At 46.3% G+C, this 143,544-nt stretch overlaps 2 protein-coding genes, 1 long non-coding RNA gene and 1 other non-coding gene across 17 annotated transcripts; 2 read left to right on the top strand and 2 right to left on the bottom strand.

Moving 5' to 3' along the window:
• Positions 1 to 38,344: 38,344 nt before the first annotated feature.
• LOC118663731 (BLCAP apoptosis inducing factor) lies at positions 38,345 to 69,026 on the bottom strand. 10 transcript variants are annotated; one of them, XR_004970127.1, is made up of 5 exons: positions 68,388 to 69,026; positions 59,836 to 59,953; positions 45,326 to 45,490; positions 43,992 to 44,274; positions 38,345 to 38,500 (listed from the first exon to the last, which is right to left on the bottom strand). XR_004970127.1 is itself a non-coding variant. In XM_036323645.1 (3 exons), exon 3 carries the CDS (start codon positions 59,776 to 59,778, stop codon positions 59,515 to 59,517), a length of 264 nt encoding a protein of 87 aa, XP_036179538.1. In that variant the 5' UTR covers positions 59,779 to 59,953; positions 60,131 to 60,410; positions 68,388 to 69,010; the 3' UTR covers positions 58,032 to 59,514. The 10 variants fall into 10 exon arrangements, 2 of the variants coding, with proteins under 2 accessions (XP_036179538.1, XP_036179537.1); XR_004970128.1 differs by lacking the exon at positions 43,992 to 44,274; XR_004970126.1 differs by lacking the exons at positions 38,345 to 38,500; positions 43,992 to 44,274 and adding an exon at positions 52,808 to 52,994 and having other exon boundaries at positions 45,224 to 45,490.
• NNAT (neuronatin) lies at positions 61,641 to 64,135 on the top strand. 4 transcript variants are annotated; one of them, XM_036323642.1, is made up of 3 exons: positions 61,641 to 61,865; positions 62,816 to 62,896; positions 63,119 to 63,345. In XM_036323642.1, the coding sequence occupies exons 1-3, from the start codon at positions 61,794 to 61,796 to the stop codon at positions 63,206 to 63,208; spliced, it is 243 nt and encodes an 80-aa protein (XP_036179535.1). In that variant the 5' UTR covers positions 61,641 to 61,793; the 3' UTR covers positions 63,209 to 63,345. The 4 variants fall into 4 exon arrangements, with proteins under 4 accessions (XP_036179535.1, XP_036179532.1, XP_036179534.1 ...); XM_036323639.1 differs by lacking the exon at positions 62,816 to 62,896 and adding an exon at positions 62,065 to 62,167 and having other exon boundaries at positions 61,643 to 61,865; positions 63,119 to 64,135; XM_036323641.1 differs by having other exon boundaries at positions 61,644 to 61,865; positions 62,816 to 62,891; positions 63,119 to 64,135.
• Positions 68,763 to 139,795, top strand: LOC118663732. 2 transcript variants are annotated; one of them, XR_004970131.1, is made up of 5 exons: positions 68,763 to 68,802; positions 70,108 to 70,198; positions 119,779 to 119,900; positions 133,952 to 134,034; positions 139,149 to 139,795. It is a non-coding gene; the product is annotated as an uncharacterized LOC118663732 (long non-coding RNA). The 2 variants fall into 2 exon arrangements; XR_004970132.1 differs by lacking the exon at positions 119,779 to 119,900 and having other exon boundaries at positions 68,777 to 68,802.
• LOC118663870 lies at positions 108,061 to 108,192 on the bottom strand. Its single transcript, XR_004970174.1, has one exon. It is a non-coding gene; the product is annotated as a small nucleolar RNA SNORA72 (small nucleolar RNA).
• Positions 139,796 to 143,544: the final 3,749 nt, after the last annotated feature.

The following is a 143,544-nucleotide window of genomic DNA, read 5'->3' as shown; positions in this document are numbered from 1 at the left end:
TGCCCCCATCTGTCTGCCAGCGAGTCCTGCCACCCCCGCTTCTTTTCGACTTTCTTATTGACATATAATCCCTCTTCGCTTCCTGTATCTGACTGTGTCTTGCTCATCTCTGCTCTTTCCCTCTTTCCGGAGGAGAATTATTGAATTTTGCTCAGAGGCTGTGCGTCATTCATGCTGTGTGTGCGTGTGTGCGTGTGTGAGTGTGTGTGTGTGCTGGGTTGGCTGCCTTTCTCCCGCCACTCCCTCTCTTCTGGGAGCTGTGGAGTTTTGCTCTAAAGCCCTGAAATTCTCTTTGATCCCCCTGATCCTGGTTCCCACCCCCGCTTCCCATAGGAAGTCTCAGTTATTGGAAGGTGACTGGCAAAGGGGTTTCACGCATGAGTTTTTCTCTTTCTAGTTCTGTTATCCGATTTTATTCTTACTCCATAAGTTACTCCATTCATCCATCCATTCAACAACCCACCATCCACAGACACACGCCAGCTCTTGGGTGTCAGGACGCACGTCCTTCCTTTGCTCCATCTCACCATGTGTGAACATGTGTGGGCCACATCTTTTCGTCTGAATGGAGTCTCTCCTACCCTCTCTGTTACTCTCCTTGCCTGTTTATCTGTCTGCCCTTCTATCTGCCCATAAACTGCTTAATTAATTCAGTGTCTGTCTGTCCTGTCTCCCCTCCTCTCCTCCAATCCTCTCCTTTGTTCTCATACCTCGTCCCCTACCAAAGCCTTGTCCCAGGTTCTCTACTCACTCCACACACATTCCTTGGATGCGCTCGGTCACTGTGCTCTGTTCTAATTAGCCCCACCCATGCCTGCTGCAGTCCACCTTTCTTTTCCCCTCCAGTCATAGCCTTGAGCTTGAGGAAGCCCTTACCCAGCTCCTCAATCCCATTGCACTGTTTCTGTGCCCACTAGTTGTGTTCCTGTCTCCATTCTCATCTTTGATGGTCATCACTGCCACCCAGGGCCAAGAGCCCCAAGTCATCTTTGACTGTTCCTAGTCCTGCCTTTCCATGGCCCACCTGCCCCACCCCCACCTCTTCCTGCCAAGTTTTCCTCCAAGGTGTGAGTAAAGACCCCCTCTCAATCCCCTCAGCTCAGATAGACAAATCATATGCCTGGATCATAGTCATACATCTGCCATTCCATCCTTCTAACCTAACTGAGCACCCACTGGGCTCTTTGCTGAGGACCCAGGAGGGAGACAGGTAAGTTAGCACATCATGAGAAGATAGCGATACAATGAGAGAGGAGTGCCACATCTTCTTATCACTTTGCGCATTAGCTCTGAGTATGTGTGTGCACCCGAGGGAAGAGGGACAAGAAAAAGAGAGAGAGAACAATTGAAGGTAGGAATATACCTATTTCTTATCTTGGTCCCTTTTTCTCTGGACCTCTTTTCATCCTTCTGTTACACTGGCATCAGTGGGCCCAGAGCTGTGTTCTTCTCCTTCCTCTCTTTCTGGGGCCATGTCACCATCAGAGATCCCCCTCTCCCCCTACCACAACCACCATGTCAATGGTGGCTTTATTTCACTCAGACCTCACCGAAGCAGCACTAGACTCACATGTCCTCAGTGCCTTCCTCAGCCCCAGCAGCACAAGCAAGACAGGATCAACATCTTCATCTTCTCATCCCGCACTCATGCTCCCAGTGCCCTATCTCTGGGGGTAAGGAATCTAGAGACTGCCTCCTTATACCTTGACCTCCCACCTTCCTACCAATTCTGCTGATTCCTCCCCCAACGACCTTCCTCAGAGTCCTTTTTCTCTTCTTCTTCCCCATGGCAACCTCTGGCATCCAGGTAAACACTCACCTCTCTTCCAGAAACAAAATTTTCTTCCTGGACCCTTTGTTCCCACCTAGCTCCTGCCATTCTCCTCCCCTGTCCCAGGGGAGTTGGGAGGGAAAGGCAGCTCTCATAGCCTTTCCGCTGCAGCCCACCCTGCTTGGTCCTGAGCCCACTGTGGTTTTGGAGACCTCCCAGTGACCTACTATTTTCCAGATCCCATGCCTTATGAGTATCCCCAGTGACACTGTGTCCCTGCCACCCATCCCCTTGGTCCTCTCTTCCTGGTTCTATGGCATTTTCTCTAACTTTATGTCAGTTTCACTGTGTCTACTGGTGAGTGTATGTGTCAGTGTACATGTGTGTAAATACATGTCTGAAACATGTTTCTCTCTCCAGGGCATGGTCAAGATCACTCTCATACACTCCTCATCTGTTTATCCATCTTCCCATCTGCACACAGTGCTCACTGAGAGAGATCCAGGCATGGTCTGTCTGAGTCCCTTCATCTCTGTCTCTACAACCTCCTCCCCTGCCCTCAGATCAGGCCCCTGTTACCTGGCCCTGCTCCTCTGGCTGAAACCCCTGACCACAGCCTCAGATTTGAAACAAATATAGACCTAGAGTGTCTCAGGGCATTTTCTCACCCCCAAGTGATCCACCTCCCAGGGTCAACCAAATATATCCTGGACTCACTAGCATGGGATCACCACCTGGCTCAGCAATCAGGAGTCATCTCTGACTCTCCCTCTCCTGCCACCGTGCCTATCTGTCTCCCCTTCCTACTGAATCTCCCTCCAAGTGGTTATCCAAGACCCCAGCCCAACTCCTCAGCTTTTTCATGGCTCAGGCCTCGTCATTTCATCCCTGAATACAGGCCTGTACCAACCATCCTATTCATTCTTCCGTCCACCTATCCATCTGATATCCTTCCATTTTTCCCTTCTTTCACCCACTCATCCATCCATTCATCCATCATCCATCCATCCATCCATCCATCCATCCTCTAACAAACATGCACTGGACACCTACTGGGTGCTCTACTGAGGACACAGATCCCAAATCCATACTACTTTCTGGTGGAGCTGGGCCCATGGGAAGCAGCCATCTGTAATGAGGATATGAGGGTAAGTGAATCCAGTGTTGTATTACCCTGAGCATCACAGTGTGTGTGGTTGTGTATGTGAAAGAAAAAGAGTCCCCCACATCTCTGGGTCCCTCTGGGCCCCTCTGCTGAAGCACCATGGATCTAACCACAAGCCCCACTGAATACCCCATCAGCATCACAGACTTACCAGGTCCTCAACCAGCTCTGTGTTGCTCCTATTTCTCAAATCTAGGGCTGAAAACACAGATTAGCCCATTTTCCTCTACCTGCCTCCCACCTATGACTGATTCTTCCTCTGAAGACCCATCTTCTCCATCCTCTCAGTCAATGTGGTTGCCCTGGCAACAGCTGTTCCCTTCCTTCCTCCCCTGGGCTCTCTCAGCAGGTGGACATGCTCACCTCCCTCCCATCTGAAGAACCCCTTGACCTTTTGTTCCTGTCTGCCTCTTGTCCTCTCTTTCCATCCACTAAACAGCTGAGGAGGGACTCAGCTCTGGCTGTTCACCCACTCCTTCCCCAACCCATCGTCCTCGGCAACTTCCCACAGCAGCTGCTCTGTGTCCGCCAAGGTGGCTAGACAAGGCTTCCAGACACCACGGCCCTTTTTGCCCTCACCTTCCTCACCCCTCTGGGGCCTCTGAATGCTGGGGTCTATCCTGGTGTCTGGACCCCTTTACTTCCTTGACTCCCACTTCTTGGGCTATCCCTCTTCTGTTTCCTTCTTGCGCCACTGTGACCATGCTCACAGGCCTCATCCTCCCGCTTCCCGCTACTCTGTCTGCTACCCAGTGGTCTCCCTCAAGGGCCTGTCCCTCCTAGAGCTCTGCTGAGCAGGGTCATGGACACTCTCCAGGAAGCCCACCGGGAGAGTCTTTGCCAACCTCCCCCAGTGTTAGGACATCTTGCCCAGAATTAGTCTGCAGTATGCGGGTTCTTTTCTATTAGCCTGTCCAAGCATTCACACTGTGTGTCCAGAACTCTGTGAGTTGGCTTCCCTCCTCCCCTCCTTCATTCTGTCTCATCTTCTCCCTCATCTCTCCTCTCCTGATTTGCACCCCCTCCAAGGGTCACAATTGGAGTCTGCTTCTGTGTGGACATATGGGCCACAGTGTGCCCCTCTCCATAGGCTCTTTATCAGGTTTCTTCTTCCCACTCCTCCCTCCCTCGCTCACTCATCTGCCGTGTATGTCTGTGTATGCACACGTGTGCCTGTATCTCTGCATCTGCCTGCCTCCCTGTCTCCCTGAGGGTCTCACCACCCCCTCTCCATTTTATTTTTTAACTTGATTATTGATGTACCCACACCTCCGCCTCTGTCTTCATCTCACTCTGTGCGCTCGCTTCACTCTCCGGAGGGCCTTACTGAATTTTGATTTGAGTGTGTGCGTCATTCTTGTTCTGTGTGTGTGCACCCGCCACTTTCCCTTCCAACTTCCTCTCTCTCTTTCTAGGGCTTGTGGAGTTTTACTTTCTTTGTGTCTCTGGGTATGTGTGCATGTGTATGGGTGTGTGCATGTGTGTGAGTCATGTCTTTCCAGGGCATGGTCAGGGCTGGTTCCCATCCTCCCCATCATTATCTTGGACTCTTCTTCTGTTGGTTCATCCCTTCATCTGTCCACAGGATGCCTGGTGAGCTCTCAACCAGGGTCTGTTTGTCTGTCCTGTCTCTCTCCCTCTCCTTCTTTGATACCTGACCTCTCACTCTGCACCTGCTCTCTGCACACACCTACTGCCCTCTGTAAGGACACCCCAATCTCCTCCTGCACCCTAGAACCACCCCACCCCATTCTCTCTCTGGATCCATAGATCAGAGCCAATCAGTGTTAACTTGACCTCTCCACAGTGCCTCAAACTAATCTTATCTTCTCCATGGCCCCAACCAGCCCCTTTCCTGTTCTCATTAATGCAGAATGTCACTGCTTCTCTGGTGTGGTCCCGAAGCCAGGAGCCCTGAGTTGTCTCTGACTACTCCTGTTTAGCCACATGTGGCCCATCTGTTCCCCCTCTGTGCCAACTCTCCCTCTAAGGGGCTGCTAGCGCCCCCACCCCCAGCCTTGTCAGGGCATCATGTAGATGGATGAGTGGATGACTGCACCGTCCATTTGTCCATCCACCAAACAGACACCCATTGAGCACCTGGGTGCTCTGCTCAAGAGAAGGGATCAAAGCCCCCGGCTAAGTTCTAAGGAGTCCAGGGGGAAAAAAGACCAGTTATCTGTCACCCATGAGAAGACGGTGTGACAGGGACTTCTGAAGTCTCTAAGTCACTCTCAGCATCACTGTTTGTGTGTTATGTGCATTGTCTGCCCTGGCTACCTCTTCAGAACCTCTTCCTTCCTCCCGATCTTCCCTGTCATGCGTCCCAGGGCTGTGTCCTCACTCCTCTCCCTCTATGTTCTCTCCGGGCCCACTCTGTCCACACCAGGGCTTCAGAGACTCCCTCCACACAAACAAACCTTGTTTCTCTGCTGGTCTCTCCATCTCCCAGATCCTTAAGCTCAAGCCCCAGACCTGTGCATTCATTGTACCCTGCTCAGTCATAACATCAGTGGACCACAGAGAATGGAAAAGGATGGCTATTGCCAGGGCAACCATACTGGCCACAGGAACTAAGAGGAGCAAAGGAGATAATGAGAGATGTTGGAGGAAGAAGTTGCACAAACTTGAAGGATTGAGATGGAGAGAGTGATGTGGGGATTCCTATCCCTGGAGATGGAGGATTGGGAGCATGGATGAGGGGCAGAGGGGATAAAGTTTTGTCTAGCTTGATGATTCTGTGTGCTGTGGAGTTTTGCTCACTCTTGGTCTCAAGGTGTGTGTGTGTGTGTGTGTGTGTGTGTGTGTGTACATGTGTAAACATGCAAGAGTGCCACATCTCTCTGAGGTGTGGTTGGGGTTGGCTCTCACCCTCTACATCACTCTAGTGGACTCTTTGTCTATCTGTGCATCCATCCATCTGTCCACAGCATACTTAGCTCTGGGCAGAGTCTGTCCTATCTCTCATTCCTTTTCCTTCTCTCACTCCCACACACTTCCAGCTGAACTCAACCCCCATCCTCTGACATCCCCCAACTGCTCCTGCAGCTGAGACCCCTTCCATCATTTCCTTTCTCTCAGGCAATAGACTTTGAGCCAACGTTGGCCGGATCTTTGCACAGGTGCCTCAAACACACTGAATCATCTTCATAGCCTAAAATGTGTTCCTCTTTCCATTCTCTCTAGCACTGAGCATCACTGCATGCCTGAAGCTGCAGCCAGGAGCCCAAGTCATCTCTGACTCTTCCTGTTCCTGTCATTCACAGCCATCTGCCCCCTTCTGCTGACTCTAGCTCAAGCCCCAGACCTGTGCATCCATGTACCCTGCTCCGAGACCCCTTTAATTCCAACCCCTTCAGCCCTTGTCTCTGCCCTGGCCCCAGCATCTTGTGTCTGGATTACTGAAGACATCTTCTCTGTGGTCCTCCAGCCTCCATTCTCACTCCCTCCTCTTTATCCTCCATTAACATCTGGAGAAATCATGAAACTTCTTTGCTGAAACCCTCCCATGGCTTCCATGCCACTCAGAACAAAAACTAAAATCCTCACAATGGCCCACAGGCCTTACAGAGTTTATCTCCCTGTTAACTCGCTGCCTTCATCTCCTCCTTTTCCCCTTGCTCATGCTGCTCCAGCCACACTGGCCTCCTTGGTGCTCCTTGAAAATATTGACAGCAGGGCTGTCACCATGGTTGTTTAAGATGCACACCCTGCATGAGGACATCTGGCTAAGAGTGTGAGTGAAGGCCAAAAAGACTGTTCTCAAAGCCATGAACCCTAGTTTGGAGTTGCCTCTGCTTAGAAGAAAGATTGCCTTTTTCAAATATGTAGAGAGAAAAGCCCTTTAACATTCTTACCTGTTAGTTCCACAATCTCTGTTATTTTTTAAATTTATTTACTGATTTTTCTCATGTGTTCTTATGGAACACATTTTTCTATTCCTTCTCCTGTCTAGGAATTTTTTATTGGATGCTGGATATTGTGAAGGTTGCACTGTTGCTGGTCTGGATTTTTGTTGTCTTCCTGTAAAAAAAGGTATGCAGTTAAATTAGTTGGTTTGGTTATTTTGAGGTCCATTTTAAAGTTCCTTTAGGGTAGGTTCAGAGTAGCCTTCACTCATGGAATAATTTATCCCTTTTACTAAGTCATGGTTGAATGCCCTATCTGATCACCAAGGATTTGAGCTCTGGCTAGTCACAGCTTGAAGTTTCCCCACCCTGTGTGACCTCTGGGCATTGTTCAGCTTAAAACTTCCCAGTCTTTCTTTGCCTGGCCTCATGGAGTTTCACCCAACACATGCCCAACCTTGCACTTAGTAATGACTCAAAGGGACCTTATATAGATTTCTGGAGTTATTTTTTCTGCATAGCTTCCTCCAGATAGGTACTCTGCCCCCAGTTTTAGGCTATAGTAACAAAGCTGCTATGATTTTTGAGAGCTGGTCTTAGTGTGGGCATAGGTTTTAATTTCTCTTGGGTGAATATATAGGAGTAGAATTTCTGGGTTGAATGGTTAGTGTGTGTTTAACTTTATAAGAAACTGCCAAAATGTTTTTCAAAGTGGTTGTATCATTATATATTCCTACTAGCAATGTATGAGAGTTCCAGTTGTTCCACATTCTTGCTAACATTTGATATTGTCAATCTTTTTCATTTTAGCCATTCATTTTAGCCACATTGTGGTTTTTATTTGCATTTTCTAAAAACTAATGCTGTTGAGCATCTCTTCATGTGCTTATCTGCCATTCATATATCTTCTCTGGTGACGTGCTTGTTCAAATCTATACCAATTTTTAAAAGTAATTTTCAGTATCCTATTATTACTGAGTTGTAAAAGTTCTTTATATATTCTGGATATGGAATTAGGTAAGAGTTGAGGTTCCCCCTTCTTTTTTTAAATTTGGGTTTCCAATCAGTCCAGCACCATTTGAGGAAAATCATCCTTTCCCCATTGCCTCGGCACCCTTGTCAAAAATCGATTGACTATATGTGGGTAGTTCTATTTCTGGACTCTACATTATGTTCCATTTATCTGTAGGCCAATGCCACATTGTCTTGATTACTGTAGGCTATAGTAAGTCTTGAAATTAGGTAATGCATGTTCTCCTACTTTGTTCTTTTTTTCTCAAAATTGTTTAGACTATTCTAGGTTCTTTGCATTTCTATATCCATTTTTGGATCAGTTTGTCAATTTCCACAAAAAAAGCCTTCTAGGATTTTGATTGCAGTTGACACTATACATCAATTTGGGGAGAACTGACACTTTAACAATGCCGATTCACATGCTTTGTGACCCTGGACCAGTATGTGTCATCTCTGAGCCTCTGTTTCCTCTTGTTCCCTCTCAGAGAGGTTTCAGTGAGCAGGTCAAGGCTGAACTAAGAAGTTCTGGGCACACAAGAAAGTTGTCTTGGTGAGGATTTGGGTTTGGAGACAGGGGGCTGACACAATACTCTACAGCGCATGCCAGCAAAAGGTTGCAGGGCCATGGGGCTGCCCCAAGCAGTGGGTCCAGGTTCCTGGGCTTGGACCTACGTCACTTATTGCAACATCTGGGAATGTGGTCTCCTCTTCCTGGGCCTCAGTTTTCTCATCTGTAGATCTCAGTTGGCTAGGGTTGTTGGGCAGATTAAACAAGAAGGCGAATGAGCAGGAGCTAATAAAACCATCTGTTTTCTCCATTCTGTCTCTGGGCTGCCAAGGGCGGCCGGCAAAAATCACATCATCACGCTGGTTGGTGCCAACACAGATTAATTTTCTTTAACTTCAGCTGGGTCTTAAGTACAGCTCAGCAACCCCTCAATTGGTCCCCAAACTCCTTCTCTGTCCTTTCCTGCAGTAGCTTTTCTGCCCAAGCCCCAGCCCCCACCCTCTTTCCCCTGGGCTGATCAGACAACTGGACTCAATGGAGACACAGAGGCCTTTGTGGGGGCACCAGCTCCCACCACACCCCTCCTTCATGACTCTGGAGTGATCTGCCAGCACTCTCCTATGTCTAAGGCCAGCTGTCCCTTACCATCTCCTCCTGGGCCTCACACCCACTTCCTCCCATTTCCCCCTCTCCACAGCTCCTTCCTCTCCACCCATAAGAATTCTCAACTGCTCCCATCCCACAGCCCCTGCCTCCCACAGACCCCTCTCCTCTCCTTCCTGGGGAAGTTCTCCATCCCTGCCCCCTATCCTCACCTGCTACCCCCAAGGTGGTCTTCCAAACGGTTCCCAGGAGCTCTCCTGCCCACTCACCCGCTTGGGGGCTTTTGACATGGGCCATGGTTTAGTGGCACAACAGCTGAGGACCCCAGGCAGGATGTGCCCCCCTTCCTGGACCGTTCGGAAGCCCACAAGGTTCATTTAGGACACGGGGATAAAGTTACCCGCTGAGGACTTAATTAATTCAGCACTTAATTAATGGCAGCTTAGCCCAACACTGACGTATTGTTTAAATCTAATCCTTCCACCTGGCCTGATCCTGTCTACGGGGACCCCCCAACCCCCGCCCCTAGCCTGTTTCTTCCTTCTGAAAACACCCTCCCTTTCTCCTCTATCTCCTGCTGCCCAAGTGCCCCCTCCCCAGGTCTGTTTCTGGCTGCCCTTTCTGGTCTTGCTCCAGGCCCTCTGGACAATGAAAACCTCTCTGGCCAAAGTCATCAGGACGCTGATGGGGTCACAGCCAGTGGCTTTAGCTTGGCAGCATCTGAAATTGCTGACCGCCTTCTTCCTCAAATGTGTGGCCACTGGGTTTCCCCCAGCACCCAAGTCTCTCCTGGTTTCCCTCCCCCGTCTGGCCACTTTCTCCTCACCATTTGTGACCCCCTTTCCTTGTGCTCTAAGCCTCTAGGCTCCCTCCAGCCCACTCCTCTCTCCTCTCTTCACTCACTTCTGGGGCCTTGAGTGCCAGACCCTTAGTTACAACTGCCCATTACCCATTGCCACCTCAGAGTCATCAGGCCCCCAACCAAACTCTATCCTTCCTGAACCAGCTCTTCCTGAGTGTTCCATCTCAGTGGCTTCTGTCACTCATTGAGTCAACTCGGATTTACTGAGTATCTACTAGATGCCAGGCACCGTCCTAATTGCTGCGATGCAACATTTGTGGTAGATATCATGGATGATGCTCTGTTTACATCCACTCCGATCCCTTTTAACCAGTGTTTTGTGCCCCTGAGCCCATGTGGTTGGGGTCCCACAGCTAGCACCAGCACTTGTTTTCTTCAGGACTGTTCTTAGGTTCCAGGAGCTTCTTTCCCCACAGGCCAGAAGTGCGTGGGGATTTATGTCTCCCTCCTGCAACCCCACTGTGTGCCCCAAATCCCTTACTTGATACCTGACTGGTGCGTGAGTGTGCAAGCCCAGATTCCTTGCCTCCAGGAGGGGCAATTTAAACGTGTGCCTGACCCTGCAGAGCTCCCGGTGGGATCAGGTTGAGGCTACCCTCTGTGGGGCCTTGTCTGTGACCTCCCCCTTTCCTGTCCTGCTTCCCCACCCCCTTACCTGTTAGTCTTGGGATCACTTCCTTTATAAACCACATGCACCTAAATTCTTGTCCCCTGGTTTGCTTCTGGGTACCCTCACCTAAATCAGTAGTGAACACAATAGCCAAGGAGCACTATTCAGATTCTCACTCCTTCCAGCCTCAGGGCCACTCCCTGCTGTGTCCTTGTCACCTAGAGGATGCAACAAGCTCTTCCCAGGTCCCAGAGTACAGCTGCATCCACTCTGGTCCCCTCCAGTCAACACTGAAACACACATATGATGCTGCCCTTCCTCCAAAACCCTCCCAGTCACCCTGACAAAAACATGGACAGAAGATTTGAACCACTACTAGAATGGCTAAAATGAAAACAAAACAAAACCCAACAATATGAAGTGCTGCCAGGGATGAGGAGCAACTGGACCTCTCAAATATTGCTGGTGGGAGTGTGAAATGGTACAACCTTTAAAAATGGTTGGTTATAAAGTTAAACATACATTTTACCATATAACACAGCAATTCCCTCTTGGGCGTTTACCCTAGAGAAATGAAACTTGTCCATATAAACACCTCTACATAGATGCTTATAGCAATTTTATCCACAGTTTCCCCACACTGGAAATGATCCAAATATCCTTCAACTGATAAAGAGATAAAACAACAACAAAAACTGTGGCACATCCATACAATGGAACAGTGCTCAGCAAGAAAAAGGAACAAATACTGAAACACACAACGTGGATGGATCTCAAATGTGTTATGAAAAGTGAAAGAAGCCAGACCCTAAGGCTGCCTACACTGTAATTCCATTTCTGTGACATCCTGGAAAGGTGAAAGTATAGGGACAGAGAACAGACCAGTGGTGACTAGTGGTTAGTGGCACATAAGGGAATTTTTTTTTTTGGGGGGGGGGGTGATAGAAATGTTTTATATATAAATTATGTTGGGGGGTTACGCAATTATATGCATTTGTCAAAACTGTACACAAGGAGAGTGAATATCCCTGTATGTAAATCATATCTCAATAAACAGGACTTAAAACCTTACTTTGTTGAGTGTACATTGGTACAATTACTTTGGAAAACTGTTTGGCAATAGCTACAAACGCGAAACACATGCCTTCCCTCTGACCCAGCAATTTCACTCCTTGAACTACACCCAGTGGAAATGGGCGCACAGATTCACCTGCTATAGAGGTATAGGAAATGTTCACAGCAGCTTTCTCTGTCATCATGGAAAACTGAAAACAACTCAAATGCCCATCAACAGGAGAATGGATAAAGAGATCCCCTTGTGGTATATCCATAGGAAGGAACACTCCACAGCAGTGGGAAAGGACAGAGCACATCTGCACACAGCAACAGGAGTGACCCCCACCGACATACGCTTTGTGAAAGAAGCCGGACACAGAGAACACTCGAATTCCATTCATGTGAAGTTCAAGAGCAAGCAACTTCTCTCCCCTTTGGTTATAGAAGTCAGGATAGTAACTCCTGCTGGACGGTGGGTACTAACTGGGAAGGGGTGCAAGGGAGCCTTCTGGGGGGGGGGTGAAATTGTTTTGTATCTTGATCTGGGTGGTGGTTACATGGGTGTACGCACAATAAAAAATCATTGAGCTGTACACTTCAGCTCTGTATGCTGTATTGCTTGTATTCTAGGCTTTTATACAAAACGCAATATATTCAGCACTCATTGGTTTTACTGACCAATGGTCAGAATTTGCAAGTGATCATTTGGGAGAGAAGATGAGGAATAAGTCATCCCAGCCGCGATGCAAGATGGAACAAACTGGTGCTCACGTGGGGCCCTGCTGCCCATGCAATGGGACATAGATGCAATCAGGTTACCCAGGAAAGGTAGTTTAATTAGGTCCTGTTTAATGTAATTCATATCTGATGGTAATCCCTCTGTTTACAGCCTTGGCACCATCTGCCCACTAGTTGTTGCATCCTTGCTTGCTTACTGTCCTTGTTGTGTCCTCTCAGAAAACTGACAAACTCAAAACCTCACCCTGGGGAACAAGTCTCACTGGCTCCTGCCTCTCCTCTTCTCTTCACTTCCCTTCCCTCTCCGGTGGTTTCCCACCCAGTTGTGCACCATCCCCCCTCCTGACCAACTCCTCTCTCAGAGCCCCCCAAAACTTCATAGTAGCCAAGCCCAGGGGACATCATTCTTTCCTCCCCGCCCTCATTCCAACATTTCTGCTCACAGCCCAAGGGTGAATACTCCCACCTTCTGGGAAACACCCGCCTCCCTTGCTTAGCAGACCATCCTGCTGTCCACCTGACCTCCCTCTGGCCCTTCCCCAGTCTGCTTGCAGGGCTTTCTCCCTGATTCCAGGAAGGGTGAGGCCCCCTGAGTCTTCCCCTTATTGTGACCTCAGCTTCATGGACGGTCTCCTCCCTCTTGGCCACCCATTCTGGGTTATATTTGAGCTTAGACTAGTCCACCAAAGTGCCCTGGCTACCAACCATGGCGGACACTGCTCATCCCTCTCCACTTGGGTGTACACTGATGGCTCAGCCCTTCCCGTCCATCTCCTCCTTGGTCCCCAGAGCCACTGGCTCCAGAAATCCTGCTGGCCTGCTGGCCCACCCAGCTCACGTTTGGCAATGAGGTTGGAAAGGGCGCAGGGATCAGCATGATGCAGTATTCCAAGGGCAGTGCGGAGCCACTGGTTGTTCTAAGCAGTGAGGCTTGTTTTAAGCAAGAGTGGGCCTGGGCAGAAGAGGTCAGAGGTTATCACAGGCAGCGTGAGACTATCCCCTGGACCAGGGAGGCAGTGGGGATGGAGATGAGGGCGCGGGTCTGAGAAATATCAGCGAGACTGAACAGATTGGACTTGGCTCTGATTGTTGGGAGAGACGTGAGAGGAGTGGGATCAAGGATGACCTTCACATTTTAGCAAGACAGATGAGATGTCAGGAGTCACAGAATGAGGCAGGGGAAAGGCACTGGGGAACACAGTGATTCCCAGTCCCCTAGCCCTTGGCTTCCCTCAATCCATAGAGGCGGGGATTACTGGGGGCACATTCCCTGACAAGTGGCCTTGGAAAGCTGAGTGCAGCCTCTTCTCCATCCTGTCCCCTTCCCCTCCCTGCCTGCCCCCAGCCTCTGCCACCCTTCCCTCCACCCCAGGGGTTCCATTCATGTCCCTTTGACACTCCAATTGGTTTCAATAATTAAAAAAAAAGATTGAGCTGCATTTCAGACATTTCATTTCAAGTCTGAAAACGTCCTTCAGCCGGCCCCTGGGATTAAGGCGGTTGGTCGCCAGGTGCGGAGGGTGATTCAAAGGCCAGGCCCGGCTTCCAGCTGCGGGGCAGGACCAAATCCCCGAATTCGAGCTGCTGCCAGGCCCGAGCTGCGAGAGGTTTGGCAGCAGGAGGACAATTTAATTTTGTTGCACTCAATGAAACATGTGTTCTTGTCCAAAACTAAATTTCCATGGCCACTCGGGACCCCCGTGCCCCCAGCGCGTGTCCCTCTGCTCCGTCGCTCACTCTGCAGGGCGTCCTTCCCTAGAGCTTCAAAATTCTGACATTTATTTTCTCCGTTTTTACAGAATCCCACATTGTGCACCTGTATTTGCTGTCTCTGGAGGGATTTGCTGATGGTCTTTAAGAAGGGGACCTAGTGGGGAGGGCAGGCAAGGTGGGGAGGCGGACTTCTCACCGAGCATTCTTTGTAGGGTTTGAATTTTGAACTGTGGGAATGTGTTTTCTAATTAAAAATTTTTAGATTAACAAACAACTTCCATTAAAAAATAATGGCTTTCTGGACTCTGCCTCCTTCCTAGCACACCTTGCCCCGTCTTCTTTCATAGCCGAACTCTTATTGCCTCCCTTCTCGGGGTTCCTATACCTTCCCCTCGGAAAGATCCCCCGAAGCCTCTCCAAGGCCAGGTCACTTCCCCTGAACTCTTTGGACACTGCCCACTGTTGTCTACTCTGCCTTCTGGAGTGACCCTCCTTTCCGCATCTGCCCTTTGGCCCTGCCTTTTCCATCTTCCTGGTGGGCTCCTTTAAGTGCCAGTGTGACCCCGGCCTCTGGCTGGACCCTCTCCCAGTGTCACCATCCCTAAAGCTACACCCCCTCCTGGCTCCAGTGACCCTAGTGTACACCCCCACCAGCATGGGCTTGAGGCAAGTCAGGGTCCTGCCCTGTGTGGGGACTGCTCTTACACCCCTAGCCAGGAACCTCGATCCACCTGCCTCCTTGACACCCCCAGTTGTTTCCCTTGGGACCCCCACACCTTACACAGCCAGTTTGCCTGGCTTCAAATCTGTATTCTACTCCTTCCTTGCTGTGGGCAAGTTTCTCAACCTCTCTGTGTCTGCTTCTTCCTGTGTAAATGGCCATAAAGCAGGTAGTAGCTATGTTATAGGACAGTTGTTAAGGAGACGTGAATTAGTATAAATAAAGCTCTTAGAACAGAGTCGGGCACGTTGACAAGGCCAAAATGTATTTGTTAGATTAAAATGTCCCAAATGAACTCCTGATCTTCCCCTTGGAAACCCAATTCCCCAGCGGCATTTCCGCTGCCATCCGGTCCCTTCGGAACCCCGGAAACCTGGGGGTCTTGCTTGCAGTGTCTCCCTCCTCCTGCTCTTCTTCCTCCCCCATCACCAACTCTGGTTCATTTCACCTCCTAAATTTCTCTCTGTCTCCACCCCCCCTCCCCCCCGCCACTGGCCTACGACCTCCTGAAATTGTTCTTGTTAAGCTCATCAATGTCCTACTAATTGCCAAATTAAAAGAAAAATTTTAGCCTTCATGAGTTTGGAATTTCCTGCTACATTTGGTCCTGCTGATCCCTCTCTCCTAGAAACACTTCACTAGCTTAGTTTCCATGACAACCTGCTCTCAGCTCTGCTCACATGGCCACAGACATTTCCTTCTCTCTGCTGCTTTGGTGGGTGCCCCAGCTCTGCCAGCACCTGAAATGGCGGTGGAGGTCCTTAGATGCTGGCAGGAGTCTCTATCTCTCAGTCTTCCTAAACCTTGGCCATTGACACGGTGATCACTCTGACTCCATGTCTCCAGGTCTTCCTGGGGATCAGGCACCTAGCCCTGACTCCCTGCTGGTCATCTCCCCAAGGTGTTTTCAGGCCCCTCAAAATCAACCCTGGACTGTGGCCAGGACCCCTGTATGGTCCACTTGCTTCTCCAAGTCCCCGTGAGATCCCCACAAAAGGAAAATCTGTCCATGGCACATGCCTGCTCCTAACTCTTCCATGGCTCCCCATTGTCCACAGGGTTAAGCTCGAGCTTCTTAACAGGGCATGCACTGCTCAGCTGACTTTCCCAGTCTTGTTTTCCGCATGTTCCTATCTCATCCTAAACTCCAGGAGCACCCAGCTGCCTCCAATCACACATGGTTCCTGTCTACCACGGCTTTGTTCACAACATGCTCCCCTTGCCCGGGAACCTTGGCAATCTCTTATACCCTGGTCCTTACTTCTAGAGCAGTGGTTCTCAACCTTCTGGCCCTTTAAATACAGTTCCTCTTGTTGTGACCCAACCATAAAATTATTTTCGTGCTACTTCATAATTGTAATGTTGTTACTGTTATGAATTGTAATGTAAATATCTGATATGACCCCTGTGAAGGGGTCGTTCGACTGCCAAAGGGGTCACGACCCACAGGTTGAGAACCGCTGTTCTAGAGCAGTCAATTGAGGTATCACCTTCTCTAGGCATCTTTTTCCTACCTCTCCTCCCCCTCCATTCTGGGTCTCCAAGATGAGGTTACAGTCCTCTTGTTGCATTCTCACAACACTCTAGGCCAGGGGTGGGCAAACTTTTTGACTCGAGGGCCACAATGGGTTCTTAAACTGGACCGGAGGGCTGGAACAAAAGCATGGATGGAGTGTTTGTGTGAACTAATATAAATGTAAAGTAAACATCATTACATAAAAGGGTACGGTCTTTTTTTTCAATAGTTTTATTCATTTCAATTTTTTTCAATAGTTTTATTCATTTCAAACGGCCGGATCTGGCCCGCGGGCCGTAGTTTGCCCACGGCTGCTCTAGGCATTAACTCCATGACAGCCAGGACACTTTTGGTTGCAAGCAACAGAAATCAAGTTAGAAACATCTTAGGCAAATGGGGAATGTATTGGCCCAGGAAGGGTAAAGGTTCACCTGGATTCCTGGGAAACTGAATGTAAAGATGAGAGATAGGGAAAAGTCCAGGATACCCAGTTGCACCAATATGATGTATGTGTTATTGTTATTCATTTATTTTGTATTTATTTAACAGCTTTATTGATATACATATGACATACTGCTCATATTTAAAGTGTACAGTTTGGTATGTTTGGACATATATATCCACCTGTGAAACCATCACCTGTCAAACTAATATACATACCCAAGACCCAAATGATTTCTGTGTTCTTTTGTGATCTCTCCTTTTCTTCCCATCTCACCTCTCCCTCTCCCTCCATCCCCCAAGCCCCACCGATTTGCTTTCTGCCACTATACATTAATTTGCAATTCCTAGAATTTTATACAGTGGAGTCATGCAGCATATACCCATATTTTGTCTGGCTTCTTTTCACTCTGCATAATTATTTTAAGATATCCATTCACCCGTTGATGGATATTTTGTTTTCTTTTTCCTCTCAGTTTTTGGCTATTATGAATAAAACTTCTATGAGCATTCCCATACCAGTCTTTGGGAGGACACATGCTTTCATTTCTCTTGGGTAAATAGGAGAAAAATGGCTGGAACGTGTGGTAAGTGTATGTTTAACTTTTTAAGAAACTGCCAAATTCTTTTCCAAAGTGTTTGTATCACTGTACATGCTCACCCATAATGTATGAGAGTTCCAGTTGATATATGTCCTCGCCAACACTTGGTCTGAGCAGTCTTTAATTTTAGACATCCTAACAGGTGGTGTGCAATTATGATTTTGTGCATTTCCCTGGTGACTAGTGATGTTAAGCATCTTTTCATGGGTTTATTTCTTCTGTGTATCTTCTTTGGTGAAGTGTCTGTTCAAATCTTTTGCTCATTTTTTCTGGTTTGTTGTCTTATTCTTGACTTTTGAGACTTCTTTATATATTCTAGATACAAGTCCTTCGTCAGATTTTGTCTTGCAAATATTTCTCTCCCATTCTGAGGTTTTTCTTTTCAGTGTCTTTCAAAGAATATGTTTTCACTTTCAATGAAGTCTAATTTGTCAATTTATTCTTTTATGGATTATGCTTTTGGTGTCACATCTTAAGAAATCTTTGCCTACCCCAAGGTCACAAAGGTTTACCCTTAGGTTTCATTCTAGAAGTTTTATAGTGTTAGGTTTTTTACCCTTTTTATTTTTTTACTTTTATCTTAATGTCTGAGTTAGTTTAAGTTTGGTTTTGGTCTTGCAAAGGAGTCACTGTGAATATTGTAATCTATGTAGGAGGAAAAGCTTAAAACCTACCATGAGCCTCATCCCCCTTGGGATAAATCCTCAGCTCCCTAGCATGTCTCAAAGGGCCTGCTTTCCCACCACCCTTAGCTCTGGATGGACTTGAATGAATGCCATTCCTTGAGCTCAATGCCTTTGAATTTTAGGGCCGGTTGAACCAGCTTACCGACTGACCAACTCCACTCCCCCTGTCTTCCAGATACAAAGGTGTTTGAATTTGACACAACCACCCTCACGTGCATCTTCCAGGGCTTGACCATTTACTTCCCTGGCCTCCATCAAAGTTTACTTATCCTGAGTCCCATGCCCTTAGGTTCAGGGTCCTAGCACATTTTATTCCAGTCTTTTTATTAAATGTATTTTTTTTCTTTGTTTCCAGAGCTGAGATAATAGCTAGCATACAATCTGTGGCCTGATTTCTCACTTGCTGTTCCACTTCTATATCATAAGAATTTTCTGGAGCTTTTTGCAAAAAAACAAAACAACCCTCCCCCCAAAGCACCCCCCAAATGACCCAATTAGTTAATGAATAATAGTCCATTTAAATGGATATAAAATAATTTGCTTAACATTTTCCCAATCGTTGGTTATTTCTACCATTGTTGTTAAAAACAAGGCCATACCACATCTCTTTGTACATAAATCTTTGTCAATTTGGGATTGTTTTCTTCTGATGGAGTGTCGTAAGTGTAATTACCGGGTCAAAGGCTGGTGTGATTTACATTCCCATCAGCAGTATTGCCTGTTTCATCACACCCTAGCCAGCATGGGGTGTTCTCATTAAAAATTTTTCCTGCACTCTATGATGGGCAAAAAGTGTTATCTCACTGTTGTTTTAATTTACTTTTTAAAAAATAATTAGATATTGGAAAACAGGTTCAACCTATAAGCCATAAAAAATTAATCTTCTGTTAATTGAGTGTTCCTATCCCTCTGCATTTACCCAGCAGTGATTTGAATTTTTAAAACTCAATTTGTATGGATCCTTAAATGCCAAGGATATTAACCCTCTGCATGACATCCTCCAAGTTGATTTCAATTTTCATATAGTTAAGTTTAAAATTTAAAACCTATTTCCTTTTTCTTTTCTTTGTGAATGCTTCCTTTGCTTTTCGGCTTAGACGGCAACACTCATCCGGAGTTTTGAATGAATATTTGCTTCTACTTTATCGGAGTATGATTTTTAATATAAGTCTTTAATCCATCTGAACTTAGTGTTGCTGTATGACATGAAATGAAAAATGAAGTGGATTTGCTTTCCAAACAGCTTAGCGATCATTCGAGCACCTTTAATTGACTAATCCCTTCTTTTCTCACTACTTCAGTAACCGTGTGGGGTACGGTGATACTTTTCTCATATACTGAGTGTGGCTGTAATGCACTCTCCACCCACTCACTGCCTGAGCTTCCCGGGGGCTGCTCTCGGGTGCTGGCATTAGGAAGAGTCCCTGGCTTGGCTTTCAGCTTCTGTGTGGGCTTTGGTAAGTTCACAGCACAGACAATAGTTACGACACTTTCGTCTACAGGGGAGACTAGAGAATGAGAGTTATAGCTGGCTTGAGAAAGAAGAGTCTGGATTCCACAGGGCTGGGAGGATTTGACATCCAAGCTAAGGGAAGGACAGAGAGTTTATGCATAGACAATAGACTAACACAGCAATTCACAATGACGTCAGAGCCTGGGCCCCATGAAGGGACAATGAGCTCAACCTGTGGGCAGAAGTGGAGAAATCCAAGGGGATTGACCAGAGCTTTGGCATTGCTTGGGTCCCCAGGAGAGGCTCAGGTCCCAGCCCCTAAGCTGAATCCCAAGGAAGAATATGATGGGGATCTAGACAAGTTGGGGGATCCAGAGCTTTAAGTCTTTAATCCATCTGAACTTATTATTGCAGTATGACATGAAATGAAAAGTGTCTTAAGTCCAACTAGGTACATCAAAGTCAGCACAGGCTGAGTGTCTCTAGCAACCTGTGGGGGGCTAGGGAGCATCGGAGAGTGTCAGAGCACCCATAGGGGACTGGTGGGCTGAGGCCCAGGGAAGCCAGGGAAACCTAAGAGGATGCACGACTCATGGAGACAATGTCTGTGGCTGCCAGCACATGAGGATGGGCCCCGGAGAGGAGAGATCCTGCCGGGTGTGGCTGAGCAGCCTAGTGATCCTGCCTGTGACCATGTGGCAGTCCCCAAGTCCTGGAGCCTGAACTTGCAGCCAGCCACTGTGGCCTCATTGATGTGGTTTTGAGTTATAGTTGATGTTCAGGATGACTGGTCAAACCCTGAATTCCAGGAAGCCCTCTGGTGAATGTCTTCTCTTGAAGACCCACAAACTCTACTTTCATCTCTCATAACTTTTACTTCTAATTCTGGACTTGATTTCTCCCACAATCAACTTTGGACCAGGAGGCTCCTGTCAGAGCTCATCCTGGGAGGTAGAGGTGCTGGGATTCTGGAGTCAGAGGCAAGGAGAACAGCCATGAACACACTCTGAGGTCTCCAGAGCCCCTATGCCCCACGCTGGTCTCAGCTTCCTTCTCTGCTTGCCTGTAAAATGGGCTACCAATCTCTACCTGCCTCAAGGGTTTTGTAATGATCACAGGAGACAATGGCTATGACCCACTATTTAAAGACCTGTGCCCACACTATGGTAGGTTGTTCTGGTTCTATCTCCTTCCCTCATGTCCACATAAGTCTTGCATGGCAAAAGTGCCAACCACCTAATCCATCCCCCCAAATGCTCCTAATTCCTCCTTCACTCTCCCATGCAGAAATTGGCAGCTCCCCGCCCCAAAAGTGTTTTTTGTCTGATTGTTCTATTGATCATCAACTCTTTTTGATTAAAAAAAATTTGACCTTCCATTTCAGACATTAAGTACAACTTGGAACAAGTCAGAAAATGTTTTATTCAGCAATCTCTGGTTGGCTGCCCCAGGCTGGGGATGATTCCAAATGAATGAGAGAGAGTTCCAGCCATGGGCAGGGTGAAAAATCCTGCTACAGTGAGATGTGGTGAAGTCACAAAGGTCACATACAAATTCCCGCAAGAAAGTGGGATGCAAGTTACTCAGTTAAAGGCCAAGTATTGAATTCTCTCCCGGGAGCTGGATGCACACTATTGCCCAGGATGGATGCCTCTTGCCACTGGCCTCATTTCCTTGGAGGCCTCATTTAGCTAATTGCCTCTGTTCTGCAATGGCTTATATCCCACAGGTGCCTTCCGCTAGGGAAAATTAATATGCTAATATTGCCCTTTCATTAAAACCAAACCAAATGAAAAATTCTGCACCCTTTATCTACCTTCTTCCTTTTACCCTCACTCCTGATACCCTCCTGCAAAAAACTGGCAAAGGTTCCCAAAGGCCAGCTTCACAGTACCCACCCCCGATACCCCTGCCCATGGCCCACCACTGGCCACTCTGACTTTTGGAAGCTCTCCTCCCTGGGCTCCTGGGGCTAGCCTTTCTTTCTTTTCCCCTCTGGTTCCTCCTTCTCAGCCCATTTCCCATATCCAGCTCACTAAGCGCTGGTGCTCTGCCGGGCATGACCTTTTCTGCTCATGCCTTCCATGCTCTATCCCTTAATATCAGCATCTCCTGAGCTGCTTCCACACCCCCTGCACCCCTACTTGCTCCTGAAGCCTTCCCAATCCCCATCTCTAGCCTGAGCTTTCCTCTGGGCTCCAGAACCCAGAAGTTCAGATGACTCCATCCTCAGCACACTCAACAGACTGCCCTTCTTGTTCAAAGTCTGAAGCTTCTCCAGAGTCCTGTGTCTCATGGAAAGACACCACCAGCCACACAGATGCCTGGGGTCTTCCTCCTCAGCTCACTAGCACTCACTCACCCCCTCCATAGTCCAGGCCCAGGTCTTGGAGACCTAACCTCTCAATGGCTCCTGGATCCTCTCAGTTCTCTTCAACTCCGCCCCCAACGTGCTAGTCCAAGCCACTCCCAGCCCTGGTCTGGATGGCAGATGGGAAGTTGCCCTCTCCAGGGTGTCCCTGCAGCCCCCCTCCCCCTACAATCCTTTCCTCTCCAGAGGCCGGAGTGATACTTTCAACAGGCAAACAGGAATTTGCCATCGGCATTTTTTAACTTTCCAAAGACACCCCACCCTGTTCATTCTTGGGAGAAAGCCCCAAACCTCCCCAGCCTGTGGACTGGCCTCCTTCCCTTCCCAGATCACACTCTGCGGGGCCTTTGTCTGTGCTTTCCCTCTGTTTGGACTGCTCTTCCTGATTCTTCTCGGCCTGGTTGATACCCACTCTTTCTTTAAGATCCCGCCTGGGACACGTGAGCAGATCTCCCCTCCCTGACTCTGGGTCCCCTTGCTGATCTCAGCACCATGCACCTCTTCTTCATGATTATCCATTTATTCATGGGATGGCTTGCTTCGTGTCTGTTTCCCCCTTTAGACTATTAGCTCCCTGTGGCCAGGGATGTATCTGTCTTGCTCACACGGTCTCCTCAATGGCCAGACCATAGAAGGTGTCAAAAAAAAACGTTCCTTGAATTGAGTTGAAAATTTTCTCTTGACTTCACACTCCACTCTAGCTCCAAGACAATCCTTCTTGAAACTTTTCTAATTATCTAAATTTAATTATTTAAACTTCAGTGAAACTGGGCGTCTTTGCTGACTATCTATCATCCCCAGGCACTGCGGTCGGGGTTCTGCTCCATCTCACCCCTGAAACTGCTCTTGCTGAGGGCTCCGATAACCTCCTAATTACCAACTTCAGTGGGTGTTTTTCCATCCCTGTCTTATTGGAATTCTCTGCAGGGTCTGATATTGTTGATCACTCTCGCCTTCTTGAAACGCTCGGCTCTCTTGGTTTCCATGACAACACCCTCTCCTTGTTTTTAACCCATCTCTATGACGACTTTTCCTTCCCAGTCTCATTAATCAGAGCCGGTGAATCAACCACCCTTGAAATGTTAGGGTCCTGAAGACTCGATATTGTGGAGATGTCAGTTCTCTCCAAATTAATGTACAAATTCAATGCCTTCGTAATCAAAATCCCACCAGGATTTTGTAATGGAACTTAATAAGCTGATTCTAAAGGTCATATAGAAGAGGAGATGGGAACACAGTAGGAGGGAAAGGACTGATTGGCCCTAGCAGGTAGCATTTGAGAAAGCAACAGTGATTAAGCAGCATGGTCCGAAATAGGCACACTACCCACAGAACTGAAGAGTTCAGGATCAGATCCATGTCCGAAGGAAACTTGCCATATTCTAGGCATGGCGTTTCAAATGATGGGCATTAGTTCCCAGGAGCACAAAGCTCCCCATTCCTCAGTCATTTGAAAGGGGCCCACCCAGGCAGCCTGCCTCTCGCTGGACTGTTTTCTTTCTTGCCCATCCCTCCTCCTCCCTTCAAAACTTGCCCGATGCAGGTATCATTCTTCTAAGTAAGATCTGCCTCTTTTTTTCTTCTTTTTCTCTTGGTTTTCCTGTTAAAAAAGTAACACATGATCTTGGATGGTCAGTGTACTGCATATTTTGTTCTCGTTCCCTTCTGAATTTTTGAAATAAATTACCGTAAAAACAGTGATACCTGAACACTGTAGAAAATACGGAGAGGAACAGCACGGAGAACAGAAAAATCCTGACAAGAACCCCAACACCCACGGTTGTGTTACGTGAAGATGCATCTGAAAAGCACATCTCTTCTCAGTCCTTTTTATGCATTTGTTTACAATAAAAGCTTTTATTATATGTATAATTTTGCACCATCCTTTTACACTGATTATATGCTAGACATTTCCCCGTGTTAGTCAACATTCTTTGTAATTATAATGTTCAATGGCTGCCTAATAATCCACTTAATGAAGGAAACATAATTTGGTTAGCCATTCTTCTGTAGCTGGAGATTTTTTTTATAGCTTCCTGTGTTTTTCCTCCCTTTATTTTTAGCTATTAGAAATAAAGCCACAGTGCAGACCTTTCTGTACCTATCTTTGGGCAGGTTTTAGATGATTTTCTTGGGATGCGCTTCCTGTGAATGGAATTTCTGAGTCAAACAGTATGAACCTTTTTGGGACTCTTCACCGTCTTACCCAAATTGCCTTCTGGAAAGGCTTTGCCACTTGACAGTTGTGCCAGCTGGGCAGGAGAGGTCCCATGCCCCCAGGGCTGCCAGCCTCTCCGTTTGTAGCACTCTTTCGAGGGCCCAAAGTGGCATCTCTCCATTCCAATTTGCATCTAGTTTATTATGACAAGTTCAACATTTGCAACTGAATTTGCATTTTGAACCTCATCTTTCATAGATGGACTCTTACCTCCTTTTATTGCCCCAACATTTCATTATGAAAATTCTTACTGCCTCTGTGAATGTTTAATTTATGAGAACTTTCCACACAGAGAAGCTTTACATTTCCCATAGTCAATTATATTTGTATTCACCATTATAATTCTCTCTATTGCTGTGAAAGCTACTATGGCCACTCTCAATCACAGTCTGGATGATAAATCATCCCCATCTTTTTTTCTAGTTAGTAGTCTGCTGCTTTTTTGTTTGTTTGTTTTACATTGAACTCTTTAAATGACCTAGCATTGATTTCGGTGGTTAGCATAAAAGGAGGTAAAAATTGCTTTTTGTTTCCCAAATCCTTCCATTGCTCATTCATTTGTGATGGCTCCACTCTCAGAGGCCACAAGGGCTGATATTCTGGGGATCTGCATCAGAGCTTCATATTCTACTGCATTGAGATGTCTTTCTTTTTTCAAAAGTATGTTATTTTGTTTTATATTGAAATGCAATATCTTAATTAGGATTAGAGCCCTTGAGATCTCTATTTCATGCCAGACTGGTTGCCAAGCATCTGTCTTCCACATCCAACTTCCTTCTGGTCTCTCACCTGGGGTGTCCTACAGCTCCCACATGTACACACTTTTCTAGCTATTCTCCCAGGAAATCCAATCATATCAATGAGCTCCATAGGGGCAGGCGAGGGGTGGGTACAGCCTTGAAATCTGGAGATAGGGTCAGGAGATCTGAGCTTGACCACTGCCCCCACCAGCCGTACACTATATCTCTGGACACCTCAGTTTCCCCTCCTGTAAAATGGGGTTTCAATGACCAAATGAGGTAGAGAACATCAGCTAATGTGTGTGAAGTGCAGGAATACCAGAGTGGTCAGGGAAGAAGTGGTCTCTGAAGAAATGGCCTTCAGGGAGCTTCCAGAAGAGTAAGGGTGGGGGTTCTTCTAGGGGGAAACCCTTCAAACCAGAGAAAAGTGGCAACTCCAAAAAAATTATTACAAAGCCTGTGAGGGAAATGAACAGAATGTTGAGGAAGGAATGAGGAGGGACCCTGCTCTGGACAGGTATCTGGGGAGACCCTCTCTGAGGGATGTTTAAGGCTAAAAGGTTGAGGAAGGTTGGGTGGTAGGGAGAGCTTTCCTGGGATGAGGAGCAACATGAGCAAAGGCTGTAAGAGAGGAATGAGCTTGTGGAACTGAAAGCATTAGTTTGTGGCCAGGGGACAGGAGTTGGAGCATCCAAGGGGAATTAAAAGGCAGACAGACAGATCAGGGGAGCCTTGAGAAAGACACTGGATATTGTTCTCAGAGCAATCGGAAGTCCTGAAGGCTGGTGATATGGATGAAAATGACATATCCTATTTATGTTTTAAGAATTCTCCACTGCTGTGTGAAAGCTGTGAGGCTATTGTGGTAAGGAGATGGGAGATGGGAAGTGGCTGGAACCAGGCGGTGGCAGTAGGGTAAGGGAAGGGCCAGATTCTGGAGACAGAAGTGCCAGGATTCCCTGGATTTGGGTGGGAGGGGTGAGGGCAGGAAAGACTCAAAGATGACTCTCAAGGGCCAGGTTTGGGAAATTGAGTTGAAGGTTGGTTCTTTTGCAGAAAAGGAAAGACAAGAGGGCAGTAAAAGTTTTAAGAAGTTAGCATTCTGATTGGCTCTGGGAAGTTCGGGATGTCCATGAAAGACATTCAAGTAGAGCTGTTAGCTGGAAAATTGGGCATGCCAACCTAGAGAGGGCAGGGGCAGGGGGACATAACTAGTCATTAGTGACCACCCAGGGTGAAAATACAGAGGAAGATGGAAAGGGCTCAGACAGGAATCTTGTCTTGAGGGAACCCAACACCTACATGGTGGGTGGAGGAGTGGCCAGTGAGGGTGGAGGTTAACTGGGAAATCTTGGTGTCATGGAGGCCAAGGAGAGATGCTTTCAGGAGGGAGTGGTCAGCTGTGTTAAATGCTGCCATGGGGCCCAATGAGTGTAAGGAGAGAAAAGCATCCTTTGGATTGGGCAATAGGGGGTTGTTGAAAAGAATGGCAGCGGTGAACAAGGGGTGGGGGAATGATGCCAGGCCCAGTGGGCAGCACTGTCACCTATGAAGAGTTAGGCCGGCATTGGTAGGAGAAGTCCCACGCTACTCCTGTGCACATTCTTTGAGCACATCTCCTGATGCCCAGCCATGAAACTATCTGGTAACATTTCCAAACCCACAACCCTTCCATCCTCACCTATCCTAACAGCTTCTTTTGCCTGTAATTTCACTCCCTCAGAGTTCCCACATTGTGCTTTTGATTAAAAGAACATTTTCTGAACCTCCATTTCAAACATTTGATTTCAAGTAGAAAGTAATTATCCTGCCTCTACCTAGCTCGCTGCCTGTTGCTAGGTGCCGAAAGGTACAAAGAATGAATAAGACATGGCCCCGGACGCAGGCAGGATAAAACTACTGCTAATTAGAGCTGTAGTTAAGTACCCAGAGGGCAGAGAAAAAGCCTCCAGAAGAACATGGAGATCAGGTGACTTGTAAAATGTACATGAATCAATTTTGTTCCTTTCCACCAACACAGCTAATCCCTTCACCTCTACACTTAATCCCACCACTCGAGGGCTCCTTTCATTACCTGTTCTTGCTCTTCAAACTCTGAAACTCAGGCTTATGTAGCCCTCCTCCATTCAAATGTCGACATGTAAGAAATAGTGTTTTCCCCACTGTCCCCTCCTCCAGGTACCCCTTTCCCTCCTGCTTTCCCAATCAGACCCCTTATTATCCCCACCCAGATCGGCTTCTGCCTCATTCCCTCAAAGTTGCTGCGGCGAAGGTCCCTAAAGACCAGATCCAGGAGATGTCCTCACTTCCCCTGACTCCTGTGCACCAGTGGCCACTCTGATTTCTGGAAATGCTCTTCCATGGACCTCTGAGATCCCCCTTCCCTTGTCTTCTCTTCTTTCTCAGACTCTGCTTCCCATGTTCATTGGTCTCTGGCCTCTTCTTTCACTGTGCACCTTTTCCCTAAAGCTTTGCCTACCTCCTGGGGGCTGATTCCCCAAATAGAGAGTCCCGTCCTAACTGCCTTTGAGCTCTAGACCAACACACTAATCTTTCTCTAATGAACACTCTCCTATTTGCAGTCCAGAGCTCTGCTCCGAGCTCCAGAACCCGATGGTCAACCATCTACCAACATCTCAGACATCTCAACAACATGATCCAAATGAAACTCCTAGTCTGTTTTTCTCTCTTCACTTCACTATCTGTTTTTATTCAAATTCCTAAACTTCCTTTCCCAAATTTGTCCTCATCTGGTATTTCTTATTTAGGGAAATGACAATATGCTATAGTGAGAGACACTTGATAGTCACCCTACAACCTCCTCCTACTTCACCTACCACATCTGTTTTGAAGTTGGTTGATCTACCTTCTAACCGTCATCATCAGTAGTTTAGTCTACATCATCTTATGATTGGTCCACTGCAGTTACCTGATAATTGGTCTCCTTAAATCCATTATTCCCACCAATAATCTAACCCCACAGAGCAGCCAGAGTGTTTTCCCCCCCAGAATATGTATCCTTTTAATGCCCACCTCCTACTTAAACCCATTCAATGGCTCTTAAAGAAAGATCAACTTTGATCAATTCAGCCTCATTATACACCACATTCCTTCCACCAGACATGGTTCCTGCCAAGTCTTTTCTCTTTGGTTCTTGCTAACAGAAGCCACTCTCCAAGTGAACTAGATTGATCTATTGAGTCACAGTGGTCAGGTTCACTTCTCTTGCCAGTGATTGGTTTTATGAGTGAGCATTTAATACAAATCTGACCAATGAGAGGTGGTGGGGTCTTTTGTGGAAGGTTTCTTAGTCCTTAAAAAGAAGTATAAGAAAGAATCACTTCCTTTTATCCATCTCTGGATCCATCATTGTATGATGGATACAATGCCTGGAGTGTCTGCAGCCATCTTGTGATGATGGGGATAGGAGCCCATATGCTAATGTTCGGGAGAACTGAAAGAGGAACAGCCTCTCCTGGGACTTTTCATAATAAATTTCTTACTGTTTAAATGTTTTTCAGCTGAATTCTCTGTCACTTGTGTCAAAATTGTTCTTACCAATAAGTTTTGCAGCCATCATGGCCTTTTGGTTTCTGGAATGCACCACCCTCCCACCACGGAGCTTCACATGAGCTGTTTCCTTATGGGCAATACTCTCCTCATTCCTAGTCAATTTCCACTCCTCTCAAATGTTATTTTTTTTTGGCCTAGGAAGATTTCTCTATGGCACCTATCAGAGTTTAAAATTATGGATTTCTTTATTCTCTTGATAAATATCTGGCTGTTTTGATGGCCTGGCAGCTTATATGGGCAGAGACCAGGTCTGTTTTGGCCCAGCATTGTGTACCTCTTACTTGTTGGTCCCAGTGCTTAGATGAAACAAGTTCACTGATTCAGTCAGGGTCCTGATGAGAAAGAGAGTGGTGTACTCAAAAAAATTAACTGAAACTAATTTAATGAAAGAACTATTCAGGTGAGGGGTCTCCTTAAATCCATTCTTCCCACCAATAATCTAACCCCACAGAGCAGCCAGAGTGGTGAGGGGTTCCAGAAAAGATGAAGGACCCAGGGGTGAGCAACAGTTTAAAGCCATCACCACTTCTAGGACTGAAGAGATGAGAAGAGGGTGTGTGTTTTCAGCTCCTCAGGAGAAAGCTGTGGCTTTAAGAAAGGGACCCCACCTGTGGCCATAGTAAGGAATGCAGTTAGTGCCAATCCACAGCACATAGGAAGACAGCCAGGGGAACCTCACTCTCCTCCCTCCTCTCACTCTCCTGCTGGCTCCTTTACTGGTCAAACTCAACTAAAACCAGAGGGCAAGGAGACTGAGTGATGTAAAGGTCAGCCACCCATAGCACAGAACAGGATGGAGAAAGATAGAGAATGGCTTTGAAGGAGCCAGTGCAGAATATCTGAACAGGCATCAAATGACCTTCTAGCTACTCAATTCAATATACCTTTTCACTTTCTTATCAGTGTCAACCACCCTGCAGAATTTGACAGTGTAGACAACCTTCTCCACAAGGTTTTTCAGGCCTGGAAAGGGCATCACAAGGGAATCTTTTCTGTCTTGCCCGCTTCACTTGAGACGTCTGCAATCATAGCCACGTGTTTCCTTGCAACTGGGCTCAGAGGATGGATCCCAGCTCACACATTGTTCCTTTTTTCATCCTCTCCCTCTCTGCTGGTGCCCTCTTTCAAGATGAGAAAATTCTAGGGTCTCTTGTTTTAAAAAATCCTCCCTTGATCACCCACATTTTTCTCCCTGCCATCCAACTCCTCCCCTAGTCACCCACCTTCTCTAAGGAGGGGTCTGTGTTTCCTACACCCATTCACTCTACTGCCTCCTGCAAACTAGCTTTTACCTCCTCCCCCCTCCCCCCTGCCAAGATTCATAATAGCCTCCTGATTGCTAAATTCAAAGGACTTTGCTTTGTATTTTTCTGAGATTCGGGCCATATAGCAGCGTTGATTACTTTCTCCTTGAAACTCTTCACTACCTTGGTTGCTATGGCAACCCCCTCTCCAAGTTGTTTGTCTCTTGTCTCTGGTCTTTCCCCGCTCCCTCTCCCTCCTTTGTCCCCCGCCCACACCTTAATCAGCCCCTCAAATGTCGCTGTAATTCAAGATTCTGTTCAAGCCCTCTCCCATTCTCTCTATGCATTTTCCTTGGGGTTCCCATTCCTTTCTATCCCTGGATTGGCCCCTCCAGTCACATCTCTTCCTGGGCCTCAGGCTGTGGGACCCAGTTGCCTACTGGGCATTACATGGCTGTGCCCCCAGGCCCCTCAACTCTATCCATCTGAGACTGGGTTCATTGTTACCACCCTCAAACTGGCCCCCAGGCTGTGTTCCTCACCAACCACTGAATTTCCTGCCCCCCCTCCCTCTGACACACACACACACACACACACACACACACACACACACACACACAAACACACACACGACTCACCCTTGGCTCTACCCTCACTCCCACCCCAACAGCCAATAATCATCAAACATTTTTTACTTTATTTTCTAAAGATTTCTGGCCAACCCCCTTTCATTGCTCCAGGTCAGACCTAATCCTATCTTATCTGGACCATAGTATCTTAATTGGTCTCCCTCCCTAGAGACTGTAAACTTCCAAATCTAGCCATCACACTGGCTGCTACAGTGGTTTTCCCAAACCACAAATTGGACATGTCACTGGTGTAAAAACTTTCAATAGTACCCACTGACTGTAGTATGGAGGGCCTGATCTCGGTCCTCTTCTTCAGTGACACTCTTCCCATTCCCTCCTCTCATATTCCAGAAACACCAAATGCCCTCAAGCCTCACTTCCTGGGCTTTGCTCAGAGTGTCCTTCCAGTTCCTCAACCTTGCTCATTCCAAGTCAGACCAGTGCTCTCCTCCTCATTCCAAGTCAGTGCTCTCCTCCTCTGGAAAGCTCTGTGCATCTCTATGTTCCATTATTGCACTTACCAGACTATATTTTAGGGTGTACTAAAATGTCCTGTAGTAGGATAATATTTTATATATTATTCAATGTGCCCTGCCCACTAACTTGCCCATCACTGTTTTGTATAACAAATGACCATAAACTTTAGTGGCTTAAAAACACAATTTATTACTTCTCATGGTTCTGGGGTTTGACAGGGGTCAGCTGGGTGGTTCTTGTTTAAAGTCTCAAACAATTGCAGTCAGATGGCAGCTGGGCTTGACTCATTGAAGGCTTCACTGGGCTTCCTGCTCAAGAAGTTTCATTAACATATCTGGCAGTCAGCTGGGAGCTCAGGGAAGTTGTTCACTAGTGTGCCCACATGTGGATCTACCACATGGATTGGACTTTTCACAGCATGGCAGCTGTGTTGCAAGAGTGAATGCTTTGAGAGGCTTGTGCAGAAGCTACAAAGCTGCTGATGACCGAGTCTCACAAGTCCCAGATGTCCCTTCTGCTACATTCTATTGGCCAAGAAAGTCACTAAGGCCAGCCCAGATTCATGGGGAGGGTAAGTAAACTCCACCTCCTGACGTGAGGAGTAGTATGTGTATACAAAAAGGTGGGGGGGTGGTGGTGATGGTGGTGGAATAGATGGTGACTATCTTTGGAGACTAGCTATCATCATCGTCACTCTCTCCTGATTCAGTCAGAGCTTTGGGAAATGGTTGGTATTGTTGTAGCATGAAAGTAATGAGTAAGACAGCCAATAGTTTCAAAATAGTTTCTTGAATCCTACAGGGAGTTTGGTTGTGGTTGCTGACCTTTTGTAAAGGGAAAAGAACCCAAGGAACTCAGAACTTGAAATTGATGCCATGAGCAGTAAACAGGGAAGAATGCAGACTCTGTCTTGACCAGCTAGTGGGAGAAGGGGAGTCATATGGAGACATAACTAATAGTATATACTAGATCTCTTACGGTGTTCCCCAAGAGACCAAAACCTCCCAGCTTGGCCTGGAGAGGTTGAGAGCCCTGCTGGGAGGAGATGTCTGACAGATGAGCCTGTGGGTGTTCTTCAGGGTCCTGTGTGTACCCATATCAAAGTACTGATGGTGAGGGTATAGGGAAGTGGGTGAGTGTAACTGGTGGAGTTCGAAATGCTTTGAGGTCAGGACAAGGATTCAGCCCCGGGTGTTTTATCTCAGTGGATACTAGTAGATCCTGATGATCAGGGTCAGATCTAAACCCTGGTGCCAGGGCAAAATAGGAGAACCCAGAACAGAGACCACCCTCAGTGAGAAAAGGACCAGCGGGAAATAGAGAAGCTGGAAGTGAACCAAGAATCTACTTAGGACAGTCCTAGCCAGTTTGGCTCAGTGGGTAGAGCGTCAGCTCATGGACGGAAGGGTCCCAGGTTTGATTCCGGTCTAGGGCATGCACCTCAGCTGCAAGGGGTGAGCGCGGAAAGTAACCAGTAGATGCGTGTCTTTCACATTGATTTCTCTCTCTCTCTGACTCTCCCCCTCCCTTCCACTCTCTCTAAAAGTCAATGGAAAAGTATCCTTGGGTGAGGATTAACAACAACAAAAGAATCTACCGTACTTAGGCCAGACAGGAAAAGTCCATATGTGGCTGCATTTACCTTGAACTGACATTAAATTTGTGCGACTGAACAGAAATGAGTGGCAGTGGTGATAAGAGTGAGGGTATGGAGAAACAAGAAGCTATATTTTGTCAAGGCTCTGTTTAGTGTAGCTTCTGGGCCAGCAACCTGGGGCCATCTTCAACCTTTCATTCTCTCATCTCTCATGTCCCATATGTCTACCTCAAGAATTTCTCTTGAATCCATCTCCTCTCTATCCATACTGCTGTTTAGCTCAGCTGTGCATCACTTCTCACCTGGACAACTGTGGTGACCTCTTAGGTATTCCTCCTTCCAGGCTTGTGGGGCCCTTTTCAAACCCTTTTCTACAGGCAGCCAGGGGGATAACATGATACATCCATTATTTTCTTTACCTAGCCCAGTGGTCGGCAAACTGCGGCTCGCAAGCCACATGCGGCTCTTTGGCCCCTTGAGTGTGGCCATGAAGTTTCAATTGCACTGTACGTGCGTGCCCGCAAGTGGTATTTTGTGGAAGAGCCACATTCAAGGGGCCGCAGTTTGCCGACCACTGACCTAGACCAGTGCCAACTCCCCTGGAAAATCATTCTGCACCTCAATCTACCTGTTTTGAATGGAATTCTCCTATTACATAATCCATCTTATTGTCCATCACTGATTGGACTGGGGTAATTAGATCCCTGACTTAGGCTGAGTCCTTCCCCAGATTTTTTGACTTGGAAACAGAGAGAGCTCATAATGAACATCACTGGAGCACTTACTACATGTCAGGCCCTGAGCTGAGCATTTTACAGGCATTATCTCCTTTAACTGTGACAACACTCTAAGGCTGGAGCTGCTACTCTCCTTGTTTCACAGATGAGGACACTGAGGGCAGAGAAATCAGCCAAAATAGTGAGTAGCAAGAAGCACTGACTTTAGTGAAACAGCTTAACCCAACTCTGGTACTCACACCTTGGTCTCTGTTTGGCCACAAACCTGAGAGTGAGGCTGGTATGCAGCAGGGTGTGGAGGCATAGAAATGAGGGAGAGTGGGTCTGCTAGTCAAGCCCCTGGCCCCAGGGGACCTGGAGGCCCACCTAGCCTGGCCTGTGGTTTGGTTATGGAAGCCAAACAAGCTCTCTTTCTGACTGAGCTGATTTGAGTTGAGCTTCTTTTATTGGCAAAGAAAAGTGACTAAGTGAGAATGTGATCACACCTGTCTCCCTGCTTAAGCACTGGTTCCTCATTACCCTTAGGAAACTCCTTGGCATGACACACAGGCCCTGCATGTACTGGCCAGCCTGACTTGTCACTGCTCCATCTCCTGCTGCATCCATGCCCTCAGCCCTGTGTGCCCCATACACGCTGGACTCACCGTTGTCCCTAACACCCTGTGGATGTTGCTGGCCTCAGGATCAGGTAAGAGATGAGATACAGGCCAGCTCTCCCTGCTCCCTTTCCCCTCCCGACTCTCAAGTTCTTTGAATCCAAGCCTATTTAGGATTTCACCTGGCAGTCTCTTCTAAACTCTTGGCTCAAAACTTACCTCTGTCATAGGCCATCTCCTAAGAACCTGGGTGTTTGGCTTTTCTTTTTTTTTTAAATTATAAAGACAATTTGTGACCATCGTAGGTAATTGTGAAGTACCTAAAGTACCCAGAGGCAATCACTGTTCACATCTTGATATACTTATCAGAATTGCTTTTTAAAAGACCAATTTTCCATTTTTTCCCATGTAATATATAGTATTTATTTATTTGTTTATCTATTTATTTAGTTTTTTCAACAATTTATTGTATTGGTCTATTCATTTCTTAACACACTTATTTTTAACCAAACTTCCCTTCAATGTGTATCCAGACATAGAGACTATTTTTTGTCATAATCATCACTAGATGGGATCAAGAAGAAATCCTTCCAGAACTATGAGTTTGTAACTAAAAGATAAAGGCACTCCTTGAAAACAGAGAGAGGGGTATTCTCCTTTAAAATGATCTTTGGCTCTCTGAGGAAATATTTTTGTCCCAACAACTTAGATACCTTGTTATTGCACTAGAGTTATTTAAAAATGTGATCTCTGGTCTCCTAACTACAACTCAAGTTTGCAACCCTCCAAAAGATTGTCAAACACAAAGCCTGTGCATCAGATGACTATGATCATGATAATTCTGCATAACAAACAATGACACATCTTGCAGCATATACAGAAAGCATCTATTCAGCTCATGAGTTTTGAGGTTGGCTGGGGCTTGGCTGATCTAGCTGGATTTTTCTGGGCCAGCCTTCTGGCCCTGGGTCCAATTTGGGTTGGCTTAAAAAAATTATTTACAGTTGACATACCGTATTATATTAGTTTCAGGTGTACACCCCAGTGATTAGACATTATACAGCTCACTAAGTGATCATCCCAATAAGTCTCATACCCATCTGACACCACACATAATTATTAGAATACTAGAGGCCCAATGCACAAAATTCATACATGGGGGTGGGGGGTTCCCTCAGCCTGGCCTGCACCCTCTCCAATCCATGACCTGTCAGATATCCTTCTCGAAATTCGGGACTGCTGGCTCCTAACCACCTCTGCCTTCTGGCCTAATCACCCTAACTGCTCTCCCCTGCTGGCCTGATCGCCCTAACTGCTCTCCTGCTGACCTGATCCCCCTAACGCAGTGGTTCTCAATCTTGGCTGCACATTAGAATCACCTAAGAATCTTTGTAAAATCCTGATTTCTGGGCCTCATCCTCCAGAAATTCTGTTTCTTTGTTATGGGGTGGGGCCACAACATTAGTAACAAAGAAACAGAATTTCCGGAGGATGAGGCCCAGAAATCAGGATTTTAAAAAGACTCCCAGGTGATTCTAATGTGCAGCCAAGGTTGAGAACCACTGCCCTAACGGCTCTCTCCTGCAGGCCTGATAGCCCCTAACCGCCTCTGCCTCAGTCCCACCACCATGGCTTTATCCAGAAGGATGTCTGGAAGGTCACCTGGAAGATATCCAGTCTAATTAGCATATTACCCTTAATTAGTTTAGATTATTGACTACATTCCCATGCTGTACTTTATGCCTCATTACTATTTTGTAACTACCAATTTGTACTTCTAAATCTCTTCACCTTTTCCCATCTCCCAACCCTGATCATTCCATCTGGCAACTACAAAATGTTCTCTGCATCTTATATGTATAAGTTTGTTTCTGTTCTGCTTGTTTATTTTGTTTTTTAGATTCAATTGTTGATAGATATGTATTTATTGCCATTTTATTGTTCATATTTTAATCCATTTTTCCCCCTTCTTCTTAAAGAAAACCCTTTAACATTTCATGTAATACTGGTTTGGTGATGATGAACTACTTTAGCTTTTTCTTGTCTAGGAAGCTCTTAGATGTCCTTGAATTCTAAATGATAGCTTTGCTGGGTAGAGTAATCTTGGTTGTAGGTCCTTGCTTTTCATCACTTTGAATATTTCATGCCAATCCTTTCTGACCCACAAAATTTCTGTTGAGAAATTAGCTGAATGTCTTATGGAAGCTCCCTGTAGATAACTGCTTTTCTTTTACAGTTTTTAAGATTATCTCTTTGTCTTTAACCTTTGACATTTTAATTATTGAATGTCTTGGTGTGGGCCTCTTCTGGGTTCCTCTTGTTTGGGATTCTCTGCACTTCCTGGACTCATATGTCTATTTCCTTTACCAGGTTAGGGAACTTTACTGTCATTATTTTTTCAAATAGGTTTTCGATTTCTTGCCTTCTCTCTTTTCCTTCTGACAACCCCATGATGGAAATGTTGGTATGCTTAATGTTATCCCAGAGGTTCCTTGCACTACCCTCATTTTTTTTTTTTTTCTTTTTGCTACTCTGATTGGGTGTTTTTTGCTTCCTTATATTCCAAATCACTAATTTGATTCTTGGCCTCATCTACTCTATTGTTGATTCCCTGAAAATTATTATTCATTTCAGTTAGTATATCCTTCATTTCTGACTGGTTCTTTTTTTATGGTTTCCATGTCCTTTTTTTATGCAGTTGAAGTTCTCATTAAGTTCATTACGCATTGGTATAACTAGTGTTTTGAACTCTGCATCTATAGATTGCTTGTCTCCATTTTGCTTAGTCTTTTTCTGGAATTTAGTTCTGTTCTTTTATTTGGGACATCTTTCTTTGTCTCCTCATTTTGGCAATCTCCCTGTATTTGTTTCTATGTATTAGGTAGAGCTGCTACCTCTCCTGGGCTTGGTACAGTGGCCTTATGTAGTAGGTATTCTGTAGAGTACAGTGGCACAGCCTCCCTGATCACCCAAGCAGGGCACTTGAAGTGAACCCCCCAGGTGGGCTGTGTATACTTTCCCCTTTTTTAAAAAAAATATTTTTATTGATTTCAGAGAGGAAGGGAGAGGGAGAGATAGAAACATCAATGAGAGGGAATCATTGATCGGCTGCCTCCTGCCCGCCCCCTACTGGGGATCGAGCCTCCAACCCGAGCATGTGCCCTTGATCAGAATCGAATCTGGGACCCTTCAGTCCATAGGCCAATGCTCTATCCACTGAGCCAAACCGGGTAGGACTATACACCCTCATCTTGTAGTTGAGCCTTGATTGCTGTTGGCAAGTCCATGGGAGGGATTTACCCCCACGCCAATCAGATGCAAGGACTGGCTGTGATCGTTGACCATGGAGGATCAGCTGTGCAGGGGTCCACCTCACAGAGGACTTACTTCAGCAGGGCTCTGGTGCCTGCTGAGTCAGTCAAACAGAGTCTTTGCATCAGATGACTACAGTCATGATAATGCTATATAACAAACCACCACACATCTTGAGTGTGTCTCTTGTGGAGATGGTTGTGTGGTACTTCAATGTGTCTGAAGCTGTCTACTGGGTGTGCTGGCTCTGGGGCCTCCCAGAAGGTGCAGGCTAAAGTCAACCACTATCGTGTTCTGCTCTGGGGCATCTTGAATGAGCTCCAGGGTGATCTGCAGATGGCTGCCACTTGTGTTGGGCTTGAAGGTGCCCAGGTAAGGCCACACTGTGAACCAAGGCCGGCTGCTGCTAGTGCCAGGCCTGGGGCCACTTAACAAGAGGTATGGGGCAATCTGAGGCCAGCTGTTGCTTAAAAGATTTTAGGAGAGTCTGAAATATGAGCCAAAATAGGCCATTCATATGGAAAAGCCACTGAAAACAGTTTGGGTGGATCTCCAAGTAGGTTGGGGCAAGGAATCACCAGGGTGGGGCAAACAGTGTGAGCCAGGTTGATGGAGTCTCAGATATAGTGCCCACCTTCCAGCTGTGTGTGTGTGTGGCAGGGGGTGTCTCAGAAAAAGGAACAATGGCTTCTACCAGTCTGGCATAAAGTTGCCCCTCCAGCTGTTGCCCTGATGCCAGACAATTCAGTTCCTCCCTATATATCCTTGGGGCTTTTTGAGCTGCTGCCCCATCACTGGAGATCAGAGGAAGTGAGTCTGAGTAAGTCCATGCATGGACCCTTAAGAGGAACTGCCTGGGACTCCAGCAGCCTTCACAATCCCCCTGGTTTTTATAACCAAGTTATGGGGACTTCTCTTCCTGGCACTGGAACCCTGGGCTGGGGGCCTAGTGTGGGACTAGGACCCATCACTTCTCAGTGGAGACCTCTCCAGCCTAGATAATTCTACCAATTTTTATCTGCCCATTCCATGTCTCTGCCTCTCCTACCAGTCTTGATATGGTTTCTTTTTGTTTGTTAATCGTCACCTGAGAATATTTTTTCATTGATTTTTAGAGTGCATGGAAGAGAGACAGAGAAACATCTTTGTGACAGAGACACATTGATTGGTTGCCTATGCTCCAACACTGGCCAGGGTTATGGTTTCTTCTTTAAATCCCTAAATTGTAGAACTTCCATTCAGCTAGATTATAGGAAGTTCTGAATGAAGAAGCTTAGTTATAATTTTGATATGGTTGTGGGAAGATACGGGTATGGCATTTACCTATGCCACCATCTTGACAGGAAGCCTCATACATATAGTTTTTAAAAATCCAAGAGGATAGAAGAAGTTTGATGAGGACTAGCCATCTATGCCTTCTCCCCACCCCGAAACTGTCACCCCAGAGTTCCTGAGGTCACCTCCCCAGCTCTAAAAAGATCTTAGATTCCTTGTATTAGATGGAATGCTTTTACTAGCATTTAACAGAACACTTCAGAGTGGCTTAAGCAGTAAGAATGTTTATTTATTTCAAAGAATGATAAGTCCAGAAGTCAGTGGTTTCAGGTGCCTAGGCTCTGGGTCAGCAGAGAGCTGCATCTCCGGGCCTTCCCCTCCTGGTCACAATGTGGCTGTCAAAGCTCCAAGCGTCACGTTTCACCTAAGCAGAAAGGAAGAGGCAGGGCCAAGAAAGCTCCCAGGTTATTTCTTTAATCAGGAGGAAAGTGCTGCCTGAAGATGTCCCTTTATGAGATCCTAGTCAAAATTGGGTCACAAGAGTTCTCTGAACAGCATCTGCTATACCCTCTATCTAGTTCCTAAGATCCACTGATGTCCCTCCCACATGGCAGATAGGCTTTAGGTCACTTGGAAACTACGTCCCTCCATTCCTGCTTCTCCCAACACAGTTTTAAAGTACCTCAACTATTTATCTGTTTAATTTTAAGACATCTTGTCTCTTCACTCCTGTTCCACTGGTGTTCACAGAGGCTCTTGCCTCCCCACTACCATTCTCATCAGCCCTCCTACCCACTCCCTACATTGGTATCTCCCAACTTCTGTATCTTTACTTTCATGTTGTAATGGGTGATAATACTGACATTCTATGCTGAAACCATAATCAAATCCAGGCAAATACAAAAATTGAATATAAATGAAAACTGGAAAGGAAAAGACAAAATTATCATTATTTGAGACAACTATTCCATCTATTTCCTGTGGGTACCTATCCATATATTTACAAGTTTTTAGAAAGTTTAGAAAAGTGCACACTGAGCCCATTACAGTGGCTACCTCTCGGGAGAAAGAAGGAAATGGGGCGGCAGTGGGTGGCCAAAAGGGACTTGAGCTTCATCTGCAATGTTCTAGTTTTTAAAAAGGAGAATATATTCATGTTTCACTGGTATCATTAAACTTTAATTTGAAAAAATTCCCATTCATTTTCAGCCAATTATGCCAGCTCTGTGTGTCTGGCAGTGCTGGCATGTTTGTGCCCAGGGAGAAAGAACATTTACTTTGTGTGTGTATATGAATGAAATACAGTAATTAGTAAGTAGATTTAGAAAAATGTAACAAGCAAAAGCAAAACAAGAAAGGGGGTGAGAAGAGAACTCCTTCACAATCACAATACAAACTAGAGGAACAAACCCATTAGGAAACTGATAGCTTCTTTATGGAGAAAACTGTAATATGTGGCTGAAAGACACACTAGATGATCAGAATAAATGTAGGGCTCCACGGTATTCATAAGTTGAAAGGCTCAGTATTGTATTGATTCAATTTTCCCCAAATTGATCTTTAAATTCACAGAACTTGACAGGCAAGTTTTAAAATTCATGTGGAGGACTTAATGTGCAGTAATAGTTAGATTAGATCATTGGAAAGGAAGCACAATGAAATGGAGCATTTTATTTAATGATACCAAAATGGTATAAAGTTATAGCAAATAAAATATTCTGGTACAGACAGGAATATATAAACCGATGAAACAGAACAGGGGCCTCAGACCTCCCTAGCACTTCAGCTCAATGGAGAAAGAACGTACTAGTCAATCTACTGTGCTGCAATTATCAGCTCTATGTTTGGAGAAAGGTTAGATCATATCTTATTTCAATCATAAAATATATTGCAGATGCATTAAAGACCTAAATAAAAACAAAATTATCAGAAAAGAATACAGAATATATTTAAGCCTTAGGAGTAAAAAAGACCTACAATAGGATATATAAATAAAGGGAATGGAGGAAAAGATTGCTACATTTGATTATGTCAAAATTGATAACTTGTCTAACAAAAGATCCTACAGAGTTAAATAAAAAAAAACAACAACAGATAATTAAGAAAGAGAAAATACAAAAGTCATACACATATTAAAATCTCACTAGCAAACAGGTATTATACATTTTTTAAATGATTCAATTTTTCATCTATCAGATTGGCAAATATTTAAAACAACTGCTTATGGTATGGAGATTAGAGCCTTCTCATACCCTCTGGCTGGAAATTTAAATGGTACATAAATTAAGGAGGATACTTTAGTAATATTTGTTAAAACTAAAAATGTGGAAAGCATGAGACCCCAAATTCCATTTCTGAATCACTAGCCTAGAAAAACAGTGGAGGCATGTGCAGGCGGTTTTCCTACAGTGCTGCTTATAGAAAAGGAAGCAACTTAATGTCTGTAGATCTTGGGGAAGAGGAAATGAGGTACATTCATGGGAATAAATACAATGCAGCTAATAAAGGATTGGGCAAGAGCCATTTGTATCAATATGAGTATATCTTAAAATAAAAAAATAAGTGAAAAATGCAGCTCACTCTAAAGTCCCAATAAAGTGGGATGATTCATTCAAAATACCTACATTAATACTATGGAAGGAGACAAAACTGTGGACAGGGTGGGAAACTCAGACTTCAGGGAATGGCTAAAGGCAACTTTAGCTATATTCACATTGTTCTACTTTTAATAAGGAGAATGCATTCACCCTTTACTTGTTTGATTAAAGTATAATTGGAAAAGATTCTAATTTGTTTTCAGCCAACTCCACCGGCTCTCTGTTTGGCTGTGCCTGAATGTTTGTGCTCAGAGAGAGAACGTTTACTTTGTGTGCATGTCTGCAAATCAGGTACAGGGATTATTAGCAAATGGGTTGCAATGGAATATGAAGGAACAAGGACCAGACAAATAAGGGGAGAGGGAGACCTATTCTCAGTTGACAGCAAAACCTATAATAACCCTAGAAACACATTTATCAGGAAATGCACAAGACTTTGACCACAGAAAATCACAAAACATCCCTGAGAGATAAAAACGCTGACTGGAACTGAGAAATATAGCAATGTGCATTGGTAGGGAGACTCAGTATGACAAAGATGCCAATTTTCTTCAAAGTTATCCATAAACTCAATGTAATCCCAATTAAAACCCTAGCAGAAATTTTTCTCCAACTTGACAGGCTGATTTTAAAATTCATGCAGCGGGACAAACATGCAAGGATGACCAAAGCAATTTAGCAAAAACAACAAAGAGGGTGGGATTTGTCTCGCCTGTTAGCAGAGCATATTATCAAGCTCGGGAGTAGACAAATAGATTAGTGGACCAGAAAGAGCTCTGACATAGACCCGCATTGGCATTTAGTGTCAGGCAAAAGTAGCAATTTGAAATCACAGAAATGATGGATTATACAATAAGTGACATTGAAAAAAATTGGTTATCAATTTTGATATTTATGAAAATTAAACACCAATATCACATTAAAAATAAGCTTCATATACAGTAAAGTCTTAAATGTGAAAACTGTAAAATAATGCCAAATATAAATACAAGAAAGAGAACTATGTAAGCTTTAGAAAAAAATATAGAAAAAATGGTTGTGATCTTAGTTAACAGAAGGCCTTTTTAAGGCAAGACTCTACATTTGACATAAAAATTAAAAGTTCTATTATAAAGGATACCGTTCAGTTAAAAGACAAGGTTCAGAATAGTAGAGAATTATGTTCAATGCATAGAGTGGACAGGGAATGAGTATTAAGGAAATATAAAGAATTCCCATAAATCAATAAAAGAAGATAACTCAGAAAAAATATGGACAAAGGATATGCACAGATGATCCCAACAGGGGGAAATATAAATGGCCAGAAACCTGTGAGGACAACACATAATGACCAGTCACTTAGGAAAATATAAATTAAACCAAGAAGAAAGCATTTTTTTTTTTTTTTTTACCCATTTGAGCTATAAACCTTAAAAGCTGGCCATGATCTGGAAAAAATATGAATTTACAGTTACTTGTGGAAGGAGTTTTAATTGGCACAGCCACTTCAGAAGCCAACCTGGGCCATGTCTAATAAAACTAAAACAGTGGACAACAGAGAGGCCAGATTTCACTCTCAGTACCTATCTCATAGAAACATTTCAAGAGGCTGTTCCCAGCAGCATTCTTCATAATAGGGGGAAAACCCCTCAGGGTCTGTGCATGCTAATAAAGGGAACACAGGGTACAGCCATGTGAAGGGGTACTAACAGTTATTATAAGGCGGGAATAAGAGCTGCTATATCACTAACATTGTAGATCTCAAAAATATAAGACTGAATGAAAAAATGCAGGATATAGTACAATACCTATGATGTGGTATTATTTATTTGAAATGCCTCCATCAGTACTGTGTGGAGGGTGATACATAAAACTGAACCAGCAGCCACCTCTGTGGAAGGGGAAGGAACCAGGATCTCAGGTGGCCAAAAGAAACTTTAGCTATATTCATATTGTTCTACTTTTAATAAGGTGAATGCATTCACCCTTTACTTGTTTGATTAAAGTATAATTGGAAAAGATTCTAATTTGTTTTCAGCCAACTCCACCGGCTCTCTGTTTGGCTGTGCCTGAATGTTTGTGCTCAGAGAGAGAACGTTTACTTTGTGTGCATGTCTGCAAATCAGGTACAGGGATTATTAGCAAATGGGTTGCAATGGAATATGAAGGAACAAGGACCAGACAAATAAGGGGAGAGGGAGACCTATTCTCAGTTGACAGCAAAACCTATAATAATCCTAGAAACACATTTATCAGGAAATGCACAAGACTTTGACCACAGAAAATCACAAAACATCCCTGAGAGATAAAAACGCTGACTGGAACTGAGAAATATAGCAATGTGCATTGGTAGGGAGACTCAGTATGACAAAGATGCCAATTTTCTTCAAAGTTATCCATAAACTCAATGTAATCCCAATTAAAACCCTAGCAGAAATTTTTCTCCAACTTGACAGGCTGATTTTAAAATTCATGCAGCGGGACAAACATGCAAGGATGACCAAAGCAATTTAGCAAAAACAACAAAGAGGGTGGGATTTGTCTCGCCTGTTAGCAGAGCATATTATCAAGCTCGGGAGTAGACAAATAGATTAGTGGACCAGAAAGAGCTCTGACATAGACCCGCATTGGCATTTAGTGTCAGGCAAAGGTAGCAATTTTAAACCAGTGGATAAATAATATATTATTCCATAAGTGGTGTTGGAACAATTATTTATCTTTAGAGAGGTGGGGAGGGATTAAAGTTAGATCCTAAGATTCATGTGTATAGAGTTTATTTTATATATAGAATAAAGGCTTAAATATATACATGTATGCAAACTATAAATTTTAGAGAAGAAAACACAGAAATGTTTTTGAACTTGATATAGGGAAGGCTTTCTTAAATAAGACTGTAAATTTATCAGTTTTTTATCTATTAAAACGTAAAATTTCTCTAAGATAAAAGATACAATTAAATTACAAGAATCAATGTAAGAAAACATTTATAACATACATAACAAGGTATTAGTATTCAAAATGCATAAAGAACTCCTAAAAATCAATAGCACAAAGACCAAAAAATCTTTAAAAAGTAGGTAAAGGGTATGGACAAGCAATCCAGAGGAGGAAATATAAATAGATAGTAAGCACATGAAGATTTCAGCCTTGCAGGTATATTCAGAAAATGCAAACTAAAGCAAGATATTATTTTTCACTCATCAGACTGGTTAAAAATGTAGAATTTGGAGATGGCCTGGGTAAACGGACACTCTCACACATTGCTAGCAGGAAATTCCATTACTATGGCACTTTGAAGAACATTTTAGCAGTCTCTAGTAGAATTTAAGATGTGTATACCTATGACATATCAATTCCTCTTCTAAGTATTTTTCAGAGAAACACTTGAATGTATGCAAACAGGCAATGTCCAAGGAAGCGCTTAATGGCTTCGTCTTAATGTAGTGACACTGGGAACATTTTAAAAGTCAATCCGTAGGAAGCAAGGAAGTCAAACGTGGTGTATCGGTTATGGCCGCCGGTTGCCAGCTGCAAGGAGCACTGTACTGTTTGGCAGGCTATACCAGGGTCCCGTAGGGTGCACTAAGCTGAGAGCAACACCTCCAGCGTGTACACACCATGTCTGTGCAAACAAACACATACACAAAGAGAATAAAAGATGTGTTTCAATGGGCAGAGGAAAACATTTTGGGTAAACAGCAAAAGCCTAAGAACAACTACCTCTGAATGGGGGGAGGGGCCTGAGGAGGTGGTGTGGGAGGTCAGAAGAAACCTCTTTATCTGTAAGGCTCTAATTTTATGTATAAGAAAATATATTCATGTATTACTTGTATAATTAAAATTTAATTCACAAGTTCTAATTCATTTCCAGCCAATTAGCTCTACTTTACATGTGTACTGTGTTCTCATTTGTGTGCCCAGGGACAAAGTACATTTATTTTGTGCCTGTGAATAAAGCATCATGATTAATAAACTGATTAAAACTTGGAAAACAAAAAGAAAAAGAACCTTTTTCCACTCACAGAAGCCACAAAATTGATAAGGTGGGTACACAGGCATAAATCTATTAAGAAATGTGACAAAAGCGACCAACCATTATTAAAAGTCATTAAAAACCAAACCAAACAAGTAAGACTGATTAAATGGAGACAGATACCATGTTTATAGATGGGAAGAACTGATATCCTGAAGATGTTATTTCTCCCTTCAATGCAATCCCACTCAAAATTCCACCAGGAGGTTTTTTTTTCATGGTAATCTGACAAGCTGATTCTAAAATGTATGTGAAAAAGTAAATGTGTAATATGACCAAGGTTAATTTATAAAAGAATAAAGAGCCAGGAAGAGAGAGGTATTTACCATATTGGGTAGCAAGATAAAGCTATGCTCATTAAAATCTGGTATTGGCCTAGTAGTAGACAAATAGATCCACAGATCTGAATAGAGTCTAGACATAGGGAACTGGGAGAAAAAATGGGGTGGGGACAATAAATAGTGCTTACTGGTTATCCATTTGGAAAAAGACCAAGTTAGACCTCTGTGTCACATCATACAAGGAAATACATTTCAGATGGATTAAGGACTTAAACATTTTATTAAAATTTAGGAATTTTAGATGCAAATATAGAATATATCATTCACATGATGGGGAAGCTTCTTAACAAGAGCACAACCTGCTCCGATGCCAGTTCTGCAGATTCCGGCACTGTAGTTTGAAAGGATGCTTTAATATCTGGTAGGTCTCCAGTCGGACTGTACTTCCAACCTCCTGCAAGTGCCTGTGGAATATCTCCATCTGGACCCGGCAGGTCTCTCTTCCTCTTGAGCTCAACCTGGTCCTGGGAAGAGGGATTGTGATACTGGTTGGACTGAGTGCTGAACCCAGCTCCTGCCACTTAAGCTGCATGTCAGCAAGGCACTTCCTTCTCTGGTTTCCGTTTCCTCTATGAAATGGGGCAATGCTGTGTCTTGTGGGGGGATGTGAAGTTCATATGAGATGGGGAGTGTAAACAGAACACAGAAGTGGCAGAGATTACAAGGATGAGAGAAGCCAACTCTACTTTTTCTCCACTCACCCACCCAAGCCCCTGCCACCCATGACTTATTATCCCAATTCTTTCTTCTTTACTGCATTCTGAAGAATTGTCACACATTCTTTTTGGTCAAAAGTTTTAATGTTGACTTCAGATATTTGATTCCAGGGCAGAAAATACCGATTCAGCACCCAAAGTGCTTACTGCTTGTTGCTAGGTGCTGAGAAACACAAAAAATAGTTAAGACCTGATTCCAGCCATGAGGCAGGAGAAAACTGGTGCTAATTAGCACTGTAGTAAGTACACAGGTCAGAGAAAAGCTCCCAAAAGAATATGAAGATCGAATTACTCTCTAAAAGGTAAATAATTTAATTTTGCCCCTTCCAGTCAAATACACATTATTGCCCTAAACTAACTTATCCACCTCAACACTTGATCCCAGTCCTTTGGGAGCTCATTTCACTAATTGTCTCCATCCATAATCTCTTTGTCGCTCGGGCTCACATCCCTCAGAATATTCATATACCAGCGCTGTTCTTTCCTGTAAGATTAAAATTAAAAAGTCCTAGCCCTGGCTAGATGGCTCAGTTGGTTGGAGCGTCATCCCATAAACCAAAAGGGTGCAGGTTTGATTCCTGGTCAAGGCACATAACCAAGTTGTGGGTTCAATCCCAGTTGGGGCGAGTATGGGAGGCAACCAATGGATGTTTCTCTCATATTAATGTTCCTCTCTCTCCCTCTCTCTCTCTACCTCTCTCTTAAAACCAACAGAAACATATCTTCAGGTGAGGATTTAACAATAATAATAAAAAATAAAATAAAAAAACATATCCTCGGGTGAAGATTAAAAAATAAAAAGCCCTAGACTTTGCTCCTTCCTCTTTATTCTCCTTAGTCAATACTTCTCCCAAGCTGCCTCTGGTAAAGGTCCCCAGAGGTCTCTCATAGGCGCTGGGAGGTGCCAATCAGCACCACCACCAGGCTGTCCAATTCCAGGGGCATCATGTTGATTGTGCAGTTGCACATTGGAGGGGCTCACCAATCAGCCCTTGTCCCGTGACCTCTCTGCACATACCCTCTGCTGTCCATTTCAGCTTTCTACTGAAAGACCACTCTGGCCCTTTCTTTTTAGTAACCTAGGAAGGTGTTTTTTTCTTCCTTTTATAGTCCCCAAATGTTGGTGCTTCCTGGGCTAGGTTCTGGCTTCTTCCTCAGCAGTCCTCACAGCCCCAGAATGCTCCAGAAACCTGACATCACTTCAGTTCACATTTCCACCCAGGATTCCTCAGGAGCTCTGAACCAGTCTCTGCAATTTCTCACTCTGTACTCCGCATCTATGCATTCAGCCACTTCCCTCCCTACCTCCGTTTGGATGAGTCTCAGCTGTCTACCACCCTGGGGTAGACTTGGGGGCTGCCTCATAGACACAGTCCCTTTCTAGGGCTCCCCAGTTCTGAGAATGGCACTGCCACCTCACCAGTAAGGCACACCAGAAACTCAGGGGTCACCCTGAATACCTCCTCCTCTCCCTGTCCCTCTTCAATCCATCCAGCACCAAGATTAACCAGAATATGTTGACTGTCCAGATCCTGGCCACTACAATGACATAAGCTTCTTAACTGGTCTCCAACTCTATGCTGCCCTAATGACTTCTCCATAGAACAGCCAGTCTCAGGTTATAGTGATATACTAGGGTAGGTCTCAACCCAGCTTTCCTTATGTATATCTCCATATCTCTGTACAGCTAGCACTGCCTGCCTCTCTGGTTTCACCTCACCCCCGTTTGCACAGGCTGTTCCGTCTGCCCAGAGTGCTTTCCTCCAATTTGCTCTGTCCCATTAACTCCTTCCCCTTCTTAACAAACTGGTTCAAGTGTCACCTCCTCAGGGGAGCCTCCTGGAGTCAGCCTAGGGCAGGTCCCCTATTGTATACCTCCAGCACTTAGTGTCTTTCCTTCAGAGTGCCTATCGATGTTGGAAATGGTACGTTTATGTGATTATCTGATGCATGTGTTTCTCCCCTAAACCAAAAAAGCTTCATGAGAACAGGGATTCTGTCTACTTTAATTCATTTACCCAAGTATCCATAGTGTTAGGCACACAATAGGTGCTAAGTTAGACAATACAGAATGAATAAACTTTTGGTCACTAAAGAATGCATATCACTTGTGGGAGTTGATGTCTGCCTCCTATGCTCAACCTCCCACCCCATCCCTCACATCATGAAGTCTTTCTTCCAGACTCTTCAAAGGACTCTTGGTGGTGGATTCACCTCCCCCTAATATCTCAACATTATTCCAGCCTATGCCCGATCACTCCCCCAAAATGCTCTTATTTAGGTCACCAAAAGTTTATTAATTATCAAATCCAAAGTAGAAAATTCTGTCTTATTGGAATTCTCTGCTCTGCTGCATTTGACAGTGTTGATTACTTTCTTCTTGAAACTCTTCACTACCTTGGTCGCCATGGCAACCCACTCTCCTAGTTGTTTGCCACATCTTTCTCCTTAGTTGCCTGCCCACACTTTGACTGGTTCTTCAAATGTCACTGTAAATCAGGATTCTGCCCAGGGCCCTATCCCATTCTCTCTCTGGTGATCTCACTCATTCTCAGGGTTCCCATTACTCTTTGAGTGGGCATGGCTCTAGGCTGGAAATTCTGGTCAAATCTCTTCCTGAGCTCCAGATGTGGATCCAAGAGCCTGCTGGGTGTGACCCAAACCACTTGGCTGTATCTAAGTCCACTGTCTTGCCCCTCAAACTGGCTCCCCATGCTGCCTGTGTTCCCCATCTCAGGGGCCTCCCCACCATTCACTCTGTCACCCATCCAAGTCATCCTTGTCATTACCCTCTCTCATATCCTAATGGCTAATCATTCACCAATTATTTCTGTTTTTTAACTACTACAAATTTCTGACCTATTTCTCTCCATCTCCACTGGTCTAGTTCAGGCCTCTCACTCTCCTATCTGGACTCTGCTCCTCTCTGCCTCTGGGCTAGTTCTTATAATGGATGTCTGGGGATTTGGGCTTTCTAGTATCCCTTATTCTTCCCTAATGCCTCTTGTAACACTTTAGGGAAATTTCCTGTTCCCTGTTTTATGTGGCTGTGCTGGGATGAGACTGATCACACACAGAAGCAACAGAGGCTCTTCCTCCAAGTTATGCCTCTCATTATCCAGGTCCTCAGGGGGTGGCATGAGGCCTGAGCTCAGCCAGTTAGACCAAGGCTCTCTCCTGATTTTGAGTTCTGTCCAAATATGACAGAAATAGAATTATTTGATGTCTAAGACAGCAGTCACCAACTGGTGGTCCGCGAGGTCTGAAAAGTTGGCGACCACTGGTTTAAGGAGACACCACCAGGTACCCTGAATGTAGCATTTAAGATTGTGCCCCAATCCTCTTCTACTTCATTGCCCATCATTCTCTTCCTCTAATCTGCCTCTCTGGGCCTCAGCTTCCTAACCTGGGAGATGGGGCTAATGGTAACCCACTTGGTGTGGGAGGATGGGGTTAGGATGATCAGATGAGATAATGGTCATGACCCCACCATGTAAACTACTAGTATAAAGAGCTATGTCCACACTGGAGTGCAGAATATATTTCCTGAAGTCCAGATAGCCTTACATCCAGACAGCCTCAACCTTGACTTTTCCTTCCCCCTTGTTCATTGTTTCCCTGGGAATTGTTACAAAATCTCTGTGGTAAAAAAATTCTGAACCACTATTTCAAACATTTGATTTCAAGCAGAAAGTAATTATCCTGCCTCTACCTAGCTCGCTGCCTGTTGCTAGGTGCCGAAAGGTACAAAGAATGAATAAGACATGGCCCTGGACACCAGGCAGGATAAAACTACTGCTAATTAGAGCTGTAGTTAAGTACCCAGAGGGCAGAGAAAAAGCCTCCAGAAGAACATAGAGATCAGGTGACTTGTAAAATGTACCTGAATCAATTTTGTTCATTTCCACCAACACAACTAATCCCTTCACTTCTGCACTTAATCCCAGCGCTCTAGGGCTCCTTTCATTACCTATTCTTGCTCTTCAAATTTGGGCTTACAGAGCCCTCCTCCCTTCAAATGTCAGTGTGTAAGAAAAAGCACCTTTTCTGACCCCACTGTCCCCTCAAAGTCCCCCCTTTTCCCTTCTGCTTTCTTAGCCATACCATCCCCCACTCAGGTGGGCTTCTGACCCCTCCCTCAAAGTTGTTGTGGCAAAGATTCCCAAAGACCAGATCCAGGAGATGCCCTCGCTTCCCCGACTCTGTGCATCTGGCCCACCAGTGGCCACCCTGACCTCTGAAAATTCTTTTTCCTGGGCTTCTAGTATGCCCACTTTTTGGTCTTCTCCTCTGGCCCTTTCTGCTCAGTCTCCTTAGCAGTATCCTCTTTCTGCATCCATCCCTAAAATGCCAGTTACAGCTTGGAGTCTGGCCCTACTCCACAAACTGCACCTTCTCCTTTAAGCTCATCCTTAATTCTCCATCCATCCCCCTTGGGAGATGCCCACACTTCCTTTGTGAGCTCCAAACTGGCATGTATACTTCCAGCTTGACAACAGCCCTAGTCACTGTCACCAGTGAACGTTTTCCCTCCTTACCCCCATGTCCTTTGATCTTGCCTCTGATTTATGCAGACAGGAAAACTTTAGGTGACAGCACTTTCACTCTCTCTTCTATTGTGTCTATCCTTATTTCCTCTTAATGCAGCTCAGAAATTCTCCTTCACTCAAATCATAACTAGCAACTTCTCCCCAGTTATCCCAAACTCCCCAGGACAGGTGGCCATGCTGCCTGGCTTTCCCTCCCCTTTCACTCTCATTTTCCTCTGCCACCTCATGTTCCAGTGAGGATTTAGCAACACCCCCCCCCCCCCCATCCCTAGCCCCCAATTGCTCCATCTGGTGGGCTCTCAGTCCTTATCTAACTGGCTTTTCTCTTTTGTCTTCATATTATTCTTTCCTGGAATAGCTCCACATCCCTGGGTTTCCATGTTACACAGGCTCTAGGTGCTTTTCCATCTCTGACTTCCTTTTTTGCCTCTGTGGGTTTTTCTTTCTTTCTATCCACCCCTTAAATGGGAAGAGGTTCTCTGTCCAGACCCCCTTTCTCTTCTCAGCTGCTGAATTCTCTTAGGACCACCTCACCAAAGCCCATGGCTATAATCACTCTTAGTCACAACCTAAATCTTTTGTTCAAATTTCCTGCTGGATCCAAACTCTCTACCTACATCCACTTGGATGCCCACCTTTTACTCAACTTGTCCAAAATTGGCTCACGAATCTTCCTCCAGCCACACTCCAAAGCCTGTTTTTTTTCCTGGGTATTCTCCCAGTCACCCAAGATAGAAACAGAGAAGGCATCCTTGGTCAGCAGGTTCTTCTATTTTTATCTTCTCACCATCCTCTTGGCTTCCACCCTAATTCAGGTCTTGCCTTCTCTACCTGGATCAAAGCAATCATTTTCTCATTGGCCTTTGAATCCCCAAATGTCTTCAAGCAACCAGAATAATTACGCTAAAACAGAAATCTTCCGACAGCACCTGCCTGCTCAAAACGCTTCAGTGGTTCCATTGTCAAAAGGAAAAAGACAAAACTCTTCAATTAGACAAACTTGACACTGTGATGAAGACAAACCTTCTTCATCCCTGCCTCTTATTTCATGTTTTGGCAATCCTGAACTGTCTACAAATTCATCCATGATGCTTCTCACTTCTGTCTCTGCACTATACCTGAAAACTACTTATCCAGGCACCTCTCTAGGAACACCCCTGGATGCTCCCATAAAACTTCACACAAACTTCATGCTTTGCCCATGTCCTGTATCTCTGGCCATCTTCTTACGACACATAGTAATTTTAGTATCTGTCTGTATCTTTCTTACCTCTTTGACTGCATGCCCAAGAGCGGGCACTACATCTTATTTATCTTCATATATATATTTATCTTCATATATAGTTATTAATGCTCACCTGAGGATATTTTTCCCATTGACTTTTAGAGAGTACAAGGGAGGGGGGGAGGAGGGGAAAGGAGCTGCGTGTATGCGCGCGCGTGAAAGAGAGGGGGGGGGGACATCATTGTCTCCCATTTGCACCCCAACTGAGATCGAGAATTGAATCTGTAACTCAGGTACATGCCCTTGACCCTCTGGTGTGCAGGCTAACACTAACCACTGAGCCACGCTGGCCAGGGCATTATCATCATATTTTAATACTTAGCACTATGACTAAGTAATAGTGCCCATTCCATTGTATCCTCATCAACATTGTGTATTCTTAAACTTTTTCCCCCTAATTTGTTGGTAGAAAACTTATTGTTTTTCATTGTTGATCTTCAGTTATTAATAAAATTATTTTTCAAAAAATTTTTAGTCAATTCGATTTCCGCTTCTGTAGACTGTTTAGATGAACTACATACTTATTAGTTGTGTTTTTACTGTTAAGGTTTTGCATTTGTCCTCTTATACATTATGGATCTGCAAATAGTTCACCCACTCTGCTTTTTGGTTCTGTTGGTGATATTGTTTGACATTGTAAATATTTAGTTTTGATGTAGTCAAATTGGTTTGTCACTGCTTTCTTGATATCATTTTGTTGCTTTTTAGCTTAGTGGACACTCCCTATTCAAATACTTGTTAAATATCCACTTCCTTTCCTCCCTGGTTTTTAATGGAAACATAGCTCTTCACTGACCTTTTAAAAGAGCTTTTGAATTTGGGTGTGGGTTCTCAGATGATGTTGAAAATAAATTATTATTTTTATTTCAATAGCCAGAGCCCCAATTTTGGACAAGTCTTCCCCCATGGCTCTGATTCTGAACTAAACTATTCCTGGCTGATTATGGAGTCAGGGCCACAGCCTTCTCAGAGAACTTGCCACCTGGACAGGGAACTGGAAAGCTTTGGGAAAGTATGCTTTCAGGCAGTGACAATGAATACAGGGAGGCATTTCTGGAAGCCCTACCAAGACAGTGTATAGAAAGATGGTTCAACTACTTTGCTGATATGAATGGCTGAATCTAGTTGGTACTGATCAGTCCTGGAGGATTCTGTTTCTGCAAGGAAACATTACTCAGGGATCATAAGAGGGGGAGATCCCAATCCCACCCCTCACCTGCATCAACCTACCTGTACAGACTCTGCCAGGACATTTTACCATCAGTAGAAAAACATCTCAGCCAGTTCCTGCCAAATTCATCTTCAAGAGTTCTGCAGCCACCACCATGACTTCTCCATGCTCCAAGATCCTGGGGTCATCATGTCCCCTGCCCAATTACTGCCCTAGGCACCAGGGCATCTGAGGGAGATGCTAGAGCTAGAAAGGAACTCAAGGATTATCTAGTCCAACCATCTCATTTTATAAATGGGGAAACAGATCCAGTGAGGGGAGGTGTCTCACAGCTACTTGCTGCCACAGGAGGATGCCAAATTGTGGAGCCCTTTTTTAAAAAATTGATTTAAAAAAAAAATTATCTTTAGTGATGAAACTATTACAGATGTCCCCCATTTCCCCTCCTCCCCCATTGCCTACTTCCACCTGGTTCTTCCACCCCCTCCCCCCGCCCAAGGCCTTCACCACACAACTGTCTGTGTCCATGGATTATGCATATAAATTCTTTGGTTAATCTCTGCCTACCCCCTCCCCACTGCCCCCTTCCATCTGAGATCGTCAGTCTGCTCACATCTTTTTGTGAGACATTCATGTTTGTGCTATCTATGTGTAAAATATAAGTCTGGAGGCTAGAAAATATTGTCATTTCAGAGTTGCCAAGAGGAGATTTGGGAGGCAAACTCAATTTCATCATTTCCTGGGAAGACTAGGCCAATTAATTCCTTAGGGAGTCTAGAGATCGATTGATTGGGCCATCTATCCATTTACTCCCCTGACCAGACATCAGTAGGTTCCTTGCCAGGCCTGGTCAGGCAGGTACTATTTTGGTCAAGGGACAAAGACCAAGCCCCACCCTCAAGGGTTGTGCAGGGTCTTGGTGGTTAAACTAAGAAATTAGGACCACAGGCAACATGGAACCAATGAAGGGCTGTTTGTCTTCCTCCCTCAGAGACCCTTCCAAGTCAGCCTTGACTCTAAGCTAAGATTCTTGATAGTTCTGCATCCAAGAGATTTAAAGTTTATTCTTTATCACAAAAATCCTTTGATTAAACACTTGCTTGTTTTAACTCACTTTCTTTCAAGCAATATCTCTAAGACTAAAATAACAAGGGTAAAGTTCAATGATGTTTCACAGAAGATAGCTTTGGAAATAATAAAAGACTTCCTGGTCTAGCACCCTCCTTGGAGTATAGGTGGACAGAGACCTGAAGAAGAGCGAGCAAAGCACAGGAAAGTGACATGGGAAGTGGGTGAGGACCCGGCCCGGGGCCTCAGCTCCCACCCTCCACCCCTGCTCTGGGCTGCCTCTATCAGTTTGGAGGTAGGGAATTGACAGAGGGTTTCCCTTTGGAAGAAGTGATAGGATATCCAAGTGCAGACTTTTCACAAACTGCCAAACTGTCCAGGAAAAGAGGTGAGAGGCTAGAACCACTCAAAGGAATAGACTTTGGAGAAGGTTGATGTGCAACCCATATCTGTTTAAGAGCACTCAAACATATCCCTACACCGGTCCCTCATGTGGAAAAGATGGGTCAGAGCGGTTTCTCTCTAAGAGGGGGGAAATCCATGGAAGGTCTTGAGGAAGCTGGTGGCCAAGGAATACATAGTCAGGATTTTGGCCTCTCAGGAAAGAGCTATACTTTGGTATTCCTCTCCCTTTTTACGATATTGTCATTTTGGGGATTGCAGAAAATAAGGAAATTCACTCTGAGGTGCTAACATGTGATTTCTCTCCCTAACTCCACTACAGCCTGAAAGACATGGCATTGTAATCACCTGCTTAAAGGACTTGCTGCTGCCCTCCCTCTGCTGAGCTGAGCCCCTCAAGGAGGGCCTGATTTCTATTCTGCATCAGCTTCTCAGAGCTTGGCACAGGGTCTAGCCAATGCTCCTTACAAGAAGGAATGAGCGGGAAAGCTGGATGATCAGATCGCATCCAGGCCTGAGCTCAATAATGGTCAGTGGTGAGGGAGCCACAGAAGAGAAGAAATAACATTGTGAAAATTTCACCTTGAGCCAGGCTATGGTGGATGCTAGGATACCCACGCTACAAGTAAGGAAACTGAGGCTCAGGGGGGCGCAGACACAAAGGCAAAGGCATAGGGCCTAGGACTCCCAGAGGCCTCTCCTCTCAAGGTTCATCCATCCTAAACTATTTCCCAAGTTCACACCGACCCACTGAGTCCCGATAGCCCAAAGGGAGACCAAGGACTTCTGTCCGAAGCCTCTAACTGCTGCTTAGCCAGCTTCCTCCCTTCACCTTGAGCCCACTCTATAATCAGTTTTTCTCAAGATACGGAATTCTCAGAAGCCTGGTAGACCAAATTCTGCCCCTCCTCTGGCTTTCCCTCCTCTGGCTTTCAGGAAGACACTGGGAAGGGAGGGTGCTGGGCTGAGATCAGATAAGCCCCCCATAGTCAGGATCAGTTTCTATCACTTGTTGAGGAGAGCACATCTTAGTTGTTCCCTCTTCTCAGAATAGTGACTCTTTCACCCATTATGGAGGGGGTGGGGAATGAGGGATGAGCTCTCCACTGGATGCTAGCAAACTGGGTTCTAACAATCCTTCTCTGACCTCCTTTCCTGCAGCTATTCAATGGGAGTCAGCTTTCCATCATCTTTTTCTGTTGTCCTCCTTCTCTAGACTACCTTCTCCAGCCTTCTGCACCTCACCCACCATCAAGCCTTAGAGCTACTTCTCCCCAGGGCAATGACCTTCTTGACAGCCCTGCTGCTTTCATTACTCAAATGCTATCCTGTTCCCTAAGGAAAGAATCCAACCTTGAATGCTGTTCTGATTGGGTTACCCCTTATTCCCATCAGATCCTTGATTGTGATGGTTCCAGTCACCTGGAAACAAGAGTTCTTCGGACTGAGTTTTGGGATCTGCCACCACCATGGCAGTCTTAGCCCCCAACACATCCCAACACAACCCTCTAGCCTTAAATAGACTAATCTCTAAGCCAAAAGTCCTTTTGGAGTTCTGACTGTAGAGTAGCCAAGTACTGGTGGTCTTTCATCTTACTTTCAGCCCAGTCTCTTTATATGTAAGCACAGAGATGCTTGATCAAATGGTGGGAAAGAACATCACATTCATTATTTCACTGTTCAAACATTTATACTTGTTCTCAGGTGTCAGTTTGAACAGCAATCCTCCTCAGTCTACATCAGATTCCCCTCTCAGACTCCTCTTATATGGCACTTGCCACAATCTATGGTACATATATATATACAATTATCTGTCCAATGTCATTCCCTTTCCCATTGGCCTGGTTGACTCCATGGTGGCATGGACTGTCCATCTTGTCTGCTATGTGGCCCCAAGGCCTATTCCTGCATGGGATTCTGACAAGGACCTGCTGACTGAATAAAAATTCAGGCCCCCTTGGGAGATAGGATCCCAATGACTATAGAAGAGGAAGTTGTCTAGCACTGACACTAGCACTAAACAGGAGGCTAAGTAAAGTGCTCTAGGCAAGCAGATCTCCAGGGAGAGGGATGAAGTTCAGGAAGGCTTCCTGACAGAGGCATAGCTGAGCTCACATGGTACACTGACTAAAGCATAAAGCATTCACAGGCTGTCCTACAAGGGCACTGCCACCTAACTCAAATGTATCCAGGAGGACCCTAAGAGAACTTATTTCACCTATAAGGAAACTGAGGCCCAAAGCAGGACATAGACTAGTTCCTAAAGAAGCCCAGACCTAAGCCTCTTGGGGTCTTGCAATTACTATGTCACACTAGGAGCTCAGAGACCAGCAGAATTGCAGAGCATGTTCCTGCTCTTTTCCAGAAGTATCTACTTTACACTTGACTGAAAAATGTTTCAGGAAGAGGGGGCAGGATGCTGCTGGTGCTGCCTTGGTAAGGCAGAAAGAATGATTTGGCAGTCACCTTGGGAAGTGGTGCGCTGCAGGAACCCTGCTGTAAAGGGTCAGAAATCTTTCAGAGGGAGGCCTGTTTGTGACTCTCAAGCAGGCTTGACCTCCGACAGAAAGCTGGTTTCTGAGGGAGAGCAAAATAAGCAATAATCTTGGTTTCCTTTATCATCCAGGTGCCTCCACAGGAGAGTGGGGCCACAAAAGCCTTTTTTGTTTGTTTTGTTTTTGGAATTCGCAATTGTCTATTTTCTTAAGTCTTCTCACTAGGCTAGAATCATGTGGTCTTGTAGAGTCAGGCCTAGATCTTGCCCCTGAAATCCCCAGCAATCAGAGAACAGGGGTTCAATGTTTGCTGAACAAACCATCCTTTCCACATGTGTAACTCCTCAGCTTAAGACTTTGCTGAACCAGGAAATATACCCAGAAACCCAGAAGAGAAGAATTCAAAGATAAAAGCATTGGAGAATCAGATAGGAAAAATACTCAGCAGATATAATCAATACAAGTTTGGTTCTTTGAAAATACCTTTAAAATGGACAAATCTTTGGCAAGTTTTGATCAGAGAAATCACTAATAACACCAGAGTGAAAATATGAAAAACTGACAACAGAGAGATTTTAAAAAGACAGGAGAAAATTACATAAAACTATAGCAAGAAATTAAAAATCTAGGTAAACTATGAAATTACCAAAGACCTTTCACAAGTGTTACCTCAATAAACTCTCACAACAGCTCTGTGCCTTGGACAGGTAGTGCTCCTATTATGTTTTCTAGAAGAGATAAAGAGGTGGACACCCAGCACAAGGGCTTTGACAAGCTACCCTGTTTGTCTCAAAGGTCACAGCCATGGGAGCACATGCACATTGATGACACTGAACTGCATCACTGAAGGGCTTCTAATCATTGCCTTAAGCCTTACACCCCCTAGTTAAATGGCCAGACTTATTTATTTTTCCACTTCAGATGCCATAAGGGGTTTCACTTTATTTTTACTTCAAAAACAGCACCATAAAAATCCTTGATGATTAGAGCTCCAGCTGTCTTAAGTTGTTTGTCAAGGGATCAGTTACTCAAATCTCCTAAGGAGGGAAACAGTTTCAGGCGAGAAGCCATGGGAGCTGAGAAACGCAAATGTCTCACCTCTGAAAACTTTCAGACTCCCTCTTGTTCACTGCCTGGCCTGCCCCCTGTTCCCCCTCTCCCAAACCCACCATCTGCTCTCCAGAGAGCAGATCAAATTTTCAGGCTAAGGTACTCTGGCGCCAAGGACTCAGCCCCTCCATGCTACCTTCTGCCCCCCACCAACTTAGAAATCCAACACCATGACCTAAATGGACTGCAGCCACATAAAACCACAAAGTAAAGTTTATAAAGCTTTATTAAACATTTCAAACAGCTGTGCAACGAACACACCAGAAATAAAAGCTCCAGAATAGCAGTCCAAATGTTCCACAAGTGTGGCCTCCCGGTCCCATTTCCTAGATGGACTGCCTCCAGTTCTGTCCTCTGCCTGGCCCACCTCCTTTCCCGCTCAGGCAAGAGAAAGATGGATGGTTTAGACTGGAGGGACAACCATACCGATTGCCAGTGGGCAGGGGCCAGGAGAAAGTCTCGTTTGCCAACACGTGTATGAAAGCGCAGAAACAGCAAAAAAGCAAGTGACAGTCACAAGTCTTCCTCTTTGTATTCTTCATAGAGTCTATATGTGCAGGACTGAAGGAGCTCCTGGCACGAGGATGGTCACTGCTCCCCTCTGTCTTGTCTGAACCACCTTGGAGTCCAGTGTGCTGGTCACTCTGCAATCCCATGCTAAATAAAAACTGTAGCGGCACCTACTATAGTAGCTATTGCTATACCTCAAAATCAGAACACATTCAATAAAGCTTATTTAAAAGGAATATACACATGTATTTGTTCACGTACACACACGGCACACCAAAAAATATCCAAATACCTATCAAGGGATCATGGCTGTTTTGAAACACACAAGTACTCTCTCATTCACTCGGCTGGGGACTCTAGATCTACATGAACACACTACACCTCAATCCTGCAGAGCATGCACAGGAGAGACAATGAGGCCAACCCCCTGCCCCTTTGGACAGCTGAGGAGGGCAGGAGGAAGGACAAAGGAGTGAGGCTGAGCATGAGCCCAGACACCCAGGTGAAAGAGCAACATGTACCTGTTACTTCTTTCTTAAAAATGAAGTGGAAAAAATACTGGAGATTTGTGAACAACAGTCAGTCAATACATGTTTCTGTCTAGCCTGCTGATCAGGGAAAGAAGAATGAAAAAGCGAGGCTCTCGGGCGTCAGCAATCTCTTTAAATTCGAGATAAGTGCAAAAATGAGCCCTGTCTTGGACAGATGCTCCCTAAAAAGGAAAGGGGTAGAAGAGAACTAAAGGGAAACCAGGAGAGGAACTGAGGACTTGGGAATATTCTGGGAAGGCAAAAGACCCTGACAAGGAGGGAGTGACAGAGGTGACAATGAACTTGGCATTTTATCTGCCCAGGTCATGCTGGGATAGTTGATCAGGATGGGTGCAAACTCCTCGCAGGAATGAGGCGAGGGGGGAGGGGGGTGCATCTTGACAGCTGGGACCAAGATGGGGACAGAACACACACAACCACAAGACCACCCACGACTATAGGACTCTACAATAAAAGCACCTGTCAGTGCTATTATTCACATTTTAAGGATAAAACATCACAGGCCAAAAAGGCGCCGTCAGGAATGTGGCACCCGCAGGCTGCGGGATTTGAAACTCCAATGCTTTATGACCTATGTCAATGCCTCCCCTCCCGTCTTCTGCTTCCTTAGAAAGCTAAATGTGCAGGCTGTTAGGTGCCCACAACGCTGGGGTCATGTGCCGATTCCGGAAGTGGGGAATCGGAGCAGTGGTACAGGAAACAGTTTCCCCAGCAGCTATAGCAGATGAGGAACAGAGCTGCTAGGAAAACCAAGGCACAAATTGTGCAAGGCTTCCGCTCCAGGAGGAAGCTGAGCAGGTAGAAGCCCATGAACATGGAGTGGCTGAACCACAGGGCGGGGTTGAGGGGCTTGGGGATGAGGAGGACAGGCAGCAGCCACTGGAGGCAATACATGATCTCTGTCAGGCAGGGCCTTCGCCAAGGCCGCTGAACACCGCTGCAGGAACCGACCTAATGGGAGCCCGCGGGCGTGGGCGCTGCCCTCCGCGTTCTTCAACCCTCACTCTCCAGGAGCTCAGCCGCTGTGCTCTCTGGCTGTCAGCTCAGGATCACCAAGGCAGCAGGGGTCCTGAAGAGAAAAGTCAACACAACAGACAGACAAAAACAGACAGACAGACAGACACAAAACAAAAAACAAACAAACAAAAAAACAGGAACAGAATGTATACTTATTTGGGAAAATGGATCATGGTTAACAACAGTAAATGTGAATGCCCTTTCCTCCCTGCCCACCCAGGGAAGTCACCATTTCTAGAAGCCTCCTGGGGTGTCTCCCCTGGGCTTCTTGGGGGCTCTTCCGTCAGGTCCCAAACAGTGGACTGGCTTTGCCTGGGCCCCGCCCAGCAGAGATCATGTATCGCCTCCTGGGGCTGCGGCCCGTCCTCAAGGGGTCCAGACCTCACAATACCGCTCTGTGGTTGCCATCAAATGGTCATGGCTCGATGTTGTGCCCCACAGGATTAGCACAGGGTTCTCTCTCACAGCAGGTGCTCAATAGAGAGTTAAATCAGTTAGCGGCGCAGGGCCTGTGGGAAATTACAGTAGCAACAGTACCATCAAATATTTTGTTTTAAGATGGCAGCCTGGGATGAGCTTGCTTTTACAAATTAGCCTGGCGTCATTTTACCAAAATCAGCCAAGTTCTTAGAAAGTGAATATAAAAAAAAATTAAAAATCACCATGCTACTTTGTCTAAACTGACCTCGCTTGGATCACTTACACTCTCCATCTGCTGCTGGCACTATATAGAACCCGATTTCTGTGAGCTTTTAAAAAAAATTAATTTTCTGTCCACATAGGGGCAAATGCTAGTTAGCCCCTGTGCCAGGCAGTATGCTGGAGAGAAGTGCTCTCCGGTGGCGGGCCACCAGTGCGCTGGGGCCGCACTCGCAGACCCGCTCGCGTTAAGGTCTAATTGATGCGTCTGGATACCGCGGCAGCCACAACCCTCTGGTGGCGGTAGCAAAACCCTGCTCCAGCCGCCCAGTGCAACGAATACAAAGAACCTCGTTGGCTGCGGAAGACCAGGGCGGGGGGGGGGGGGGGGGGGGGGCCAGAACAGAAGACAGAGGTTGAAATGACCTGTCCAGCAGCAAACTATCCCACAGCGCATTCTGACCACTTCACGCGAGAGCTCATCCCATCCCTTCTGCACATACAAAGGTGCCAATCCCTCCTGTACCCCTCTCAGAGGGTATACCCAGTAACTACCGTTTTCCCGCCTAGAGTTCAGTGCCCTGGTAGGATTCCTGCAATCGCCACGGCCATAGGTCTAGCAACGTAAGAAGTGGGACTCAAGGAACCAGGGAAAGATTACTCGCTCAGAGACTCCTGTGAAACAGAGGAAGCTGGCTTACAGCACATCAAATATTCAAAAAAGAGCGCTGAGCAGGGGCCTGTGAAGACAAGGCTCCTGGAAGGGGCAGCCTTTTCTGTTCTGTGGGTAAATGATCCCTCTCTAAATTAGGTATCCATCTGTGCCCAAGGTGGGTTCTGGGACGGCACCGGACATTGGACTCAAAGAGATGAGGTCCGTACAAGAGGCGCACAAACCCTACACTTGGGCAGTTCGCTACTCAGAGTTGCAATCCCCCTCCATTTTACACTAAAATTCAAAAGCGAGTAAAGCAGAATCTTCTGGAAAGGGGCTAAAATGAAACTCTGGAGGCGGGGGTCGGTGTGGAAAGAGCAGATGGATTATTTTTTCCTCTCCTAGCGAATGAGGAGCGCCCCCGGTCCCCCCACCCTACAGGACCCCCCCCCCCAAGTGCGCATGCGCATTTGGGTGGCGGGCGGATACTTAAGGGGCGGCTGCGGCAGTGCGCCCAACAGCGGACTTCAAGAGACCAGCGGCCCTCGGCGAACCCTTAGCCTTCGGCAAACTCTCTCAACCACCTATTCTCGGAACCATGGCGGCAGTGGCGGCAGCATCGGCTGAACTGCTCATCATCGGCTGGTACATTTTCCGCGTGCTGCTGCAGGTAAGTGTGCCCGGGGGTACCGGGTGGCAGAGGGGGCCCAATGTGTGTACCCTGAACCCAAAAGCCCACGTTGCAATTGCCGCCTCTCATACCCATCCAATCCTGATTGCCGCGATCCCTGATTGCCGCGATCCCTGCCCGTCCGAGTGCCGCGGCCGCCACCACGCGCCCCCACCCGTCCCCTGCGCCCTCCTCCTAGCGCAGACCCTTCTCAGTGCGCCCGCGCCCGGCTGGGAACAAAGAGTTGGGGCGCGGCGGGCGCCAGCCGCCGACGAACGCTGAGGCTCTTAGCAACCAACGTGGTAAGAAAAACCCGCTACACTCAGACTCGACCCCAGGAGGGAGGCGGGGCACCTCTGTTTTGCGAAGAGACTTTACAACTTGCATAGCAAAAATTTTCCACCTTAAAAATTGCGCATTGCGGGGAAATTTTCTTTTTAAAAAATATAGCGCTTGCGGGGCTGAGACGAAAAATAGATTAGGAAAAGGCACTTCTCAAAAACAAATACAAAGCACTTCACAAAGACCAACAAACTAGGAAAAAAGTAATTTGCGGGGGGGAAAAATGAATTCGAGAAAATGCGCATTGCAGGAAAAATAGACAAAAGCATTTGGCAGAAAAATTGCATTAGATAAAAAGCGCATTGCAGAAAAAATATAGACAAAGAAGCTAACAAAAAATGAATCAGATAAAAGCGCTTTGAGGAAAACAATTAAAGGAAAAGGCTCTTTGCAGGAAAATGGAAGAGGAAAAAGCGCTTCCTAAAAAACCAAATTGCTTTATTTTTTAAAAAATCTAATAGAGGCAAAGCACTTTGTGTAAAAAAATAAAATAAAATAAAATCAGAAGCGCTTTGCCCATAAAATCATTTACCCTAAAAGCACCCTTTGCAGGAATAATTTCCTGCTAAAGGATTCTTTTGCCAAAGGACTTGCATATTTCCTTCAAGGTGTTCCTGGAATGCTGCATTTACTGGGTAGGATTCCCTTTTCGAAATTCTCCAGGGACCCAGCCTATTGCAAGAAGTGAGGTATACTTAAGTTTTAGGTCCAATCAGCTTGCTGCCATGTAGCCTTCAGCACAGCTGGAAAAGCTCCAGCTGCTCTGACTCGTGGACAAGCTGTGCCCCTGCCTACCTCTCCTAGTTGGACAGGTGGGCGGGGCAGGGGGTGGGGCGGTGGCGGGAACAGAAGCTCTGTACACAGGCTGGGGGTCCCCACATCTAAGGGCAGTCCTGGGTCTCTCACTACAGGTGTTCAGGTACTCCCTGCAGAAGGTGGCGTACACCGTGTCGAGGACCGGGCGGCACGTGCTGGGAGAGCGCCGCCGGGCCCCCAACTGAGGCCCCAGCCCCCAGCCCTGGGCGGCCATGTCACCAGGTGCTCCTGTGCATCTCGCCCAGCATGGGAGCCAGTGCCGCCCAGGAATAGGGGGTCCCCTGTGCTCTCTCGCCAGAGGAGCATTTGCCAAGGTCAATGAGGGGCTGGCAGGCCTCCAGAGAAGCAGCACGGCAATGACGACAATACCTGATCCCTTTCCAATCCCTGTGTACCCCTCCCACTATGGGGCGGGGTAGAGGGAGGAGGAGGGATGGAGGGAGAACTCTGAGATTTGGGCATAGGCATTCTGATCTGGACCAAGTCGGACAGTGACATCCTAGCCCCACAACCAGGGCCATACCAGCAGGCCCCACCACAGAGATCCAGACTACGACACCAGCAGCAGAATGAACATTCCAACATCATCGGCAAGCCGAAGCCCTGAACCTCTGAGCAGCAGACAAGGAGTCAATTGCGTGCCTGTGTGGCGGGACAAGAGGGCTTGGGGGGGGGGGGGGGAGAGGGTTAAGAAACAGAGAGGGGGCCCTCTCACTGTCCCTTGCCTACTGCACGTGCATTCCAGCCTTGCTGCCTTTGCTCCCTCTATTCCTCCTTCCCCCTCACTGCCTCCCAAGCCCACCCTACCAGAAAAAATGTGTCACTCAATTCGGACCTATTCAATCAGTAAAAGAATCCCAACTTTACTAAAACACCTCCGAGCCCCCAGTCCCTCATTGATCTTTTCCCTGGTCTCATGCAATTGTGGTCAATATTGTGGAAATTGCTAATTGTAATAATTGTGTAAGTGTGCATTAGTTGTGCTTCCCCAGCTAGATTGTAAGCTCCTGGAGGACAGGGACCACCTCTCAAAAAATTAAAAAAAAAGCACCTCCCCCATCTCGCACAGTGTCCCAGGACCCTGCGGGGCGGTGGAAGCGCACCAAAAAGTTGTCTCTTGTAACTTCTTTTGTGGCTGCGACACATACTTCTAAGACTGGGTTGATGTGCCCATTGTGAAGTAGGCATGATACTTGGGAGAGGGAGGGAAGGAGGGGGAGGCAACAAAATGGGTATTGGGACCCTCATATATCTCAACACGGTCCTGAGATAAAGGACCATATCCTCCTCCCCAAAGAGGTCTTCACTTGTGGTCTCAGAATAAGAGATCACTACCCCCTCCCTCCCAGAGAAGTAGGTGCCTTCACTTGTCCAGGGATAAGGGGCCTTGGCAGATAATCACTGGGAAAGATGGGAGGAGTGGAATGCTGGGAGTGGCCCTCAAAATGGGGTACTAGGAATGGGGAAGGGGAGTGCGGGGGGTAGAGGGGGACGACACATGACAGGACTTCAGAACACAAGCCCTACCTCTATTCAGGAGCCCCAAGGAAATGAGTATTGGGCAGGTGGGCACTGGGTTGTGCAATGAATATGGGATAAGTGGTATGCTGTGGTGCCTCCCTTGCCCAGTTCATTCTTCTAGGCCCTATAACCTCTACCAGGACCATTACAAGGGCATCCTGCTGGTCTTGCTACTCTCGGGTATCCCCCCCACCCCCACCCCCACGAACCTCTCTTCAGCTCACTCACCCCAATACTGGGTTCTCTGCTTCTAGAATTAGCCTCCTCATTTTTAGCAGTGCTTACCATGACCCTGGCCCTCATGTCAGGGTGGGTGGGCTGCTCAGCTCCAGACTTCTCTCCCTTTTCCCACTCCTCAGTGAGTTAGGGCTCCTGTTACATGGGGTCAGCTGACTACCTCACCAATTGGCCCTGCTGTCTATTCAGTCTTGTCTGTGGCTTTATGTGTCTCTGTCACCACACCTGTTCCTGAGTCAACACCAAGGGAGGGAGTTGGAGAGCTATAAATCTCTTTCTGCCACTTACTCAAATCCCTTAGTCACAGCTGTCACAAACACTCTGGAGCACAACTTGCCTCACCTCCTTGAACCTAATGTTTCTGTCCTCTTAGCAAGCCCCTTGTGTTTGTCAACCCAACCACCAGCACCTCTAGAGGCATCTATAACTTCAGCTCAGCATCAGAGAATCATGGGGGTGGAGGGTGCAGACCTTAGTTCTCATATTGGCTTTGCCATCAATCAGCCCAGGGAATCTGGCCAGGTCACTTAACCCTCCTTAGTTACCCTCTGTAAAAGGGCTGCTAAGATCCCAGTGAACCCTAACATACTAGAAACATTCTGCTATCAAAATGGCAATCAGGAGTGATAGGACTGGAATGGGGGTGTGCAATCTGAGTCTCCATCTTCCGTAGGCTGGGTGGCTCCAGCTTCTACTATAGCCTGAAGGTAAGGCAGGTCTCTCCTTTTGCCTCATCAGCAGGCAATGCCCACACCTCCCTTCTGAAGCCTATCTCTTAGCAAGCCTCAAGACTGGAGTTTCTGTGGTTTTCTACCAAAACCCCCAGAACCATGAACATATTTCAACATGTGTTCTCCATGAAGGCTGCCTCTCCCTTCAGAGCCTTTCAAGGATGTGCCTATTACCCCAGATGCTCTAACCTCAGCCCAGTTTTAAGGCAGCTGGGTTCATTGAGACAGGCTGTGGCAGCATAGACGGGTCTGGCTGCTCTGGACACAGTAGGTAGCCTCAGAGCTTTCCAGATGATCTTGGCAAAGCCCCTCCGCAGGACTTTCTCCATCCATACATCAGCAGGGTTCAGAGCATTGTGAGATGTCAGACTTCCAGGCAAAGGCTGCCATCATGGCCTACACCTCCATGGGTGGGCTTGAGTGTGAAATGTCCACTCCCTTCTTTTGTCCCCCATTCCCAAACCATCATGCCTTGGCAACAAACATCACCCAACAGAGAAGACAGAAGGAATGTGTTCACTTTCTATTCCAGTGCAAGGACTAGAAGTCTGGTACAAACAACTTGTTTATAATATTTTTTCCCCAGTAGTGACACCATTAAAACATTTTATTCTGACAGACAGCAATGGGAGGAGCTGAAAATGACTAGTTTTATTGTAAATCCCTTAGTCCACAGCCTCCCCTTTTCCTAAACCAGTGATGGCGAACCTATGACACACGTGTCAGAGGTGACAAGTGAACTCATTTTTTGGTTGATTTTTCTTTGTTAAATGGCATTTAAATATATAAAATAAATATCAAAAATATAAATCTTTGTTTTACTATGGTTGCAAAGATCAAAAAATTTCGATATGTGACATGGCACCAGAGTTAAGTTAGGGTTTTTCAAAATGCTGACATGCCGAGCTCAAAAGGTTCACCATCACTGTGCTAAACTGTCTCTACCACTCCCACACGGCCAAGGATAGAGCAGATGAGTTGTGAGAGGACTGGGATGGCTTTGTGGAACTGCAGTAACAGGTGAGACTGCCCCAAGAAGGATGTTAGTTTCTTAGTTTAACCAACTGAAGTTAAGCTCCAGGGGAGTTCAGGTACCATGGCGTTCAGAGGTGCTATGTGACACCGTTACCTCTATCTGTGGAGTATTTGGATTGTGATGAAAGGAAGGGGCAGGGAGGACACATTTCTTGAACTTCAACTATGGGACAGCAACAGTTTATTACACATGGTTTGAATGAGGGAGAAGGTTCGCTGTGAGCCATTTGCTAGACATCTATTTTCAAACTTGTATTTGCTCAGGAGCCAGCATCCTAAAGTGAGAGTCTGAATTTGCAGTTAGTTTCTCTCCCGCCCCTGAGATTTAACTGTGCATGAGTGCGTGTGCGTGCACGTGCACACACGTGCACATACACACACACACACAACATTAATATCAGTCTCTTTTTCCCTGGTGACCTCTTACTTCCTTTATATGCCCCAGAGACATATCAGCATCTTCTCTGGGAAAGATCCTGTTCGCCCTGGTCTCACCCCCTTCTTCCCATAGGGCCCATACCCCAGCAGAATCCAGATTCCTGAGCCTTCCCAGAACAGGAAGTCAGGGAGGCAGGCAACACATGGTCCCTGGTATATCACACAGTGACAGGTCTGAATGGAATGCATATGTTTCCGATATAAGAGAACAACAACAAAACGATGGCCAAACCCAGACTTCCAGATTCCTCTTGGAAACAACATATTACACATAAAAGGTTAAACTGGTTTTGGCAGCAATTCTAACGAGACCAATTTTTCAGAGACGGAATTGATCTAGTCACTGGAAACCCACCGGGGCTCTGAATCTTTTTAACAGATTTGCTTGACATCAATTAACCTTGTATTTTAAACAAACAAACAAGACCTAGCATTTGGCATGAGCACTTAGGCTGGAACTTTTTTGGATCCTGGCTTGGGTGCTGCCGTCCAGAAGGCTGAGGGAATGGATGGGCCAGACCAGGCAAGGCAAACAGAAGCTGTGCCCAACACACCAGTTCCCTGGAAAGGGACAAAACACGATCCAAACCTATAAACAAGAAAGACCATTTCTTTCCCAGGACAAACCCCAGGCTGTCCAACAGTTCGCGCTGAAAAGGCACACAGAAGCCTGGAAGGAAATTAAAGGAGGTTTGGAGGCGGTAAGGAAAGAAAGCAACGATCCCCCAGCCGCCAGCCCCCATGCTCCTTTCCAGGCTACAAAGTGTGCCAGGCATTCCGTCCCTCCGGCCGCCCTTGAGGGCCGCCCCCCCTATACACTGAAGGGAAAGGGTCGGGTGTCCAGGCGGGATGCAAAGTCAGAGGGAGGAAGAAGGACCCGAGACTCAAAGCAGAGTCACCTATCATCCCAGACACCAAAGCGGGGGCTCGGGGCAGGAGACCCTTTTCTCCCCCCCCCCCCCCGCTCCCCACGCCCCTTCTGATGTAAAAGAAAAAAAAAAGAAAAAAAAAAGGAACCGAAGTGGTGGGGACAGACTGACAGGCTTCTCAGAAGCTGGGTCCCCTGCCAGGGCCCCAGAACGGAAGAGGGGATGGTCGCGCCCCCCAGCCGCCCGCTCCCCCCGCCCACACCGGGAGCGGACTGGCGAGCGCTGACCTTGGAGGCCAGAACGAGAACCCAGGAATCCCGTGACCCGCCCTCGGCCAGGAAGGGGCCCTCAAGGCCCGGGCTAGGGCCAAACAGGGCAACCAAGTGAAACCGGACAGAGGTGGCTCGAGGGTGCGCGGAAGGAAAACCCCAGAGAGGGACCGGGACGCCTAAGGTGACCCCAAAGGGACAACATGGCGGCGCGGACGCACGGAGGCCTCTCATCCAACCCCCAGGAGGCCGACAACACGGTACCTGCGAGCCCTGCCATGGCACCGCCGCCACTGTTGCCTTTGCGGTCGCAGCCGGCCTCCACCTCAGTTCGCCACGGACGCCGCAGGAAGCAGGGGAGACGCCCCCTTCGTCTTCTAGTCCAGCGGTCGAGGACCCCTTCTGGGATTTGGCTGTCTACAGCAGACGCCCGATCATGAGACCCAAATTGGGAGGTCTCTCCTCCTACATTCTCCAAATATCCGCTCCAAATGACCTTTTTAGGACTTTATACCTATGTTTGAGGAACTCTGAGGGCTCTAAAGTCTTCAAGCACGAAGAATTTTTAATCAGGCGAATCCTGGGCAGCCCCAAATCACGGGCCCATGGTCCCCTCATGCATATTCAGCAGATTGTGATCACACACTTCTAGAGCTGAGGGGGGCGTACCTTGTTCCGTGTAAGTGAGCTTCTGTTCCCTTTGGTCCACGTGGATAACCCTTGTACTCAGGGAAACCCTCCTCCTGGCTCAAAGTCCTCCCCCTTCCTGGTCCTTCCACCAATGGGCCAAGGCTCAGGAGCGGAAAAATCCGGGCTCGGGCCTTAGGACTGACTTGGGGTCAGGACCTGACTCCGCCCATTGCTCTGTACCTTGGGCAAGCCACTCGCCTACCCAGGCTCTCAGCTTCCTCACGTCTGATGAAATACCTACCTCACAGGGTTGTTATGGGGATCGAATGAGTCAGTGTACTCAATTATTAGCTAATTAAGCACATTTTTTGAGCGCTTACTACGTGTAAGTGCAGCACTAAAGGCAAGAAGGAAGAATAGGGCGTGATATAGGCACCGTTCTAACCTGGGGCGCTGCCAGTCTAGTGGGGGAGGCTTGGGGGAGGGGCCAGGAAGGACAGTCATCAAATACTAACTATATGTTAATAATTTTAATCGGATCAATATATAATAATGCAATATGTGAAGTGTTGTGGGGGAAAGTATAAAGAGTTATGAAAAATTAATGGGGCCCTAATGCAGGGTGTTGGGAAGCTGGGACTTAGGCTGAGAGACCAAGGACAATTAGGAATTGTACAGGGCAAGAGTGAGAGGGGAAATGTTTTAGGCAGAAAGAACCACTTGTCCTAGATGTGAAGGTGGGAAGGAGCAGGGTGAGGGTTAGAGGTGACCAAGCAATAGTGCAGGTGGAGCCCCCTAATGAATTTGGATTTTTATCTTGAGAGTAATAAGCCATTTTCTTCAGGGGAATGATATAAAATTTGGGTTTCTGAAAGGCCATCCTGGCTGCAAGGTTTGGAAGGCACTTGGGAGTGGGTGTATGGAGATCAGTTAGAAGGCTGTTGCAGCTAGCCAGGTGCAAAATGAGTGACTCAGACAGGGTGGTGGCTTGGGGAGGTAGACAGGATGTAAGATTGGATGTGGCATAGACTAATGAACTAAAATAGATCCAGAGACATAGAAGCATCCAACAGACCCTTGAATCTCAGAGGGAAGGCAGGGGAGGGTGTGTGTGTGTGTGTAAGAGATCAACCAAAGGACTTGTATGCATGCATATAAGCATAACCAAATGACACAGACAGTAGGGAGGTGGGTACATGTGCTGGGGTGAGGCGGGGGAGCGGCTGGTGAGAGGTCAATGGAGGGAAACGGAGACATGTAATACTTTCAACAATAAAGAATTTAAATTAAAAAAAGATTAGATGTGGGTGGGTACTGGGGCATTGGCAATAACACCTAGTTTTTTTGTCTTGAGTATGAAGGAGTGAAAGAGCCCTTGACTAAAGTGGTGAAGCCTGAAGAAGGATCAGATTGAGGGAGAAGATCAAGAGTTTGGCTTTGAGAAGGTAAGTGAAATGCCTGGGCAGCATCTAGGTGGAGAGGGTCAATAGGCAGTTTTGTATGAGACTGGAGCTCAGAAGAGAGGTCTGGACTATAGATACATATGTGGGTATCTATCATTCACAGGTGATAGATACATCATGGTGTGGGATGAGATCCCAAGGGAGAAAAGGTGGATAAAATAGTAAGCAGAAGAGGAGGAGCCAAGAAAGCAGGCTGAGAAGCAGTGACCAGTGTGGGTAGGAGAAGGACCAGCTGAGCATGGGATCCCAGAGAGAAGGTTTCAAGGCAGTGCTCAGTGGGGATGACTATGTGAGGACAGAAATGGCACCACTGGGTTTGGTTACAAGGAGAGCTTATGGACTATATCCTTTACATTGCAAGTTCCAAAAAGAAAAAAGAAATCCTACTGAATTGGCTTAAAAAATAAGTAGCCTACCACTCAATGCCAGGTTAATTGGTAGGCTTGGCAAAGTCATCAAGGACATTTCACGTCTCAAGTTCATTCCATCTTTGCTCTAGTGTCCTCATGTTGGTTTCATGCTCATGGTCATGGACAGCCGTCCCAGTTCCTGGGGTTACATCTATGTCAATAAGATGCCCATTTCTTCTCTAGCTGACTCAAACAAACTGGATGTGGCCTCTCACTTTCTTGCTGCTAATGGGCTGAGGGATCAGTGCACCTCTGCAAGGCACACCCAGTATTCAATACTGGAGGAAAAGATGAGTCTTAGAGTGAGAACTCTTGTTTAGAAAAAGAGAAGGAGCTAAAAAGAGAAGTGTTAGCGTGGATGTGGAGCAACTGAAATTCTTGCTAGTAAGAGAGGAAATTGGTACAACCACTTTAGAAAACTGGCAGTTTCTACTAAATCTAAATATATACCTATGCTATGACCTAGAATTTCCACTCCTAGGTATTCATTCTAGAAGTGAGTGCCTATGTGTACAAAATGACTTGTGTAAGAATTTTCATAGCAGATTTATTCATAGTTCAAATTGGAAATAGCCCAATGTTCATCAACAGGGGAATTAATAAGTTATGGCATGTTCACTCAATGGAATACTGTGTTTTACATCTAAAGGTACAAAATACATGTGACATCATAGATTAATCTCACATAGAGTATGTGGACTAAAATAATCAAAGCACAAAAACAGTACATATTATATGATTCCATTCATATAAAGGTCAAGGGCATGCAAAACTAATATATGGTGATAGAAATCAGAATAGTAGTTATCCAGGTTGGAGAGCGAGTAGAGATGGGAAAGGAGCAAGAGGGACTTTTCTGGGGTGCTGGAAAAGGTCTGTATCTTAATCTGGTTGGTGATTACATGGGCAAAAATTCATCAAGTTCTACCATAAGCTTAGGGGACTTTGTGTATGTTATATCCCCAAGAAAAATAAAATATAATGAAAGGGAGAAAGGGGTCCTGCCAACCAGTGGTCTGTGATGTATGCTGCTGAGCAAGAATAAGGTCCATTTTGGAAGGACTCCACCTTCCTATAACCTTAATGCCAGGTCTGGACATTGACCGGACCTCAGTAGACAGCCCTTCTCGCTGGAGCCCCAGAAAACTATAGAAGGTGAGGTAGGGCTTCTTACTCACATGGGGCCGCTCTTGCCCAGGTGGTTCCCTTTCTCTGTACCCACAAGACTGCTTTACCATATAAGCTCAGTTCCCGTTGGTAGAAATGACACCAAAACTGGGCTCTGACTTCAGGGCTGGAAGGCCTTTCTGCCCTAAAATTTTGCTCAACAGATCTCAGCTTCCTGCCAAGGCCTTTCCAACCTGCCATCTGAACTTACCTGTGACTCCTGCTTGTTCCTGCTCCACATTTCCCAAGTCTTATCTATCCCTTCTAAATCCCTCTTCAGGCTTTTTTTGTCCCACCGACAAAGCCTTGGTCTAGGCCAGTGGTCGGCAAACTTGCGGCTCGGCAAACCGCAGCTCACGAGCCACATGCTGCTCTTCGGCCCCTTGAGTGTGGCGGTATTTTGTGGAAGACCCACTCTCAAGGGGCCAAAGAGCCGCATGTGGCTTGCGAGCCACGGTTTGCTGACCACGGGTCTAGGCCACCATCCTCTCTCCCCTGGACCCTGCACCAGCCTCCTCACTGGCCCCCCATCTCTCCAAGAACCATCATCCTTCATACAGCAGCCAGGATGATCTTTATAAAGTGACCCTGTCCAGAGGGGAGGGTGGTTGCGGGGCTGGGTAAAAAGGGTGAAGGGATTAAGCAAAAAAAACCCCCAAACACCCAAATGAACAAACAAACCTAATGGACACAAACAACAGGACGGTGATTACCAGAGGGAGAGGGGTGGGGAGAGGTAGAAGAGGGTATAGGGAGGATAAATGATGATGGGAGGAAATTTGATTGGGGTGGTGAACACACAATACAATATTCATATGATGTATTATAGAATTGTACACCTGAACCCTATATAATCTTATTAACCAATGGGTTTTTATCCTTTCTTTTGTTAATGTGAATCAACTATGTTGATTCTTCAATCCATGAATACTACAATGAATTCAATTAAAAAGTAAAATAAAGCCGGAACCGGTTTGGCTCAGTGGATGGAGCGTCGGCCTGCGGACTGAAGGGTCCCGGGTTCAATTCCGGTCAGGGGCATGTGCCTGGGTTGCGGGCACATCCCCAGTGGGAGATGTGCAGGAGGCAGCTGATCGATGTTTCTCTCTCGTCGATGTTTCTGACTCTCTATCTCTCTCCCTTCCTCTCTGTGAGAAATCAATAAAATATATTAAAAAAAAAAAAAGTAAAATAAAATGACCCTGTCACTTTTGAGGGGGTGTCCCCTCTCCCCTGTTTTCACCTGGCAAGAGCCTTTCCAGTTGTCAAAGCCCCATATCAAGTGCTGCCTCCTTTATGAAGGCTTTGCTTTCATTCAGCAAACATTTGTTGAACACCTAAAATGTGCAAGGCACTGTGCTAGGCAGGGATGATAGAGAAATGAATAAGACAAATGGAAAGGCCTTGGCAGGAAGCTGAGATCTGTTGAGCAAAATTTTAGGGCAGAAAGGCCTTCCAGCCCTGGAGAGATGGGCAATTAAGCAGTGCCAATGTGTGCACACGTCCTATGGTAGTTAACCCTCACTAGCTGTGAGCACTTTGAAGGCAGGGCTCATTTGGGGGTCATTTATTGGCCTCAGAGCCCAATACAAGGCCTGGCAGGGAGGAGGAGGCAATAGCTATTGAATCAAGGAATGAATAAATGAATGAAAGGCCAGGCCAACCTCCTCCTTTCTGAGTTGTCCTCCAAGCCTCTGATACAGCTGATAACCAGGTTCATCAAATTAAGCTGAAACTGGATGGCAAACTTGGAGCTAAAGTGAAAGAATCAGCAAAAGATTGTTATTTATAGCACAATGTTTTGTAAAAACACAATACCTACCTTCCTATATCATCTCTCCATTTGACAATTACTTTTTTAGAAAATCCACATTATTTCCTCACTAAGACTTAGATTCAGGAAATTTAACCTGTAATGGAACAATAGTTATTTGTTAAGTCACCAAAGAAGCTATGTGATATAGGACGATTTAAAAATGTAACAAGAATTATTACCAAAGTGACCAAAGAAGCAAGCTCTGGAATAACCTTGACTGCAGCCAGAATGCCAGGGTTTTGATTCCACTCTGCATTTACTATCTGTGTGTTGTTGAGCAAGTCATTTAACTCCCCTGTGCCTCATTGTCCCCATATAGTTGTTTCTGGGAATTCAATGAGTTTGTATTTTAAAGAACGAATAGCACCTGTCACATAGTTAGCACTCATAGTTACCTAGTACTACAAATGGATAAAATAGACTAGCCCAGGGCGGAGGCAGGACAAGTGAGTTCAAATATTTCATGATTTGCCACGTCCTCCTACCAACTCTGTCTTCAATTTCTCCAACTCTAAGACCCTTTTGTTCCAGACTTCTTAGGGCTTCTATACTTGGGAAGCTAGTGCTGCTATTTTAGCCAAGCCTGTGTCGACACCTAGTGGTGATATAGAGAAATGCCTAATATTCTTACCAAACTTTCAACCTATTAATGACAGGGACAATCTATACTAATAAAAGGGTAATATGCTAATTAGACTGGGAGACCTTCCGGAAGACCGGATGTCCTTCCAGACAAAGCCATGATGGTGGGGCTGAGGCAGAGGTGGTTAGGGGCAAGCAGGCCTGCGGGGGGGGGGGGGGAGAGGCGGGGGGAGGGAGTTGGGGGCGAGCAGGCTGGCAGGGGGGGGGCAGTTGGGGGCAAGCAGGCCAGCAGGGGCAGGGAAGTTGGGGGCAAGCAGGCTGGCAGGGGGAGGCAGTTGGGGGTGAGCAAGCCAGCGGGGGGGGGGGGGGGCAATTGGGGGCGAGCAGGCCGGCAGGGGCAGGGAAGTTGGGGGCGAGCAGGCCGGCAGGCGGAGTGGTTAGGCCGCAGCCGTGGGCAAACTACGGCCCGCGGGCCAGATCCGGCCTGTTTGAAATGAATAAAACTAAAAAAAAAAAAGACCATACCCTTTTATGTAATGATGTTTACTTTGAGTTTATATTAGTTCACACAAACACTCCATCCATGCTTTTGTTCCGGCCCTCCGGTCCAGTTTAAGAACCCATTGTGGCCCTCGAGTCAAAAAGTTTGCCCACCCCTGGGTTAGGGGCAATCAGGCAGGCAGGCAGGTGAGTGGTTAGGAGCCAGCGGTGCTGGATTGTGAGAGGAATGTCCGACTGCCGGTTTAGTAGGATCGGGCCTAAACCGGCAGACATCCCCCGAGGGGTCCCAGATTGGAGAGGGTGCAAGCCAGGCTGAGGGACACCCCCCACCCCGTGCACGAATTTCGTGCATAGGGCCACTAGTAAACTATATAAAGGTCTTCCTTTATGTCAGACACTGAGTGTTACATAAACTCAGATAGTTATTCAATTTCATTCTATAAATAATAGGTTGTAATTCTTATTTTACAGAAGAGGAAAGGAGGATTCAGGAAGGAAGTTAGTTGCCTAAGGCTACATAGCTATAGGTGAGGGAGCTAGATTTGAATACCCTGAAGTCTGCATTTTTAACCCCTCTATGCCAGGTTCTGGGATAAATACTATGATTGCATTAAATCTGTATATTGCTTTGGGTAATATGGCCATTTTAACTATGTTGATTCTTCAATTCATGAATACAAGGTATGTTTCCATTTTGTTGTATCATTTTCAATCTCTTTTAATAATGCTTTGTAATTTTCAGTATGTAGGTCTTTCATGTTCTTTGTTAAGTTTATTCCTACGTATTTTATTCTTTTGGTTGCAATTGCAAAAGGAGTTGTTTTTTTCATTTCTTTTTCTGAAGTTTTGTTGTTAGTATATAGGAAAGCATTGGGAAATGTGGAGCAGGAGCGAGCAGGAGTCACAGGTAAGTTCAGATGGCAGGTTGGAAAGGCCTTGGCAGGAAGCTGAGATCTATTGAGCAAAATTTTAGGGCAGAAAGGCCTTCCAGCCCTGAAGTCAGAGCCCAGTTTTGGTGTCATTTCTACCAACGGGAACTGAGCTTATATGGTAAAGCAGTCTTGTGGGTACAGAGAAAGGGAACCACCTGGGCAAGAGCGGCCCCATGTGAGTAAGAAGCCCTGCCTCACCTTCGACATTGATTTTGTATCCTGCAACTTGACTCAGTATTTTTTATTGTTGCTAATAGTTTTTTGATGGAATATTTAGGATTTTCTATATCCAGGATCATGTCTGCAAAAAGTGGCAGTTTTATTTCTTCCTTCCCTATTTGGACGTCTTTTATTCTTTCTTTTGCCTTATTGCTCTGGCTAGGACTTCCAGCACTAGGTTGGATAAGAGTGTTGAGAGTGGATATCCTTGACTTGTTCCTGATCTTAGAAGAAAAACTTTCAGTTTTTCACCATTGAGTATGATATTAGCTGAGAGTTTATCATATATGGCCTTTTTTATGTTGAGGTACTTTCCTTCTATTCCTATTTTATTGAGTGTTTTAATCATAAATGGATGTTGTATCTTATCAAATGCTTCTGCATCTTTTGATAAGATCATATGATTTTTATACCTTCTTTTGTTAATGTGGTGTATTACATTGATTGATTTGCATATATAGTGAACCATCCTTGTGCCCCTGGAATGAACCCCATTTGATCATGATGTATTATATTTTTTTATTTACTGTTGTATTCGATTTGCTAGTGCTTTGTTTAGAATTTTTGCATCTGTATTCATCAGAGATATTGGTCTGTAGTTTTCTTTTTTTGTGTCATCTTTGCCAGGTTTTGGTATCAGGATTTATAGTGGCCTTGTAGAATGTGTTAGGAAGTATTGCCTCTTCAATTTTTTGGAAGAGTTTGAGAAGGATAGGTTTTAAATCTTCTTTGAGCTTTTGGTAGAATTTACTGGTGAAGCCATCTGGTCCTGGACTTTTATTTTTTGGGAGGCTTTTGGTGGTTTTAATTTCCTCACTACTGACTAGTCTATTTAGATTTTCCGATTGTTCATGATTTAGTCTAGGAAGGTTATATATTTCTAGGCACTTATCTATTTCTTCTAGGTTATTGAATTTGGTAGCATATAGTTTTTCATAATACTCTAGTATGATCCTTTGTATATCTATGATGTCTGTGGTGACTTCTCCTTTCTCATTTCTGATTTTGTTTATATGGGTCTTTTCCCTTTATTTTCTTAGTGAATCTAGCCAGTCGTTTATCAATTTTATTAATCTTTTCAAAGAACCAGCTCTTTGTTTTATTCATTTTTATATGGTCTTTTTGTTCTCTCTTTCATCAATTCTGCTCTGATTTTTATTATTTCCTTTCTTCTGCTGCTATTGGGCTGCTTTTGTTTTTCTTTTTCTAGTTCTTTAAGATGTGATGTCAGGTTGTTTACTTGGGATTTCTCTTGTTTCTTGATATAAACTTCTCTCTTATTACTGCTTTCACTGCATCCCAGAGAATTTGATATGTTGTAGTCATTCTCATTTGCCTCCATATATCTTGTGATCTCATCTTTTATTTCTTCTTTGACCCAGTCATTTTTTAGTAGTATGTTGTTTAATCTCCATGTATTCGTGTGTTTCTTTACTTCCTTTAATTTCAAGACATTGTGGTCAGAGAATAGGCTTGGCATAATTTCAATCTTCTTGAATTTGTTGATGCTAGTTTTGTGACCCAACATATGGTCTGTCCTCGAGAATGTTCCATGTGCAGAAGAATGTATAATCTGATGCTCTGGGATGAAAGGTTCTGTAAATGCCAATTATATCCATTTGGTCAGTGTTTCATTTAAGGCCGATATTTTTTTATTGATGTTCTATTTGTTTGATCTATCTAGAGCTGTCAATGGAGTATTAAGGTCCCCAACTATGATTGATCTGTTTCTCCCTTTAGTTCTGAGAGTAGATGTTTTATATATTTCTGTGCTCCCTGGTTGGGAGTACATATATTAAGAAGTGTTATTTTTTTCTTGATGTAGTGTCCCCTTTATCATTATAAAGTGTCCATCTTTGTCTCTTGTTATCTTTGCTATCTTGAAATCTATTTTGTCAGGTATAAGTATGGCTATACCTGCTTTTCTGTGGATGTTATTTGTTTGGAGAATCATTTTCCACCTTTTACTTTGAATCTACCTTTGTCTTTGCAGCTTAGATGTGTCTCTAGTAAGCAGAATATGGTTGGGTTTTGGTTTTGGATTCACTCTGCTACTCTGTGCCTCTTTATTGGTGAATTCAGACCATTTACATTTAGGGCAATTATTGATATACTAGAGTCCTGGTGCACGAAATTCACGCACGGGTAGGGTCCTTAGGCCTGGCTGGCGATCAGGGCCAATTGGGGCCCGGCCAATCAGGGCCGGGCCGGAGAGGAGGCGACAGTTTCCGGGCCGGGCATGGAAGGAACAAATGCTGGCCACCATCACCGCCATTGTCAGCACTCTGCCACCACGTGGTTTCCTACCTACACCCCTCCTCCTTCTCTTGCCACCACGCCACTACCGGGGCAGGCGGGCAGCAAGCCAATTGAGGTCTGCCAGCCAGGGGGAGGGACAGGGCATAGGAGGTTGGCCACTGCTCCCGAGGAGGGAGCCGACCCTTGGCCCCCCATGGAAAGGGGCATGTCTGCTGCCACCCACCCCTGTCCCCCGTCCCAGCCCAGGGGCCAGGGGGAGGGACCGCGGGAGGTTGGCTGGCCTGGGGAGTTTGGCTGTGGGAGTGCACTGACCACCAGGGGGCAGCTCCTGCATTGAGCGTCTGCCCACTAGTGGTCAGTGCATGTCATAGCTACCAGTTGTTCCAATTGTTCCTGTCATTCTGGTCGCTTAGGCTTTTATATATATAGACTAGGGGCCCAGTGCATGAAATTCATCCAGGGGGGTAGGGGAGGTGTCCCTCAGCCCAGCCTGCAGCCTCTCCAATCTGGGACCCCTCAGATTTCGGGGCGACCTGGGCAAGGGGCCTGTGGTGGTTTGCAGGCTGGCCACGCCCTCACTGGGGTGGTGGTCCCCACTGGGGATGGTGCTGGCCTGGGCGAGGGGCTGGGGCAGTTTGCAGGCCAGCCACGCCCCCATGGGGTGAGTGTCCCCGCTGGGGGACCTGGCCAGCCTGGGTGAGGGGCTGAGGGCTGTTTGCAGGTCCCTCCAGCAGCCGGCCAGGGTGGGCGGGAAGCTTGGGTTGCTGCCGGCGACCCAAGCCTACCGCCTGCTCAGACCTGCTCTGTGGCTGCTGCCCACAGGCCCATCCTTTGGCAGCCAGCCTAGGCGGGCATGAAGCTTGGCTTCCTCTGTCGCTGGGGGGTGACCACTTGCTATGACGTGCGCTGACCACCGGGGGGGCGCAGAACATGGTGGGTGTCAGCAATGCAGCGCTGGCAGCAGGCAGCAGTGGAGGTGCTGTTGGCCCCGATGGACCCCGACAAGAGCAGGACCATGGCAGGATGGTGGAGTGGGTGAGTGGGTGGTGCCAGGCCAAGGCAGGTGCAAACGGGGCCCAATTGTCCAGCCGATCACCCCGCAGACAGCGACCAGTGGTGGCAGTGGGGGGCAGGGCTGCCACCCAGCTCCCAGGCGATGAGGGAGCCAGACGGGGGCCCGATGACTCAGGCAGAGGGGGGCACATTGGGGCCCAGAGGCCCAGGTGCTGCCCAGGGCCCAGAGGTCAGCTGGGACCCACCCTTCCATGCCAGACGCTCACGCTTCGATCACTGGCCAGGCCTAGGGACCGCACCCATGCACGAATTTGTGCACCAGGCCTCTAGTCATCAATAAATCAACAAACAAGTGTTGGCAAGGATGTGGAGAAAAGGGAAACTTTGTGCACTGTTGGTGGGAATGCATATTGGTCCAGCCACTGTGGAAAGCAGTATGGAATTACCTCAAAACATTAAAAATGGAACTGCCTTATGACCTTCTGATATATTAACTTCTGGGGATATATCAGAAGAAACCCGAAATATTAATGGAAAGAATATATGCACCCCTATGTTCATTGCAGTGTTATTTATAATAGCCAAGATTTGGAAGCAGCCCAGGTGTCCATCAGTAGATGAGTAGATAAAATAGCTGTGTTACATTTACACATTGGAATACTACTCAGCCATAAAAAAGAAGGAAATCTTACTTTTATGACAGCATGGATAGACCTGGAGAGCATATGTTAAGTGAAATAAGCCAGTCAGAGAAAGACAAGTACTATATGATTTCTATGTGGAATCTAATGAACAAAATAAACTAACAAAATATCTATGAATCAGATGGAGCAACCTCAATTTGGCTGGTACCAGGTCTGACTTACCCGTGTGTGCCTGGCCCTAGCCACTAGTACAAAGGCAGGTGCAGCTTGGAGTTGGTTGAGTGGAATTGTACTGAGGTCCTGGCAGAGATTGGGGATTAGCCCTAAGACTCAGCTGAGTGGGAACACCACAGACTTTTCCTTTAGGATATTTGCCATTCATTACACATGCTTCTTATATCCTAATATTAAAGCTGACTCTTACAGAGTTTAAGGTAACACAGTTAGTAAGCAGCATGGAGCATAGGAGACTGGTCAAGAACATAGGCTTTGGAATAGAGAAGACCTGGGTTTGCCCTGGTCGATTTGCTCAGTTGGAGGGTTGGGAGTTCGATTCTGGTCAAGGGCATGTACCTTAGTTACAGACTCAATCCCCAGTCCCAGGGCATGTGTGGGAGGTGGCCAGTCCATGTGTTTCTCTTGCTCAATGTTTCTCTGTTTCTCTCCCCCTCCCTTCCACTCTCTCTTAATCAATGGAAAGGGTATCCTCAGGTGAGGGTTAACAACCACAAAAAAGACCTGGATTTAAATTCCACCTCTTTGTGACAAAACTTCAGCATAAATAACGACATTATTGCATTGTTTTCCACTGACTAATGTAAGAATCCATGAGCCCGTACTGTTAATAAAAAAATAAATGGGAGAGAAGAGAGAGCCTTTCCATGCTGCAGAATGCCAACTAATAAATATAGAAGGGATGATGGAATTGCAACCATAATAGCAATTCATATGAATATGAGTATGACTCAATGGATACTAAAATTGTGGGTGAAAGTTTGATGAGTAACAGAATATTCAGTCTCAAAGTGCCTCCTCCTAAAGGAAAGTGGAGAAAGCTGACAGGCCCCACCTTAGCTCAGTGGTCAAGGTTAACATCACAGTGACAGGACAAACAGACATGTGTGAGATGTACTAAGGAGGCTATCCCTTATGTGGTCTTCCTGCCCAAAGTGCATAGCGTGCATCTAATGAGAAAACAATTAGACAAACCAAAACGTGGGACGTTTTACAAAGTAATTGGCCTGACCCTCCAAAAATGTCTATGTCAGGAAAGAAAAAGGAGACTACAGCGATTAACAACTAAATGCAACGTGTGATTCTGAATTGAATTCTGCCCTGGGAAAAATTTGCTATAAAGGACATTATTGGGAAAATTGGCAAAATTTGAATGTGAACCATGAAATAGGTAATCATAGATTGTTCAGTGTTAAATTTACTGATTTTAATAGTTATAATATTATTATGTAAGAAAATATCCTAGCTCTTGGGAAATATTTAGGGAAAAAGAAGCACAATGTCTTCAACTTTCAAATGATTCAGATATGAGAGAAGGAGAGAGAGAGAAAGAAAATTGTATTTATTCTTATTGAATTTACTAGTGGCCCAGTGCATGAAATTCATACACATTAAAAAGGAATTAATTAGAGGAAATATTTTAATATTGCTATTTGCCCTTTTTCTATAATAGAAGTGTCAGAGATGAAAGAATTTAGTAAAATGTATATGAAAATCTCCATCCTGTCAGAGTCTGGGGTGCACCATGGGACCCAGAGTCAAGTCCCTGCACATCCGCGTGCACCTTGAAATCGTGTGAGACCCAGACCCGGCCGGCCCCACCCTCGTCAAGCCCTGCTGGGTGGGGGGTGTGGCCTCAGGTCCCCTGACCCCAGCGCGAGGGCATGAAGGCGTGACGATAATTTTCATATTAGCTCTTTATTATATAGGATTGGGGTGACACTGGTTAATAAAATTATATAGGTTTCAGGTGCACAGTTCTATAATCATCTGTATATTGTATCGTGTGTGTATCATCCCAAGTGAGAAAAAATAGTTTAAAAATAAATATGGCAAAAAGTTCACAATATATAATTCTGGCTCAAGGGCATGTGAGAGGTTTTTTTGCTGGCTTCCTGTGACCTTTTCTGTAAATTTGAAATTATTTCAGGATAAAAGTTAAAAATGTAAAAAAAAAAGGCACACATTTAAAAATCATGGTTTCTTTCTTCTGTTTCATCAAAATCCTGATTTCAGCAATGTGTCTTAGAATAGAAAAAACATAGAAGTCATGTGATCAGAAAGAGCAAATCATTTTACCTTCCTGTGTCTCAGTATCCTCATCTGTCAAATGAAGCTCATAATTCTGGCCTCTTAGTGTGGCAGACAATGCATGAGAAATATTTAGTACTAAGCTGGCACATAGTAAACACTCGATAAATGCTCGCTTAAAAAGCTAGTAGAGGAAGGACAACAGTAAGGTGGTAGTATAGAAGGTCCTGCCCCCTCAGCAACACTAATTGGGCAGCTACTCATGGACCAAAGTGCCTTTAGTGGGAGCTTTGGGATCCAGGTTGGAGACTGTGAAATCCCAATAATGGCAAATTGTTGAAACACTGCTCTCTGATTAGATATGAGCAGGGTAACTGAGAGAGAAATCCTCAGTAATTCTACCTGCAGATAATCCACAAGAGTTTTAAGTTCCCATTGTACTTTCAGGACTCCAAAATTGGAAATTATAGATGTAGGTAATGAACTGGAATTTTGATGGGTAGAGAAAAGAAGAGGTCTTGGACCTATGTCAAAAGATCGGTTAGTGGAATGCACATTTATATGTTTTATGTTAAAATAAAAAACTTAAGCTTTGAATGTAACACTTTAAGACTTTTTGTTCAATGAACAGACTAACGTCCAGCCCATCCATATAATGTCTTTGTGTGTATCAGAAAAGTCACCCCTTCCTCTGGGTTTTGGACTCTGGATGAATGCTCTTGTGCAGTACACAACCTGTAGCTAGACAGTCAATGGCATCCCAGACACGAATCTCCAGTCCTGAGCACAAACGGGTAAAAGAGCTGTGGGTAGTTACATCATCCTCCAAGTCTGAGGGGCACCTCACACCCAACAAAAAGGTTCCTGTTAGATGCCACCTCCCCATCTTTCCTGGGGGAAGCATAATCACCGTGACCTCCTTTTCCTGTGTGTCTATGTATTAAGGAGGCTGGAGATTGTGGGAGGAGGCTGGAGGGGATTACCAGGGTTGCAATCTGGGAGAAACTGATTCTTTTTCAGGCAGGGAAATGGTGAATAACACCCCACCTGCCCCACACCCTACTTTTATCTTCTTCCCAGGGTTCTCAGAAGTGGGTGGGAGGGCATTTTCGGTGACGCAGGGAAGGAGGTCTGAGGAATACGGGGAAACAAGAGCAGGGCTGTGATGGCCTCTTAATTTGTTCATTAGTGTCCTCCCACACAGACCTAGCAGAGGCTGCCCTGCCCCCCAAGGCCCCTCTATGGGGACTAAAGACTAGCAGGGGCTTGGATCCTGAGGCCAGGCCCAGGAGGCCAGAGTGGCTCCAAGTTCTAGAGTCCTGAGCCTAAGCTCAAGCAGAAAGCTAGCGCCTCCAAACCCCCTGACCTGGAATCAGCCTCCACTGCATGACCCGGCAGAGCTCAGTAGCTTCAAGGACATCTCTAGGGTCCCTCAGAGCATTTAGTCCTACCTCCAACACTCATGTACCACGTGAACTTGGGAAAGTCACTCTCCCTTGGAGCCTCAGGTTCCCCAGCTATATGGGTATAGTCATGAAACTTCCCTCTTGGCATGGTTGTGACACCATTGATACAGATATAACAGTTGGCACAGCGCATGGCATGGCACACAGTGAACACTCAGGAAGCTGCCCTTATGACTTATGGGATCCCACACAACCCCCTGTGTCCTAGGAGGGATATCACCCACATCGTCTGTCAGCTACAAGACAAATGCCAAAAACCTTTCGGGGTTCTCGGTGATCTAGTTATAAACTTTGCTGCAGAACTCACTGAAATTATTTTGCACAAGACAAAGAGACACTTGAAAATTGAATGAAAAGATCATCATGTTTATTTTCCCAAGCTGGAAAACAGCTGCAAGTGGATAAGAACCCTTCTCTCATCACTTTGCAGACTTTGATAAATAACTTGACACACTCCAGGGGAGGACACATTGTGGAGATTGCTTCAGATGGCTTCCAAAACCAAAAGTTTGTTGTATAAAAGTCATGACATCATTTTGATAATTAATTCTCTGTCTCCAACCCTATTAGAGAAGGGAGTTAACATCAATGTTCTCAACTCCAGATCGTATGTTCTACTGTTCACTGGGTACCATCACTTGGATGCCTAACAGGCATCTTAAACTCAACAGGCCCCAAACAGAAGTCCTGATGCTCACCTAGCCAAATCTACCGCGGTTTTGTGCATCTTGGCTGATGGCAAGGCCATTCTTTCATTTCTTAGGCCAAAAACCCGAGAGCCACCTTGACTCTTTCTCTGTCTGGTCAATGTCTACCTTTGATGTACTTCAAAATCCAACCACCTCTCACCATTTCTACCACTAATATCCTAATCCAAGGTACCATAACTCCTCACCTGGCTCATTGCAAATGCCTCTTTACTGGCTTCCTTTTTCCAGCCTTGTCCCTCTGTGAAGACTGAACAGCCAGAGTGATTTTAAAAATAAGTCAGCCCTAGCCGGTTTGCTCAGTGGATAGAGCGTCGGCCTGTGGACTGAAGGGTCCCAGGTTCAATTCTAGTCAAGCCCATGTTACAGGCTTGATCCCAAAGTAAGGGGCGTATAGGAGGCAGCCAATCAATGATTCTCATCATTGATGTTTCTATCTCTCTCTCCCTCCTCCTTCCTCTCTGAAATTAAAAAAAAAGTTTAAAAAGTAAAAATAAGTTCACCTTGGCAGGGATGGTTGCTTGTTTCAGATCAGCCTGGCCAGCATAGCTCAGTGGTTGAGCCTTGACCCATGAACCAGGAGGTTGCTGGTTTGATTCCCGGTCAGGCACATGCCCAGTTGCAGGCAGGATCCCCAGTAGGGGGTGTGCAGGAGGCAGCTGATCAATGATTCTTTAATCATTGATGTTTCTATCTCTCTCCCTTCCTCTCTGAAATCAATAAAAACATAATTTTAAAAATAAGTCAGATGATGTCAATACTCTCCTCAAAATCCTAAACCCATAATTTCTCCATGAGCTGCCTCCCTGCTACCCCGCTGACTTCACCTTCACAGCACTCTCTCATTCTTCTTGTTCCTTGAAGATTCAGACATGCTGCCCCCTTACGAATTTGCACTGGCAATTCCCTCTCCTGGAATGCTCTTCCCTTAGATATTTTTTGTGGCGTATTCCCTCACATCCTGTAAATCTTTGAGTATGACTTATTGAACAAGGCTGACCCTCACCATCCTACCTGACACTGCAACCTGCCCCCATAACATCACCTTGTAACATATTATGTGATTGATTTGTTTAGTATGGTTATTGTTTATAATGTAAGTTCATGTGGGCAGGGATGGTTACCTGTTTCATTCATTGATGTAAGCCTCTTTTCTAACAGAATGCCCCATGAAATAGTAAATATTTGTTGGCTGAATGAATCTGAGGACTTTCTGAATATATACACATGTGAGGAGGGATTTCACTGTTGGATTTTTTTAAAAATCTGACAATTAGACTTATCTAACTAATTTATTGTTGACAATTTCATCTTCATCCAGGACTAAGCAGCAATGTCATGAAGGGCTTATTCTGATTGTTCATAAATTTTTCTTTCTCTTTACTGAGGAGCATGTGTACTAATGAGTTTAATACTTTTAAAAAAATATTTTTTAAATCCTCACCCAAAGATATTTTCTTCCATTGCTTTTCAGGGAGAGTGGAAAGAAGGGAGGGGAAGAGAGAGAGAGAGAGAGAAACATCAATATGAGAGAGACACATGGACTGGTTGCCTCTGGCATGTGGCCCAATTGGGGGGCGGGGAGTGAACCCGCAACCTAGGTATGTGCCCTTGACCTGCAATCAAACTCTCAACCTGTTGGTGCACTGGCCAGTGTTCTAACCACTGAGAATACTGGCTGGGCCACAATACGTTCTTAAACAAGCAATTATAAAAAAAGAAATCACAAAGGAAGTTATAAAATACTTAGAGACAAATGAAATGAAAACACAGCATGCCAGAACTTATGGAACACAGCAAAAGCAAAGTTAAGGGGGAAATGTATAGCTATACATACTACTATTAAAAAAACCAGAAAGATCTCAAGGAACAACCTAATTTTACAACTTAAGAAACTAGTAAAAGAAGGACAAACTAAACCCAAAGCTAGCAGAAGGAAAGAAATAATAAAGATTAAAGCAGAGATAAATGAAATAGAAAAACGAGAAAATCAATGAAACCAAAAGTTGGTTCTTTGAAAAGATTAACAAAATGGACAAACCTTTAGCTAGATGGACTAAGGAAAGAAAAAAATAGGACTCAAATGACTAAAATCAGAATTGAGAGTGGGGGCATTATTAATTCTAGAGAAATAAAAAGGATTATAAGAGAGTACTGTGAACAACTGTATGCCAACAAATTGGGTAACTTAGATGAAATCCCTAGAAACACAAAACCTTCCAAGGCCAAATCACAAAGAAATAGAAAATCTGAATAGACCTGTAACTAGTAAGAAGATTGAATCAGTAATCAGAAATCTCCCAGCAAATAAAAGCCCTGGACCTGGTAGCTTCATTGGCGAATTCTACCAAACACTTAAAAAAGAATTACTACCACTCCTTCTCAAACTTTTCCAGAAAATCGAAGAGGAGGGAACACTTCCTTACTCATTCTATGCATTATCCTGGTACCAAAGCCAGATGAAGACATTAGAAAAAAAGAAAACTGAAGACCAATCTCCCTTAGGAACATTGATGCAAAACACCTCAACAACAATGATCTAATCTAAAAGGTCCATAGTGCAGTTTGAGGAACACTTTTAAAACAAAACTGGGTAGTCTGGTTACATTCTCTGTAGTTCTCCCACCCACCCCACCTCATTGTAAAGTCACTTGTTTATGTTTTCGTGGCAGTCAAGGACTCACAACCAGATCTCATGGGTGAGTGGGGATAACTGAATGGTAGCAAACCAAATTCAGCAGCATATTCAAATGATTATACACCATGACCAAGTGGGATTTATTCCCGAATGCAAGGATGGCTCAACATACAAAAGTCGATCAATATAATATACACCACATTAACAAAATATAAAAAATATATAGAAAGGCACAAGCCCTAGAATAGTAAAACAATCATGAGTCAGAAGAAGAAAGTGGGAGGAATTATTCTACCTGATATTAAGGCTTACTATACAGCTACAGAAATGTAAACTCTTATTGGCAGAAGGGTAGATACATAGATCAATGGAAAAGATGGAGAAACCAAAAATAGACCTACATAAATGTGCCCAGCTGATTTTTGACAAAGATGCGAAAGCAATTCAATGGAGGAAAGGTAACTTTTTAAATTACTGGAGCAATTGGACATCCATAGGCAAATACACACATCAACCTAAATCTCACATGTTACACAAAAATTAACTCAAAATGGGTTGCAGACTTAAATGTAAAACTATAAAACTTTTAGTAAAAAAAGAAAATCATATGTAATACTTTGAACAATAAATAATTACATATATAAAAAGAAAATCTTTAGGACCTAGAGCTAGGCAGAGAGATCTTAGACTTGACAGAAAAAGCATGATCCATAAGAGGACAAATTGACCTTATCAATTTTGACCCCATCACAAATTTTGCTCCATGAAAGACCACATGAAAAGGATAAGCAGATAAGGCGTCTCCACCTCCGACCTCATCCTCACCCTGACCCTCCCCTCCTCAGAGACCTCAAGAGTGCACTCCTGCCCCTGCCTCATTTTCCATTACTTAAGGTCGGTCTGGTCATTTCAGCTCCCAAGAAGTTTCTAAGAAGCAGGGACACCCTCTCCTGACCATTTCAGCTCCTCTCTCCCTGCTCCTCTTCCAGGCACCCTGGGCTCTGGTCAAACCAACCTCCTTCTGTTCTTTTAGAATCCTCCTTTTTGTGTTAGTTCCTATTTGCCCTCCACCTGGATGCCACACGCACAACTCCATCTCTTGAAATCCCACCATGCCATCGAATTCTGCCCCAGACATCATACCGATCTAGAGGTTTTCCCACCCCTTTCCAATTCCATTTAACTCCCCGAGCAGATCCCAAGCACTAAGTGCATGTCTGTCCATTCGCTCCTTGTGGCTCCGTTCAGTCCAGCGAACGAAAGCAATGGCGCCTCCCTGTTCTCCTCCTCCCACTCTGGATGTCCTGCAGCCTGTTTCCTCTTGGAAGCTAGTGTGGTCTTTTAAAAGAGAGATCAGGCTCCATTACCCCTCCACTTCAAGCCCCTCCCATTGCTCTTAGAAGAATTTCTTAATTTCTCGCTGTGACCCTTTAGGCAATGTGTCTTAGCTTGGATTCCTGAGACCAGGATTTGGGTATAAGAAATGATCACAGGAAGTACACGTGGGAGCTAGGAAGTGAGACAGGGAAGAGAGAGCCAACAGAGGGCATGGCGATGGGTGTTAATGCTGTGGGCGGTGGCTCAATCCCGTGGGGACCCTCTGAGGAACTACATGGAGATAAATGTATATTCATCGAGAAGGCCCAACAGAGGGGTGAGGAAGCCAGAGCGGGGACTAGAGTGAAGTGAGTGTGGTGCCCAGGGTGATGAAGCTGAGGAAAAACTACAATGATGTACCACTTTGCACCCATTGGATGGCTGTAATAAAAAAAGATGGACGGTAACAAGTATTGGTGAGGATATGGAGAAATTGAAGCCCTCATACATTGCTAGGGGTAATGTAAAAATGGTTCAACTGCTGTGGAAAGTCTTGGAATTCTTCAAAAGGTTAAACATAGAGTTACCACACCACCCAGTAATTCCAGTCCCAGGTATATACCCAAGAGAAATGAACATACATCTTCATAAAGTTGTATGGAAATGTTCATAGCAGCATTCTCACAATAGGCAAAGTGTGGAAACAACCAAAATGTCCACACACTAATGAATAGATAAACAAAAGGTGGTATATCCATACAATGGAATATCCTATTAATATGCAAATTGACCCTCATGCCCTCCTGTCAACACAAGATGGCCGTCCCCATGTCATCACAAGATGGCTGCCCCAAGATGGCCACCCCCACATCATCACAGGATGGCCACCTCCCATGTTGTCACAAGATGGCCAGCAGGGAAGGGCAGTTGGGGGCAACCAGGCTGGCAGGGGAGCGGTTAGGGTGTGATCAGGCTGGCAGGGGAGTGGTTAGGGTGTGATCAGGCTGGCAGGGGAGCGGTTAGGGTGTGATCAGGCTGGCAGGGGATTGGGTAAGTGTGATCAGGCTGGCAGGCAGAAGCGGTTAGGGGCAATCAGGCAGGCAGGCAGGCAAGTGGTTAGGAGCCAGCAGGCCTGGATTGTGAGAGGGATGTCTGACTGCCAGTTTAGGCCCAATCCCTGCGGGTTAGGCCGAGGGACCCCACCTGCCAGAGGGACCCAGCTTACTCCGCAGATGCCCTTCAAGCCCTGGCACCGCCCCAGGTGCGGCTGGCCGGCGAGGGACCATGGGAGGTTGGCTCCATCTTTCCCAGTCCTGCCCCACCAGCCACCTAATTAATTTCCTTTCAATGTGCACGAATCCGTGCACCGGGCCTCTAGTTCAGCTATATAAAGGAATAAAGCTCTGATACATGCTACATATGGCTAAACCTTGAAAACATAATGCTAAGAGAAAGAAGAGAGACACAAAAGACCACAAAGTGCATGATTCTATTTCTGGTGAATGTCTGGAATAGGCAAATCCATAGAGACAGGAAGTAGATTGTGGTTACCCGGGGCCCAGGGTTTGGGTGGAAGATGAGATAGTGCTTGGCTGACTAACCAGGACAGGGCTTCCTTAGGGGTGATGAAATTTTTCTGGAATCAGATGGTGGTGACGGTTGCACAATTTTATGAATATACTAAAAACCACTGAATTGTATGCTTTAAGAGGGTAAACTTTATGGTATGTGAATTATATCTCAATAAAGCTGTTATAAAATCATTTAAAAAGCCCTCACTCTCAGGTGTGGACTCTACATTTGCACAACCATGAGAGTGAGGGTCTCAAATTTTGAGCTCTCAGCATCTCCCTTCTACACCTTCATCCCGGCCCTGGTGGAAAGTGGGGTATTCTCTAAATTCTGGTCCTCGTTGATTGAGGGTCTCCCCTGAGATTTAACACTCCTGGCTTGTCCTCTGTATTCAGCCAAGCTCAATGCTGTGGGCAGGTGACTCCCTCAGGGTGAGCGACTTGGGAAGCCATCAGGGTGTGTGGGTGCTGATGGCGGTGGAACTGTCAGTGTCTGCTTTGCTTGTGTCATCAGGCCACCAAAAGGTTCTGTTGGACAGCTCCCTCCCTGCCCCAGGCATTCATGGTCTGCTTTCTGTCACTGTAGCTCAGCGTTTCCTTTTCTAGAATTTCACACCATGGAAATGTACTCATTGGTGTTTTATTTTTATTTTTATTTTTGCTGGGGATTGTGTTTCTGAGATTCATACATGTTGATGTGGGTATTAGTTATTCATTATCTTTTTGCTGAGCTGAGTTCTATCTTATGGACATACCTTGAGTTGCTTATTCACTCTGCAGTTGACCGATACCTGGGATGCTTCCAGTCTTTATCAGAACTAAAGCTGTTGTGAATATTCACGTGCAAGCCGTTTTGTGGACATAGGGACATATGTTTTCATTTATCTTGGGATTACCTAGCAGTGGAATAGCTAGATGATCAACTGGCATCATATTTCCTATTTGCTTTTTTAAAAATGGCTCATCTTTCCACTAAGCTTCATGAGGGCCAGGACTTTGCTCCCCACTGGATGCTGGGTCCAAGCAAGCACATGGCATGTAGTAGGTGCTCAGCAAGTCCATACTGATACTGAGTGAGTGAAAAGCCAGCAGGGCTGATCACCAAATGGAAGAGCTCCAAGCCAGTGGTCTGCTGACTTCCGGTCCTCCTCCCCAGCCCCAGGTGCCAGCTGTGGTTCCTGGGTGGCTTGTATACTTGGGACCTTGAAGGTAGACGGGAACTAATGACACAGTCCCGCCAGGGGTTTAGAACCCTCCACCCAAATTTCCCTGAAAGTTTCCTGTAACACTGACATGTGACGGTGGAGTTGGCTTGCTCGGCCTGTTCCTTGCACTTGGCACTTTCCCCACTGTTGGGTGACTGGGTGCCTTTGCCTCATGGGGTGTTTTATGCAGGCCCACCCCTTCCCCCTGCTCCTCACACCATGAGAGGCCCCAGGCCCACGGGAGTCCAAGCTCTGTTCACACCTTCCACCACCAGGCACCCCTTGCTCTTCTGGGCTCCTGGGGTCATGGGAAGGGCCCGGGTGGTATTGTTTCCATGTTTTAGGGTGGGCCTGGAGTGTCTGAGGCCGGCAGGTATTTGTGTGTCTGTGAATCTCTCGCCACCTGTGGTCCTAGGCCCATGGCACAGCAGACCCTCACCGCCATCTGCCTGCAGACAGCACTCCAGTGGCGAGAGCCAGGACTGCCTTCCCGCCTCTGTCCAGCAGGGGGCGCCAGCGCTCCGTGGAGAAGCGGCGCGGCGTTTTTACTCTGCCGCTGTGGGCGGAGGCGGATTAGGTTTGGGAGAGATCACTCTCAACTGGTTCTGAGGCTCCCCATTGCCCCTGTTGTTCAGAAAGGGGGAGGGAGGCTACTCAGATCTCCTAAATCCCAGTCTGTATTCCTAGCGCACCACACCCTCTCCAATTTAATTGGGGAGGGGGGATTTCTGTAGGAAATAGGGTGGAGGACTGTTGTCTAACTGGACTGCTTAGACTTGCTTCTAAGCAGTGGGATGGACTCAGTGACTCTCAATTCCCTCCGAGACTTTCATTGGCTGCTGGGAAGTCTTTGAGGTACAGAGGGCAAGGGGGAAGGGACCTTGCCCCTCTCGAGGTTCCGCAGTATGAGGGAGGGGCTCTAAAAGAGTGTTTGCTCATCTGTAAAATGGGTGTGTAGGCAACCGGCACCTCCAATGCTTTCTCTTCCTTTCTGCTTCAACCTAGCTCAGGCTGGAGGCTTAAGAGGTACCTGGGCCAGTGTCCTAGGGACTCCATCCTTGCACCATCCAGGCACAACCGCTTCCAGAAGAGACCACCACTCATCCCTGGACACTACTCATTTGTATAATGAGATGGCCATCTGAACCAAGAGTGTGCATTTTCATTACCTAAGCAGCCTAAGTCAAAATGATGAGTTGGGTCAATTAAATATCACCCTCCCGTTCTTTCGGGAAACTTATATTGAGCACCTGCTGTGCGCCATGCTTTGTGCTGAGTCCTGGGGATAGAGCAATAAGCAGAGGGGGAGACAGAGTGTCAAACAAGTAAATAATAAGAAACAAGTAATTGCAAATTGTGGACAAAGCTGTGAGGGAAACCCAGAAAGGGCAGGGATAAAGAACAATTGAGGAGGGGGCTCCTCTTAGCTGGAGCTGTCAAGGGAGGGCCCTCTAATGAGGCAGCATTGAAACCAGGAGCTGAAAGATGAGATGCAGCCAGCCAAGCAGAGGCGAGGCAAGTGGAAAGGGTGAAATAGGGCAAGGAAAATGATCAAATTCATATTTTTAAAAGATCCTTCTGGCTGCTGGTGGAGAATGGGCTGGAGCAGGGCATGCATGGAAGTCAGAAGACGAGACAATAGTGATTGTTGCAATAATTCAGGGGAAAGATGCTGGTAGCTCAGACCAGGGTGGTAGCCATGGATGTGAAGGATTCTGAATGTATTTTAAAATAGGGGTGATAGGTCTTGCTGTTAGATGAGAGGTAGGAGATAGAAAGGAGTCCAGGATGATGCCTTAAAAAATTAGGTGGTTGGAAGTATCCTTTACTGAGATGGCGGAGGGTGTGGGGAAAGCAGGTTGAGAGGGTCATAAGTTGAACTACTGGCAGAAATTTAGGAATCCCAGAACGGGGTCCAGCTCTCTTCCTTCCATATTCCCCTGCCTTTGGTGGTGGGTCGTGGTTCTGAACTCCAGGGTTAAGACTCCTGAACTTGGCCTTGCCTCAACATCACCCTGGAGCATTGGGAAATATGATTCCCTGGATCCAAATCTACTGACACAGAAGCTCCCAGGTGCTGCTGATTCAGCTGGTCTGAGAACATACATAGGAGCTCCTGCCCCAGAGCTTGGGTTCCTGTTCCCATTAGGTCCCTGGTGTCCTCTGTCTTCCTCTTCCAGGTGGCCAGACCCAAGTGAGGAAGGAGCCACTGTCTGGAGAGTCAGGAAGGGCCCAGAGAGAGACAAATGAGAGCAGCTGCTGAGAGTCAGAGATGCCAAGACATGCAGGGAAAGCAAGCCACCTTTTAAAAAAATTAAAAAAAAAAATCTTTATCTGATTTTTAGAGAGAGGGGAAGGGAGTGTGAGAGAGAAACATCGATCGGTTGCTTCCCATATGCGCCCTGACCAGGATCACACCTGCAACCTAGGTATGTGCCCTGAATGAGAATCAAATCCACAACCTATTGGTGTGCGGAACGGCACTCCAACCCACTGGCCCACCCAGCCAGGGCAGCCAGCCTCCTTTTAATTTTGACTTCATCTTGAAAGAAGCCCAGCTACCAATACTTTATATTGCTTCCTGGGAAGTGGTTGGGGGATGCACCAAGAGCACGTGACAAGCAAAACAGGACACCAAGGCTGGAGTTTGACACTGTGCACATGCAGAAATGAAGGTGATGAAGGCTGAGGCCTGAGGGCCACTGGGACCTGGGCTTGCTCCAAACTAAGTCCTAAGCTGAGGGCAGCCCAGTCCTCTCTGGACCTGTCCCTTGCTTTGGCAGATTGAGAGCTACAGGGAACATTCTCTCTCCCTGACCCTCTTCATCTCGGGTCATCTTTTAGGTCTCAGCACAAGTATCACCTTTCCAGGGAAGCCCTCCCTTAAAACCAGCCCCCCCCCCCGCCCCCACCACCCCATACCCCCCTCCTATAACTAGGTCACATCCCTAATGGTGAGCACCCACTTGGCACTCTCTTTCCATATTCACATACATGATCTGCTTTTACTTTGCAAGGCAGGCAGATAAAGGCACTAAGATTCAGAGGGTTTAAGCAGCTTGCCCATGATCACACAACCAGCACACAGCCTCGAGCTTCCATGGCTGCCACAGATCCAGTAAGCGTTGCCCCCAAATCCTTTGTTAGAGCTGAAGACCACTTAACAATGGAAAGCCGTGGATAAGCAAAAGGATCAGATGAACCATTCTCAAAGGTTCTCATAAATATCAGTGCTGGGCCAGGCACTGGGTAGGGATTAGGCTTCAGACCCCGTGCCCTCCTGGCAACAGACCCCAGAGACCAACCTCGCCTGAATGGAGCCCTCCCCTTTCCCAAAGTCAGCTGTTTTTCTGTCTCTGGAAATGCCTCTGAAATGTCAATTGCGGGCCACCCTGCCTCCCTCCCCTGCTGCGAGTCATGTAGCAGCTCAAATATATTATACATATTAAAAGAATATATTCTCTGGCAGCCCTGAAGGGGATAATGAAACCTATATATATATCTATATATTTATACACAATGGATTGGCTCGAAATGCTCTGAATATCCCTCCAGCTGTGGCAACCCTTTGAAATATGACACTCAAACAACGCCTCCCCCACTGGCGGCTGGCGGGAGACATTAAAGATTTAAAAAAAGAGAAGGAAGGAAAAAGAGGAAGGAGAAGAAAAAGGAGGCAGCTACTTTTGCCTTTGGCTGTGCAGCGGCAAACTGTGTTTAAATATTAAAACCACCCATCACCCAGCCCAGCTGTCCACCCCTTCAGTGGCCTGGGTAAGCACCACAGTTGGGGGTTGCCATGCAGATCTAACAACCTCCTAACCCCAGTGATGGGGGGCGGCGGGGGGGGGGGGGGTGCGTGGCGCTGAGAGGATGGATGGTGGGGGGTCTGCTTTAGATCTCAGACTATGGGCTGGTCTAGCCTTGGCTGGGGAAAAGTGCCTGATGTGGGAATGGGATGGGGGGGGGGGGGGCATCTGCTGGATTTGAGGCTGAAAATGTAGGTTTGGATCCTGCCTCTGCCTCTTAGGTCTTGTGTGACCTTGACCTTGGGAAGTCTCTTCTGTCTCAGGGCTCCAATTTTCTTATCTATACTATAAGAGATTTGGACTGGATCATGGGACTCTAGGGGTCCATGAGTACTTAGACATTACATGCAAAATTGGGCTGGAGTCAAAGGGGTCATTAGGTTCATTAGAGTGAGTGGCCCTTCTCTGAGTGTCCAGAGCATGATTTCTGCCTCCACACTGCCACTTTAGGCCCCCCCAACCAGGCAGGGCCTGGGTTCCTCTGTGTCCCCGCTCCTGCAGGGGAGGAGCTTTGCAATGTTGTTGATGCTCAGAGATATGGGAAGATCCATCTTGTCCCAACAATATAATTAAAAATGATTGGAAGTGACATGGTCTGTCTTGCAAGGTGGTGAGCTCCTTGCCACGGAAGGAATTCAAACAGACTGAACGAACATTTTGTGGGGGGGATGCTGTAAGGGAGATATCAGCATTTAACAGGGCCTGGTTTCCAGGTCCCTTCCAATCCCAAATTTCTATTATTTTAATTTACTATGATTAAAGGCTATATACAACTTCAGCTATGATTGAGGAGAGAGAAAAGCTTGTGGTTTCTGTATATATCATGAGAATATGAAATGGTTGCCACCTTGAGTAAAATTCCAACGTTTAAAGATACATAGTTACATAATTGCTAATTTATATATTTACATAACCTGTAATATTTTACATATTGTTGCATAATTACTAATTTACATAATCCATCTACTGCTCCACTGAAAAGGCAGAGATTCCTTGCATCCCTGGCTCACTGAGCGATGGGTGGCCTCCAGCATGGGGTCCCTGGAGGATTTATGAGGGGAGTTTGCACCCGGTTGGAATACTTGCTCACCACTAAATCTAGAATCAAATCCCTGAAGAAGATGTCACTCCCCTAATTGGGATGCTCCAAGTCTAAGATCCAGGAGTCAAAGGTTTCAGGATTCCAGAATCTAAAGTCCCTGTAACTTGAAGTTTCAGGGGCTCAGCATTTCTAAGATCCTATGAATCTAGACATCTTTAAAAGGAAGGTCAAGATAGGCCTTTCCAGGGGGAGGGTTGGGGTGGAGCTGCTAAGGGGTGGATGTGAATTTCTTTTTTGTTCCTAAGGTAAAGAAATCTGTGAAAAGACCACGTGTAGAAAACAAAGTAATTTCGTTTTTAAAACTTAATTTTACATATTAAAAGAATATATTCTCTGGCCACCCTGAAGGAGATAATGAAACCTATTTATTGTCTGTATATTTATACACAATGGATTGGTTCAACATGCCAAATAAGACATTTTCTATGTCCAGACAGTGCTGGGGCTCAGGTAGGAGTCTGATAAAGGGATGTAGTCAGTTGTGTGCTGGTAAACCAACTCTCCATTGAGAAGCCTGCTTTGTAGCATTTGCCATTTTCCATGGTGTAAGTTATTCCCACCATGGCGGATCTTAAATTGCCCCCTGTTTAACAACCACTTCTTCACATTTCTGAAAATTGAACAGTCGCCTCTTATGACCTAGCAAAAGCTGGGTCCAGTGCATCCTGGGGTGTGGTGGCTGCCCAGGCCTCTATAATCGAACCTGGAAGGGTTGGAGGGGTTGTGGCTGTGAGGGCAATTGTTCAAATTAGAAGAGAGCTGTGCTGATCCCAATGTCATATCTGGAGGCAGGGGCTGCATTTCCTCCTCTGGGCCAGAGAAGCATGGAGGCAGCAGAGGTGAGGACTCACAGTTGCTGGGACTGGGGTGGGGTTGAAGAGAAGGGGCTCACACAGGGCCCTCTTCCCCTGCCCCCAAACATCCTAGGCCAGTTCTCTGAGCCTCAGTCTTTTTCTCTGTAAAATGGGGTGAGTAGAGGACCCTGTTTCCTCATGGTGCTATTGAGAGAATTAAATAAAGGGCCCATCGAGCGTTTGGTCCAGGATGGCCCACTGTGAGGACTGACAACCACAGCTATTCTCTCTGCTTGGCAGGAGGCACCAGTTGGGGGCCAGATGTGAGCTCTGCACCTTCATTAACTAGTTCACCCTAGTTAACTGCAAACATCCTACCTAAAAACCCCTTACTTGTTGAATACCCTAGTTAACAGTGAACACTGTAGTTAACAGCGAATCTCTTAACAGTTAACACCATAGTCAACCTGCAAACATGCTACTTAACAAAATACCTCAGTTGACAGTGAGCACTCAACTATAGTTGACAGTGAACACATCCTAGTTAATGGTCAGCACCTTCATCAACAGTTAACACTTAACAACAAGCACCTCAAGTTGATGCTGACTCTTTGTCAGGAACTGAATTCCAGCTGGAAATCAGGATGAGGCCCTCACTGAGGGTGTGGGGAGAGGGGGGAGGCTCAGGCCCTTGTTCTGCCCTGGAGGCCTGGCCAGCCAGTCCCAGCCCTGCCTCCCTCCAGCAGCACCCGCAGCCCATCCCACACCCCCCTGGCTGCAGCCTCGCTCCGCTCTGTAGTCCAAGTTTACAAAGGGAAAGATGAAACAGTCCTGGAACGTGAAATGCATTATTCAGCTCCAGCCTGGACGCCCACACTTCCCTCGAGGGGAGCTCAAGTTCCTCATGTATCGGAGATGAAAGTCCAGGCGGCAGTGGGTGGGGGCTTGGAGCCATTTGCGGTCTCTCCCCTCACCCTCCCTTTCTCCCTGGCTCTTTGTCTTTCTGTAATCCCCCTCCTTCCCCCAGCCTTCCCTCTCTCTCTGTCCGTCTGGCCAACTGTCTCATTTCTGGCTCCTCTTTGCCCATCACCTTCTCTCAAACTCTCTTCCTCTGATTCTTCCTTTCCCACTTTCTGTCTCTTCTCCTCTCTCCCCCTTCCTTTTGTCTCTGTCTTCCCTCCCCCGCCCTCCCTCCCTCTCTCCCTCCTTGCCTTTTCCCCTCTCTTTTCATCCTCCTGGTCTCAATCCAAGCACCACCTCCCCAGAAAGCCCGCCCTGACTGTCCAGGCCCAGCTTATGTCCCTGTGTCACTCCTAGAACCTGATCCTCCCCTTTAAAGCCCTATTTGTATAAATGATTACAAATCAGGGTGATTGTTTAGTGTCTTTCTCCCACCAGAGTGTAAGTTCCGTGCCTGCTTTTGTCTTGCTCGCTGCTGTCTCCTCCATACCTGGTATGCAGTAGGTACTTATAAGATGTGTCTGGTGGAATTGTCTTTCTTTCTGTCCCTTCCCCTCTCTCTGCTGTCTTGGCTGCCCTGTGGCCCCAGCCAGAGGCTCCTCCTCTTGCCTCTCATTCTGCTCCTTAATTCCCGTCCCCACAGCTCCTGGTGGCCCAGGTGGGTCTTGGCTCTCAGCCTGCTGACCAGGGACCCTTGCAACTCCCAGAGTGGGACCAGGGCCTGTTTGAGGCCCAAAGTCCTCATCCTGACCCAGCAAGCAGGAGTTTATTGTCCTTTTGATGAGGAAATGAGTGACACAAAGAGGGATTTGACATTCCAGTCCCTGCTGTTACACTCAGCACCACGTGACCGTGACCCTTGGACAGTCCCCTCCGAGGTCCGAGGTCTGAGTTTCTCTTTCCCTGTCTGTGAAGTTGACGGGGTGAGGGTGGGGGTGGGGGTGGGGGGATGAGGGGAACATGCTCTGTAAACCGTCCTGGGCCTGCTTGCAGCTGTGACTGTCAGGCTTAGTGCAACATTCCCCTCTGCTGTCAGGGCCCTGAGGGAATGAAAAGTGAGTCTGCAGCACCAGGGAGCCCAGCTGGGCGACTCGGGGTGCTGGGGCTCTTCAGTGAAGGGGGTTAGGGGAGAAGGAAGTTGAAGTTCAATATGAACCCCTCATTGTCATTGTTATCGTGTTAACTGTTAACTATCCTATACCCACCAATGTAAAAGAAGTATGCATCTATCCCCTTTATTTTTTGAACCCCTTTTATTTTTTATGCAATCCCAGAGGTTTCCCCGCTTTGCTTTCTCCTGCCTCCCTAATCTACCACCAGTGGACTTCATATAACGCCCTTACATCTTCCCCTTTGATTCTGATGCATAAAGTAAGTGGTAAAACTACCATTTCCCGAAGCATTTTCTCAATCCGTTGAGATTTTTGCTTTCCAGCAATCGTCATCAGTTTGGCTCAAATAAACTCATAAAAAATTCTTACAGGTTTGACACTGGGCACCCTTCCACACTCCGTATTACCTTCAATCAATCTGCTCACCCAAACTGTGAGGAGGGCCTTCTCCCCATTTGTCTGATGAAGAAACTGAGGGTCAGGCCACCAGCCCAAGGTCATGTGTGCTCGAAAGGAGGAGCTGGGTCAAAACCCAGATCTAATTCTCTGACCTTTCTTTCCAAACCTCAGTTTCCTTGCCTGCACGCTGAGGAGCTGAACTGGGTGACCTTGGAGATCGTCAGAAATGTGGGGCCGTGGAGGAGAGCTGGGGCCAGGGAAGGAGGGGGGAGGGGTGCCCCGTCTAACATCCCTCTGGGCCAGGCCAGCTCAGCCTCCGCGGAACTTTCCAGGCTTCAGAGTCCAGAGGAGTTTCTTATTACTGGCTCCAAATGATTTTGCGTCTATTTATTTGCTGCATTTTGATTTTGCATTCAATTTCCGGTCCATTCACGGTGTCTGCCTGTTTGGAGGATGCGAAATTGAGGCAGCCAGGAGCGCAGTTTGGACACGCCTGACAGCCTCCGCTCCTGGCTCCCCGCAGGGAGGAATGCTTGATGAGCCACAGTGGAAGGGTCAGGTGAGCTGGGGGCTGTCTGGGCCACCACCCTCCCCAGCCAGAATCTGTCCCATGGACCTCCCCCCGGGAAGCTGGGTTCCTCCCCTCCTTCTACCCCAACACACATCTGAGACGGAAACTGGCCAGTGCATGGGGATTACAGGAAAACCCGGCTCTGGTTTACAAAGGATTTGAAATCCTACTGGAAATGTCAGGAGCATTTGAGGAGAGAGACCAGGGTTTGAACGCAGCTTGACCCTCCAACATCTCCTCCTCAGTCACTATCTGTGGAATCTTCCTAATGCTCAGTCTGACCTTGCCACTCTCCTGCCCGTTGCCCTGAAGGCTGTCCATATCAGCCTCCTCTCTCAGCACTTCCTGCCCCTCACCCCAAGCTCCAGCCTCTACCAGCAGCTCTGATCTCCCTGTGTCCACAACTGTGGTCTGATTGTCCCCTCTGCCCAGACCATTTGCCCCCACCTTGTCCTCTAGGCAACTTCCTAGCACTTTTCACAAATTGTGAAAATGTCAGCTTTCTGTGTGAAGTCTTAAACTTAGCACTTTATATGCCTTACTTGACACTCACAGCCCCGCCCAGATATTCCTATTACCAGCTCTCCAGAAGTCAGAGGAGACTCGGAGAAGCCAAGCAAGTTGCTCAGGGTCACACAGCAGATGCCAGTATAAGCAGTCCAACTCCAGAGCCCATGCTCCTAACCTCAGAGCCTTAGAACCCGGCTCTGAGACCACCCCCTCAGAGCTGCACACACACACTGCCTCCCCCTCCCCATTTCCAGCAGAGAGACACCCCACCCCCATCCGCATCTCAGGCATCCCTGTGTGCAGGAAGTGTTTGATTATTGCATTTCCACATTGGGGTGGTGCTTTCGTGTTTTGCGTGTCTGGCTCAAGGGCAGTGGCTATGGTTCCCCAGTGCCTAGCATGGGGCTTGGCATGAAGGGTAAACAGAAAGTAGGGTTTCTATCTATTTATTCTCACCAGGTACCCTGCAGAGATGATGGAAAGAGCAAATGAACTAAGATCTGTAAACCGACCTTGTGTGGCTTCTGGGGGAGGGAGGGAGAGAGGAGGGGGGGGGGCAGGTCGGGAATTATTATACAGAGCGGTGACATGAATTGCCGGAGGTCACACAGCAATGATCAGTAATGTCTACACTGCCTTCCCTCCACAAAGACAAGGCAGAGACATAGTCTCCTGAATGTCTGTGAAAGTGCACCCTGTTAGCTGGCTCAGTATCACTCCATCTTTCTGACCCCAGCCTTGGGGAGTTCTGGGGAGAAGGAGGGTGCCAACAGGGGGGAGGGGGCTCTGATGGAGGCCATATATCACAGTGGCAGCTGAGGCAGAGAGACAGGAGTGATTTTTCTTCATGGTTTTCAGACAAATGAGGTGGGCAGAAAATGGATGGCAACCTTCGGCATGAGCGGCCTGGGCCAGGGGAGCCGGCCTTGACTGCCTGGGCAGTGGGGAGCACATTCCCAGCCGGCCTCAGCAGAGGGTGGAGGCAGCCAGACTGGGGAAGGAGCCATGCCTGGAGGTGAGCCAGGGCTGTGTGAGGTGGCCTGGGTCTGTGCTGCTTGACTGTGTGACCAGGGCAAATCAGGCCTCCTTGGGGCCTCAGTTTCCCCTCTTGCATAGTGAGTGGGCCAGGGTAGGAGCTACAGCTTCGACTGACTGAGGCCTCTGAGCCCTGCCTCATCAAGGCCTGGCAGAATCTTGGGGTAAGAAGGACGGGGTTGCCGAGGCCAGTTTGGCTCGGTGGGTAGAGCGTCGGCCTGCGGACTGGGGGGTCCTGGGTTTGATTCCAGTCGGGGGCATGTGCCTGGGTTGCGGGCACATCCCCAGTGGATGTGCAGGAGGCGGCTGATGGATGTTTCTGACTCTCTGTCTCTCTCCCTTCCTCTCTGTAAAAAATCAATAAAATATATATTAAAAAAAAAAAAAGAAGGACGGGGTTTTCCCCCCAAACCTCTTTATTCTTAACCTTCCCGAAGGGGCCTAGAAAGTCAGGAAAATAGACACAATCCTGGCAAAGTTCTCAGCAGTCCCAAGGCTAGATCCTTCCCACCTCCAAACAGCCCTTGAACATGAGGTTTGGTAACCTGGAAAGCTTATCATCTTAGAAACCCAGATGCTGCAGAGGGTGTGATTGCCCATCCACACCCATGTGCCAGGATTGTAGCTTTCTTTTCTATAATGCAATGCCATTTCCATTTGGAGTCCACAGTGGGAGGAATACAGGCCGATTGGGCTCTCCCCTTTCATGGGGTTGGAGGACCTTTTGGGACTGACACAGATCATGGGAGAGGACAATAGACCCGCAGTTGTTGTCTGCCCATCAAGACATGCTGCCCCTCTATTGCTGGCTGCCATGGTTCGCTGCTGGCCGCGAGGCTGCTCTGGGTCTGGCAAGTTTTCCCGATGCTCCTTCACCACGTCAGGCACGGGAGTTTCTGCAAGGCCATCTCATGCTGCACACCCAGCCATGTTTTTCTCAGGGGCTCAGAAGAATGGGGCACAGGTCACTGCTGCTCTCAGGTCCTCCAGACCTGGCTGCAGGTTCTGTCATCACCCTCAGTCCTGGAGACAGGGTGGGACTCCTTTTTCAATGGCCTGTGGCTTTAAGAGTTGGGTTCCCTCTGACTCTTCTCTTGAAGCCCAGCTGAGAGGCCTGTTGGGGTCTCAGGGGTAACTGAGAGCGTGGTTATACCCTGGACCCTCAGTCTCCCACATCTATTGTCAGTGTCTCAAGTCTTTCCTCTTCCCCTCAGGGCTGTGGCTTTGCAAACTCAAGACCAGGAGGACACCAACTGGACTATTGGGGGTGGAATCAAGGGCAAGGACATAATAAAATGGATTCATATTTCAAAAGGATCATACAACCACATTGAGATATTAGAATGATACAATGCTGGGCACTTGTAATCTCAAAATCACAAAAAAATCTGTATTTCTTAATTGCCATCTATAGGAAGATGACTAAAGTGTGGCAAATCAGTCAATCAACTATTCCAGTTACAAGTAATGAACTTCAGCCACATGTAGTGGCATGGATAGATCTCAAAACTATATTGGTGAGTCATGGGATGGGGAACAAATTGCAGAAGGCTACGTATGATTTGATAGCATTGATGTAAATATAAAAAACTCACCAACAGTGTGAATACATTCGTAAGCAGTTAAAGTATAAAAACACAGGTGGCTGGGAAGGCAACACATCCTACTCCCTGAGAATGTTTCCTTTGGTCTTGGGAGAAAGAGAAAGGAATTGAATTGGGGAGTGGTATATGCAGGGGTCTTCAGTTGTAGCTGCAACATTTTATTTCTTTGAAAAGACAGTAACTAATTAAATATATATACACATACATGTTTGTGTATGTAAGTTGTTGATAGAGTTTTTGAAAGAGTGGCCTGCTCCATGGAGCCTCCTTTCGCTTGCTGAGATGCTATTGCTAAGATTCATCTCCGTTGTTTGTGGCTATTGTTCATTCATTCTGGCTGCTGGATAGCATTCTATTATGTGAGATAGTAGAGGAAGCAGATCCCCAAGACCTCTCAGACACTGCTGAGGGAGTGCAAATTGATGCAACTACTTTGGAAAAACAGTTTGGCAGAATCTCATGAAGCTGAATATTCAGCAATTCCACTCCCAGGTATATACCCAAGAGAAACTCTTGCACATACACAACAGGAGACCTGACAAGAATGCTCGTATTCATTCTGCCCACAATAGTGAAAACCTGGAAACAACCCAAATGCTCAACAGCCTCAGAGTGGATGAATGTATTTGTTTGCTGACAAAATAAATCTGGAAAAAAAAGAAAAGGTAAATAGGCAAAATTTTGATATGTCAAAATGCGGTAGCGAGTACACTGGTCTTCATTCCATTATTCTTCAAATGTTTGAAATAATTTGTAATAAAAAGAAACTGTATTTTTAACAAATTCTGAATTGTAGTATGTTGTACTTAGGAGATCTGCACTCTTTGGTGTCAGGAGGGGTTCGAGATGACCTAGTGTGTTTGTTACACCCGGGATCTCGCCCAGCTAGCTTCCAGCCTCTGTCTGTGTGCTCCCAGCACTGAGTGGAGATGAACTTCAGGGGTGGATCAGGTCAAGAAATAAACATAACCCTCATCTGTAGAAATTGCTCACAGGGAAGGGAAGTGACCTAGGGTCACGCAGGAAGAGCTGATAGCAAGTCAGGGGGACAAGGAGAGAACCTAAGTGGGCATCAGGCCTGGAAGATCACACCTCCCTACACTCTCCCCTCCAGAATCTTGTCCTTCTCACCAAGTCCCCTCACAGTTCACAATGCAGTCCTCCAATCCCTCTGAGACATCTGTACCAAATCTTTCTTTAGCTCCAACAGCACACATGCCTGAGCACATGAACCATGTTCCTACATATGCATATGCTTGGGCCTGTGTACCCATGAGGTCCTCGGGGGTAATTATCTGTGGGCTTGTGTGACTACCCCTGAGCCTAGTCCAAGTCACAGCATCACTATTGCCGGATGACTCTCAGCCTCTTCCTGGCTTCTCTGCTTTCCACCTCATCCTCTCCATGCTCCACATTGCAACCAGGAGTGAGGGCGATCTTTCTGAAGCACAGAGCTGACCTTGTCACTCCTGCACACAGAAGAGCAAATATGTGTCACAGACAGATTAATATATTCATGCATGTGGATTCCAGCATCAGTGTGTGAGTACTTGTACACATGTGTGTACATACCCTTTTTGCTTTTATATATATTTTACTTTCTGATTGGGTAATAGCTGGACATGGGGGAAAAAACCTTCATGCAATGCAGAAAGATGCATAGGAAAAGTCTGACCCCTGGAATGGTGGAGGAAGGACCTTTAAAAATCAACTCCATAAAAAGCAGTGAGACCACTGGAAGAACCCTCAAATACACTTCTTTTGAATGTTGGAAATGAAAGACAACAATTCGAGGTGTAGTTATTCAAGAAAAATGGCTGAATCTTGGCAAAAAAAGCAGTGAGTGTTATGATGTTTTTCACTTGCCTTAGTTTCATCCCCTATTTCCAGTTTCATGGTGATCTTGAAAAATCAAGTCTTGCAACCACAGTAACTGTGTAAACAGCAGCCGAGCAGCAACTAGAGAGGATGGAGCAGTTTTGGAGCTCCTCAAAGGCCCCTCCCCAGACACTGGTCAGCATTTTTAAACATTGTTTTTAGAGAAAGTCAATGTGAGAGAGTAACGTTGATGTGAGAGAGAAACAGCAATTGGTTTCACACAGGCCTGGACCGGAAATAGAACGCACAACCTGGGTATGTGCCCTGACGGGAAATGGAACCCGCCACCTTTGGTGTACAGGAAAATACTCCAACCCACTGAGCCACATTGGCCAGGGTGAGACTTCTCAGTATTTGACTTGTCTGGCAGCTTGCTCAAAAGCTTCATTTCCAGTACTTTTCTTTGGCCTGAATTAGAGATCTCTCCATGCAAAAGACCTATCTCCAAGGGCATTTGTCAATAAACATCAGATGCAATTGTTGGACATCACAGCTGCCTGAGGCAGCCATACCAGTTGGAGCTAAGAAAAGACTAACCAAAAATCTTAAACAGTGTCACTCCAATAAATTCCATTAAAATAAGAGTTACAGTATTCACATTCTATAGGATGATTACAAAGTATTTCAAATACTCTTTCAACTAAAGCTAGATTATCACTTAAAAAAATGCCACCCTTTGTTTTAAAATAAAATTAAAAACTCCAAAAAAATACATTGAGGGAATGGGTAAGGGACTTTGAAAAGTTCTAACATATTCCTGGGAATTTAGAAGGCCATGTTCATGTGCATGCCTACGGAAGATATGAGAAGATCATAGCCTTTCACCTCTGGTTGCACTGAGGCTCTGTGTAAGCAGAATGAAGGCGAAGGCAGAATTTAAATTCCCCACAACACATACATAGAGCCCCTTGGCAAAGGCTGTGAGAGTTATTAATTCAGGGCACTTAAGAAAACCTTTTCCCATGCATTAGCTGACCACGAAGCTCACTGAGCAGAGACTTCAATGGCCACACATGACAAAGAATACAGACTTTGCAGAATTAGTCCAGGAAAGTCAATAAGCAAACAACAACAAACCCTGGAAGGGAGGGGAGGGGACTGGTTTTCAGTGTTCTCTATCCAGGAAAATTATCCTTCAAAAAGGAAGGAGGAATTAAGACATTCCAGATATTTTTTAAAATATTAGAGAATATGTCACTAGCAGACTTGCTTTACAAGAAATACTAAAAAGAGTCCTTTAGGCTGAACGGAAAGGGCACTGAGCAATCATAACTGAAGTCTGCATGAAGAAACAGAGTATAGAAATAAAGAGGAAAGATGAGTATGTAGGTAAATATACAGCAGCATGAATGTAATTTTGTTTGTAACTTTTTCTTTTCTTACCTGATTTAAAGGACAACTGCATAAAACTAATTATAAAACGATGTTAATGGGCTTTAATGTATAAAGATGTAATTGCATGACAACAATAGTGCAAAGGAGGAGGGAGGGAATAGAGCTCTATTAGAACAGTTTTTGTATACTATGGAAAATAAATTGGTATTGGTCCACACTGAATTGTTTCAAGTTAAGATGTTAATTGTAATCATCAGGAAATGACTAAGAAAATAACTCAAAAATATAATAAAATATAAAACAAGAATTAAAATGGTATACTAGAAATTTTCCATTTAACACAAAACAAGGCAGTATTGGAGGAATAGAGGAACAAAAAGACATAAGACATAAGAAAATAAAGCAAAATGGCAAACATAAATCTTAGTTCATCAGTAAAAAGATGGAAAAGTATATAACATGCAAACAGGAACCAAAAGAGTGCTGGAGAAACTATCCTAATACTGGACAAAATAAACTTTAGACAAAAGTTGTTACGAGAAACAAAGAAGGACATTTTATAATGATAAAAGGGTCAATTTATCAGGAATACATAGCAATTATAAACACACATGCATCTAATGAATATATAAAGCAAATACTAACAGAATTGAAAGCAGAAATAAATAGATGGACACTTTAGTACTATACTTTCAATAATGGATAGAACAACTATGTGAAATATTAACAAGGAAATAAAAGACTTGAATAATACTATAAACTCAACCTAACAGAAATCTATAAAATACTCCCATCAACAACATTCTCTCAAGTGCACATAGAACATTCCCCAGGATAGATAATGTGTTAGGTCACAAAAGAGGTCTCAATAAATGTAAAAGAATTTACATCATACAAAGTATGTTTTCTGACCATATGGAATTAAATTAGAAATTAATGAAATGATTTAGGGAAATTCTGAATATGTGGAAATTCAATAAATCACAAGGAAAAATTAGGAAATATTTTAAGATGAATGAAAAGGAAAACAACATAAAACTTACGGGATGCTGCTAAAGCAGTGCTTAGAGGGAACTCAATAGCTGTAAACATCTATATTGAAAAAGACAGCTTTCAAATCAATAACCTACATTTCTACCATAAGAAACTAGAAAAAGAAGAACAAACTAAACCCAAAGCAAGCAGAGGAAGTAAATAATAAAAACTAGAGAGGAAATAAAGGAAATATCACTTTATACCCATTAGGATCAATATAATAATTTTAAAAGGGCAGTACAGGTGTTGGCAAGAATTTGGAGAAATTAGAACCTTCATACACTGTTGATGGGGATGTAAAATAGAGCAGTGAACTGAAAACAAAGTGAGAGTTTTTCAAAAGGTTAAACATAGAGTTACCATATGGCCCAGCAATTCCACTGCTAGGTAGATAGCCAAAACAAAGGAAAACATATGTCCACACAAAAACTTGTTCATGTGTATTCATAGCAACATTATTCACAATAGCAAAAGATGGAAACAACAAAAATATCCATCAACTGATGAATGGGTAAAAAATATGGTATATCCATACAATGGAATATTATTAAGACCTGAAAAAGAATGAAGTATGTACTTACATGTTACAACATGGATGAACCTTAAAAACATTCTACTAAGTGAAAGAAGCTACCCACAGGCCATGTATTATATTTTTCCATTTATATGAAATCCCCAGAAAAGGAAATTCCATGGAGACAGAAAGTAGATGAGTGGTTGCCTGGGGCTGGGTGCAGAAAGGAATGGGGAGTGACTGCTAATTTGGGGGGCAATGAAAATGTTCTGGAATTAAGTAGTAGTGATGACTGCATAACTTTGTAAATACACTGAAAACACTGAATGTATAATTTATTTATTTTAAAATAATAATAATTTTACAATTCATTTAATGACAACTGGGAATCATGAAATTAGCAGAGGTTATCTTCCATTTATTGTACTAGCTGTGCTGTCATTTCTGGAGGTTAACCATATAAATCAGACTTGGTTTATTACCAGCATTTATAAAACCAGACCTAGGGAAAGAACTGGGTCTGGGGACACATGCATGGTCTTAATATAATAAATATTTAGCCTGTCCTGATTATTACAAAATCAGAACAGTGAGTATATTCACAGTGAATATATAATTTTAAAGGATAAATTTTATGGCAAGTAAATTATATCTCAACAAAGCTGTTATAAAATGAAAGTATCCCTCCAATGCCATTTCCCTTGTTTCTTGTGTATCCTTTAGGGAATACTCTACACACATTGGAGAGGACATACATGCATATCATATTTCACTAAATCTAAGACCCTAGCAATGATAGCATGTACCATCTTTTATGTACCAGAAAGAAATTTTAAAAATCACTGCTTCTTTTAATTGTAAAGCATATCCCAACTTCAGGGGTGTTAACATGTTTAAAATGTTAAAATGGAATCAATGCATATGGCATATGTTTTTCACGTTTTTTCTTTAATTATCTCTTGGTCTTTTTATTTTTCCAGTTTTATTGAGATATAGTTGATATACATCACTGTATAAGCTTAAGACATCACAACACAATGGTTTGACTCACATATACTGTGAAATGATTACCACAATTAGTTTAGTTATCATCCATTATGTCATATGGATGCAATAAAAAGAGAAAGCAAAAAACAAAATAAATTTTTTTCATTGTGATGAGAACTCTTAAGATTTACTCTCTTAATAACTTTCATAATATTATATAGCAGTGTTAACTATAGTCATCATGCTGTACATTATTATATCCCTAGTACTTGTTTATGTTGTAATGGAAGTTTGGACCTTTTGATTACCTTCCCCCAATTCTTTCTCCCCTCACCTCCTCTTTCTACCCCTGCTTCTGGTAACCACAAATCTGGTCTCTTCTATGAGATTTTGTCAGATTCCACAGATAAGTGAGATCATACAGTATGTCTTCCTATCTGATTTATTTCACTTAGCATAATGCCCTCAAGTTGCTTCCTTGTGGTCACAAATGTCAGGATTTCTCATTTTTTTATGATTGAATAATAATCCGTTTATATATATATTCTCACAACTTCTTTATCCATTCATTATTGGTAGACACTTAGATTGTTTTCGCGTCTTGGTTATTATAAATAATGCTGCAGTGAACGGGGGTTACAGATATCTTTTCAAGTCAGTCTTTTTGTTTCCTTTGGGTTTATTCCCAGAAGTGGAATTGATGAATCATATGGTAACTCTATCTTTCTTTTTTTTTCAACTTTTAGAAACTATATACTTTCTGTCGGCCTTTTTTCCATTCTGTTGAGTTTATTTTTTTTTAATTGAATCTTTATTGTTCAGATTATTACAGTTGTTCCTCTTTTTCCCCCCATAGCTCCCCTCCACCAGGTTCCCATCTTACCCTTTGCCCTTACCCTCCCCCCAACCACTGTCCTCATCCATAGGTGTACAATTTTTGTACAGTCTCTTCCCACACCCCCACAACCCTTTCCCCCCCCACCCGAGAATAGTCAGTCCACTCCCTTTCTATGCCCCTGATTCTGTTATATTCACCAATTTATTCTGTTCATCAGATTATTTATTCACTTGATTTTTAGATTCACTTGTTGATAGATGTGTATTTGTTGTTCATAATTTGTATCTTTACCTTTTTCTTCTTCTTCCTCTTCTTAAAGGATACCTTTCAGCATTTCATATAATCCTGGTTTGGTGGTGATGAACTCCTTTAGCTTTTCCTTACCTGTGAAGCTCTTTATCTGACCTTCACTTCTGAATGATAGCTTTGCTGGGTGAAGTAATCTTGGTTGTAGGTTCTTGCTATTTCTCACTTTGAATATTTCTTGCTACTCCCTTCTGGCCTGCATAGTTTCTGTTGAGAAATCGGCTGACAGTTGTATGGGTACTCCCTTGTAGGTAACTGACTGTTTTTCTCTTGCTGCTTTTAAGATTCTCTCTTTGTCTTTTGCTCTTGGCATTTTAATCATGATGTGTCTTGGTGTGGTCCTCTTTGGATTCCTTTTGTTTGGGGTTCTCTGTGCATCCTGGACTTGTAAGTCCATTTCTTTCACCAGGTAGGGGAAGTTTTCTGTCATTATTTCTTCAAATAGGTTTTCAATATCTTGCTCTCTCTCTTCTTCTGGCACCCCCATAATTCAGATGTTGGTACGCTTGAAGCTGTCCCAGAGGCTCCTTACACTATCTTCATATTTTTGGATTCTTTTTTCTTTTTGTTTTTCCAGTTGGGTGTTTTTTGCTTCTTCATATTTCAAATCTTTGACTTGATTCTTGTGATCCTCTAGTCTGCTGTTGGAACTCTGTATAATATTCTCTATTTAAGTCAGTGTATGCTTAATTTCTAGTTGGTCCTTTTTCATATCCTCGAGGGTCTCACTAGATTTCTTGAGGGTCTCACTAAATTTATCAGCGGTTTCTAGAAAATTCTTGAAAAACCTTATAACCGTGGTTTTGAACTCTATATCCAGTAGTTTGCTTTCCTCCATTTCTGTCACTTGTGACCTGTTTCTTTGTCTCGCATTTTTCATGCTTCCCTGTGTTGGTAGAGTGGCTTTCTGTGCTAGGTGTCCTATAGGGCCCAGTGGATCAGCCTCCCCAATTACCTGAGGTGGACACGCTTGGTGCACCCCTTTGTGGGCTTTGTGCACAGTCTTGTTCTAGTTAAGCCTTGATTGTTGTAGGTATCACTGGGAGGAATTGACCACCAGGCCAATTGGCTGTGAGAATCAGCTGTGTCTGCAGTGGGAGAACTTCTGTGCTGGAGACACCCTTCTGGGGCAAGACTTGCTTCAGTGGGGCTTTGGTGCTCACTGAGTCTGCCCCCTGAGTGTGTCCCTTATGGATCTGAGGAGTTGTAATCTGGGTGGTCCCACTCTAACCACTGGGTACACTGGCTCTTGGATCTCTAAGGAGGTGCTAATTTAGCCTCCGCCTGAGTTTACCCAGCAAGAGCTATGGAGAGATCTGCAGATTCCACTTCTTTGTTTGGTGTTTGGAGGTGTCCAGATGAGGCCCAGCTGTGAAGCAATGCAAGCTGTTGTGGGGCCTTGGGCCTTCTTTTGGAAGTTCTGGGTCTCTGTGACCCAGCTGCAGTTTGGTAAGTAATTTCAGACTGCAAAGGGCCAGGCCATTCATATGCAAAAGCCTCTGAGCACAGCTTGGGTGGGATGGGGTCTCAGGGAATCAACAGGGCAAAGAAAACAGCTATGGCTGATCCTCAGTCCTACCCTAAGAGGCCCCAGGTCTCAGTGTCCTGGTAATCGCTGCAAGCACCTCTGAAAGAAAGCCGCCCTCAAGTTCTGCCCGCTGCCAGACAGTCAAGTTTCTCCCTGTATGAGTCTGGGTCCTCAGAAACTCTCCTGGAACTGGAGTTCAGAGCAGTCGAGAGCTTGAGACTCTCTCCCGATTGAAAAAGACAACCGTGTCCTCAGTTGCCAGCCCTTTCCACGTGCACCTCCTCTTCCACGTGCACTTTACTTCCGCACCTCCTCTGAGTCTCAGTGTGCTTTTCTCTTTCCTTCTAGTTGTAGAATTTACACTCAGCCAGTGTTCCTGTGGTTCTGGATGATGTCCGTTTTGTCTTTTAGTTGTATTTTTGAAGTGGTTGTGTGAGGCAGCAATTTCCGGTGTTTACCTATGCCGCCATCTTGGTTTTCCTCTCTGTTAAGAGTTTATTGAAGAACAGTTAAGACCACACAGTGGCTGTTCTTACCCTTTCAGTGTCCTGAGCAGTGGGGGGTGCAGATCAGTCTTCAGTGGCAGGCTGAGCACTCCAGGCTTCCATAGGAAACAGCTGGACAGGCACAGGGGGCACTTAAACCTTCAGACCAGTCTGTGACCTCAGGCTGAGCAGCAATGAACCCGGGAGCTGGAACGGTCCATTCACCCTGAAATTCCTCCTTGGTCTACTTTTAATTTTTTGAGAATCCTCCATGCTGTTTTCCATAGTGGCTGCACCAATTTACAGTCTGTGCATAAGGGTTCCCTTTTCTCCAGAGCCAGGTCAGCAGTTGTTAACTCTCTTTTCTTCTTTTTACAATATGGCTTTATTGAGATATCATTCACATACCATATAATTCACAATTCACTCACTTAAGGTATACACTGAGTGGCCAGATTATTATGACCACCCCATCAGTACTTCATTGACACTTCCAAAAATACTGAATATTGAAAACGTCCTAAGCAAATACTCTCAAGGTTTTATTATTATTATTATTATTTGCATAACTAATTCACTTCATTGTACTGATGGGGTGGTCATAATAATCTGGCCGGTCATAATAATCTGGCCACTCAATGTATACTTCAGTGGTTTTAGTACATTCACAGAGTCGTGCAACCATCACTACAGTCAATTTGAGAACATTTTCATCACTCCAGAAAGAATGCTGTACCCATTGGCAGTTGCTGCCCATTCCTCCCAACCTCACATCCCCCTTGCCCTAGGCAGCCACTAGTCTACTTTCTGTCTATAGATATTTTGTGCATGGCTTTTGATGTTTGCCAGACTGAACTGTTTCCAATTTTACTAATTTAACTGCAATTGTTATCTCTTGTCTTTTTTTAAAATATATTTTATTGATTTTTACAGAGAGGAAGGGAGAGTTAGAAACATCGATGAGAGAGAAACATCGATCAGCTACCTCCTGCACACCCCCTACTGGAGATGTCCCTGCAACCAAGGTACATGCCCTTGACCAGAATCAAACCCAGGGCCCTTAAGTCCGCAGGCAGACGCTCAATCCACTGAGCCACACCGGTTAGGGCTCTCTTGTCTTTTTGATGATGGTCATTTTAACAGGAGTGAGGTGATATTTCATTATTTTGCATGTTGTTGTTTTTTACCCCCCTTATACCTGTTTTCGAGAGTACACATATTGGGGCATGCCCTGTGTGGAGCAGACACTGTCACTGCCACTCATGTTCCTGGCCTATCTTGTGTGTCCTGCCCCCTGCAACAGCTCCTGCCTATGCTTATGGCTTTCTCCATGTAAGGGTGCCTCCTGGATATGCTCAACCTAGAAGTGCAGGAAGGTTAATGTCCAGGAGCCACACTCAACCAATGAGGGACAGGAGTTTTAGAGAAATAACTTCCTTACCCTTCCAATTCCGGTGTGTTCCACACCATCTCTCAGAGTGTCTAGTAGAACTAACTCCTAGTTTCCCCCAACCCCCAATCTCCTGTCTTCCTCACTGTGCTTCCTGCGATCCCAAAGCGACTACTAAATCCCTGTCTTAGAGTCTTCATTGCAGAGAACCCAGATTTAGACGCTGTGTGCATGTGTGAATACAGGTGCACATGTGTTCTTGTCCATGAGCATGCAGGAATCAAAGTGTGAATGCATGTAGGTGTGCGCCTGTAGGAGCTATTCTGTTTGAGAACTGGTGTGAATGTGTGTGCATGTCAGTGTCCACACACACGTATGTAGTTGTCATATGGTACCTAGATGAACGCTCAGATCTGTTTAAGGCTATGTTTGTGCACACACATGTCCCAGCGAGGTCAAGGAAGCCAGACAAAGGCCCTCTGAAGCTCTCTGGTGATTACGAGCCTCTTGCCAGGTGGTGCTGGGAGGTGGGCAGGGTGCGCATTGTAATAGGGCCTGTCTCCCGCCCCCCTTTCCCTCCGCAGCCACCTGTCTGGAGACAACCTCATCAGTTTGGTCTCAGATGTGTGTTCTCTCCTCTGGGAGACAGCTGGAGCGGCTGTCACAGGCATCAGCAGTGATAGCGGGAACTGCCTGGCACCTGTCGGCAGCACCTAATCGCTGTCCTGGTGATGGCTGTGAGAGGGAGCAGGAAGGTGACATGGGGTGGCTCTTCCCTCCACTGCTCCTTGACCCCTCTACATAGAGGGTGAGTCCCAGTTCCCGAGCACCTGGATCACAGACCCCCTCCCCAGTCCACCCCCAGTGGATTGACGTTGCTGGCTTTGAGACTGGCCTCTGCCACTCACGGTCTTCCAATCAGGCTGTTTTTGGAGGACAGGCTCACGCCTCCCTGTATTTCCTGCTCACTCTGCCTCTAAGGCTTTGGCTTCCCTCTTCTGCCGGGTGAACTCTTGCCGGGGCCAGCCCACAATCCCTTTCTTCAGACAGCTCCTCCTGCTCCGCCCAGACACATCCTTCCTCCCGAGACCCCACAGAGCTCTTTGCACATTTCTCTGCTATTCCACATGTCTGTTGTCAGGAAGGAGAATTCAGGTGGACGCCTGCCTTTAACTCCCAATCCCTATGTTTGAGGCTCAAGGAGGAAGACCAGGTGGGCTCAGGTGCCCTGAGCCCAAGGGGACAAGGGCCAGAGGCAGGGCAGGGTCTAGATCCCAGGAAGACAACTCTGTTGGTGTTAAAATGAGACCACCTGCCCAGCCTGCGTGGCTCAGTAATTGAGCGTCAATCTATGAACCAGGAGGTCATGGTTCAATTCCCGGTCAGGGCACATGGCTGGGTTGTGGGCTCGATCCCCAGTGTGGGACCTGCAGGAGGCAGCCAATCAATGACTTTCTCTCATCATTGATGTTTCTATCTCTCTATCCCTCTCCCTTCCTCTCAATAAAAATACCTTAAAAAACAACAATGAGGCCACCTGCTGGTGTGAGGAGAGAGGGCTCAAGGGCACAGTGAAGGGCCCAGAGCCCTCATGCCCCCCAAGAGTAGGGGCTGCTGACCACAGGGCAGGGTGCAGTCCAGCAAAACTGGAGTAAAAACCTCATATTTCTGATTGAGCCCACCAATCCCAAAGGAGACTGGAGCTGCTGGACCTGGGTTCAAATCCCAGCTCCTCCACTTATCCACTGTTTGACCTTTGGAGGGTCACTTGACCTTTCTGAGCCTCGATTGCCACCATTATAACATGAGGGCAACAGTGCTCAATTTAAGGAGATAAATTGGGGAAGGCCTAGCATAGAGATTGGTAATAGCAAGTGCTGGACTGCATCTTGGGGAAAGAAAGCCACAGCTCTGTCTATAGGGGCTGCCTGAACAAGCTCAGGGCAACACTGCCAACTCCAGCTCCTATTGGTGGTGGGCAAGGGCTCCTGGCAGCCCAAAGGCAGCTTGCACTTGATTCCTGACTCCTTTCCTCCTAACTGAGCAAGTCATTTCACTTCTCCACACCTCGCTTCCCTGTCTTATAAACTGGAGATATACTAACAGCACCCACCTTATGGGGTTGTTTGTTAGAATGAATTGCTATGGGAGTGAATTACTTGTTAATTGCTATGAATGTTAAAATGTAATTGCTGAAAGAGTTAATTGTTTTAAAGCACATAGAGAACATTCAGTATTTATCAGATATAATTATTGTCTTTATTGACATTTGAGTGCCTTCTCTGTGCCACAATTCATGCCAGGCACTGAGAGCCTTGGGAGAGAGTGCAGACCTGGGCATGATTTGGTCCATAAGCACCCAGAGCCCATTTGGGGGTTGGCAGGGGTGGGAGATAGAAGCACCCAAATTATCTGAGGAAAGTACATAACTTTATAAGACAGGGTCAGAAAAAGCTGAGGGGTGGGAAGGCTTTGATTGGTACTTTGATGACTGGGAATGCAACAACAGTGTAATTAATGTTTACTGAGCACTTACTATGTGCCAGGCACTGTAAATATGTTGCCTGCAATTTCTTATTTAAAGCTCATAATAGCAGTAGGTAGTAGAGACTACTATATCCATTTTATAGATGAAGAAACTGAGGCATAGAGAGATTAAGACATCTGCCAACATCACCTGGGCCTGAATTTGAATTCTCAATTACTTGAGCTCTGAAGCCCCACACTGCTCTTCACTCTAGGTAGAGGGAGGTAAAGTTGCAGAATTAGGAAGAGCATGGGTACAACCATCAACTGCACACCTGTTCTGCAGGTATGTCAGGCCCTGGGCAAGGAATTTTGCCTACTTGATCACATGCAAACCTTAGAACAAGCCACATGAAGAAGACAGTATTTTATTTCCATTTTGCAGATGAGGCAACTGAGGCTAAAAACAGTTGAGCATTTTGCACAAGGTAAAACAACTAGAAAGTAGTGGCATTGGAGTCTGACTCTAGGCATTCCAATTCCCAACCCCGTATTATTTCTCTAACACCAAAGGTGTGTCCTGAGAACAGAGAAGTAATTGTCCGATGCAGCTAAAGATTTGGGTCCTTGGAGGGAACAAAGCATTAAGCAGTTGGGGCTGAATTGTGGAGGGCTGGATGCTTGTTCATGCCATTCATACAGTCGGCAATGGGGAGCCACTAAAGATTGGAGAGCAGGGGCATAACAGGGCCAGAGCTGCGTCATCCAAAGATAAATCTCACTGCAGCACCCAAGATGGATTGCATGGGGTTGAGAGAGGCAGCAGGAGCCCCATCAGGAGACAGCACCAGGTGATGCTGACTTTAGATGACAAGCGATAGGAACAAAGTGGCCTTCTGCTGGGGAAGGAAAACAGAGAGCTCAGAGATGAGAAACAGCCAGGGCCAGGGCCATTAGCCTTATCAAAATGCTGATTGCTCTTAGCAAAGTATTTAATACGATTTTCCGCTATTAGGGCCCAAACCTGGGCTAGCAAGATTATTAATTCTAAAGATAATCATTAAGCTGGGCGGACCGTATTTTAATATATGGCAACAGACAAGCTATTGTCATTTTTTTCCCTTCTATCTTGATTGCAGGTCACCCAATTAGAGCTGGCTTCAAATGCCCCTTCCTGGAGGTAGTGAGATAAGGCTTAATGTCCTCAAACAAGAGCTATCGGCTGTGACGAGAGCCCCATAAATATTAATAAATCTATAATTAGTCCTGTGAAAAGGGGGATCAATCCAGCAGAAGGTTCTGCCCATTAGCACTAGAAATCACTTCTGAAAAGTTGCTGGGAAAGCAAGGCTTTTCTGTTCCAAATGCCAGGCTGTTCTTTGTTCTATGTAGTTCTGTTGAATCCACCAGCTCTGATTCCCATCTTACTCTGAGATAGTACCTTTTGAGGAGGGGCGGGGTGGGGGGGGGCGGTAAGAAACTGGGCAGGGGAAAAAGACTTTCCAGAGGTGGTGATAGAAGGTAGGGTCTCCCCATGGTCTTGTCTTTAAACTTAAATTGTTTGATTAAGTTATTGTATTTCAGAATCCCAATAAAGAAAAGACTTCTCATTTTCCATGTAAAATTAGAGTGCCCAGAGATACGAATACATGCTATTTTTCTATTTAAAATTTATTGAGATCTCACATATACCCAGTAAAATACACAAGTGTTTAAGGGTATAGCTCAATGACTTTTTATGTAACCAATACCCAGATGAAGAGAGAGAATGTATTCATCACTCCAGAACGCTCCCTTGTGCCCTCCCAGTCCACATCCCCTCAGGGGTAACTATTCTTCTGACCTCTGGTGCCATAGACACTGTTTGTTCTTGAACTTCATAGGAATGGAATCATACAGTATGAACTTCTGGGCCTGGCTTCTTTTACTCATTAAGTTTTGATATAAAAGGTGAATTATCTGTTCTTAAATAATTGATTGGGCTTTTTCCCCTTATCACTAGAGTAATACTTGTCATTGTAGAAATAATATAAAGCACAAAGGAACAGAAATGAAAACAATGGGCATCACCTTTGTACCTGAGTACTTCTAAAGAATCTCTATTTTTTTATTATGATAACTAATAATAAATTTGTGCCCAGTGCACAAATTCATGCACTAGTGGGATCCAGCTGGCCCACCCCGATGGGGGCCCTAGAGGGCAGGCCAGCTGGGGCAAGGGGCCATGGATGGGGCTGGCCAGGGTGAGGGGCTGTGATTTACCAGCCAGCCCCACCCGCAATTGGGGTGGGGGTGCCCACTCAGGGGTGGGGCCTGCCAGGGCGAGGGACTGGCCAGGGTGAGGGGCCGCAGGTGTTCTGGTCATTCAGCTGTTTGGTCGATTTGCATATTACCCTTTTATTATATAGGAGGATTGGATAGGCCCATTTATGGGAATTTCAGAAAAGGAAAGACCCTTGGTTATAATGAACAGAAACCCAAGATTCAGTTGTTGGCTCATGTAACTCATAGACCTGGGGACTCAAACAATCTCTCTCTCTGTCTTTGTCTACATCTTTTTCAAGTGTGGCTTTGTTTATGCAAAAAGGTTCTCATAATGGTAGATAAAATGACCACTAGCAACCCAGCCTTAAGTCATTTTAGCAGTCCTAGTTGAGAGTCTCTCTCCTTAGGTCTCCATAGCAATCCCATGGTAAACTCTGATTGGCTTTGCTGGGGCCACATGCCTGCCCTGGACCAATCACTGTGTCTGGGCTGATGGGGGACTCTGATTGGCCAACCAGAAGTCAGGGCTGGAGCAGTATCATGACTACAGTCCCTCCATGGCAGAAAGTGGGGAGAGAAGGGGTTCCCCAAAGGTACCAGAAGAAGGGAGGCTGAAAAAGAGTGCTGGGGAACCTTGTGTTTGTTCATATGCCCTGTGGGGTGGGAGATTCTTCAAGGATAGGATCTCAGACTGCTTCATCTCCTTGGTGCTCTCTTACCCAGCTGTCTCATTCTTTGTCTCTGAGTTGTACCTCCACCTGGTAGTTTTCAAGGTCAGATAAGCTTTGGGGCTTGAGAAATGAGGCATTATGGGGCGACTACAAACTTTAACAATCTAGTCAAAACTAGCAGACCCCCGAGCTCCTGTGTATACCAGACCAGCCTCCTGGCTGGGTCCCCAGCATCCAGCCAGAGCCTGACACAAAGACAGTGCCATCAGATGTCATCTGATGGGTGGAGATAGTAACAGCATTTCTTGGAGCACTCACTGTGTGCCAATTCCCTGTAATTCTCTAGACATCTTGCTTTATCGACACAGACTGTCTTCTGTGGTATTTTGATCCTCATGTAACAGATTTGCCCTGTATTTATGTCACCATTTATTCACTATTGAGTGTCTAGGTGTGCAAGATAGGCAAAATATGGGCTCTCTTTCAAGGAGCTTAGAATTTAGTGGGTGGGGAAACTGAGGCTTGCACAGAGGGTGAGCAGAGTGGGGCATGGGGAGGTGGGTGGAGGAGGCCCTCCAATCCTTCATCTGGGAGGAGTCCAAAATAGTGCTGAGATAGGTCGCCTGAGCCCTAGGCGTGGGCTAGGAGGAGAGGGAAGCCTGGACCGGTTTCAGCCAGTCTGGGGCCAGCAGGGCTGCTTCAGTCTGGCCTTCCCCCTCCACTGTCCCTTCCCTTTCTTCCACTGCCTCTGGCGCAGTGATTGACGCGGTAATTGGCGCGCGTAGGCACCGGGCTAATTGAGGTCGGGCTGCTGATTGCAGCGCCCTCGCGGAGGCAGACGGGGTGGGCTGGGAGCTGCGAGCTGTCCCTCCTCTTGCAGGGCCTGTGTGGGGGCGGGCAGGGTGGGCCAGCGGCCCAGCCCCACCTTTTAGCTTGAAGAGGCTACTCTGCAGGGGAGGTGTCATGGGGAGGACTCCTGGGCCTTCCATTGCAGGGGGATGGGAGACTCCAGGCAGGAAGGCGGTGGCGGGTGGAGGGAGTCTCTCCTCACCACCCCGGGTTGAATCCACTCCCTGGTGCCTGAGCTCCTGGGAGGGAGGACTGGAGAAAGAGCCCCGAATGGATCCTTGCTCCGTATATGAGTCGGGCGGACAGGGGGGTGGGGGTGGGTGGGGGTGGAGCTTGCCAAATAATTTCTCCTCTTTGAGCTCCATTCTCGTTCGCTCATTCAACTTTAATTTATTGTCTGCGTTAGATGTTTCAGGCACTGGAGATGAAGTTAAAATCAGACACACATAGTCCCATCCTCAGGGAGCAACAGCCAGTGGGAAGATAAACCAACCGATATATACTGTTACAGCCGGAGGTGCTGGGAAGGTCAGTATCGGCGGGGAAGAATACACGTGGCTGGGCAAGGAAGGGCTCTCTGGAGGGAGGACATTATACTGAGGCCGGAGGAATGAGAACACACCGGAAGTGGACAGTGTGCGCGCCTATCTGTGCTTATGTGTGAGGAGGAGGGGAGACCTTTTCTCTAAGAGGTGGGCAGAAAAGCCCTGAATATGTCATTCTGCACGTGCTGTTTTGGACTCACAGACTCTTGAGATGGAGCCCTGTTGACACTGAACCCATCACTAGAGCAGTGATGTCCTCATCCGCTGGCTAGTTTGGGGAGGGCCAACAAAGCTGACAGGGCTGGAGGCTCAGTGCAGACAGTGGGCATGGGGAGGATAGGGGGAAAATGCACAGGGAAAGGTTTATTTTGCCCTGCACCTGCAAACGCTCCGCAATCGGCCTAAAGGAGCCCGGGAAAGAGGCGTGGCTGAGTGATAAGAGGTGGCCCGAGTCCTCATCTCAACTCAAACTCAATGTAAACTTTGGGGTGGTCCTTACACATACACCCATTTTACAGATGGGAAAAGGGAAAGGACCACCCCAAAGTTTACATTGTGGGGTGGTCCTTTCCCTTTTCCCATCTGTAAAATGGGTGTATGTGTAAGGACCAGACATGGTCACTGGTTTTCCTCTTGTTTCTTACTCTAACTCGGTTTTCTTAGGTTCTCTATTTGTCTATTTGGCATCCATTAGTCACAGGCCCAAACTAATGGCCATAGTTGTTTATATCTTCCTTATGATCTTCCCCATATTCCATTATCTAACACACACCTGGCTATTATTTCCCCAGTCCTAACTCAATCTAGGATAGCCTCTATGCCCCAAAGTCCACTGGAGTCACTGAAACTAACCAGCTCTAAACAGGCTACCCAGCCCTGCCTTGACTTTCTGGTGGAAACTCCAGTGAACTCTGTGGCCTATGCCTTCCCCTAGCTCCTGCTCCTGCCTCCTAACCAAACCTGGTGCTTCCTCCTGTGGCCCCCCTGGCATGCTCCCCTCTCTTAGGAAATGTAATAAATTCTTTTCTCAGCATTAACTTCTGCGTGTTGTCACTCAGTATACTTTATAAATTAAGACCTGGGCTCAGAGTAGGGTGGTTGTGTGAAGTCCTTTTAGGGGCTCTCAGGAGGGCTGTGTGAGGAGGGGCCAGTTGCAGAGAGGGGCTGGATGTGTCTTCTCCCTGGCCTCCACTAGAGCTGCTCTCTGGGACACATGCAACTGCCCCATAGGGTTCATCCATCCCAAAGATTTGTCTGTCTCCCGCCTTGGTGCTATAGCTGACAGACATCCATCTACTTCAGTGTGATGTTGTCAGAGGGGTTCTTCTGTTATTTGCTCTGATGACTGAGGGGGTCTTGTGGGCCAATTACTTGCTGCTGGCTCTCAGTCCTATCTCACCCTTCTCCACTCGCTTGTTATTGCTGGGCTAGAAGCCTGCAAACTACATTTCCCAGGTGATCTCATCAGCTGGGGCCAGTAGATTCTGTCAGTGAGAGGTCCTAGCGGAGATTAAACACAGCAGTGTTGACAACAGGTGGCTTCAGCTGACCACTAACAAACGTGGGCTCCAGCAGCGTCAGGGGGTCAGCAGTGACCACAGGAGAGGCTCCTGCCTATGGCGGGGCAGCACCTGCAGCCACTCAGCCGTGAGTGCTGGCCTGTGGGCCAAGCCCACAGTGGTAGTTGCTTCTGCATAAACTGAGCATCATCTTTTCCCTTTTGCTTCTCTGCTCTGACCCCCACCCCAACACTTTTGTTATAAATTTCATGCATTCAATTCCTCTCCGCTTAAAATAGTTCTGTTTTTTTTCTGACTAGACAGTGACTGATAAACCTATATGACTCAGTCCATTAGAAAGGTATGAAAAAGACGTCGTGCTCACCTGGACATGAGTGGTGTCTTCAGCTACGTCATGAGGAGTGTGGAACCTGATCTAGGAGGGTGGTATCTGGATCTCCTCTGTGCTGGTTAGTCAACCTGGAGGATAGAACTGAGCTGGATAAGCTTCTGGGGCTCTCAACAGTCCTCAGTGGGCAGGGGGATAGTGTGGTAGCTGGTTAGGTGGTAAGATTCTAAGTCAACTTAAAAAAAAAGTTTTTATTGCTTTTAAAGAGAGAAGATGGGAGAGGGAGAGAAAAATCGATCGCTACCTCCTGCATGTCCCCTACTAGGGATCAAGCCTACAACTTGGACATGTGCCCTGGACTGGGAATGGAATCAGTGACCTCTCAGTGTATGGGACGATGCTTAACCAACTGAGCCACACAGGCCAGGGTGTAAGTCATCTTTCCTTATTGGAATGACAACACCAGCCTTCTCACTGGTCTTCCTACCTCCAGCATTGTCCCCTCCAGTACATTTTTCACATGATGCACCAGAGGGTCTTTCAGAAACCAAGTCAACAATGCAAACTGCCCCCTCCCCAAACCAAAACCCCTCAAAGGCTCTCTGATGCTCACAATTTTTAACTTGACATTCAAGACCGTTCCTAATCTGGTCTAGCCTCTGCTTGACTTCTCCTTGCCTAGCAGGTATGATCTAGTGCAGTTCTCTGTATGTGCTGTACTCTATTTACTCAGCTGGTATTTATTCAGTACCTACTATATGTTTGATGCTGTTCTAGGTTTGGTAGTAAACAATTCATAATCTCCTCCAGGCCTTTGCACGTGCTGTGCCCTTTGCTTTGAAAGCTTTCTCTCTAGTTTTGCACCATTCTTCCTCTTTTCGCCTCATTGTCTGCTACTTTCAGAGCTCAGCCGAGGCATCACCTCCTCAGGAAGTCTTCCTTGGCCTTGACCTCCCTCCCCCTGACTGTGTAGATATTTTCTTCGTGCTCCTACACCCCCTGAGCTTCCTTTTGCTCCAAACATGGATCTCTGAGTTATCACTGCTGATTGACACTGAGAGCTCCTGGAGGGCAAGATCATATCTGATGCAGGTCTGTGACCTGGGACTTAAGTTTCTGCACATGAATTTGTTGAATGCATGAACACCTCTGGGCTAGAAACCAGGAAACTGTTGGAGGGAAGTGACCATGAAAGTTCTAAGGGGTCACTGAAGGTCATTCTGAACAGGGGCTGGAGAATGCAGGATAGAGCCTTCCTTGGTTCCCATTTTCCTCGGGAGCAGGCTGCTGAAGGCCTTAGCATTCAAGGCACTTCGTCGTCTGGTCCTCCTGACCTCTCCAGCCCTGTCTGTATTTTCTCAACCCAGATCCAGCTCTTTAAGGCAAATAGGATTTTGGATTTGGGCTCAGCAAGATCCTGGCTGTGTGAACTTGGAAAACGACTTCATGGCTCCGTGACTCAGTTTCCTCATCTTTAAAAGGGTTTAGATGATCTCTGTCTGCCAGGGTTTTTGTGAAAACTCAGACAATCCATGTAAAGCAGGACACTCAGGGCCTGACCCATAGTCGGCGTTCAATCAGCGGGTGCTTCTACTATTCTTCCTTCTGCTGAGGGCAGTGGGGAGTTTTGGGGAGATGGGACTAGGTTTGCTGTTAGCGCTCTGGAGGTGACTGTGAGGAAGATGACCTGGATGGGGCGAGACGGGAACAGGCTGCTGCAGGCTGGTAATTTACACAGCTGTCAAAATCAGATCCTTAATGCTTTTAGCCAACGGCTATTATAAAATTTTAGAGTGAAATATAACATAAAATCTAATCTTCAGAGTAAATTATAAAACACAAAGCAGAAACAAATTAGACAGACGATACAATCTCACTGAACCAAACCAAAAATGTTCCCAGTGACAACTCTGGGCTGGGTGAGAAACCATTCTGTCAGGTCCTCAGAGTGCCAGGGTCAGGTGACTGGAAGTGTCACAGACATATGTATGGCTTCCAGGGACTTGGGTTTCCAGATTCAGTCTCTTTTGTTTGAAAACAAGTTTAAAAATTATGATGAAAGCAATATAAGCACCCAGTTAAATATTCAATATTACCAAAAACATAGAATAAAAAAATTCTCCCTCCCACCCAGGCTCCCAGTCTCCTTCTCACTGATTATAATTTATTGCTTATCTTACCCGAACATTTCCATCCCTTTGCAAGTACAGATATACACAAATCATTCCTTTCTCTCCAACACGGTCGATATGCCCTGCTTTTTTCACTTAATGGTATGTCTGGGAGATCTTTTCATATTAGTTCTTTTAACAGCTGTGTTATAATCCAGTGTGTGGATGGACCGTAAGTTACTTAACCAGATCCTACTGATGAATATTTAGGCTGTTTCTTCAGTGTGTCTGTAGGAGAAATTTCTGGAAGTGAGATTGATGGTTAAAGGATATTGACATTCTCTATGTTGGTAAATGTTTCCAAATTATCCCTTGTAGGGGACCATTGGTGCTCCGTGATCTCCTTGGATCTCTCATACTGGTTTGCTGTGTGTCCCCCAAATTTGTGTGCTTTACTTGTTCACACCTATGACCTTCTTCAGAGGCCTGTATCAGGCTCCTGGAGCTGCCTTGCCTATAAAACAAGTGAAATATCTGGGGGGACTTAAAACAAGTTAAGTTTCACCTGGGGAACTAGTCAAAGACTGACTAGTCCAGGGGTAGGAAACCCGGTTTCCTTGCCTTGAGTCCAGTGTCCTTCCTCCAGTGCTCCCATGTGGGACGAGGATGAGGCCGGGACTTTGCCTAAAATCTCACTGTGGTTGGCAGCCTCTAAGATGGCCCCACGATGCTTGCCTCCTGGTATTCATACCCTTGTGTAATCTCCACCCTTTGAATGTAGGTTGTGATGTGACGTCACTCCCAAGATTAGGTTGGAAAAAGACCATGGTTTTTTTTTGGAGGCTTTCTCTCTCAGCTCCCTTGTTCGAGGGGAGGTAAGCTACCATGTTATGAGTAGCCCCACAGAGTGGTCCATGTGGCAGGATCTGATGTCTGTCTAGCTGCCAGTGAGGGCCTGTGGTCTATCAACACCCCAAAGTGGGGTTAGAAGCAGATCTTCCCTCAGTCAAGCCTGGAGGTGCCTGTAGCTCTGGCCAACACATGACTACATCCTCTTGAGAGACCCTGAGCCACTCCTGGATTCCTGACCCACAAAATAAATGTTGAGAGAATAAATGTTGATGGGTTCAGATTCTAAGTTTGGGGAAATCTTCAGCAATGAGTAACCAATACACATATCTTGGCTCCTTCCCCTTCCCTGTCCTTCTTCCACAACTCTGATCGCAGTCTTCCCGGGGGGGTACCCCTTTAATAAAACATGCACAGGGATTCTTGTCTGCTTCTGGGGAACCCACCCCAATAGGGTTTGTGCAGTACACACTGCCACCATTTGGAGGAGTAAGAGGCTTCACCAGTAACTGTGCTATCAAACTTTTAAACTCAAATATAGCCTGGAATTGGACATACCAGGGTAACTCTTTCCAAAGAGAGTCACCCAGTGAGGTCTGCATTTCAAATGCCATTACACTGACCCACGTGCCTCTGCCTCAGCATTCCCTATCAATCCCCACCTCTCTGCCCTCACCGAGGCCGGGCCTTGCCCTCACTTCACCTGCCCGCATCTCTGTCCTTCCGATAAGGCCCAGATCTTAAATACCCCCGCCCGCAACACAGCATCTCCCGACCTCTCCTCCCAGAAGCGATGCTTCCCGCCCCCTCGGCTCCCTCAGCTCCGTTTCTCTTTCTGATGAGTGCTCTGATGGATTTTACTCAACTTATCGCGATTTCTGCTCAAGTATCACCTCCCTGCCCACACTAAGAGCCCTTTACAGGCCAGGACCCTCCTCCCAGGAGAGTTCTTGGTACAAAGAAGCCATGGAGACCTTCAGGAGTGAACACCTGGCCCAGTGCTGTTCAGGGAGACATCTGCACTCCCTCCCCTCTGTCTGTCCCCACGTCCTGCTCATTTTTCTCCTGGACTCTAGTTCAAACTCACCACCTGTGCTGACAGTTTCAGCCCTTTCTATCCCCCTATGCTCCCCCCTTCCCACTCATTTCTTGCTGTCCCCACTGCCTCCACCCTCCATTCCAGCCACGCAGAGCTACTCACAATTCCCTAAAAAATGATAATAGTTACCATTTTCTGAGCCATTTCCAAGCATTTTACATTCTCACGATTCCTGTGCAGGAGGTACCATTATCAGCCCCATTTTACAGACAAGAAGACCAAGGCAAGGAGAGGCTAAGTTCACACAGCTGGTGAGTGGCAGGGGCAGATGCCCTTGGTGTCCTGTCCAGCTTCAACTACCCCACGGGTCATCTGTAGACAGATCCTGGGCATGCTGAGGGCATTCTCTGGCCTGCTGGAGTGTGTGAGCCTACAGGGCAGGCATGTTGGGCAGGGTGGTAAAACCTCAGGGCAGCCCTCAGTAAGTGAGGGCAGGGTTCCAGCATCCTCACTCCTCGGGACAATTCTGCCTCCTGTTTCACACACTCCCTTGAGGATCCGCAGCCAGACTGCTTCTATCTCTCCAGTTGCCCACAGCAGCTGCCTGCTCCTATACACACCTGTATTAGCTTCACTCCGTATCTGTTCTCACATCCCTGCTCCCTCAGTGTGCTGGGATCACCTCTCTGATACACCACCTGCGCCCATATCCTCCTTTCAGGATCTGCTCTGAGGGAAACTCACCGAAGCAGCAGCTCTGCCTGCCTGAGGCTACTCTGCTGCCCAAACAGGGCTGACTGTCCCACACCTCTGAGCCCTTGCCCATCCCTGTCCCTAGAACCCTACCTGGAATACACACTTCATCCCTGCTCGCCTAACCTTCATTTAAAATACCCAGTGTAGCCCGGCCAGTGTGACTCAGTGGTTGAGTGTCAACTTATGAACCAGGAGGTCAGGGTTCGATTCCCAGACAGGGCACATGCCCAGGTTGCAGCCCGATCCCCCAGTGTGGGGCACGCAGGAGGCAGCGAATCAATGAGTCTCATCATTGATGTTTCTGTCTCTCCCTTTCTCTTCCTCTCTGAAATCAATAAAAATACAATTTTAAAAATAAAACATCCAGCTTAGATTTGTATAAGAACATTTTATGTGACACCCCCTTCCCTAGTTAGAACTGGCCACTGCCCTCAGTATTTCAACAAACGAACTTCACCCCCAGCCTCTGTAATATCCCAGCACCCTTGTTTGTGGACTTCTGGGAGGGATTGTCTTACTCATCTTGGACCCCCAACACCCACCCTGCCCAGGTCTGCCCAGGACTAAATAACAGAGCAGGCAGTGATCTGTGTTTAAACTGACTGCACTCAGCACACAGGTGCCTCTTCTTCCTCTGCCTCTCTCACCCCTTTGCACCCCAAACCATGTCACATTTCCAAGGGGCAGACCATTGTTTACACCTCTTTGCCTGTCTGTTTGGGCACCCCCATGTCTGCCTCACAGGGCCTCACCCTTTCCCTCTCTGGCACATAGTATCACTCTCTGCAGACTTCCATCACACTTCATTGTACTAATTTATTTTCCTATCTACTTCCCAACTGGACTGTGAATCCTTTGAGGCCCCCCATGTATCTCGTTTATCACTGTATCATCACTGTGCCACTTGCACAGTGCCAATTACATAGTGGGTGCTAATGTTTGTTGAATGGGTGAATGGATTGATTACTTAATGCACATATCCCCAGATCCCTAAATGGAAGGATATAGGAACTGGTATAAATTACTTAGGACTCTTTGGGTTGTAAGTGGAGAGAAACGCACCTCAAGCTGGCTTAAGTAAAAGAAGGAATTTACTGGCTTAATCACTAGGATGCCAAAGTGGACTTCAGGCCTGGCTAGACCCAGAAACTAAGTAAGGCTAGCTGCTAACTCTTGTTTTCTCTTTCTCTCTCCCTCTCTCCCCACCTCTCTGTGAGGAAGCGCAGGACGTGGTTGGAAAATCTGTAAGGGGGATTCTCTGAAAGGTCAGGGGCCTTTTTGGGGGCCTTGTCAAAGTCAGCAACCCCTGCCTTGACTTTTCCAAACAAGTCTGAGCCCCTGGGTGTTTTACTGGAATCTCTATGTTTAGTCTTTAAACCCGACCTTGTAGAAGCATGTGCTTTCTTAAGGATACTTACCCTGCTGATTGTACCTAGAGGTTAATTTTGGTTCAAGCTGTTGTTACGATAAAAGCCTAATGAGGCAGGCAATTGAGGCTGTTTTGGTGCCTCCTGCCAACCAGCCCCTTAGCCTCTCTTTCACAGAAACTCTATTCATCCTTCACTCAGAGTCTGCTGGTCAGTCCTAGCACCTCTCTGTTTCTCTTTTCATGTTGACTCTGCTCCACTTTGAGTTACTTAATATTATTCTTTAAAATAACTTGCTTATCAAAACGTAACTAAAAGCATTTTAAAAGAATGTCACATCACTTGCTTGATATGCTAGTTATATCTCTTTCTAATGCTCTTTAGAGTAAATTCAAAACTATCAGATATAAAAGTTTTATCTCCAAATGCACAAAACCTGGTTCATATCCCCAGCAGCATGCATGCCGTATGCATACAGTACTTTGTTAAACTCTGAGCCCATCCAGTCTCCACCCTGACCATGTCCTATTGTAAACCGAGGCCCAGAGAGGAGCAAGAACAGAGCTGAAGTCACATGGAGAGTCAGCAGCTGAGCGAGGGCTGGAGCCCAGAGTCCAGGCTCTCCCATAGTCCCACCACTCTGGGCACGAGCCTGTGCCCTCACCTGGAAACTTCCTCGAGGCTCAAAGAGTCACCTTCTCTGGAGCATCCCTGGCCTGTTTAGGAATCTCTCTCTGCACTGAGACAGGAGGTCTTTGGAGGCAGGGGCAGGTCTGATTCATCTCTGCTGGGTGTGTACACCCCGAGGCTGGACACCCAGGAGGCCCTGAGCAGTGCTGGTTAATTAGGGGAGACTAAGGATAGTGGGACCCAGAGGGACCAGGCCCCAGTCCTGTCCAGGCCCCAAGAGGGATAGAACAACCAGGCTGGAAGCTTGTCCCAAGTAATGAAATAGTTCAGCCAGGGCCCCTATCACTCCACCAGATACATTTCATTGGTTAAGAAAGAAGTTCAAAGGCTCACCTGGGTTTGTTGCTTAGCAACAGGAGGCTGTAAATGACATTGCTCCCCACTCTTTAACCCCTCCATGACAGGCAGGGACAATGAAGGCAAAGGCAGACAGCGCAACAGAATTGAAAACCAGACCCAGGAAGGGAGCAGAGGCAGACCTGGGCTTGGGGAAGTCTCTGAAACATTTGGTGGCTGCTCTGCTCCTGGGAGCCTTGTTCAGAGTTCTGGGCATGTTTGCTAGCCTTGAAAGGGGATTCACTAAGCTTGGTTCCTAACAACAGGCTTGTATTTCCCCAAGCACTATGCCTGTAATTCCAGCAGTTGCCACTAGAAGGACAGCAGCAACTCCAAGGGTAGTCAACTCACAGTTGACAGAACTCTTTATAGACCTTCTTGGGGGCAGGGGTGGTGTTTCTTAAACACCACTTTACATTTGTTAACTCATGTGCTCCTCATAATGTCATGATTTAGGGAGGGATTTCCATCTTACAGATGAAGAAACTGAAAGACATTGATTCATTAAATGTGTATTGAGCTCCTCCTATGGGCCAGGCACACTGTTCTAAGCTCTGCATTTGCAGCAGTGAGCAGGACAGGCAAAAATTCCTGCCCTCGTGGAGCTGGCATTCTAATCAAGGGGATAGTTAATAAACAAGAAAAATAAGTGAAATATATGATATATTAGATGATGACAAGGGCTACGGAGGAAAATAAATCAGGAAAAGGGATAGAAGATCTAGCAGAGCAAATACATTGAGTAGTCAGAAAAGGCCTTACTGAGGGGTGTTGGAGCAGAGATGTGAAAGAAGTGAGGGACAGGCCTTGTGAGTATCCGGAGGAAGGGCATGCCGGGCAAAGATCCTGAGGTGGGAGTAAGGTGGGCATGTGTCAGGTTCAGTAAGGAGGCCGGAAGCAAGGTGAGAAAGGAGGAAAATAGACAGGAAGTTAAGTGACGGGGCCAGATCCTGTAGGGTCCTGGAGGCCACTAAAAGGGAACAGTCTAGTAAGCAGTTGGAGTTCATCTGCCTCAACTGACCCGGGACAAGCATCCAAACAAGCCTAATTTTTACTTGACCCAACTCAGATGGAGATGAGCTGTCCAGGAGACATGGCTCCAGCTGGGATGGTCAGGGAAGGTTTTATGGAGGAGGTGAGCCTGGGGCTGGGCCTTGAATGATAGGTAGGACTTGAAGAAGGTAAGAAGGGCACACCAGGCAGGAAGAGTATGAAACAGAAGTGAGACCAAGCATGATGCGTGCTGGGATCACAGAAAGTGTGTGTGTGTGTGTGTGTGTGTGTGTGTGTGTGTGTGTGTGCATGTGTGTATATCTGAAGATAAGGTTGGATTGAGCCAGAAAAGACTCAACAAGGAATGTTTGGAATCTCTGAATCTGCAGACTCAAATTTGATGCGAAGTCAAGCTCTTTCTCATGGTCCTGTCTCCTTTTGCCTCCCCTGTTGCGTACTTTCAAAGAATGATGTGAAGGAAGGCCCCAGAAATATCTGCAGACCTCCTGCTAGCAGAACCCCATCATAGACCCTTGGGACAGCCTCTTCCTCAATGCAAACAAAGCAGTTACACTTTTATCTGCTTTTTATGTCAAGTTTCCACCAACAATTTCTTTTCAAGAAAGGTTTACATGTTGCATAAAGCTGGGAATAACCTATATGTCCATCAGTGGGGAGAATAAGTAAATAAACCATGAATTATTTATCCAGGGGACTGATATACTGCAGTGAAAAGAAATGAAATTGAGTTGTGGGAAAGAAGCTCACAACATAATATTTAGTTAAAAAACGTAGATTGCAGAAAGATACACAGAGGATGGTGCTGTTTATACAAAGTCTAAAAACATATAAAGCAATACTGTTTGAGCATACACACCAGAATAAAACATATCAAAGCATGCATGAAAATGCTAAACAGCCAGTCGGGATGGCGGTTCCATCCTGGGAGCAGGGAAAGAGGATGGGGTCTAGGAGGGAAACTCAGGGGACCTCAAAGGTCTCCATAATGTTCTGGTCTTTAAACCATGTGCTGGGTCCATGGGCATTTGCTATATAATTGGCTATATATTTTGTACTGTCAAGATCATCTCAAAGAAGGAACTCTTACCTTTTGAGACAGTAAGGATGGACCTGGAGATTATTATGCTGAGTGAAATAAGCCAGTCAGAGAAAGACAAATACCATATGATCTCACTTATATGTGGAATCTAATGATCAAAATAAAATGACGAACAAAATAGAACCAGAGGAATGGATACATGGAATAGACTGATAGATGTCAGAGGGAAAGGGGGTGGAGGGGGATTGGATGAAAGAAGGTGAAGAAGTTAGCCAAAGAACATATATGCATAGCCCATGGACACAGACAACAGTGTGGTGAAGGCCAGAGGGAGGGGTCAGGGCTGGGTGTAGGTGGGGAAAGAGGGGAGAAATGGAGACATCTGCAATAGTGTCAACAATTTAAAAGAAAGATCATCTCTGACAACCAGTGGTCTAGAGAAGCGGTCACCAACCTTTCGGACCTCACGGACCACCAGTGGTCTGCAGACCACCGGTTGGCGACTGCTGGTCTAGAGGGAAGAGTAAACTTGGTGGTTTGTTTACATCACAGCTTCCTAGTGGCTATGGGCCTATGGGCAGGGACTTCACTTATTTGAGCCTCTTTAGATCTGTAAAATGGGCATAAAGAACTCGTATCTCATGGTGTCTTCCTCCCTCCCTCCTACCCTTCCTTCCTCCCTCTTTCCCTTGTTTCCTTCCTCTTGACAAATATTTATTGAATGTCTGCCGTGTGGAAAGTCCTGTACAAGGTACTGAACATAAGGCCCCTCATGGTGCTTGCAATCTTGAGACAGCTATGAATCAAACCAATAAATTAATACACAGAGGCAAACAATGATAAGAGCTATGAAGAAAGTCAACAAGCTTCAGTGAGAGAATATCCAGACACTCAGATAGGGGGATCAGGGGAGGGATCTTAGAGGAGACCTGAAGGCATTAGCCTTCGAGGGTATGGGGAGAGAGAGGGAACAACATGGCCAAAAGCTACTCACTCTTTGCCCCAGTTTTGCCTTATTGTTTCCAATCTCCTCATCACAATGTACCGGTTTACGCCTCTGGGCCTTTGCTGCTGCTGTACCATCTGTTTTCAAACCCTGCCCCTGCATTTCTCTGCTTTGTGAGTTCCTATGTGTGGGTGTGTTTTGTTTTTAAATTGAGCTGTTACTGTATGCCAGGCACCATGCTAAGCCCTTTATATGTGTGTTCCAATTCAGTTCCCAGCCACACTGTGAGATAGGTATTATCGCCATCTCCCTTTTAATTATGAATAAACAGAGGCTTAGAGAAGTAATGGACTGGTTTGAGGTTACACAGGGGTGGTGGTGAAGCCAGGACACAATCCAGGCAGTTTGACTCCCAGCCAACAGAGAAATATACAACAGTTTGAACCCAGGTCTATCTGTTTCTAGAACCTATGTACTTAGTCACATTCCATGACTCCTCTTGCACAGAATTCCTGTGCAAGCGCACAAACTACATTCATGCAACGCACAAACATTTATTCAACACTTGTTGGGTCCGAGGCACTGGGCCAAGGTCTTCATGAGCAGTCACTTCCTTAATCCTCACACTAGCCCTGGGAGGACATCATTCTTACTGATCTCATTTAGCCGATGAGGGCAACTGAGGCCCAGAGAGGTGAAGTGTAGGCCATTCACACAGCAAGTGGTGAAGTTGGGACACACACCCAGGCAGTCAGATTCCCAGACCCAAACCCAGCCTCTAGGCCACACTGACTTTTGGTTTCCCAACAGCATCAAGATCCAGTTCAGACACCACCTCCGGGTGCTGAATGGCTGGATCGAGGGGATTCATGGCTCTGGCTCTTTCACCAGCCCCCTTACACAGGGGTTTCTGCACCAACAGCACAACATGCAATGTGGTTTGAACAGAAGTCAGGTGGCTGACAACACTGTGGGGCACCCCTCCTTCCAGTTTTCAGCCTGATCCCCGCCCCACTTCATCCCCACCCCTTGGGTCTCAGGCTCTGAGTCCAGACAAACACAAAGCCAAATGACTTTCCCTCTGTCCCTTCCAACTCAGTGATTTTGAAGGAGAATAAATACCGAACCCACTGGCATGAATAAAAATTAATACAGAACCGTGCTAACTGCAAAAGGATGTTTTTTAAAAAGAAAAAAATCAATTTAAAATCTCAACACAAATAGACTCTTATAAGGTCAAATGAAAGATAAATGCCTCTGGAAAGTAAAGAAGCCATCATTCGGGCTGAGTTCTCTCACTCATCTCTGCCTCTCTCTCATTCTGACCCCAGTTACATTTCTCTCTTCCCCGTCTTCACCTCTCTTCTTACCTGTTGCTTGTTCTTCCTGTCCATGTGTTTGCATGTGTCAATCTCTCACTTTCAGTTCAGTGGCAGAAGTTCAACCTCACTAGAGTAGTGTGACCTCGCCCAAGTAGTTTCTTAGCTCTGTGATTCAGTTTTCCAATCTTCATAATCTGAAGTATAATTATTCCTTGCAGAGGGACACTAAGGACAGCAAGACAGCCCTTCATCAAGGCAAATGCTGCTTTCAGCCAGTGATGGGCAGTCTCGCCCACCCTCTGGGTTCAGGCCTGGAGGGTGGGCAAAGATTAGGAGTAGGCACCATCTGGTCACCAAGTGGTGCCAATGAACCAATGTGGGTGAATGGTCTTCTGACCTTGGCCTCTTTACTGTCGGTCTGATTAAGCTTAGAGTTATCTGAAAAAGATGATTCTGGCTTAAAAAGGGAGAAGGTGAGAGATATGCAAGGACTGGTGGGTAGGAGGCTCTTCAAAGGTGAGATAAGAGCCACACGGGATGGAAAATAAGCATGTGACAAGCTTAAAGTCAAAGGGATTTTGATTAGCAGAAGGAAGAGCTCCCTAATAACTAAGAAGGAACAAAACCCTGAGGAAAACCTACTGGAATGGGAGATGCTAAGCTGTGGCCTTTTGGGGGCAGTGATCTCATCTTTCTTGTTCACCATTGTCTCTCCAGGGCACAACAGAAGGCTTGGCTCCATAAGTATTGGTGGAATGGCCAACGGAGTGAATGAACATCTCTTACTGTAGCTCCCTAAGGTAAGAGCCTTCCACACAGCATGTGCCCATCAACCATTGGCTGAATATTGAACAGGTGAGTTTTCTGGCTGCAGATATTGCTGCTCCTGCCCGGGCATGCTTTGAGGACCAAATGAATATGAGGGGGGAAGTGAGCATCTCCAGGGGGGAGCCGGGAGGCGGGTGTCTGAGTGACTCTTCATCAGGTAGCTTAGGCACCTCTGCCTGGTCATTTTGAGGCATTCTGATGCCTAGAGGCCGAGGGTTGGACGGAAAGAATCACAGGAGCCCAAATATCTTTTTCCAAGAGGCATCAAATCAGTGGACTGAGAGAGAAGAGGACTGGGCCAGTGGAAAGACCAGAACTAACAGCTTTTCAACCAAGAGCCTTTTAACCAACAGGACTGGCCTTGCATCACAGATTGGGTTCTCTGGGAGGCAGATTCGAAGGTGGAGGTCAGCATGCAGGGTGCTTGTGAAGGAGTGCTCTTAGGGTCAACACCTGTGGATGGAAGGGAAGGAAGTGGGCCTGGGCAGAGGAAAAGTAGGGCTGTGAGGCCTCAGCCAACCCTATGGATGGTTCTGATGCTGGGATGATATTTCAGAGTTGCCCAGAGTTGGGGTGAGCCTTTACACTGCCATATCCATTATTGGATGCAGGCTGCCCCAGGAAGAGGTGTTACCAGTCTCTCCAGCTGAGGCACTTCCTGTAAGGGACTGATCGCTGGTGGCTTTCTGCCAATGGCACCCTCACTGGTGGAATAAATCCTTCAGTTCTGAAGGGAGGTCTGGGTGTGCATCTTAGCACCCACCACAGCATGTCATGCTCGCTAACACTAATCCTTATCGAAATCCTACAAACTAGATGTTACCATCCAGTCTCACAGATGAGAAAACTGAATTTTGGAGAGTGTATCTACTTGCCGTAAGCCACAAAACTAGTAACAACAAGCTTACTCACACCCAGTCCTTTAGGGCTCCGAAACCCTTATTTTCCAACTAGATCTCACTCCTTAGATTCATTTACCCTGCCCAAAATTCTTCCTGCTCACACGGAAAACTTTGACAAATAGCCTCCTCTGCATGAGGCTCAGCTACTCCTTCTGTAAAACAAGGAAGTTAAACTATATCTGGTGTGGATGAGAAAAATTTGGGTTTTGTATATTTATCTGAGTAGAGGGTCCTAAAAGGTTTTTGAGTCTCAAAAGAGGTTGAGACATATCATACCAGATGGTGTATTATCCTCTTCAGCACATACTCTTGATTCTGCACCCTCGAGAGCTGAAAACCACAGACAGCACCAAAGCCATTCAACACCACAGTCATGCCCTGAGGTCTGTGGCAAAGTCCCACCAACTTCCACACTGACCCAAAGGATAGATGATGGAAGACTCCAGGCTGCCCAGAATCAGTGGCATAGGAAGTCAGAGCCTGTAATACGCAGATGGCATTTCTCTTACTCCCATTTGTGTGTGTGTGTGTGTGTGTGTGTGTGTGTGTGTGTGTGTGTGTGAGAGAGAGAGAGAGAGAGAGAGAGAGAGAGAGAGAGAGAGAGAGTCCCAAATGTTGCAGTTGTCCTCACAGTGACATTTCCCCCATCCTGGGGGCCTCCTGTTCTTCTCTCCCCAACAGTGACGAAGAGGGTATCGAGCCGGGCAGTGGAGTACCCCAGTGACAGATTAGCTCTGCCAACCACCGACACAAAACCATTTGGTGTGGGGAAATGATAGATGCTAACACTCATTTTAAACACAGGCAACTGAATTCCTGCAGACAGGCGCCACGGCTGGAATTTAGGGCACAGCTGCTAGGTTCAGATAAGGTGCAGAATCAGCCCAGCATACTGCGATGTTACTTAATAATGAAAATGTGGTGATGGATGCTGCTGTCTCGAGGATATAACCTCCCCATTTGGAGGTTTTCAGCTCCCAAATCATCCATTCCACCATTTTTCCTCCCTTTCTTTTTTTGGAAAGGCAATGTGGGGGAGAGGTGGGTAAAGGATTTGGTCAGGGTGCAGGGGGGTGGGGAGAAGGCACCTGGCAGCAGGAAGCTCATGATCCTAAAAATTTTTGAAAAAGTCCAGAGAGCTTAGTTTGAAATAATTCAATTCTGGCAAACTCACCTGGGACAATGAGTTCAACACAAAAGACAGTTAGACCAGTCAATATTTTTATGGTCAAGGGCTTCATTTACTACTCCCCTCCCAATTCTATGATGTCACAAAGAGCCAATCAGAGTTTTTGATACAGAACAACTCCCACCTCTCTCCTGAGCTGCAGCAGGGATATGCCATTTACCTACTGCCCCTGAGCTGCCAGTGTTCCCTGGAGAAATCCTCAATTGGCGTGTCCAGCACTGAGCTCTTCCCCCTCCTGCCCAAACCTGCCCTTTTTTTCTCACTTCAGAAAGTGGCACTATCCTAGACAGATACCTGGACATTATCGAGGCTCCTTCTCCCTCATTTCCTGTATCCATCCTCCCAATCTTGCTATTTTTATCTCCCAGATCACTCTCTCTTGAATTTACCCACGTTTCTTTATCCTCATAGCTTTAAAAGACCTCACCCTCTTTCCCCTAACTAGCCTCCTGGGGTCTGGTCTTTCTCTCCAATCCATCTTCCATCCTGGACATTATGTTATTATTATTAGCCCATGTTACTCCTCTGCTTAGTCCCAGCCTATATCTGAAGCATATCTTTCAATGTACATCGCACTTTTTGTTGAAACCATATGAAACACATGCTTATTTCTACCGCTTTGCCTTTGCACATGCTGTTCCCTCTTTCTTGCATACCTTCCCTCCCCGTCATCTACCTGAAAAGCTCCTAATCATTCAAGATTCAAATGTTTCCTCCTTTGAGAAGTCTTCTTTACCATCCTCCCCAGCTCCTGATTTTCCTTCTTTTGCCTGTCCTATTACAATAGTCATCCTGTTTTACAATGATAGGTAGCCATCATCACCTCACTGGTTAGAACTGGGTTCCAATCCCTTTTTCACTATTTATCCAGTGTATGACCTTGGGCAAGTCATGAACGCTCTCTGACCCTCAGTCTTCCTCTACAACATGGGGATAATAATAGGACCTATCTCATCAGGTGGTTGCAATATATATAAATGATATAGTGCTTCCAGCACAGACTCTGGCACATAGTGAGTGCTTAATAAATACTAATTCTTCAATAGGGAAAGGTCATTAACCTAGAGCCCATGACAAACTTGGGAAGTGGTGTTCCAGGTTGGGGGTCCTAGAAGCAGAGCAGACAGGGAATCGGTGCACGGGGTATATTGACGTAGTGCTCTTTAGAAAAACCACTAAGGAGGGAGGGGAGCAGGAGAAGGAGAGGGAAGCGGACAAGCAAGGATATTATCTCAGGTAAAGTCTACCCTTGGCTTGACTCACAGAGGGCTCTGGAGCATAAATGGCACCACAGGGTGGTCCCTGACCTGAGATAAGGAGGGCAACCTTTTGTACCCCATTGCCAGCTGTCACTGGCTGTGGGCTGCCCCTGGCTGAGAAAGGGAGTTGGAACCTCCCAGAAGAGGTGACCTCGATCAGCTAAGGGCAATTTTGCAGAGAAGGGCACAGCCATTGAGCAGGCATCCAACCCTACTGCAGCAGGGGGATGGGTGTGCCTCTGGATTGGACACTAATTGGATCCACTACAGCAGGGATGGGGAACCATTTTTCTGCCAAGGGCCATTTGGATATTTATGCCATCATTCATGGGCCATACAAATTATCAACTTAAAAATTAGCCTGCTCGCCTGCTGGCGTGGCTCAGTGATTGAGCGTCGATCTATGAACCAGAAGGTCCACGTTCAATTCCTGGTCAGGGCACATGCTCGGGCTGTGGGCTCGATCCCCAGTGTGGGGTATGCAGGAGACAGCCAATCAGAGTTTCTCTCTCTCTCTCTCCCTCTCTCTCTCTCTCTCTCCCTCCCTCCCTCCCTCTCCCTCACCCTCTTCTCCCTTCCTCTCCTTTCCTCTCCCTTCCTCTCTGAAATCAATAAAAATATATATTTAAAAAATTAGCCTGCTATAATTGGTCAAGTTTTTAATTAAGTCACCCCTAATGACTTCTCAGGGCCAAACCAAATGATTTTGCTGGCCTTATATGGCCCATGGGCTGGACAGTCCCCACCCCTGCACTACATGTCATCGGAGAGTGTCACTACTTTCAGGGGGCTGTTTTTCATGGAATGAAGGCAGTCCAAACTCTATAGCTGTCTCAGGCTTCATTCACGCAAAACTTCATGTATTCATTCAAAAGATATTTATTGAGCATCTCCTATGTGCTGGTACTTTCCTAGTTGCTGAATATACACTGGAGAGCAAAAAAGTCTAGTGCAGGGGACAGCTGTGCAAGAAGTAATCACACCAAAAGATGAAGGTCTCTAAAGAGAAGGAATTCAGTTCTGGGAGGGTGTATAAGAGAGATGCCGGTCAGCCGGCGCGGGTGGAGAGGTATGGGGGGGGGAGGTGGGGGGGGGGAGGGTTTGAGGAAGGCTTCCAAAAGGAGAAACTTTTTTAAAAAAAATATTTTTTAATTGATTTCAGAGAGAGTAAGGGAAAAGAGAGAGATAGAAATATCAATGATGAGAGAGAATCATTGATTGGCTGCCTCCTGCACACCCCCTGCTGGGGATTGAGCCTGCAACCCAGGCATGTGCCCTTAACTGGAATCGAACCTGGGACCCTTCAGTCCACAGGCCAATGCTCTATCCATTGAGCCAAACCAGCTAGGGCCAGAAAGAGAAACTTTTGAGTGCTAGCCTGAAAGATAAGAACTTACTAGTAAAAGATGGTGCTGTAATTAGGTGGGGAGAGGGAGATGTGTGGTTCTCTTCCTATTTCTTTCTTAAAGTCCTGCTAAAATATGAGGGAGTGCCACTGCCTTAGAGTTATCAGTCATTTACACTTGAGTATGAGTGCGGTTTTGAATTTTTTCTTGAAAAAATAAAGAGTGTTGAAGGGGAATAAAGATAAGATCTGGGAGCACTGAATATTTTGGGGAACATTATGAAAAGGCAGAAAAGGGGAGTTGGGCAGAAAAGGAAAGCAAGGGCTTTGAGACGCTGCTGGTTTTCCATCGGCGGCAGCATCTCCTGCCCTCCCTCCCTCCCTCTCCCAGGCCGTTGAAGCTGGTGAGAAGAAGCTTGGCTTGGAGCCACCCGCACCCAGGGTCTGCCTTTCCTGAAGCCAGAGGTGACAACTGCCTGTGCAATATGATATAAAACCCTCCTCTCTGCCCTGCCTACTGCCAACACGCCAGTGGTCACTGCCTGAGCCCCCCCCCCCCCCCCATTAGCATCTTAGAGCCTAGGCAGCTCAGTTCTCTTTCTGGCTCTCCTGACCTTGGGCACGTCCCTTCCTTTCTTGGACACTAGGAGGGGGGTTGCACTAAACTCCTCTGAGGTCCCTGCAGGCCTAGCTGTCTATTTGTTTCTTCCTAACTCACTTATTGCTCTTCTAAGGTAGAAATGTAAAGGTGGTGACCTGGAGAACCCCAAGAGGGCTGGGGGACGCCTGGGCACCTGGAGTGTGAGCTGGGCCCCTTCCTCCGTCCTCTGGATGGCAGAGGCTGTGGACTAGGAGTCGGGAGGGAGAAGGACACTGGAAGAGGCCTTCAGCCCCTTGCGGCCCTTTAAATGCTGCCAGAATGACTCCTGCTCCCCAGATTGCTTCCTGCGGCTGTCAGACACGCGTCAAGGTCAGGGGTGTGCATCTGCCCCAGACACAGCAATAATGGCTTCTAATGGACTGTAAACAGGTGAAGTTTGCTGCAAAGATGCTGCTGCTGCTGCTGGAACAATAAAAGCTCCTTTCTCCTTAACCCTCTCCTGGATTTTGATCGCACCATGACTGCACTGTCTCCTAACAGCGCCTTCTTCAAAGACTTTCTTGTCTGGCATCCATCTCGTCCACCCTTAAAAACAGGTTAAGAGGAAGGGTATAATGCTGTCCATTTTACAGATGGGGAAATTGAGGCCCAGAGAGGGAAAGAGATTTGGCTGCAGTACCAGTTATGATGTGGTATCGTTGAGACTAGAACTTAAGGCTTGTCTGGTCCTTATAGCCCAAGCTGCTTTGAGACCCTACTATATTCTGTCTGTGGCTCACTGATGATTTGCATTGGTCTTTGCTAGGAGCTTCAAGAGACAGAAAGAGTGACTTTGGAGCCCAGAGTTCTAGACGGCAAAGTGAAGGCCTTTGAATCAGAGCAACCTGAGTTCAAATCCTGATCTGCCTTTTCCTTGCTGTATGACCTTGGGCTTATTAACTAATCTTTCTGAGCCTTAGTTTGCTCATTTCTTACACGAGCAATAGGATGCTTGTAAGGCATGAAGGAAAGTGCATGGAATGCCTGGCATAGAGGTCTTCTAAGGGTCAGTCCCCTCTCCTACCCCAGCTTGAATAACACTGGGATGCCTGGGGCTGCCAGATGAAAAGCAGGGACCCAGGTTCCCAAAGCCACCGCTCCTCTAGGGATCCTCAAGGACACCATGTGCCAAGGTCATCATGTGCTAGCATAGCCCTCCTCCCCCCCCTCCAGCCTGGGCCGGAGGGCAGGAGCGAAGACAGCGAGGACCATAAATAAGGCCAACGAGGAAGCAGCAATTTGGCTGCCATTTCCCGTCACGCTGCTACCTTTAGTGCCTCCATGTCACAGCTGAGGTTGGGGGGAGTTGGGAAAGGGGGAGGGGCACGTGGGGTGAGGGGGGTTGGATGGCTCCTTCATGGGCTGTTTTTTTCTGAGCCTGTTAGAGGATCAGGAGACAGGAAGGTGAAGGAAGTGAGGGCAAGGCAAGTTGGGGAGAAGGGAGCGGGACCTCACCCTGGGCCCACCTACCCGCTACCCAGCTGCTCCCCCACCCTACCCTACCCCTCCATGCTGCCCTTTACCCCCACACGAAGAGCTGTCTCCTCTTGGATCACCTTCTCCCAGTGGACCCCAGAAGAGGGGCCTCTCCTTTGGACACCCACGTGCCCATGCTGTCATCCCCCACTTAATTTCTCTCAATAGCCCTTTTTATCATCGATCCTTTATTTACTTATTTTATGTTGCCTGTTTCTCCCCAGCAGATGTCTCCTCTCATCAGACTCCCTGATGCAGAAATTTTTGCATTTTACTCACTGCTCTATTCCCAACACGTAGATTAATGCCCAGCACATAGTAGGTGCTCAATAAAGTACAGAGTGTGCTTATGACTCAGCCACTCTGTTATCTCACACTTCATTCAAAACACATGGATGCAATAAATGATCCTACCAGTTCTGAGTACAGGGTTAAGTGCTAGTGAAATCTAAATGAACCACACAGGACCCCCACTCTCTTAAAGTTGGCGGGGGGACTCACAGCAAAGTGGTACAGTAGAGGAGTTACGATTACTGTCTCTGGAGTCAGAATGCCTGGGCATGCTTGGTGTCTGACTTTAGGAGAATTTCTTACACCTCTGAGCCTCAGTTTCTTCATCCATATAGTGGGGGTGGTCAAAGGTGTTGTAAGGAGTCAAAAAGAGTACTAGGAGTGCTCTGCGAATGAGGGCCATTGATCTGTGATTACTAGTATGTGTGCTCGCATGGAGGAGGAAACCACGTGATGAGGGTCTGCTGGGAAGAAGCAAGTAATCCTGACATGGAAGTTCAAGGGCACAGTCGCAGAGGAGGCAGCATGTGAGCAGAGCCTCCAGGAGCCCAGTGTCCCGGTGGAGGAAAGAGCAGGAGCAAAGGCAGAGGTGTAGGAGGAGCTGCGGGCTCCTGGTGTGTGTGTGTGTGTGTGTGTGTGTGTGTGTGAGAGAGAGAGAGAGAGAGAGAGAGAGAGAGAGAGAGAGAGAGAGAGAGAGAAGGGAGAGGAGGTAAGATCAAGGGATCTTTCAATGCTGAGGGGAGGGTTTGGACTCTGTTCCAGGGTGGTGAGAGCCACTGAAGGGGTTTGAGCAAGGTGGGGCATGGCCAACTCTGGGATTTAAAATGTCCAAGGTAGCCTGGATGGGGTTGAGGGGACAGAAGGCAGAGAGGGCTACTAAAATACTAAAAGGGGCTTGATATTCCAGGCAGGAGATTCTTAAGCCTAGAGACAGAATGTCAGGAGGCAGCTGGGGGCTGGCAGTGGCACCCGGATCCAGACTCCTCGTTGATGGGCATAGGCCACCTCCACACCCATCCTGGTGCCCACTCCTGACCCCAAGAGGATACCAGGGAAGGGGAGAGAAACCCTGGACCCTTTGTCCCCTGCCTCCTCCTGTAATACCTGTTGCCCTCAGATACCGCAGTCATCCACTCAGCCTGGTGGTGGAAATCCAGCTCCTTCACCTGCCAGAGGTGACCTGGGGCAGTCACCTTGTCCTTCTGGGTGTGCTCCTTTACCTGAAAAAATGGGAACAGCAGCGAAGAGAATATCCCATGATTCCCTACACTTGCCGGGACTTTGCAGTTCACACAGCACCTCCAATCCCATTCTCTCACTGGGTGCTCCCGATTAGAGGAATTATGAGCTCCCTTGTATGGATGAGGAAGCAAGTCCGGAGAAGTTAAGCCACTCTCCTGAGGTCACACAGGACTCAAACCCAGGATGATCTGGTCCAAACCCCAAGCGTTTCCCCTTCAGCCTTTCCACCTCCCCAAGCATGTGGATTTCCTGAAGGCAGGACCCGTCTTTGATGACTTGATTCTCCAAAGTATCTCCTCCCAAGGGTGTGTGTGAACCGAGAGAAGATGCCACCAGGGATTCCTTGATACCTGCTATGTGCCCCATTCCTTATGTCTCTTCTCTCTAATCTCCGTGATGGACTCCATGAGCTGGGACTTGTTGTCTCCAAGTTACAGATGCAGAAACCAAGGCTCAGAGACATGCCAGCTCCAGAGGGGCAGAGCTGAGATTCAAGCCTACAGCTGTCTGAATACATGGGCCAAGTTCTCTCATGGTGGGAGGCTGGTGGTCCAGCTGGCAGGGGTGCCATGGTCATCGGGGAGGAAAGGCAGGGCAGGGACAAGCTACACAGGCTTTGTCTGGGTCAGGTCTCTGGCTGGGGTTAGGCCCGGCCCAGCCCAGTGCCCTTGGGTCATGGCTCAGTTGGCTTCAACCCTCTGTTCCTGGAGCCCCTCCTCAACAAGCATCCTCACCAGACTTCCTTTGGCTCCTCTAAGCCCAGGAGGGCCCTCTGGGCAGCCGCCAGGGCTGTTGCACTTTGTGGCCCTTCCCAGGAACCAGGAGTGAGGCTTGGGGACAAAGTCCCATCAGGAGCCAGGCCCCATCCAGCAGCCGCCAAGCCAGTGCTCTTTCAGTCCCGACCCAAAACTCCAGTGCTGCACACTTGGCCCCACTGACTCCTCCCAGGGCCAAGGGGACAGGGAGGTGGGGCAGAAAGAACCCAGCACCTGATTCAGGCAGCCTGGTTCAAGTCCACCCTCATCACTTCCTCTTGAGGGCCTTTGGAGAAGCCACTTTACCTCTCTGAGTTCTCATTTCTTACTCAGCTGTTATATGGGGCGAATCCGTGCGAGGGTAGTCTTATCCCCATTTTACA

The sequence above is a fragment of the Myotis myotis genome, unplaced genomic scaffold (assembly GCF_014108235.1).
Source record: "Myotis myotis isolate mMyoMyo1 unplaced genomic scaffold, mMyoMyo1.p scaffold_m19_p_9, whole genome shotgun sequence".
Classification (NCBI taxonomy): domain Eukaryota; kingdom Metazoa; phylum Chordata; class Mammalia; order Chiroptera; family Vespertilionidae; genus Myotis; species Myotis myotis.
This window is presented reverse-complemented; position numbering and strand designations above follow the sequence as displayed.

Bases quoted from the DNA above. Each gene is read 5' to 3' on its own strand.
- NNAT (XM_036323639.1), top strand. From the start codon at position 61,794: ATGGCGGCAGTGGCGGCAGCATCGGCTGAACTGCTCATCATCGGCTGG. The intron at 61,866-62,064 runs GTAAGTGTGCCC...CCCTCCTCCTAG, and splicing joins TTTTCCGCGTGCTGCTGCAG to CGCAGACCCTTCTCAGTGCG. The intron at 62,168-63,118 runs GTAAGAAAAACC...CTCTCACTACAG, and splicing joins GGCTCTTAGCAACCAACGTG to GTGTTCAGGTACTCCCTGCA.
- LOC118663731 (XM_036323645.1), bottom strand. From the start codon at position 59,778: ATGTATTGCCTCCAGTGGCTGCTGCCTGTCCTCCTCATCCCCAAGCCC.